The following is a 115778-nucleotide window of genomic DNA, read 5'->3' as shown; positions in this document are numbered from 1 at the left end:
TGTCTTTCTAGTGGACCCTATGATCTCCCTTCTTGCATAATCCAGGGGAATATTTTCATCAACTATTTTATAAATGCAAGCTTTTAGGAGCTCTAGAAACATTTTTAAGAAGGAAATCTCACATTATCCCTTTTTTTTAAAGATGTGAAATCATTTACTGGTTGTTTATATTTTGGTACAACTAGAAAATAGTGAGATGTTGAATTTTGGGAAAATCTGTCTGGGGTATCAATATAACATGTCAGAGGATGGGGGGTGGGGTGGGGTTTGTATCCCTAATACAAAACATACTTAATGGCCATTTGGTGTCCCCATCATGCATTTGTGCGACGGACATTTAAAATTGTTTGCATTTTTTTTTAATTTATTTTATTTTTTGTTTTTTAAAAGAGAATTGTGTCTGAAAACCATTCTGCCCTTTTGGCTTCTCTATCGCACCCTGGGCGGTGGCAGTCCAGTTTTCCTGAGCACATTGTGCCGTGCTGCCGAGGGTGGAGCATTTGAGTGTGTCATGTGTGTGACATTACATTGCGAACTAGTGGAACCTAAAACGTAGCAGCTGATCAACGTGTGAAGAGAATGGTACTTGATAACCTCTTTTTAAAAAGTGCCTTCAAGTTTAAAGCTGGAAAGTCACTGGAATGGAGAAAAGAATCGTATCGGCATGCCCTTTTAGGATGTGGGCACAGGCCTTAAGAATTGTACTGATCTCAAAACAACCCAGAAAATGCCCATCACAAAAGAAAGAGACCCCTGCAGGGAGTTCTCGCCCCTGGGGAGTCCAAAAGGACTCATGCCCGCCCTCCTTTGGTCACCTTTGCTCCTGCGGATGTACTGCCCTAGCCTCCCAAGGACATCACCAAAGACCCTGTGAGGGCTGCTTGTCCCCACCCAGCTCAGCCCAGCCTCAAGCCTGCTTTCCCTCCCACCCCACCCCACTCCACCCCACCCCACCCATGTCCCATGATTCCCAGTGAAAACTGCTGGCCAATCCTGGCTTCCCAAGTGAGTGAGACATGTTGCAGAGAGAGGGTGCCTGGCCCGAGGCAGAGAGTTTTCTCAGTGCAAAGACAAGGGCATTCATACATGACCTTGATAAGTCATGGAGAGCTAAAACACGCCACGGAGGAGAAGAAATTCTGAATGAGGAGGATGTCGCTAGTGGGCCTCAATGACCACCGCGCGGAGGGGTGGGCCTCGCAGCGTCTTGGAGGACCAATGGAATGAAACTGTCGTGGATTTTTCCCATGAGCCCCCTCAAGAATGTTGACAGATTAGTAATCAGAGATGAAGATGGACGCCAACTAAAGAGCCATAGTACAGTGTCCCTACCCCTTGTTCCTAGACCCACCTCCAGCCCCACCCAAGAGTAATGCGATTGGGCAGTGGCCTCTGGGCATCTTCCAAGCAAAATGAGTGGCCCATCTGCCTTCAGGAGCTGGCCAGTTCCCGCCAGAGACACCCGGTCACTCGATGCCATCCATACCGCCCAGCATTCCTCACTGAGGGTCAAACACCAGCGTCTGTCTCTGCCGAGTGATGATTTTGAGTCACTGTGTTTAAAACACAAAGCCAAATAATAGTAGCAAGCAGTGGCTGCCATTCACGCCTTGCTTGCTTGGTGCCAAAGGAGCCCTGGTGGCCTAGTGGTTCCCCTTGGACCCGTCACCAGCAAGGTCAGCAGCTGGAAACCACCAGCCGCCCCGGGGGAGAAACACGAGACTTTCTGCTCCTGGGAGGATTTCCGCTGCGGGAGTCCCAGGTCAGTTCTCCTGGGTCCTGTAGGGCACTACAAAATCACTGTGGTTTCTGGAACTCGTTGTCACTTCCTGAGCTAAGCATTTCACAGTCTTATCTCTTTCAACCCAGTAATCTGTGGCTGGCTAGTCTGTTACTTTCATTTGACAGATAAAGAAACAGGGCTCAAAGCATGTACATGTATGGAACCCGCCCAGGTGTCCCCGGCTACACATCTCCAAGGAGCGAGTTAGGGTTTCAAGTGTCCCGCTGCTCAAAGTAGCTTCTGCTAGCTTCTCCAGCATCCCTGGCGTGCTTGTTAAAAGGTAGACTCTTGCCATCTCCCTTCCACACCTACATGCCTGACCCACCTGACTCGGGGACAGGGACAGAACTGCCGGGGTATGACCTGAAGAGCAGAGAGGTAGAGGTAACAGGTGGCCGTTCTCTGTGTAGCCGGAGGTGGCAGGGAGACAACTGTGCACAGAGCAGTGGGGGACGAGAACACTGGTATCGTCGGCCGAAGCATGTGAAAATGGGAGACATGACTGAGTCTTACCCCGGAGACTCAGCATCGCTCACCCTGGGCTCCTGGAAAGCACCAGACATGACCAGCTCTGGCTCCTGAGGTCCTAGTGGGAGTGAGACGCGGCTGTTGAGGCCCGGGCGATGGGTGCTGGAGCGCCAGTACAGCACTGAGAAGCACAGGTTGAAGAAGAGGCCCAATCCCGAGGTCTGAAGCAAAGTCAGATCAGTAGTTCACCTTCTGAGCATCTGTGTTCCAGGTGGCTTGGTGTCACACGCGGGATCTTCACTTGCAGAGGTGGAAGACATGAAGACCTAGATGCATAGGAAGATGAGGCCATGCCCCTCAGATGATGGTACTCTAACAGAAAAGGAGCCCGGCCCCCCTGACAAGGGGCCACTAACCTTCCCTGATTTCCTAGCCAGATGGCTTCATGAATGATCAAGGAACTTCTCTCTTATCGAACCCACTCTTCTTTGGAACACGATTGATTGCAGCAGCTGACCCTGCAGAGCCTTGAAAAGGAATGAATGTGTGGGTGGGTTAGCTACACCATAATGCTGTGTAACAAGCACCCCCCAACGTGGTGCGTTAGGCTTCTCCCAGATCTGCGAGTTGGCTGGCGTGGCTCTGCTCACTGCTGGCTGGTTCACCTCTGCTGCTTACTGCCAGGGGGCCGCAGAGCGGTGCTCATTCTGAGTTACAAACGAAAGGGACAGCGCAACGCAGGATCTGCCCTTCGCATGGTGCAGGCAAGGGCATGGAAGGGTGAACAGAAACTGCAGGGCCTCCTGAGGTCGAGACTCAGCTGGCACACTTTCAGTTCTGCCCCATTCCACGAGCAAAGCAAAGTCACCTGGCCAAGGCCAAAGAGAGGGAACAAGAGCATGGATACCGGGAGGGGAAAGAATTGGGGACAATAATTGTATCTAGACCAGTATCGAGCCTTGGTTTGCATAGTTACGCCCCCCCCCCCGGTTCCACTCATCTGGGGGTTTCCTACAAAGGAGCGGATTGACAGGTAAAGACTTACCCCAACTCTCTATTAGGTTAGGGCCCCTGAGAAGGCAAACATCCCATCATCTTATCGCCGCCCAGGCCTCTCCTCCCATCAATGCCAAGTTCAGCCCTGCCCTTCAGGAGGGCTCAAGGAATATTACTGAGTGGACTGCTAGTCATTCCTTCATTCGCCTCATGTGATTCCTTGTGAAATACAGACCAGCCTCCTAAAGCGCAGCACATCCTAGGTCTTTACCACAGCTGCAAAGGGAGCTCGGGTCTGTACCCGGCTCTGTCCGACCCTAAATCCCATGGCCACCTCATCCCACAGGGAAGACACGGTGTATACTGGGATCCACACCAAGCAGGGCTAGTGGTGGTGGTTCTTTTAGATGAAGTCTTATAGCCTGAAGTCCCCTAAGAAGAAGGCTGCCTAAAGGCACAGAAGAGACAGGAATCCACAAGGACTTAGGACAATTTTAAGAATCATGAGATTCACCCTCAGAGTTTCCAGGTTTCCACAAAGCCCCTTGGCCCCTCTTACCAGGGCTAAAGTCCAACCGGCCCAGATGCTGGCTCTCAACCGCTGCCTTCCCAGGAGATTTTGCACATGACAGGCGAGCCAAGGGCCTAAGGAATCGAATGGTACCGTCACCACGGAATTCAAGGCACAGGGACATGTGGGTGAGGAGTATATTTTAGGGCAGTGACTCATGGCAAGTTATTTCCCGATTCCCCAAAGAGGGACTCTTCAGTGTCAAGCTGTCTCAGGCTCAGGCTAATCAAAGGGGAAGGGCGGGGAAGGCCGAGTTGGTACAATGTGTCTTGGCGTTGATATATATGTGGATGATTTTAGGGTGTGTTATGAAAAGCGATTGGCCTAGGGGGTTAATAAGGGATTGCCTTAGTGAGCTACGAGCTTACATTATGCAGTAGTTTGTTCATTTGCGCTTTTATTATTTATTTTTAAAGTTTGTTTGGTTTGTGTTTTTAAATGAAGCAAAGGAACATGCTACCTCCAAATTAGATAAGGGTTACTGAGTCAACGAAAAGGAACCCTGGTAATCCAATGGTTAAATGCTCAGCTGCTAACAGAAAGCTTGGGAAGCTGAGTCCCAGCTCTGTGGCTGCTGGGGGGTAGGGGGTGGGGGATGTGACCATCTGCTTCTATAAAGATCACAGCTTTGTTTTTGGAAATGTTGATGGCAACAAATGTACAAGTGTGCTTCATACAGTTGAATAGTGGATTATGATAAGATTTGTAAGAGCGCACCAATGAAATGATTAATTTACCTTCAAGTCCTTAAGACCGTAGACACGGCATCTTTTGATAGCCAGGCTCCGTCAGCTTTCTTCACCACATTTGCTTATTCACCCACTTTGTCTTCAACGATTGTGTTGGGAAGGTGAGCACCCACAGAATGCCAGTTTAATAGAGCAAAGTGTTCTTACATTGAGGGAGTACTTGAGTGGAGGCCAATGTCCATCTGCTACCTTAATACTAAACCTATAAATATATGCACATAGATTTATTTCCCCATCCTCATATATAAATATATTTGCATATGTACATGCCTTTATTTAGACATGTATAAATGCCCTTTGCATCCTAGCTCTTTCCTCTATTTCCTTTTACTTTCCTCTTGTCCCACTATCATGCTCAGTCTTCATTTGGGTTTCAGTAAGATCTCTCAGTTACATTCCCCTTGATCATGCTCTATCAGGTCTCCTACAACCTCCTCACCACCAATTTGGATCACCTGTTGTTTCCTTGTCCCTGGGTTTGTTAACACCACTTCCTTTCCCTCCACCTCCACATCTCCCATGTCCCCCCAGAACAGTCAGTCCTGTTTTCTCCTCCAGATTGTTCATACAGCCTATCTTATTTAGACAGACCTGTGGTGATAATAACATGCACAAAAACAAGACAGAGAAAAACAAAGCAACAAAATAAAACAACAACAAAAAGCCAATGACAAAAATCAGAACAACAGTTGAACAACAACAAAAAAGGAAAGCTTGTAGTTAGTTCAAGGACTTTTTTTGCCCTTTAGGAGTGTTTTCCGGTCAAGTCTGATGGGCTAACGTCCACATGGAAGTAGCACACCAGCCTGTGTGATCATGAGGTGCCAAAAGCATCAAGTTATCAGACATCAAACAACAACAACAAAAAAAAGAACAAAGAATCATATCATTGTATGCTCACCTCCTCTATATGATCGATTGCTGAAGACAAATGGGTGCATAAGCAAATGTGGTGAAGAAAGCTGATGGTGCCCGGCTATCAAAAGAGATAGTGTCTGGGGTCTTAAAGGCTTGAAGGTAAACAAGTAACCACCTAGCTCAGAAGCAACTAAGCCCTCATGGAAGAAGCACACCAGCCTGTGTGATCACGAAGTGTCGAAGGGATCAGGGATCAGGCATCAAAGAACAAAAAATCAAATCATTGTGAATGAGGGGGATTGCGGAGTGAGGACCTAAAGCCCATCTGTAGGCAACTGGACATCCCCTTACAGAAGGGTCACGACAGGGAGATGAGTCATTTAGGGTGAAGTGTAGCAACAATGAAAATACAACTTTCCTCTAGTTCCTAAATGCTTCCTCCCCACCCCCACACACTATCATGATCCCAATTCTATCTTACATATCTGGCTAGACCAGAAGATGTACACTGGTGCATATAGGAACTGGAAACACAGGGAATCCAGGACAGATGACCAGTGGTGAGAGTCGTGATACCGTGAGGGTAGAGGGAAGGTGAGGTGGAAAGGGGAATAGATTACAGGGGTCTACATATAACCTTCTCCCTGGGGGATGAACAACAGAAAAAATAGATGTAGGAAGATGTCAGACAATGTAAGATATGACAAAATAATAATTTGAAAATTAGCAAGGGTTCATGAGGGAAGGGGAGCGGGGAGGAAGGGGGAGGGGAAATGAGGAACTGATGCCAAAGTCTTGAGTGGAGAGCAAATGTTTTGGGAATGATGAGGGCAAGGAATGTACAAATGTGCTTTACACAATTGATGTATATATGGATTATGATAAGAGTTGTATGAGCCCCTAATAAAATGATTTGTTTAAATGATTAATTTTTAAAAATCACAGCTTTGGAAACCCTAGGGGGGCAGTTCTGCCACGTCCCATAGGGTTGCTCTAAGTCGCAATCAACTCACTGGCACGCAGACGAACAAAGTAAGGTCTAGTGCAATGCAGATCATATATGTGCAGCCTCGACTTACTTAATATAATCCTAGCCACACATGGTCTTGTAACTGCCACAACATGATTGCTGGGACTATGAAAATAAGGTGTCTGAAGTCCTTGTAGTGGATTGGTCGGTTTTGCCATCCTACTAGACTTAAAATGAGCCAATTCCAGAAGCAGAAGTTACAACCTCACTACCAGCAGGCAGAAGAGCCAAGGTCGAAGCAGGTCCTTTAGACTCCGCTTCCTTGCAGCGAGAACCTCCCGGAGTAGGAGACAGAGAGGCTTGTAACACTAGAGAAAGCAATAAACATCAAGAACCCACAGTGGCAAGCACAGCAGAACCAAGAGACTGGCACCAGACAGCAAGTGGCTTCCCAGAGCACCGAGCAAGGCAGCTAGAGTGGGCATGCTGAGCCACAGAGCAAGAGACCCAACACTTGCTCAAGCACCGAGTTCATACTTAGGGGCCAAGGGACCGAGAGCCAAGAGAAAGGCCTGTCTGGAGGCACGACTGAGAAGACACTGTCCTGACTTGAAGAACTGTATCCTGAGGTGTTCCTGATCCTGAACTGTACCCTGTTCCTTCTCTAATCAACTCTATGCCTGTGTGTATGGTCTGAGTTCTCTGTTTATAAGGAGTTATCGAATGCAGCAGCAATCGTGCTGGGGGAGGGATGGCTGGTGTCAGAACTGGTAAACAGCTCAAGGGGAGAGGTATGTTTGCCCTCCTCATCAGAATCTAATGTTAGACTGATACTGATGGGGGTTCCGCCTCCCCTTTGTGAAGTTAAAACTAGGTCTGGCAGGCCATTTTAATAGTATGCTACTATACGTTGTGTTATATATATATATATATATATATATATATATATATATATACACAAATCTGTGGCTCTTGAAATTTAATGCAAATTAAATAAAAATTTTAAATCAGCTCCTAAATCACATCAAGGAACCCTGGTGGCAGTGGGTTAGGGTTACGTGGTGGGGCTGCAGCCCCTCCGTAAGAGAAAGGTGAGGCTGTGAAGCCCCATAAAGAGTTGCAGTCTCAAAAATACACAGGGGCAGTTCTACTCTGCCCTCCAAGGTCGCTGTGAATCAGTAAGGACTCAATGGCAGTGAGAAGTCACGCCAGTCACAATTCATGTGCTCAGTCGCTATAGATGACGAGCCCATGGGACTTTGCAGATATGAAACCATTTCATCTTGAACGTTCGATTGGGCAATGGTGGTATAGAAGGGTCTAGAAGGATATGAAACTTGTGGTGACTGCCTGCCTGCTTCAGGGAGGGAAACTGAAGCCCCTGTACCCTTGTCTACTTTTTGAGTTTGATGTTGTGCGTTTCTTTGTACTGTTTTTTTTTTTAAAGAAATGCTAATCGATGAATTGTGAATTAGGGATGCCTATAGGGAGTTCGTTTTTGCTTCAGGGCAGTTGCAACCAGATTCCTGTGCACTTTTGCCAAAACCAAAATAAGTTAGTAGCTAGAATGGCTTCACAATGTCATAGCCACAATCCTGCTAGAATGCTCAGCCATTTCCCAAAACCCTCCCTCTGGGCCTGCCACATAGCTCTGGGCTCTGGGAGTGAGTCCCTGGGATTGGAGTGGGGCTCAGGAATCTGTCATTGGAACCTGTCCCCAAGGGATTCTGTGTCTGTTTTGAGGGCTCAATCCCCAACTCAAGGTGACCCTCTCTGTACAACAAACCGGTGTGTTCCCCCAGTGCCCCCCATCTCCAGGGTCCTTGTTAGAGACAGGATTGTGTGGTCCCTTCCCATGAGGAGGCTCATCTTGGAGCGCTGTCTAGGACAATATTGGCTCTGGCCCATAGGATTTTCACGGGCCATGTTTCGAAGTACATCACCAGGCCTTTGTTTCACTACTACCTGGCAGCTACCTGCCCACTAGGCTGCAGGTAGGTGAAATACCAGCGGCACAGCTTCCGGGATCATAGCTACACATGCTGAGTCAGCATGACCCTCTGACGGGTGGGAGGTGGTGAGTCCCTCCCAGTTGTACAGCCATCCCCACAATCAGTTTGAGAATATTTTCTACGCTCATCATTATTAGTTCCCCATTCTCTCCCCACCCCCACTTCCCCTGCCATATCCCCAAGGAACCGTCTATTCAGTTATTGACAGGAAAACATTAAAAAATAACAATAGCTAAGTACAGCAAAAAACCCTCGATTGAAAAGAGCCAGGTTCATTTTTGAGTCTCTGCATCGATTCCGCCTCCGTTGAATGGTTGCTGACCCTGAACCCTCAGTGTGAATTGCCTTCGGGCAGAGTGCATTAGAAAGTGGACCAGGACCACTTCCCAAACCAGCCCATGAGGGGCAGTCTGTCCCTTCGGAACTGACCTGCAGGTGTGTTTAGAGTCACATGATTATAAGTCAGACCCTGGCTTTCTTGGTTGGAAGGCCCTGAGCCAGTCTTGGAAGTTCTTCTGAATAGGAAATGACGTCCTAGTTGTGGACCCATTTCTGCTTCTGTCGCCCCTCTGAACTGTGATGTAGTTCGGCAATTGCCACCAATCATGCTTTTGTGACCGTGAGTGTCCTTTGCTTCCACATGTCCCATTTAAGCTGCCAATTCTCTGTAAGCTTGGCTGCCGTTATGACCGATAGGTCTCCATCATCCGGATAATGTATGTCTTGTCTTTGTCATGTTTGAGACTTAATAAATTTGTCTGTATAAATTATATCTTGATTTGTGTCCCCAACAATCGACCCTAGCGTCTCCAGCGGCGTTGGTACCCAACATGGGCTTGATAGACTAGCCCTGGTTCGGTGTCCCTATGGACCAGACTCTAGACAGACCTGGGTGAGAGACGGTACATCCCTGTCCTGGTTTATGGAAGTCTCTCTTCCTGTGGTGGCCGGGAGATTCAGTGACAGAGGGGATTCCGCGTTGGTGAGCTCTAGAGGCAGAAAGAGAACTAAAAGGAATCATCATCGTCATAATGGATAGGCACATCAGAATGGAAGAGGAAATCTGAAAAATTAAACGAGGACCCCTCTGTTTCTCCATCCCAAGTTCGGCTGCCCAGTCTTCACAATGTCTTCTTCTAAGACTTTCAGGATTAAGTGATTCCTGGCCAAGGAACGAAAGTTGAATGACCTCATTCTCCAATGGATTTAAGAAAACTGGGGATGAGAATCAGACCCAGCTTGAAGAGCAGGTGTTGTGAGAACGAAGCCGAGGCTGTCAGAAGCCCCCGTGTGAGGCCCGCACATGGTCAGGTTCACGAGCATCCTGCCACGCTGTGTTTTAAGACTTTGCCACCATCAATTGAACTTGATTGATCAATTGGATTAATGGACCCTGTATTGGCAAGCATGGGGCTTCTCCCTTGGTTTTTAGGCTTCTGCATCGAGAGGTTGACAAGAAACATGTGAGAAGCATGGGATTTCCTGCACCCTTGAATCTGCAGGAGGTCACTCAGGTAGAGACAAGGGACTGGCCAGCTAGCCCAGGCCTAAGGAAAATGGGAAATTGAAAGAGAGTGCCGGTAGAGGGTCAGCTAGGTCTGACCTTGAAAAGCTGGGTCTACGAACTCAGTAGAGGAGACCCTCTGACTAGGAAGAGTGAGCGTTCTTTGTAATCAGGTGTGGCTGCAGACCCCTCCCCAGGTGATGACTCTCATCCCATTTTACCCTTGTTTTAGAGCAGAACGAATCAGTGGGATGAAAAGTGCCCGTGGAATGTTTTCTGGCTCTCTGCCGTGACAAGCGCACCAAGAATGAGACTTTCCTTTTAGCTTTCAAAGCCTCGTGAGGGTAGTCATAATAACCAAAGCTTTCTGAAGGCAATAATAATTTTAAAATATCAAATAACAATCATGAAATCATAAAGGCATCCCTTGAGATGTCCATTTCTCCCAAGGTTAAGGGGAAGACCTGTCAGTGCCCCCACTCTCCCACAGCCCTGGCCCTTCACTGGCGGTTTCAGAAGAAGACAGACAGATGGAGCAAGGCGATCTGGAGGTTGGGGTAAGTACGATTTCCTCCTTCCACACTGACCATGGGACACGGTGCTCTTCTAGTGCTCCCTCGGGTCTGGACCCTCTCCGGGAGGGCCACATGTCGGTGGCGGAGGGACCATCACACAGGGTGGTACACCAACCTTTACTGCCTCTGATTTAGCCAGCTGGAAATGAAACCTGCCAGCCCAACCAGGGCTTGGGGGGAGCCCACACTTAACATCACAGGCCTACAGTACTGACTCAAGCCTACTTTGCTGCTGCCTGTCGAACCAGCTAAACCGGATATGCATGACCACTTAGCAGTCCCCCATGAGGTTGATTTGACTGACCCTGACCTTCAGGGATCCACTGAAAGTGACAGGGGTGTGGTTTACAGGTGGGAATGCCTTCCTTTGGGACTTCCTGGTGCAGTTGTCAGAGGTGGTCAAAAGAAAGAGATTGTCTCCAGGGATTTCTGGGCAAAAGAGCTGATCCCAGTGATGGGGCTGTGAAAGGGTCCAGAAGGGGAGCGGGGGAAGGATGGGTATCAAGATGAATGCTGACTCTAGTTCTGGTTTGGGGCCCTTGCATTCCTGTGGAGCTCTGCGGAAAGAAATGGGGTGTTTGAGGACGGGTGGAAGGACGATTGAACATGGACTTGAAACCTGACCGTGATTAGAAAGGGCGTTTCTCCTCCTCCAGGTGACAGCAATGCACTGGGCTCACCAGCAAGATGAGCCCGCAGGGACAAGAAAAATAATCAGGCTGCCTGCCGACTGAGAGGCAAATCGGGTTGCCACAGCTCTTCATGGTTTGTACACCTTCTCCCTACCCTACAAGAAAGCCTGAAAACCCCACCATGTGAGGGTGATGGTTCACTTTCTGTGCCAGCATGACCCAACCTGTCAGTCAGGTTACCGCCTGATGATGCCTCCTTGAGGTGTGGCCTTCTGAAAACTGGAGGGAACTGGGAACCTTTCTCTCTCTCTCCCTGCTCCTTCCCCTTCCTGCTTGCTGGGACTCTGCCCCTGAGAGCTGGGTGGGGTTGGGGTGGGGGGGGAGCCCTTCTGTGTTTTCTCCGAGCTTGGATTCTTGAGACTCTGTATCCACTGGCCTGTGAGCTTCCTGTGTCTGTGTCATTGCATGTGGCTCCCTGAGTCTGAAGAGGGATTTATGGACTAGTATCAGACTGATGGACTTGTGTTGGACGAGGCTGGGATGCCTTCTTGATATGTAATTACTGCTTGAGAAAAAGCTGAGTATGTGCTCACCTCCCTGATACGATCGCTGAAGACAAATGGGTACATAAGCAAATGTGGCAAAGAAAGCTGATGGTGCCTGGCTATCAAAAGATATAGTGTCTAGGGTCTTAAAGGCTTGAAGGCAAACAAGTAGCCATCTAGCTGGGAAGCAACAAAACCCACATGGAAGAAGCACACCAACCTGTGTGATCACGAGGTGTTGAAGGGATCAGGTATCATCAAAACAAAAAATCAAATCATTGTGAATGAGGGGGAGTGCATATTGGGGATCCAAAGCCCATCTGTAGGCAATGGACATCCTCTTCTGGAAGGGTCTCGGGGAGGAGACAAGCCAGTCAGGGTGCAGTGTACCAACAATGAATCATACAACTTTCCTCTAGTTCCTAAATGCTTTCTCCTCCCCAACTATCATGATCCCAATTCTACTTTATAAATCTGCTAGACCAGAGGATGTACACTGATACTGATGTGAACTGGAAACACAGGGAATCCAGGGTGGATGATCCCTTCAGGACCAGTGGTGAGAGTGGCTATACTGGGAGGGTCGAAGAAGGGTGGTTTGGAAAGGGGGAACCAATTACAAGGATCTACATGTGACCTCCATCCTGGGGGACGGACAACAGAAAAGTGGGTGAAGGGAGATGTCGGACAGTGCAAGATATGACAAAATAATAATTTATAAATTATTAAGCATTTGTGAGAAAAGGGGGAGTGGGAAAATGAGCTGATATCAAGGGCTTAAGTAGAAAGCAAATGTTTTGAGAATGATGAGGGCAAAAAATGGACAAATGTGCTTGACACAATGGATGTATTGTGATAAGAGTTGTATGAGCCCCTAATAAAATGATTATTAAAAAAAAAGCTGAGCATGAGGGAGGGTGGGGGAGAGGGGAAAAATGAGGAACTAATGTAAAGGGCTCACATGGAATGAAAATGATGATGGCAACATATGTACAAATGTGCTTGACACAATGGATGAATGTATGAGCCCCCCAAAAAAGTATTTAATAAAAACAATTCATTTGTTAGTTAATTAATTAATTTTAAAAAGCCGAGTATCACTACATTTGTTTCTCTAGACAACCGGCCTAAGTAGGCTGAAAAATGCATGAAACAGGTTTCTGACTGGGGTATGGAGAAAGAAACTGAGAGGTGGTGACACGCCCCTCAGGAACAGTTTGGATCCGGGCAGCAGAAGGTTGTTACTTACTCGTTCACCGGCATCAGTCAGCGCATTTTCAGAGCGCAGTCATGTTCGACTGAATTTTTAAGAAGAAGATGGGGGAGGAAGGGAAAAAAATGAGGACCTGATACCAAGGGCTCAAATAGAAAGAAAATGTTTTGAAAATGATGATGGCAACAAATGTACAAATGTGCTCGACATGATGGATGTGTGTATGGATTGTGATAAGAGCTGTATGAGCCCCCAGTAAAATGATTTAATGCAAAAAATTAAAGCCCGTTACCCAGCACACCTCAGGAAACGTTGTACATGGTCCCCTTTCCCCTTTCCTCAAATAGCAAGCTCCCAAGAAGAGCATTTACTCGGGCTAGCCCTCGAAATCGCTACAGATAATCTGGTAAAATGACTCTACTTGACCACTAGTAATATAATATTAAAGGGGCCTCACCCTCTGTCGATTAAAGTATGATTGTGTAAATGTCAATCAATATTTTGTTTTCTTCTCAATTCCTGGGTCTTCTCTATTTACGTTCCTTTTTAAAATCCTTTGCTACAGTATTTGGTAAATTTTAATGAAATGCTCCCCAATTCTGGATCATTTTTCCCTTCAATATGTTCTTTAATTGTAATATAAACTCCAGTTTGCTCTTTGAAAAGGGAGCTTCAAAGATCATGGAATTTTACCACGAACATTGTGAAGTACTATTGGATATATGAATAGGGGTGATGTGCTGCACTGTGGAATGAGATTTACTGTCATTAAACATTTGCAATTTTAAAAAAAGAAGGAAAAACACCTTCTTTCCGCCTTACACCAGGTACGGTTCTCTTGCTTGTTGTGTGCTAAAAATAACCTAACGACCACTCGCCCACTGCCACTGAGTCAAGTCTGACTCACAGGGACCCTATAAGATAGAGTAGAACTGGAAACCTTTGGGTTTCCACGACTTTAAATCTGTACAGGAGCAGACAGCCTCATCTTTCTCCTACTGAACAACTGGTAGGTTTGAACCAGTGACCTTGCAGTTAGCCACTCGATGCATAATTCACTAGCCCCCACAGATCCTAAATCAACTCGCGATGGCAGTGATTTTTTTTTTCAAGTGGCCTAGTTTCGTTCCCAGAAGCTTGGCAAGTAGATTTCACTGAATGACTTAAAACCAAAAATCAGATGACTCTCTTTCAAGAAAGACCGAGGCATTTCCTTACCGAAGGGAAAGGACAAGAGAAGTTGCTGTGCCCTTTGGAAATAAAGAGTGACAGCGAGTTTCACTTTCTCAGAGCAGTTGCCCAAGAAGTATCTTCACTTATGGGAATACAGCGGAGACCATACTCAAGTGGAAAAGTAGAAGAGATGAACCAAACTCCAAAGAAACAGCTCAGCATGGTGATGTGTCAAGAACATAGGTCGCCATAGACTGATGTTTCACCATTAGCTTTCTGAGCCCATGTGGCCTCCTAGAGCCCTGGTGGGTTACGACTTGGGCTGCCAACCACAAGGTCAGCAGTTCAAAACCACCCGCAGTTCCTTAGGAGAAAGATGAGGCCTTCTGCTTCCTAAAGGTTTACAGTCTCAGAAACCCACAAAGGTAGTTCTACTCTGTCCTATAGGGTCCCTGAGGGTCAGAGTCGACTCTGGCCATGAACAAGTATAGTCTCCAGGGAAAAACTGAAATTAAGCCCCTTTGAGCTAATGAACAGATAATCATACTTGATCACTTTCCAACCTTGTGTGCCCTCTATCCAGTTTTGAAATGTACTTGTGATTAACTATTTGCTTTCCTTAACCTCTGTTCTTTTTCTGTTCTTTTTAGAGAGGATTGATTAGCTGATTTTGCAAAATTGGATGCCCATGCCGCACATGACAAAACAAGCCAACATGCCCCACAATGGTTGCCTGTAACCTCAATTCTATTTAAACTTCACAGGGAGTTTTGTTCGAGTCGCAAATTTCTGTTAGAAGTCACTGACTGCTGCTTCCAATCTGGAGATCCGATCTTTCTCTGACCACCCACCCAGCTGAGAAGCGGCAATGAATGAAACCGTGTCTTCAACATACCATGACCAAGTATCTATGTCCACCTCTGGTCGTGGCTGAAACCCACCCCCACGACCAAAAGGGATCCCAGAAGCAGTGGCTGACTTCTACACCTTCAGGATGTTTAAGCTTCTGTGATTTTTCTTTATTGCTTTATTTTCTTTATTTTCACTTTCTTTCCACCAAAGACTATTCCAGATGCTTCTTCATTGCATCTCCTGTATTTCAAAGTGAAAAATTGTACACAGACTCGCCCAGGATGTCTTCAACAGTACCATTGTTTGTTTACAAGATAGCCTTCATGTCAATTCAGCCATGTGGTTTTGCCAAAGGGGCGCGTACCCTTCTTGAAGCTCTTTGGAATTACGCTGTCTTAAAAAAAAATTACACTATTTGGACATTTATAACATTGACGTCTCTGTGGTCTGCGTGGAGGAGCCCTGGTGATACAGTGGTCACATGTTGAGCTCCTAACCAAAAGGTCAGAGTTCAAAGCCACCGGTCATTCCATGGGGGAAGATGAGTTACAATCTCAGAAACCCACATGGGGCAGTTTTACTCTGTCCTTCAGTGTTGCTATGAGTTGGAATTGACTCCATGGCAGTGAGCTTGGCTTTTTATTTTAATAGTCTGCATAAAAACCCAAAATGTTTTCACTTCAAACATTACATGTTGCTCTTGCCCCAGATTGTGTCTCTTTTCTCCAAGTCAATTTATTACTTATTTGAATATTAATAAGCAATTGCACTGCGGTTTTATGGATAGGATTGCTCACAGTAGTGCTCACACTAAGCTTCCTCTGATGGACTGTTAACTCCAAGGTCAGCAGTTTGAAACCAGCAGAAAGATGAGAAGAAAGACAGGGCATCAGCTATTAGAGGATAGAGCATCAAGGGTCTTAAAGGCTTGGAGTTAAACAAGCAGCCAAGTTATTCCCCAAGTTGTCCCTCCATAATATATGCCAAACCTAAGGTGCTGTTTGCAAACACATGGTCACTGACTATACACTTGGAGGTCAACTGATAAAAGGTTATGTTTGAAGGTTGTCAGCTATCTAAAGCAATCAGGCACTATTGTCTGTCCCATCTTAAACAGGGCCGCTCCCTTCTGATAAGGATAATAGACCCATTCAAACACCTGAGGCAAGCCAACTCAGGGAAGACCAGTTAGGCTGCCATCTTGACTCTAGAGCCCGCCTATCTTGTCATGGGTATGCCTATTGTACAACCCCTCCCTATTACGCATGCGGTTACCTGTAATTAGGGGGACTGGCACACCCCTAGAGGGTATATAAGCTGTGGTTGGAAATGTATTCGCTTTCTCTACATGGATCTGGCTCCTGAAGTCATGATGACCCCGAAGGTGAGCCCTTGCCTGCTTTATTGTGTCCGATGTCTCGCTAATTTCACCCCTCAATTACACAACCGCCCCTTGGACCCGTTTGATTGTGGAGGCTGGTCCCCCACACAGCCATCTAGCAGGGAAGCAACAAAGCCCATGTGGAAAAAGCACACCAGACTGTGTGATCATGGGAATAGGTATCAGAAATTCAAAAACAAGCAATCAGATTGACGTGAAGGAGCATAGACAAAGTGGAGACGCAAAACCCACCTGTAAGATAATTGGACAGTCTCAGGACCACACAGAAGGGATGATATATCCAGGGTGCAATATAGCACTGACCAAACACATAACTGTCCTTAAGAGTTCTTTGTTATTTCCTCCCCTAACTATTATGGTTTTAGTTTTCCCTCATTAATCCTGTTAGACCTGTGTATGTTCATTTGTATAATTAAGATCATTCAATGCATGACATCCAAGATAGATAAAACCTTCAGAAACAGTAATGAGAGAAATTATTCCCGGAGGGTACAGGAAGAAAGGGGGTAGGGGGGAAGGGGAACCAATAGCAATGGTGACAGTGTAACCAGAGGAACGAATAACAGAATTGTTGGTGACCAGGTACACTGGATGGTGAAGATATGGCAATCTATATTACAAACACACACATATTATATTGTAAGGGTTCCTGGGAGGGAGAGGTGGGAGAGGAGAAAGGGGAGTTGATATCAAAGTGTTCAAAAGAAAATGTTTTGAAACTGAAGTTACTGTACAATCATGCTTGACCTAGTTGAATTATGGATTGTTATAATATCTGTAAGAGCTCCCAATAAAATGATTTAAAAAAATAAAGATGGGGCTTTCTCCTCCCGTAAAGAGATACAGTCTTGGAAATTCATAGGGCAGTTCCTTTCTGTCTGCTGGGGCATTATGAGTCAAAATAGACTCAATGGCAGTGAGGTTGGTTTTTATTTTGCAGCATAATAGTAAATTCTATATTCCTGCCAACTCTACAGAGGGACTTTTTTCTCATTGCTTATTGGCCATGACTCCCTCAAAATGTGCACCCCAGAATGAAAGGATGTAAGATCCACTTATTCTGATCCTAAGTGGGATTCCATTAAGACAGCCTGAGTTGCTCTCAAACTCCACACGGGTGCCAACCTTTAACAAAACTCTTTTTCTTGGAGTTAGTGATCTGGCTGTGCTGCTCCTGCACAAAACCCCTTCTTTGGGGTAAAGTGTGGACATCACTTTCCTTTGAGGAATGTGACGGAGCACAGGGCTCCAGCTGAGATCTGTGGACCAAGAACTGAGCTGTTCCCCCAGGTAACCCTGTATGATCTGAGGACCTGCAGGTAGCAGTATCCACCTCCTTCCCGGCTCCAACACAGCCCTATTCTGTCCTAGAGTTGCCCGGGTAAGGGACCCCAAAGCACAGGCCGTGTCAGAACCTCACTGCATTTGTCGCTGCTTTTTGGTATTTTGTTTTGAGGCGATGTGAAAGAGAAATGTCACCTTCTACGACGGAACCAAAAGAACGAGCTGCAGCTAGTGGAGCGGACCCTTGAGCTTCCCGTCCTGATGGGTGCATTACAAATGAGCCCCCAAGGGATCGCAGGGTGTAGTCATAACATGTTTTTCCTTCCAGCCCCCGGGGGTGGAGGCTCGCCAGCTGGGCGGGGCTGATGCCCTGGGAGGGGGGGCGGGGAGCAAAAGCGTAGAGGACGCCTCATCGGTCCCATTGACAAGTGAGCAGCCAGTGGCTGAGGAAGATGAAGAGGCGGCCCCAAGGGGGTGCCGATGGTGCTGAGGCCGGGCGAGGTCTGGGGGGAGAAGGCAGATCTGACGCGGGGCCCGGGGAAGAAGCAGGCGTCCAGCTGCAGGCCTCTGGTCGTGAGCCTCCAGGGCAAACTTCTGTTCCCGCGACCGAGAACCGCCGGCACCGCGAGAGCGACTAGCCCCGCCCCGGGACGCTGCGAGCTCCGCGATTGGCTCTGCGGGGATAAAGGCGGGGCCAGACAACCCAGCCAACGAGATCGCGTCAGGCGCCGCCGGCTCGCTTCCTGTTGTCAGTGGCTGAGGGGCCGCAGCTTCCGGTTATAGGCTGAGGGGCTGCAGCGGCCGGGAGTGTCCTCTGCTCCCCCTCCCCTCTCCCTTTGGTGAGTCAGGGGCCGCGGGGCGAGGAGGGCAGCTGAGGGGCGGCGGGGCCGAGGCGAGAACGGGCGACGGGTCTTCAGCTCGCCGGGATCCCGAACCCTGGCGGCCATGAGCCGGTTCGACTCCAGAGCCCTCAACCCTTCCCGGCCGGTACCCCGCCCCCGGTCCCGGGCCCAGCCCGCCCCACTTCTCCCACAGCCTGCATTGCCGTGACAGGCCTGTGCCCTCCTGTCAGCCCACTCAGACCCAGACCCTTCATCATCCTTGCGTCAACGCAGCGTCACCCCGACCCTACTCCAGCCCAGCTCCCAAGCCACATCCCTCAGCCCCCCACCCCATGTCATCCTCACCTCTCCATCCCTCTCCCTCTTCTGGTTTCTCCTTTCCTGCCTCAAGCTTCTTTCTCAGCCTCCCACACCCCATCTCAGCCGCCAGAGGTCTGCTTACCTCAGTCACCCCAGCTGGGTCCTACTGTCACTTAAAATCCACCACCAAAGTAGGTGCCCTGTTCAGCTCACCCCTTTTTCCTGAGAGGGCTGATCCTCACCCCATCCCAGGTTTTGCCCTTACAGACTTGTCCCCTAATTCCCTAGCTCCCCATATTCTTCCCCCACTTTATAATTCCAGTCATTATTCTACCTGCTGACATCTTAAAAGACACCCCATTTCCCAAGTCTTTGCTAAACTGCCCCAATTCCTGCTAACTTTCAGACTGCCATCTCAAAAACCAAGTCTCTGCTCTCTCACCTCTGCTCCCCCCATATCAATGTTGTGCACCCATTCTTCTCTTGACATAGCCTGCTTCAACCACATCCTCTTCCAGGCTCCCCAGCTGCTCCCCAGCAGCCAAATCCAGGTGCTTGCTCATAGCCAGCGAGTTGGAGACAGACTCTCAGAGGGTAAATACGTGTCAAGGAGTAGAGCCCTCTGGGGTCAAGGTTTTGCTCCATGCCTGAGCGTCTACTCATTCCCAGGGAGGAGTGTCTAGCCTTCATGTAGTGTTCCAGCTGCTGGAATGGTAGGCAGCATGATCCCAACATTTGGAAGCGGAGGGATGGTCATTCATCCAATTCATTAGGCCCAGGGCAGCAGAGCCCTCGCTTCCTTTTGGCAGGTGTTCGACCTTGTGGACATCAGAGTGTCACAGAGCGAGGATGGCCATGGTCACAGAACCCAGTGTTTCTATCAGCCAGGCCTGATTCCCTGTCAGTCCCCACACTCTTAACACAGGCGGGTTGCTACAGGTTGTGAATTGTGTAGGTGAGTGGGTCTTCAGAGGCCAGAGCCTAGGTGGATACAGAGGTCGCTGAATCGCCACTTTTTTCCTACAAGTGTTAGATCATTGGGTCTTGACAGTTTTAGACAACTCATGAACACAGGGAGCCAGACAATGCTGAGGCACCCAGGTTCCATGATTGGCACTTGTCCCCTGGGACTTTGTGGTGCTCACCCTCTCCAAATTCTGGTGGCCTGGTTCTAAAAAGGGTTGGCCATCCTCACACAGTCATTTGAAAGGGACCCCAAGAGAGCCCATCATCCTTGCTTACCATCCCACCCTTCTGGGCTCATCCTGTGAAAGCTGAATGTGGTTGGACCTTAGTTTCCCTCCCTTAAGGTGCAACATGGGTGAATGGATTTCAGTCTCATCCACAGGAGCATGACATAATGACTCCACCGTTTTCCAGCTGTGTACCTTACCTTCGCACGGTCTATGAAATGGAAACAAGGGAATAACACCTGCCCTGTGCCTTGTTTCCATCTCATTCATCAGTTCACTCAGCAAGTGGTTTTGGAACCCCACTGGGCATCAGTCACTGTTCTAGTCACAGGAAATGCAATGGTGAGTGAGTCAGGTGGAGTTCCTGTTTTCATGGACAGATAGTCCCTGACTTACGAAAGTGTTCTGTTCCGAGGACTGTCTTAAGTTGGTTCTGATGTAAGTTTGCGATCTTTTTTTTTTTTTTTACATTTTCTTGCCTTTTATGACCAATCTCTATAAATCCAATCTTTTAATGTCTTTTGGGACTGACATGGTACTGATCACATTGGCAAACTACATGTTGCAATATTGTGCGTAGTTCATACTAACGATAAGATGCCCACATACACACAAACGAGCAGGCTAAGTGCAGCTCTACTTGGCTGGGACTCATCCAAAGTTGGGGACTACCTGTATTCAGGACTTGGTCCCAGCTAGACTCCTAAGGGAAGTGGATACAGTGTATGGAGGGAGATGGGGGTTATTGGAGGGAAGGAGGGCAGAGCGAAAGCTAACGCTTTGTTCACCAACTGCACAGTTCTTTCCTGGCCCACTAGCCCTTAGTTTGAGATTCACAGGCTTCTAGATCGTTCTCACCCCCCAGCTGGCACTTAATTGCTTCTGAGTCCACCCTCATTCCCATCCCTCACAAGACAATTGTCCAGAAAGCCAAGTTGCGTTTCTTCAAGTGGAAGGTAGGTGCTGTTTACTTATTCATCACTCACATGTCTGACAGATCAGCTGCCTTTCTGAATCAGATGAGAACTTTGTCAATCTTTTCTTACTGAAAAAAAAAAACAACACCAAAAACGTGACTCATCTGTTGGTACAGCAGCTGGATGGCTTGTACCAGGCTGTTGTGAACAGCCAGGCACGTGATCTGCTTCCACCAGTACAGGGACGGCTGTGGGAGTGGCTGAGCAGTGTAGAGAGAAGAGGTGGCCGTTTTCTGGTGGATGGAATACTTGAAAGCAGTGAAGCCAAGTACCCACTTGTTCTTTTGATGTAAGTCTTCATCGCAGCCGTTCCTCTGTTTTCCTTCATCCTTGGTCTCTGGATGTGTAGAAGGCAAGGCCGTCTAATGAAAAACGACCAGGACAGCCCCTTCCCTATGCTGGGATGGTGAGAAGGGCAGCCCTGGGGCTTGGGTACTATGGCTCAGGTGGTTGGAGTTACAGAGCCCAGTAGTTTTTGACCTTGATTGCAGTGGGGGGAGGGGCAAGGAACTTCTGTGTATCTCCTTAAAAGATCTGTAAGTGATGTTTGTGTGAAACTCTGAGCCAGAGACCTGAGACAGTTCGATCTGGTGGGAAGGCATCGGACTTGGAAGGAGGAAGCCAAAGAATTCCATCTCACCCCTGAGGCCCCCTTTTACAAAGCCTCGGCTTTCTCCCCCCCCCCCCCCCCCCCCCCCCGGTACACTGCGGGGATCACCAGTCTTCTCCCAGCATTGTTGTAAGGACGGAATGAAACCAGAAAAGCTCAGCTCTGCTCACCCTGCAGAGCTGTGTAAGGCTAAGCCAGTGCCTCGGGGTGGAAGTGACTCGGAGACTGTAAAAGGGCAGCATTCGCTGTGAGCTTTTGCAAGCATTTTATGGTGTTGCCCAAGTTCTTCCGACTTTGGGGCTCTTTGGGACTGTGCCTCTCTTGAATTGGTACTTGTAGATTGAAAACGAAAAAAACCAAAAACCAAGCTGAGGATGGGAAGTGAAACCAGTCTCACGCGATGTTAGACATGGGGACGGGACCACAGGGTACTGGAGCTTTGAGCCAGCAGGCAAGAGACCCAAAGCTCCATCCAGGCTCCGCTAGCGGTTTGGTTTCTTGTGTCGTAGCCAGATGTCTGCCTCTGATGCCTGCATTTTTTTTACTTTGCTGAGGTCTGATGGCACAGGTGTGGGTCGGTAAGGTGACTGAAAAGTGCGCCCTGAACTGTAGCTTGAACTCCAAAGTCTCAGGCCTGTTTTTGTGGCTTGTCAAGTGGCAGGCTCTCCTCGGGGGTTCCTCTGAGTTACTGTCGAACATCTCTGGACTTTGTGACACTGTTGTGGGAGCCAGTTACTTACTTGTCTCATCACTGATTTTCGGTTCAATTTGGTTTAGGATTACTTGACTGGGGCACCCACTTACTGACACCTTCCCCTGCCTCTGCCCCCAGGAATACAATATTATTCCTTTCTTATTGGTGCTGAGAATATACACAGCAAAATATATACCAAGGCAGCAGTTTCCACATAGACAGTTCATTGGCATTGGTTAATTTTTCAAGTTGTACACCCATTCTCACCTTTGTTTTCTGAATTATTCTCCCCCCATTAACAGATGATCTCTGCCCCCCTAAGTTTCCTATCTAATATTTCGAGTTGTTAACGATTCGATTTGGTCCGATATTGATAGTTCTGAAAAGAACACAGTGCTTAAGGGGACATTCTCTACTAGTTAAGCGAAACTGTTGTTTGGTTGAAAGAAGACTTATGGGGATATTTTTGGTTTCAGGCTTAAAGTTTATCTCAAAGAATCATTCTGGGGTTAAGAATCCTCTTAATCTTAGTTGATTATGGAGCCCTCAGCCAACTCAGACCTATTCACATCACGGGGCCTTGGAGTGGGAGAGGGAGGGACAATTTTGGAGATTGAAGGCTTTCTCTAGAACAGTGGTTCTAAACCAGCAGTTCTTGACCTGTGGGTCGCAAACCCTTTGGGGGTTGAATGAACCTTTCACAGGGGTTGCCCGATTCATAATGGTAGCAAAATTACAGTTATGAAGTAGCAATGAAAATAATTTTATGGTTGGGGGTCACCGCCACATGAGGAACTATATTAAAGGGTCACAGCAGTAGAAAGGTTTAGCCTCATGGTGGTGACCCCCAACCATAAAATTATTTTCGTTGCTACTTCATTACTGTAATTTTGCTACTGTTATGAACCATAATGTAAATATCTGATATGCAGGATGTATTAGGTGATCCCTGTGAAAGGGTTGTTCGACCCCCAAAGGGGTTGCGACCCACAGGTTGAGAACCGCTGGTCTAGGAGGAGAGGCCTGAGGAAGAAGCCGTGGCCTCTGGATGTTCAGTCTTAGAGTCTAGGGCAGTGGTTCTCAACCTTCCTGATGCTGCGACCCTTTCATACAGTTCCTCATGTGGTGGTGACCCCCAACCATAACATTATTTTCGTTGCTACTACTTCACTGTCATTTTTCTACAGTTATGAATCGGCCGAGCCCTGTGAAAGGGTCGTTTGACCCCAAAGGGGTTGCGACCCACAGGTTGAGAACCACCGGTCTAGGGTCTTGGAGACCCTGGATTGCCTCTTGTTAAAAACCGAAGTGCTCAGAGTAAGTCTAGACATTTGTGTAACAGCATATATAACTGAGGAGTTACTCGTCGGGCTGGGGTCCTCAAGGTGGGCGGTTTGAAACCGCCAGCCACTCTGGGGGAGAAAACGCTCTGCCTTATATAGTCGCTGGGAGTTGGCATCATCTGGATGGTAGTGGGTTTTTTGTTGTTTTGTGGGTTTTTTTTAGAAACTTTTTGTTTGATTAAGGCAGTAGTAGGAAGGCGCAACTTCGCTGAAATGGAGGCTCATAGAAACAGACTATATATGTAGGGGCCTCAAGTGTTCATGGAAGAATGGAATGGAAAGGGAATGGAATTTTCGTACAAACTTTCAGAGGCCCCCGAGCTAGGTGGGGACTGGGCCAGGCGTGTCCGACGGTCCTTCCATGTCAGTGGCTCAGGAGATGAGTCAGAGCACGTGCAAGATTTCAGGGCTAGTGAGGTGTAGCAGCAGTCACTGAGAAGGTGCAGTAGCACCTCAAACACAGCCAGACCCTGGGATTCCCAGGGCATCCAACTGGTTCATACCAGATTGACCCCCTGCTGAGAATCCACTGCCTTTCCACCCTCCAGACCCACTGCCATGGAGTTAATTCTGACTTACTCATAGGGACCCACCCATAGGACAGAGTAGAACAGCCCTGGGCGTTTCCAAGGCCCCGAGCAAAGAGCCTAATCTTCCTGAAGAACAGCTAACTACTGACCTTGTGGTTCCAGCCTGACAGGTAACTTGCTACATTAGTAGGGCTCCTTAGGCAAAGGATCTCTTCCAAAGTGTGCTGGTGGTGCTGTGGCTCAGGCACAGAGAGCGGAGACCGTGTGCATTGTTGCTGTGAGTCGGAGTCGGCTCAGGGCTGGCTTTGCAGTTGCTTACTAGGCTGTTGTATGACCTAAAGGTGTGACCGGAAGACAGATCAGTTCCTTAAAGACTCAGGCTCCAAGGGACACCTAAGGGCAAGTAGGCTGGTGGTGGGTCACCCTAACTGCATGAACCCAGAAATCTGGAGTCTAGAAGAACTGACATTGTTTCTCAGCCTATGGGGAAGGTGCCTCTGGGCTGGACATGGACAGTCTTGAGGGAGCCCAGCCTGCTCCAGAGGTGACTTTGGGCCACGGCACACGCATCCTTCCCCACTGTCTGGTCGCCAAGAGTGGAGCTTGCCCCTAGGAGAGAGCCCCGAGAGTCCTCTGTGCTTTGCCCACTCTAGAGTGCTGTGCAAAGATAAACCCCTATCTGGCACCTAGGGGAGGGACACCTAGGGGCCCGGGGCTGCTCTGATTCAGAGGTTTCTAAGGACAAAAGCCACCTCTAGTCTTGCTGTGGGGATGGAGACTGTGAAGAGTGTGGTCGTCACAGGGACTGTGTTGAGAGAGTGCATTTTTGTAGCTCTCCAAGGGGTCTTGACCAGAGCGGAGTCTGCAAGCTGAGTCTGGGCATGTCCCTCCTTGCTCCCTCCATGCATCTTGCACAAGGAGGGCCGCTCTGGGTCCTGTTTGCCCTTGAGAGGATCAGCATCTTCTACTCTCTGGGTCCACCCTGTTGCTCTCCTTCCAAACTTCCTGCTCCGCCGCTCTCCTATAACCCTCTCCGACCAGGCCGGACTTTGTGTTGCCCTGCACCCTCTCCCTGCCAGGACTCCTTGAGGCCTCCTTCCTAGCAGGGCTCCCGGTGAGGGAGGGTACAAGTGGTGGCTATCCCACTTGGGGAGTCAGGGGATCTTTACCATGGGCAGCTTGATTTCCTTAGCTCTCTGACTGAGAGAGCAAAGCCACCCGAAGGTACTTGGCACGCTCCTGTAGACGATGGTGTTCTTTGTGTGTTTGAGTGGCCACATCAGGGGTCCTAGGAACCATTTACTGAGCACTTGGTATATACTAGACCCTGTGGTCAGGGCTTTGCCAATCTCCATCAGAGGGGTCTGCTAACCCTGCCCAAGTATGCCTCGCTGGTTGGGGAGAGGAACAGATTCGCACCCTTACTGGCCCTCCATTTGGCTGTGTCTCTGTGCTGCTGAAGCCTCAGAGCCTGGAGAAAACACAGACATGTAGCAGGAGAGTCCTTCCCTTTGAAAGCTGTATCAGTTATACTCTGGATGCTGAACCGAGAGGCCTGGGGCTGGGGCCAGAGTTGGGGGTGCTGTCCCAGTAGATCCATGGCATCTTCATCATCTAAACTAACCTGCCTCCCTCCTCCCAACCTTCTTCCCACAGGCACTTCGATCCCCGGCTTTGGTGCCAGGGGCCCTGCACCAGCATGCACTGCACTCCTCACCACAGGCCAGAGCCCTCTGCTGGTTCCCTTCCTGTTTCCACTTCCTTAGAATCCACTTTCTGTTTTGTATTCAGAAGACCTTGCAGTTGACTTCTGAATAGACTGGGCACGCTGGCTGGGAAGGGACCTGGTCTGGGAGCTTGCTCACCTGGCCCCCTCTCTCGGCAGGTGTCATGTGACTGGCAGCTGCTGCGCGCGTGGAGATGCTCTCAGTGGTGGAGAATGGACTGGACCCCCGGGCTGCCATCCCGGTAGGTGGGCAGGGGAGGGTCAGGGGGGTAAAGGAGAGACCACTGCTGTCTCATCGGCTTCAGCCTGGAGCTCCAGAACAGTTGTAGCAGAAGCAGGCCTCTGAGGAGGTGCTGCCCTTTCTCAGGCATCTTATTGGAGTAGGCAACCAAACTGGAGTGAAGCTACGCCACCTGTCACCTGGGTAGTCAGTGGCATGTGTACTTGTTGCTCTAAAGGCCTATGTTATGTATGTGTGGCCCTGCCTAGGTCATCAAGAAGAAGCTGGTGGGGTCAGTGAAGGCGCTGCAGAAGCAGTACGTGTCCTCCGACACAGTGGTCACCAGTGAGGACGGGGATGCCAACACCATGTGCAGCGCCCTGGAGGCTGTGCTCATCCACGGCCTGCACGCCAAGCACATCCGCGCGGAGGCCGGAGGAAAGAGGAAGAAAAGCGCCTACCAGAAGCCACTGCCTCAACCCGTCTTCTGGCCCCTCCTGAAAGCCGTGACCCACAAGTGAGCTCAGCCTGGAGGGGCTCTGCCTCGGGCAGTGTGGGGCACTTGGTTCCTCCTCTCCCACTGTGAGGAAACCACTTGGCGCCTCCCTGGGTTCTAGGGTAGAGACAGTAGGTGGGGGAGACCTTGCAGGGTTTATCCTGGCCTAGGCTTCCCAGTCAGGGTGCCCTTAAGGTCTGCAACCCTCGGGCCGTAGGGATGGTGTGGGGCTGCCTTGTGTCGCAGGGCTGGTCTCCTCTAGCTGGAGCACCCTCCTCCACTACCTCAGGGTGCCACACAAACATTTTGTATGTTTGCCGCGGCTGAAAAGCTTAGCCTACCCGCTTTAATGGCAGTTGGCAAGCCAGGGCTCACGGGCCATCCCTGCTTTAGTGAAACAAGCCTCACTGGAACATCACCGCGGCCGTTCATACGCATGCTGCCTGCGACTCTTTCTCCCCAGCCTTTTCAGGGCTGAGGTTGGTGGGACCCACTAACCCAAAAATACAAGGGAGCGTCCCAAAGTTCATGGAAAAAAATCCATCATTTTTTCATTCCGTTTTCTCACAGAATTTGTGAAGCCCCTCGCATTTACTTTGTGGCCCTTTATGAAGTCAGATTGCCAACTCTGCCTTAGACTGTTCTAACATCGTGCATTAAATATTGTAGCAGTCACCTCCAGATCCTTGGTTTTGCTTTCCAGTTTCAATTACCCACTGTCAACTGTGGTCCAAAGTATTAAACGGGAAATTCCAGGCACAAACAATTCGTAAGTTTTGAATTGCGCACTGGTCTGAGTAGCACGATAAAGTCTCCCACAACCCCACTCAGGTGGTTAGTCAGCCCTTTGTCCAGCGTCTCCCTGGTCTGCACCGCTGGCCCCTTCGTCCCTCTACAGCTGTCACAGGGTCACAGGGCCTGGGTTCAAGTGACCTGGCTTTACTTGGTAATTGTCCTCTCTTATTACTAGTTACTGTTAATCTCCTGTTTCCTAAACTACGCCTTATCATAGGTAGGTAGGTATGTATGTATAGGGGAAAGCATAGCATGCTTGGGGTCCATAGTTTCCATCATTTCAGGCAACCATGTATCCCTCATGGATAAGGGGGCAGGGACTACTGCCCTCGTAAGTAGGCATGGGATATTTGAAGGAGTGGAATGCAGGAAGAACCGCTGGATGTCTACTTGTGAGACACGTATCTTTGGGCCCTGCCCCTAACTAGCCACGTGCCTCTAAGGGCTATCAGATGCCACCTTCAGGCTCATAGTACCTTGTCAGTCGCAGATCTTCCTTGCCATACCTGCTGCCACTGTCCTGTCTCAGATTCTTGCCTCTCTCCTGGCTGACAGCGGATGTCCCATTGCTCCCTGATCTCACATGATCTTTCATTAAGTCCATCAATGGGGACTTGGGTAGTTGAGAGGAGAGATTTTTACCTCAAACCCAGGGATTCGGGAACTGACATTGGCTGATTTTTCTGTTCAGAGAATGCACCCTGGAAATCTGCAAACTTTCCTGCAGCCCATAAGCCCACTGCTGTTGAGTGCATTCTGACTCATCTCGACCCTCTAGCACCGAGTGGAACTGCTCCTTAAGATCACCCAGACTCTAAATCTTTATGGGATCAGATAGCTTCTTATTTCTCAAGAGGAGCAGGTAGTGGGTTTGAACAACCAACCTCGAGGTTAGCAGCCTGAAGCTTAAACCATTGCACCACCAGGGATCCTCTATAGCTCATAGGCTCCCAGATACCTGGGGATGCCAGCCTCCTTGAGTCTCCTTTACTAGGGTGGGGCCTCAGAACCCGTCCTGATCAAGTTCCACGGTGGTTCTGTTTGGGGAACCATTACCCTACTTTGCCCCTCTTCTATTGCTTGGCAACTGAATCACCTCCCAGGGTTGTAATCAGAGTGCTCCCCACTCTTGTTACATATCCGGTGCCTCCTGCCCTTTGATGCCTTTTCTCTCACAGTCTCTCGCTCTACATTGAGGCATGAGAAGTCCTAGTGGCAGAGTGGTTACGCATGGGGCTGCTAACTGAGAGGTCAGCAGTTTGAAACCACCAGCCACGCCTCGGGAGAAAGGCTGTTCTTCTTTCAAAGTCTCAGGAACTCACGGGGACAGTTCTACCCTATCCTGTAGGGTTGCTCGGAGTTGGCATCGACTGAATAGCAGTGAGGATTATTTGATGTCTGTTTGCAGTCACTGTTCTGGGTTCACTGGGGCTCGAGGCAGGTCCTTGAACCAGGTCTGCTTTCCCCTCCCCAGGCACATCGTCTCCGAATTGGAGCACCTGGTCTTTGTCAACACAGACGTGGGCCGCTGCCGGGCCTGGCTCCGCCTGGCCCTCAACGACGGCCTGATGGAGTGCTACCTGAAGCTGCTGCTCCAGGAGCGTGCGCGGCTGTGCGACTACTACCAGCCCACAGCCCTGCTGCGAGACGCCGAGGAGGGCGAGTTTCTCCTCAGCTTCCTGCAGGGACTAACATCTTTGTCCTTCGAACTCTCTTACAAGTCTGCCATCCTCAACGAGTGGACTCTCACCCCACTGGCCCTCTCCGGACTGTGCCCGCTCTCTGAGCTCGACCCTCTCACTACCTCTGGGGCGGAACTCCAGCGCAAGGAGTCTCTGGATTCCATGTCCCACTCCTCAGGCTCAGAAGACATTGAAGTCCAGCACTCGGGCCATAAGATTCACCGGAACAGGAAGCTCACTGCCTCCTCCCTCAGCCTGGACACGGCCAGTTCATCGCAGCTCTCCTGCAGCCTGAACTCCGACAGCTGCCTCCTCCAAGAAAATGGCTCCAAGAGTCCAGAGCGCACCGAGGAGCCCATGTCCTATGACTCGGACCTGGGGACAGCAAATGCTGAGGATTCCGACCAGTCTCTGCAAGAGTGAGTGCCCCCCCGCCCCCTCTTCTTCCCTCTTGCCCTCCTTCCTTGAATTCACATGGAAGTCCTGATGGTCCCTGAGCACCGAACTTCATTCGCGTAGAAAGAAAGACAAAGGAGATACCCCCCTTCTTCAGCGACTGGAGCTGCCAGGAGCTGTCACTAGCAGCAACTTGAGGGCAGTGAGAAGACTGGAGTTGGGGCTCAGAGGTCATTGAGGGCCAGCTCTGACATCTTCCTCCCCCTAACCACCCAGAATCAGAGCAGCTCGCTTGCACGGTCTTCGAGACTGCCGAACTGCCCCGACCCCATGACACCGCACTTCTGGCTTGCTGCTTTTACATTGAGGCATAGTGTCTGCCTCCTTAGGATACCAACCTTAAGCTCAGGGCTTTCCAGTCACCCTGATTTCCGATCTGCTGGCTCCCACTGTCTCTTTGTTTTTTAAAATTTTTTTATTGTGAATTGAGTGATGGTTTACAGAGCAGATCATCAGTTTTACAATCAACATTTCATGCACATTTTGTTTCATCTCGTTAGTTACAATCTCTTTAATGTAACACCACTTATCCCACTTTCTTCCTGTGCTTTCTGTTTCCATCCCTCCTCCAGTCCGAACCCTCCTGAACTTTGTGCTTGGCTAACTGCTGCTCTCGTGATCTCGAATGGCTGAGTATTCATAGGTGGGCATAGCTCGCTAATGCTATTGTTCCCTTCGAGATCTGCCAACTGTTTGCCTGAAAACTGAGCCAGAGGGGTGAGTTCATTTCCAGATTTAAAGGTGACTAAGAGCCATAGGGTCTACCAGTCTATATCTGACCAATAAGCCTGGTCTTATTTTTGTCCTTTTGAGTTTGCTTCCTTCCCCCTTGCCTCCCCCCTCTAGGAGTATGATCTCTTTCCGAACAGTTGGCACACACTACCCCTTTGGGTTCAGTAATTTACTGGAACGATTCACAGAACTCATGCAAAGTGTTATACTTAGGATCATAGCTTCATTGTAGGAAAAAGATACAAATGAAGAGATGCGTGAGCTTAGATTTGGGAGGGTTCCCAGCGCACAGCTTCTGTGTCCCTAAAAGGGACGTGCTGCTCTCCCACTGCATCATGTCTCTCACCAGTCAGGGAGCCCAGGAAGCTTCCTTACCCAGAGCTTTTCTGGGCGTCTCAGTGTGTAATCCAAACTCTAGTCCCTCCTCCAAGGTTGCTTGAGATCAGGAGGTCATCTCGAGGTTGCTACCACAGGGTTGTCTTTCTGGCCAGCCGCCATCCAAGAGTCAACTCTCTAGGATCCCCCGTTACGTTAGGTGAGGACTGGAGCATTTGATTACTGGGGAGAGCAAAGTGTTAGAGCTTATCTCCCAGAAACCAAGGGCACAGACCACCTTGTTTGGGTGCAATATGGCCCTCACAGGTACGGGGCAGTGGTTAAGAGTTTGGACTAGGATCACACTGCCTGAGACTTCCATTCACAGTGTGTGACCCCAGGTAAATTACTCAACTTCTCTGACCATGATGTCCTCACTGTATCTGGAAAATGGAGATAAGCGTTACTCCCTAAAGGAAACTTGAGCCGCCTGCCTTTCCATGAATAGCCAAACACTTTTAACCCCTGTACCACCAGGGCTCCTTCTGGGAAGGCTAGGCGAGGGTGCTGTTGAGTCACTTCTGACTCCCAGCAGCCCCACGTATAGCAGAAGGAAGCACGGCCTGCCCTGCACCACCCTCGTAGCTGTGAGGTGTGAGCTGCCGCTGCAGCCGCTGTTTTAATCCGTTTCACTGCAGGTCTTCCTTCCTTCCTTCCTTCCTTCCTTCCTTCCTTCCTTCCTTCCTTCCTTCCTTCCTTCTATCCTTCCTACTTGACTAAGTATGGCGTCCTTTGCTAAGGACTGGTTTCCCCCAGTAACATGTCCAAAGTGCATGAGACTTCGTCTTAGCATCATCACTTCTAAGGAGTATTCGTTTGGTTTGTCCCTCTGTCAGTATTCTTCACCAGCACCCTCATTCAAGGGCGTCAGCTCGTCTCCGTGTTCTTAGTCACCATCCAGCACCCATGTCTTACATGGACCACTGTCTCCCTTCACCCACTTTTTTGTTGCCCATCCCCCTGGGGTGGGGGCAGTGTTATATGTTGATTACTGTGATTGGTTCCCCCATTTCTCCCCCCTCCTTACCCTTACCCTCTTTGCATTGACACTCTCATTATTGGTCCTGAGGAGTTTATCCATGCTTCAAGCTACTATTTGCACCAGTGTACATGCTCTGGTGTAGCCAGATTTGTAAGGGAGAATTGGGGTCATGATAGTATGGGTGGGGGAGGGAGGGAGAGGAAGCATTAGAGAAAGTTGTGTTTCCTCGGTGCTGTACTGCACCCTGACTGGCTTGTCTCTTCCTTGTGACCCTTTTGTAAGGGAATGTCCAATTGTTTACAGATGGGCTTTAGGTCCACTCCGCCGTCCTCCCCATTCGCATCAATATGATTTTTTGTTTTGGATCTTTGATGTCTGATACTTGATCCTGTCAACACCTTGTGATCACACAGGCTGGTGTGCTTCTTCTGTGTGGGATTAGTTGCTTCCAAACTAGATGACTACTTGTTTATCTTCAAGCCTTTAAGACCCCAGATGCTCGAACTTTTGATAGCCGGGCACCATCAGCTTTCTTCACCACATTTGCTTGTGTACCCATTTGCCTTCAGTGATCATGTCAGGAAAGGTGAGCATCACAGAATCTGGGTTATTAGGACAAAGTGTTCTTGCGTTGAGGGAGGACTTGAGTAGAAGTCCAATGTCTGTCTGCTGCCTTAATGCTTAACAAATAAATATGTGTACATAGATCTATTTCCCTTTCATTATGAACATTAAAAACAATATAAACGTATTGTTTTTATATACACATATTTACATATGTGCATGGCAGTATCTGTAAATGTCTTTTGCCACCTTGTTCTTTCCTCTACTCCCCTATACTTTTCTCTTGTCCCACCATCATGTTCGGCCTTCATTCAGGTTTTGGTAATTCCTCTCGGCTACATTGCCCTTGATCGAGCTCTACTAGGCATCCTACACCCTCCTTGCCATCGTTTTAGGTCACTTGTTACTCCCTTGTCCCTGAGTTTGTTGGCACCTCCGCTTGCTTTCCCCCACCTATCCCTCTCCCATGTCTCTCTTCAGTCTGTTTTCTCCTCCGGATTGTTCTGCCTATCTTATCTAGATAGACATGCAGAGGCAATAATAAACACAAAAACAAGACAAATCAAAACATAATAAAAGAAAACAACAACAAACCCACAGCAAAAAAAAGAAAAGTCTATAAATAGTTCCAGGTCTGTCTGTTGACCTTCATGAGTGCTTTCCATCATTTGAATTCTTGACTGCTGCTTCCATGAGCTTTGGCTGTGGTTCAGGTAAAAGGAAATCCTTGACAACTTCAGTATTTCCCCATTTATCATGTGTTCAGGAGTTAATGTCCTTTTATTGGTGGGTACCTTGTGACATTTATGCTCCCACTAATCTTTTTATAAACTGTTGCAAAACTTTGGCTGATAATATCTGTCCGATGGCAATATCACGAGGCCTTTCCTTGGAGGAAGTGATTCGTAGCATTTGCTGCCCACCTCAATGCCCTTGACTCCCAGAATAGTGTCTGGAAAATCACAGCGTGGCCCATGTGCTCAGGGAACCACGAGCCCCAAGTCACAGGGCAGCGGTCTTTCATAAAGTGGTCATCCAGATTCTCCAGGCCATGCTGTGTGTGTGTGTGTGTGTGTACACATACAGGAATCTATGTGGACCAACCCACTGCCATCATGTCAGTTCTGACTTACAGCGACCCCATAGAACAAAGCAGAACTGCCCCTGTGGGTTTCTGAGACTGTAACTCTTTACAGGAGTAGAAAGCCCCATCTTTCTACAGAGGAGCAGCTGCTGGTTTCAAACTGCTGGCTTGTGGATTGTAGCCCAGTGTGGAAGTGAGCACTATACCATATATCCATACCACACATTATATATGTGTGTGTGTGTGTGTGTGTGTGTGTGTGTGTGTATATATATATATATATATATATATATATATATATATATATATATACACATACATATATGTAGTTTTTCCAGTTACCTAAATGGAGTTTTAACTTTAAATGTTTTTTAAAGAAATGTTTGAAAACCGCTGTCCTTAGGCAAGCAACAATGGATCAGAACAGTTTCATGGATTCGTTTCTTTGTTGCATTTTCTTGACATTCCTTAGTTTTTCTAATCAAAATCTCATTTCCTGCACTGTTACACATGATGCACATGACAGTGTGACTGTCTTCCCGGGGCCTGAGCACTGGTACTGGCTCTGCCGATGCTCTTCATCATCCTGGACCATGGTTTGCATTTGGTGCAAGCTCTCAGTGTTCATCCCACCACCGTCTTAACCGTTTGATGGCATTTCCACGGACATTCAGCTACTCCCTTCTTCTGCCTCCCAGTTCACTTTGTCATTTCTTGGGTTGGAGCATATTTGTAATCAGCGTTAGTGTTTTGGGTAGTGCAGCTCCCATCTCTAAATTTTATACATGTGCACATGGAAACTGAGCAGTCTTATCACTGGTTATAAAAACAACCACAGTCACAACCTGTAGCTGACATGTATTGAATACTTCACGCCAGACACTCTCCTGAGCCTTTCTCTCGATAATCTCATTTCATCCTCGTCACCATTCCAAGAGATGGGGTACAGTTGAGGCCTGTGGACTTGAAGAGCGTGTCGTGGGCCACACAGCCGTGTGTTAGCCCAGGCCAGTTGGACCTGCCAGCCCTGCTCCTATTCTTTACCACACGAGCTCCAAGGAGCCTGCGAGGAGCTAGGGCTTCGTGGAGGGCGCTCGTCAGAGCTGCTACATTTTAGAAAGTGGCCTCATTCTGTCACCACGGTTGGGCCATAAACAGTAAGAGCAGATGTTCTTTTTGCCCTCTGCCCGTGGAGACGGCTCTTATGTCTGCAGACCGCAATGTCCGCCCGCTTCCTACAGGTTGCAATCTTGGGTTTGTTTCTGTTTTTTGAGTGAGACATTCAAGCCACAGCCTGTCTTCATCTGCCGCTCCCTTCTCCTTCCCAGAACCGTTCCACAAACACTTGCATGCCTTTCTAAGACTGGTTACCTTTTTTCTTTTCTTTTCGCCAACTGAGCTGTGTAAGAATGATGTGTAGGCAGTAGCTGCCTCCTCTAACTTCACAAAGGAGAGAGAGAATCAAGATCAACTGCGTCAGCCACCCAAGGCCGATTCCTCTGAGGCAGAGGCCAGACAATCTTTTAACCAATTCGCACATCAGCTCTTCCTCCCACGACACTCTGCACTTCTCTGTTGAGTTTGATAAGTCATGACACTGGCCACGCAGGGAATACTCGTGATCGTGGGATTTATTAGAGAGAGAACAGGTTATTAGAGACGTTTCCGGATCAGAAACAAGTGGGATGCAGTTCTTTGGTCAGGGCAGTCTTTTCTCAGCCATGCCCCAGACACTCGCAGGCCTCTCGACCCCTGGGCCTCTGCTCTGTCAAGTGCTACAACGCTCTCTTAGCGTCGCCAATACATGGCCAGAGGCCCCTCACTCTGCCAGTAAACCGTGGCACTCAGCTTTCTTGCTCTGTAAGCCAGGAAGCCCTCTGCTCTGTCTCATGCCAGTTCTGCTGCCTCTGCTGCTCCTGTTTCTCTGCCCCCACCCCTCTCTACCCCTCACTCTCTCCAGTGTCACGGCTCCCTGCCTCCTGATGGAGAAGGTTCAGTGCAGAGATCCCATGTCCCAAAGACACGCTTTACTCTTAACATGTCTTTCTTGATGGTAGTGAGGTCCCCCTTTCTGCTTTTGAGATGGTTCACTTTAAACCACAGATGGCACAACTGACCAGTCCCACCTCTCTCTCTGACTCGCTGCCAGCACGTCTGTCTGACTCATCGCCGCCCTCGAGGCCAGGGTACAACTGCTCCTGTGCTCTTCTCTGTCTGGAAGTTGAAAGCCTCGTCTGTCTCCCCTGGAGAAACAGAAGGGCCGTGTGAAGTCACTGACTGCACTGTATGCTGTGATTCACAGAGCCTAACATTGAGCCCCTTAAGCGACAATCCAGTGGCTTTGAGTATATTCACAAGGTTGTCCAACCCTCACTACTTTCTGAGAACATGGTCATCCCTCTGAAACGAAACCACTTCCTTTTAGGTAGGGGCTTCTCTGCTCTGGTCACTTCATACAAGTGGAATCATAGATTCTGTAGCCTTCTGTGATTTTCATCTTTCACATAGCATGATGTTTTCCAGTGGGCTCCTTGTTACACCGTGTATTTTGGTTGAAGAAACACTCTGTTGTATAGCTATCGCACTTTGTCCATTCATCCGCTACAAACACAGGATGTGTGTCACAGGATACATTGTGTCCTCCAAGTATACCCTAACCACTGTGCCTGTGGTTATCATTCTGTTTGGGAGGGAGCTGTCTTTGTTGCATTAAGGAGGCAGATTTACCGTCGAGTGTGTCTTGACTCGGTTTCTTCTTAAAATATAAGAGAGATTAAATAAGTTCACAGAATAGAGATGGGGAAGAGGGAACCAAGCCACAGGAAGATCACAGAAGCTCCAGAGTCAAGGAACTTCTAGAGCCAGCAGAAAGTCTCCCCCTAGGGCTGGCACCCTGGCTGCAGATTTCGCGCCTTCTAAACTGTGCGACAGTACATTTCTGTTGGGTAAAACAGCCTCCTTAGGGGATTTCTGTCATGACAGCACGGGATAGGGAAGGCTAGTGTTTCCACTTTCCACCCATTGGGAATAATTCCGCTATGACCACTCCTGAACAAGTGTTTGTGTGGACTTCCACTTTGGTTCTCCTGGATTAAGAGTAGGAGTAGAATTGCTAGATCGTGCATAACCATACGTAACTCTGAGGAACTGCCCAACGCCTTTCCCCGGGTCCACCCCATTTTACTTGGCCACCAGCACTGCGAGAGGTTCTCATGCCCCCCCCCACCCTGGCCCACGCTTGTTACTGCTTTTTCATTATGAAATGCTATCTCGTGGCTTTGCATTACATTGGCCCGATAGATTATGGTACTGAACCTCTTTTTGTGTGCCTAGACCTTTTGTATATCTTCTTTATGGATTATCTATTCAAATAAACCCCATGTACATTTTTTCAATTAGATGATTTGTCTTTTGTTATTGAGTTACACGAGCTCTTTTTATATTCTGAATACTAGACCCTTATCAGATAGTGTGATTTATAATAAAAAAACCTCCCTGTATGGATTGTCTTTTTAGTTTCTTAATAGTATGCTTTGAAGCACAAAGGTGTTTCATTCGATCCAGTCTAATTTATCTGTTATTTCACTGATTGCTTATACTTTTGTTATAGTATCTAAGAGTTCATTGTCTAATCCAAGACCACAAAAATTTACACCTATGTTTGCTTCTGAGAGTTTTATAATTTGCTTCATATATTTGGGCCTGAGATCCATTCTGAGGTGATTTTTTTATATGGTGTAAGATAGGGGCAAGGGATCCTGGTGGCAACAGTGGGTTATGCATTGGCCTGCATACTGCAAGGTCAGCAATTCAAAACCACTAAGCCACTCCAAGGGTAAAAGATGGAGGCTTTCTGCTCCCCTAGAGATTGGCAGCCTCAGAGGCCCCTAGAGGGAGTTCTGCACTGACTTGCAGGGTTGCTGTGGAGTTTCTTTTCGTTTGTTTAGGGCAGGGGCCCAAGTTTATTCTTTTGCATATGGATACTCAGTTGCCCCAGCACCATCTGTTGAAAAGACTATTCTTTCCTTATTAAAGTGTCTTGGCACCGGTTTTTACTTCTCTAGCGATACTGTAACAGATGCCACCGTAAGTGACTTTAGCAAATGGAAACTTACTCTTTGACAAAAACTAAATGCAGAGCAGCAGCTCTGGGAGAAGTCTTTCTGTCAGCTCTAGAGGAAGGTCCTTGTCACCTTTAAACACTTGTGGGCCACCATTCCCTGGAGATCTCGGTGTGTCTTCACCTCAGTCTTCCTCTGGGTCTAGGAGGCACAGGGCACCTCGGGTCCGAAGGACATGCTCCATTCCTGACTGTTCATTCTTGGTGGTAGTCAGGTCCTCCCTTTTCTGCTTGGTTTCTCTCTGTTTATCTCTTGCAAAATGAAAGATGGTGCAGGTCACACCCCAGGGAAACTCAGGACCTGAGGGAGGGTTTTTTACCCCATACAGCTAATTAGCTGATGACATCAGATCACATCATGGGGATGGCTACGTCACGACGTAACCGCCAAACCACTGAGAGTCATGGCCCAGCCAAGACACATTTCAATCCATGACAGCACCCGTGTTGGAGCTCGGATGCTCACAGATGGCTGGGCTGCTCAGCTCTTCTCGACAGTCCCGTCTGGAAAGGCTGTTTGGGATTTGCCGGTGTAGGTGAGAGCAGAGCACAGTGAGTTCTAAAACCCTTGTTTCCATCGCCCAAGCCAAGGAGAGCTGTCGATGTAGCTCGTGGACCCAGCCTAAGCCGATGTGTGCAGTCCTTTGGGCTCCAACCGCTTTGATGCTGTCTGACCCTACCTTTGTCAGTGGCCTACTCACCTGATCTCAAGAGGGAGCCTGCAGCTGGGTTTATTCAGAAATGCCACTTGAATTCTCCAAAGAGGGAGTGGAGCACATTCTAGAAGGCCAGGAAGGTGTGTGTACACAAGGCAATAAGAATGGCTCCTTGTCATCCCCCAGAAGTGCTGCCGACAGGGAGGAAGCACTAGCCCTGGGACAAGTTAGTAGGTGCAGACTCAGTGTCCGGGCGCATGCCCTCCCACACCTTGTGTCCCTTATCTCAGCAGTATTTTCTGGGAACGCTGAGGCTTCCTCGGCGCCATACCTAGTACTGCTCGCAGGTGGACTCGCCCATGCACCCCCACGCCCACCAGTGTTCCAGGTTCTGGTCCAGGAAGTAAATGAGTCGCCCACTTAGAAAACCTGTGTGGCCCTCACTTCACCTAGGTTCGTGCCGCAGGGACTTGGTGCCGGCTGATGTGTAGTTGAGGGGCCCAGCTCAAAAACCACGTTAATGGTTTTGACCTAACACATTGTGCCAATAGCTGCTTTCACCTTCCTTGCTTTCGCTGCTGCAAATTGGTCTGCCATGTGCTCCAGTTTCTCGCTGCCATCAGTGGAGACCTGCCCCTGTGGGTTTCCGAGGCTGTAAATCTGTATTGGAGCAGAGAGCCTCACCTTTCCCCCACAGAGCTGCTAACAGGTTCGAACTGCTGACCTTGCCCTTAGCAGCCCAATATATAACCTGATACTCCCCCAGGGCTCCTGGAGGCTCTCAGATACACAAGTCTGAGTTTTAAGGGCCGGCAGGGGAAACTGCAAGACCTGAGATAGGCCTCCTGTTCATGTAGTCCTTCTTGTTCTGCTCTGCTACAGACGGTGGGTAGCCTAGGGGGGTAGAGGGGAAACAGTTGCCCACACAGCCATTTTTTTTGGCTGAGCAAATGCTCCAAGCCCATGGCTAGACTGTCCAGAAGGTAAAAGACTTGCGGGTGATAGCCACAGTGGCGGGCACATGCCTTAGCCCTGGAAAAAAACGGTGGCAGGTTGCTCCCGAGCCATCGGTTCCTCCTCCTGTGCTCTGTGCCCACACAACCTGCCTGCATCCTGGGCAGGAGATAAGGGCTTTTTGAAACATCAGCAAGCAGCAACTCTCCATTTTCCCCACTGCCCAGCAGCCTTGGCCACCCCCTCCAACAACCAGTCACACAGGTTTCTTTGTTTAAAAACTTCTAGGGTGTTGTCGGAATTCAGCAAAGCCCAGGTAAACTCTGTGCCAACCAACGCACGGATCCGAGAGACTGAGACTCCTGCACACCAGGCGTCTGTCACGCTTCATAGCTTCGACACCAGCACACCCCTCCTGCGTTTTGATGTGCCTGCAGGGCCACTCCCTGCCCAAGCCTCCTCTCCAACTCCAGATGGGGACCACAAGCAAGAGCCACGTTCACAGGGGCCTGGCCCCCTGGGCTGGCCACAGCTGTCTCCTTCAGGTGACACCTCAGCTCAGATGACTTCCAGTCCTATGGGAGAGACGACCAGAGCAGCTCCCCTAGGAAGTGGCCCAGAGAAGCCCCTAGAGGGTGACCGAGTTGGGCTAAACCTTGTGGTTTCCTCGCCCACCAGTCCGGTGAGTGGTACACTTATATGAGGGGGCGAGGATGGGGGTGGGGGGTGGGGGTCTTGACCTACCTTAGAGCTGATGAAGGACTTTGCTCGCTAATGACTCCCAGTATTCTCTGTCTCCTTCCCACTGCCCTCTCTCTCCCTGCATGGTGATGGGTTAACTGGTGTCTGAGGGTTAAGTAACGTCTCCAGCTCTGTGAGTCATGGATTTGAGCCAGAGGCTTCCCCTGTCTGCCTCTCACCTGACTGCAGACCCTCTGCTCTTCACCACTCCCTCTTAGCAGCAGAGACCTTAGGCCAGTCACTTCATCTCACTTTCCTTCTGAGTACCTGTTACTATGAAATTATTATTTTTAGAAAACACCAGGCTTTGGGGAGAAGGAAGGGGCTGTCATTTGCCTCAAAGATTTGGTCTTGTAGACCCACAGGGAAACCTCTCTGTCCCATAGGGTGGCTATGAGACGGAATCGACTCGGAGTGACTTTGAGAGGTTTGAGCAGGCTTTGGACATCGTCCTCTTGTAGCATGCACCAGGTTTTAAAATGGTACTGTGCATTAGGGCAGCCACCAGCCACGGTGACTAACTATCTAACACTTCAAATATGGCTAGTCCAACTTGAGATGTTCTGTGTAAAAGGTATGCTGGATTTTGAAGACTAGGGTAAATAGAATGCAAGAGATTTCATTCATAGCTTTATATATTAAGATGCTTTAGATAACACTGTCATTGAGTCAGTGCTGACTCATAGTGACTCTGTAGGTCAGGGTAGACCTGCCCATTTGAGTTTCTGAGACTGTAACTGTTAATGGGAGTAGAAAACCCTGTCTTTCTCCTCACGTATGGCTGGTGGTTTAGAACTGCAGACCTTTGGAATCACAACCCAACTCGCTACTCTTTAGATCAGTGGTTCTCAACCTGTGGGTTGTGACCCCTTTGGGGGTCAAACGACCCTTTTACTGGGGTTACCCGATTCATAACAGTAGCAAAATTACTATGAAGTAGCAACGTAAATAATTTTATGGTTGGGGGGTCACTACAATATGAGGAACTGTATTAAAGGGTCACAGCATTTAGGAAGATTGAGAACCACTGCTTTAGATAAAGGCTTAAAATACATGGAAATGGTATTCACTTGTTTCTTTGGATTTTCTAATGTGGTTACAAGAACATTTAAATCACATAGATGGCCCACATTGTAGTTCTGTCAGTCCCACTCGTTGATAAGTTGTAGTGGCAGTGAGAAACCAATTCCTGGGATCTTTATGGTAGAGTTGGGGGAGCCCAGATAGAGCCAGACAGTGGGGAGCCTCTAGCCAACTGCCCTGTGCTATAGTTAGTGAAGCGTTAGTCAGAGGATGAATCTCCTCTGACTCCTTTCTAGCCTCTGAAGTTCCCCAGAGAAAAGATTGGCCTTTATTAACAGTGTCGAGGCAGGGCATGTGAATGGGGTCTGTGCTTTCAGAAGCTCTAAACCCAGCTGCCTAACAAGGGCAGTATGAGGTGAGCAGCTTCTTAGACCACCAGGGAACTGTGCTGTCCTCAGGAAGTGGGAGGTAGGTGGGTTAGGTTTGTGCTAAGGTGATGCATTAGTCTGGGTGGACTAGAAAAACAAATTATAGACAATGTGTATAAGAAAGAGCTTTATATAAGAGTAATTGTCTATTAAGAAAATATCCCAGCCCAGTCCAGATCAAGTCCTTAAGTCCAATAATAGCCCATATAACTTATAGCAGTCTGTAAATTCCTCTTCCGACTCATGCAACACAGGCAATGATGCTGAGTGGAGGGAGATCATAGGTCAGTAGTTGGAAAGTCTTATGGATCCAGTGGTTGTGGAAGCATCATAACACTGCCAGGGGTTTCCATGTGGCTATTCCAGCTCCAAGGCTCTGATTTCCATCAGCATAGCTCCATGTGTCTTGTCAGCAGGCAGATGAAGCAGAGAGTGTGGGTCTGGCCTCCAGTGAGCTGTTTATCTCTGTCGTGTCTCCAAATGAGGTCATCAAGCTGTGACCTGATTGGCAAGCTAAACTCCACCTCTGCACTCTTTTTTTTAAACCATTGTATTGGGGACTCATACAACTCTTATCACAATCCATACATACATCAATTGTATAAAGCACATATGTACATTCATTGCCCTCATCATTCTCAAAACATTTGCTTTCCACTTAAGCCCCTGGCATCAGCTCCTCATTTTTTCCTCTCCCTCCCCGCACCGCTCCCTCATGAACCCTTGATAATTTATGTTATTATTTTGTCATTTCTTACACTGTCCGACGTCTCACTTCACTCTTACTAGTCTCAAGTTGACACCAGCGTATGTAACTAGCACAGGTGTGGGTGCCTTCCTTTGAGAGTCACATTAAATAACAGCGTGGAGGGCAAAACAGCGGTGAGAGGCAGAGGCCAGGAAACTGTGTGCCTGTGTGTGTTCTGTCCTTAGAAGAGAGCAGGCATCAATGACTAACTCTGAGCTCCCGAGAGACTCTTTAGATGCCAACTTTAGAATGTGCGTTGGCTAGGGCAGTCAGTTTGGTCTGACCAAGACAGGCTGTGTCTCCTTGTCAGCCATGAGCAAGTCTGATCACTAGACAGGGGCTTGGGGAATGTGAAACCAAGGCCCTTAGTGCTGTGACTCCTTGTTAGAGCCTTAGTGCTGGTCCCCTTCCTGTGGCTCACGGGAGGAGCTCCGCATAGCCGATAGTCACTGGACCGCCTGGTAGACTGCGGGCCACTGGTGCCTCCATGGTCCTCACCTGTCTGCGCTCTATCGCTTACGCCCTTTCTATGGGGCATAGCTTTAGGGTGGGGATGTTGGACTCCTGTGTCATATCCTCAGAGCTAGGCATTCTTTCAAGTGTGTATGTGTGTGCACATTTTTAAAAAACTCATTCGATAACAAAGCACTGTGTGTTATTCCTGAGTACAGTGATGGGACGGGACAGACAAGGGCCCTACCCCTTTGGTGATGCATAACAGACTAGCTAGTTGTGGTAACTGCTGGGAAGGACACGTGAGGGTGTCTCTAGGGTGACCTGCATGGCTGAGATCCGGGGAATTTCAGTTGGTCTCACAATTTAACTCGTAAAGGACAGTCTCAGTTCTTATGATTTGATCCTAAACTGCCCAACCCCCCCTGTGGGGGACCAGCCTCCACATCCAATGGGTCTTAGGGGCTATTGTGTAATTGAAGGGTAAATTAAAGGAACATCAGACAAGACATGCAAGTGCTCACCTTTTCCACAGAGGCTGGAACCAGAGAGAGGGCGAATGTCTTCTCTCGCAGGCTTATGTAATCTCAAATCAGGCGTGCAAGCCACACCATACACATACGTAACAGCAAGGGGATGTGTTAGAGGCATACTGTAACAGGAAGGGGCCATGCTAGCGACATGCGTGTAACAGGAAGGGGACATGCCAGGTCTTACACGCGACAGGAAGGCACTTACTTTACTTACTTAACAAGATGGGCGGGTTCTGAGCTTTTCTCCGGGGGAGCAAGTTGTGGCCTTTATCAGCAGGGAGTGGGCTGTGCTTAGGGTGGGACAGGCAATAAGGTCTGATCGCTCTTGATGGCAGTCAACAGGCAGGCGAATAGCCTTCAAGCAGTTAACCTTCAAGTATATCGTAGCAACCATGTGCTTGCAAGCAGCTCCTTAACATTGGCATGATTGCAGGGGGTGGCGGGGAGGAGGGAGGACATTGTGGGGAACAACTTTAGTTGGGAGAATGTGACTAGGATTCATCTCTAACCCACAGGCATGGAGGCCTCCCTCCATGAGGGTCTCGACTCGGCCTTCCAGATTCCTTAACACATGAGGGGAGAGAATTGTCCACTCTTCCTAGTTCTCAGTTTCCCACACCCAGCTCCATGAAGTACCCACATAGGGGACATCTGAGGGTACTGGCAGTCCCTTTGCCTAATTGAAAGCCATCTAGCGACCTGCTGTCTCTCTCTGGCTGATTTTCCTTGGGTTGGGTTGCAGACGTTCATGTCATGATACCTTTAGTGGCTTGAGGCGGCCTTGCTGTTGAGAACCCCCTGTGGCAGGTGCTGCTGTGCTTCAGATCCTTGGTTGGTTGTAGAACTGGTGGTTTTCCCCACTGCCAAAAGGAAAGGAGCGGGCAAGGGGACCCCGAATGCGAGGTGGGCTTAAGGTAGCAAGGGGGGAGGCAAAGGAGCTAGGGCATTCAGCTAGCTTTCTCTCGTCTTCCCTCCCTCTCATGCCAGGGGGGCCTGGTGGGTGTGGGCACACCAGGGCACCAGTGCTCACTGGTTTTGTCTACACTTAGAGGACAAAAAAAAAAAATTATCCCTAGAGCAGTGGTTCTCAACCTGTGGGTCACGACCCCTTTGGGTGATCGAACGACCCTTTCACAGAGGTTGCCTAAGACGATCGGAAGACACATAAATATTTCGCAGTATATAATTACATATTGTTCTATGATTAATTAATCACTGTGCTTTAATTATGTTCAATTTGTAACAATGAAGATACATCCTGCATATCAAATATTTACATGACGATTCATCACGGTAGCAAAATGACAGTGATGCAATAGCAGTGAAAATAATGTTATGGTGGGGGTCGCCACCACATGCGGACCTGTGTGAAAGGGTGGTGGCCTGAGGCAGGTGGAGCTCTGCTGCCCTAAACGGTCATTTTTTGGCAGCCGCAGACCCGCAGCGGGTCTGAGCCCTCCCAGGGGCTCCTCGTCCAGAGCGGAGACAGCTTCCCTCAGCGGTGAACATGCAGAATTGTATAACTTCCCCAGCTCCCTCCCCCTGCCCTTGCTGCTTTACGTTAGGGACCTGTGAACAGTTAGGTGTGTTCTGCATCGATTATAACTCTGTGCCAGGCACTTATGCTGAAGAGAGCAAGAAAAATGACAATTCCAGACAGCCTGGTAGATGTTAGGATGGGACGAACAGAGTGGCATAGGAGCCCAGTTGAGGCCCCTAACCCTGCTGGAGGTGGGGCAAGTGTGCGCTGGGGACAGTGGGGAGCGCTTCCAGGAGGAGGGCATGATCTTTCAGGATAGCGAGGAGGGTACTACGTGATTTGCAGCTGTGTATGCCAGACCCTGGGGCTGCTAGGGAGCCGCTCCTCCTGCCTGTTTTCCTCAGGCAGCTCCCCTATGGCTCAGGGCATCTGGTAAAACCTAAATGGATTACACTGCCCAAAGCAAACCTTTCAGGGCCGCCCAGTGTGTCATATCGGAGAGGGACTGAGGAGTTGGAGACAGCAGTGTTAGGGTAGCAGTCCATTTCCTTGGTGCCAACAGCCGCTGAAGGCCATGCAGCTGCCTTCCTGTGTGGGTGTTTCGGGCAGGGAGGGTTTGAACCAGTGAAACCAGGAGCTCAGCTTCATTTCCAAAGTCTGCTGGCGCTAGCCCAGGGAGCTGCTGCAGATTCAGAGAGAGGGCAGCAGAAGCAGGGCAGGGCAGGGCCTGACTGCCAGACTCTCCGAGGCTGGCTCTGAAGTGAGGAACAAAGATAGAGGCAGCACGTAGGAGGTGCCGCCTTCGCCTCAAATCCCGCACGCAGGGCCACAAACCCTGATGTCCCTTCAACAGGTGGTGCTGGGACCATGGAATGTCCACCCGGAAAAGAATGAGGTAGGACTTGTTCCTTCTCCCACACACACAGATGAGTCTCAGAAACATAAATGTGAGTCCTAGAATGAGAAGACTTCTAGAAGATAACATAGATGCCAGCCTTCGCGGCCTTGGATCAGGTGATGGGTTCTTCAGTATGAAGCCAAAATCATGGGTAAAGGGGGAAAGTAGCACAGTTTTTAAAATGGGCCAAGGCTTTAATGAAACATTTCTCTAAAGGCATGCAAATGGCCAATGAGTACATGGAGAAGCCCTCTCCATCATTAGCCGTGAGGGAAATGCAAATTAAAGGTATACAGAGATACCACTTCCCACCCCACTGGATGGATCTAATCCAGTGGTTCTGAACCAGTGGGTCGTGACCCCTTTGGGGGTCGAATGACCCTTTCACAGGGGTCACCCCATTCCTAACAGTAGCAAAATGACAGTGATGAAGTAGCAACAAAAATAATGTTATGGTTGGGGGGTGATCACCACATGAAGGAACTGCACGAGAGGGTCGCAGCAAGAGGAAGGGTGAGAACCACTGCTCTGATTGAAAGACAGGCTGTGAGCAGTGTTGGGAGGAGGTGGGGAAAGTGCAACCCTTGCCACGTGTTAGTGGGAAGATAAAATGGGGCGATTGCTCCCCGAAACCGGGGCAGCTGCCATGCCTTGGCAGCTCCACTTCCAGGGACACCCCAGGGATGTGTGAAGACGTTGGTGCACAGTAAGTTTTAAGTCAAAATTTATTACGAGACAGAGAAGGACAGTACTTTCACCACTTTTTGATGATGGGTGGAACATTTTAAAAAATGAATAAAGAAACAGAAGACCTGCATCATCTTAACCACTGGGACCTAAGAGATCACATCACTCAACAGAGCACATGTGTTTGGTCTGGACTGCTTTCAGACACAAGGTACATTTCAGTCAGCTTAAAAGATTGACATCATATAAAAGTTCTAATTGGACCATAATGGAATGAAGCCACAAGTCAACAACAAGAGAAATAAGGAACGCTACATAAATGTATGCAAACGTACGCACTATTAAAATTACAAATCCATTCAGTTATCAAGAAAATCAGATGGCTACTTAGAATCTTAAGACTGTAGTCCAAGAGGTAAAAATCATTCTTTTTATTGAGCCGTGATCCTGGAGGACACGTCTTTTCGTAGCCTGTAGACGAAATGGGAGGGATGCTTCGTGTGTTGCTGCAGACCCAGTGCGCTGGTTTCCTTGCAGAGAAGCTCCGGGGATGGAGCTGTGAGTTGGCCTCCCACTCGTTCCACACACCATTTTCCGTTGGAAGTCTGGCTCACAGACAGGTGGTGGCCTTGAAACCCAGTCCTTCGTCAGGCATTTTCTCAAATCATTTGTGCCTGTCACGTCAAACAGACAATTGACAGTGTTCACTGCAGTGACAAAATGTCACTTTGCCTGCCGCCAGCTTCTCTTCAGTCGAGATACGCGGTGACATTAACACGTGAGTTTCTTGAATAATGTCGTATGCCAATACTCAGAAGTAGTGTCTTCTGTATTACTTGGTGAACCAACATCTTCCAAGCATTGTTAGTAAAAACCCATTGAAAGTGCCATTTGTCGATTTAGTTGTTGTGTTAAAGAAGTATACTCCATTTATCTGGAATGCTATTAAAATCTTCCTCTCCTGAACCCATAAATGTCCCCTGAAACCTTCATAAAATCAGCCTGCCCGCCTGAAGCATTACTCAGTTTTAAGACCAGACTGTATAGGTTCAAATATACAATAAATGCTTGAAAGAAACCTGTGGGCAATGAGTTTGTTCATGAGAGAGGGTGCACATGCGTGTACCCCTGGAAGGTCATCGCTATCGCTGCATGGTACATGTAGACACTGTGTTTTACTGGGGCTGCGCTCCGCAAAATACAAGTAGAAAACTCCCCTTACAAACACACAAACAACCTTTTGTCCACACTAAAATGTGCACATTGATGTTGATCGCGGCACAGTCAAGAAGTATAAAGCCGCTGTGTCCATGCATTGGTGAATGTGGTGTATCTATACAGTTGGATGCGATCTGCCTGTAAGAGGAATAAAGTTCTGATAACTCGTGCAACATGGAAGAGCCTAACAGACGTGGGAAGTGAGCCGCCTCACGGTGCACGATTTCACTGATGGGAAATGTCCAGCATGGGGAAAGCCAGAGAGACAGAGAGAGGGCTAATGGTCCGGCGGGGCTGGCGCTCGAGAGGACATGGGCGTGACTGCTAAGGGGCCTGGGGCTTCTTTCTACAGTGAGGAGAACGTTCTGCGTTTAAACTGTGATGGTTGCACAATCCATTCCACTGTACACTTAGAGTCCCTGAATTAAAAGTGAAAGACGAAGCAAACCAAACTTTTGTCTTTTTTCCCAATAGAAAAGCAAGAGCTGGATCTCAGAAGATGATTTCTACCGGCCTCCCCCAGGGCAGCCCCCGGAGAGTCTCTCTCATCCCTCCCTGGCTTCACCCACAGGGACCCCAGAGTCCGGGCCTGGGCTCCACAGGCACATTTCACAAGGGCCCAGAAAAAGCCACTCCACGGGGGCCTTAGACCAAGCGTGTGTGCCTTGCCCAGCAAGCAGCAGAATCAAGGCCGCCGCTGCGCAGGAGCATAAGAACTTCTGGGTGGTGCACCGGAGGCAGATGGGTATGTGACTCTGGGGCCCCTGGCCATCCACCTTCTACCAGGGGGCTCGTCCCTCACAAGGAAACCCTCACCCCACGCTCATCCTGGAGTCATGCAGGAACGCATTCAGGAAAAGCACTCTTTTTTCTTAATACCATTTTAATAAAACAGTACTTACAGCTGTCAACAGAGTCCAGAAAGGCTGCTTCCTGTATCGAAATGGAACGTCCTCCCCTGGAAGTCCCCTGGACACCGGGACTGTGAAGCCTTTCGTTTCTCTTTGACTCTCCCCTCCTCCCCCTGTGTGTTAGCTGCTCCTCCCACAGGCCTTTCTCTGAGCCGGTTGATTTACTGGCTGGCCTGGGCAGAGTTGATCAGGTCTGCTGCGGCACCTTAGTGTCCTCTGCATGCTGCTTATTAGAAGGCCAACGTGGTCTCCACACCTGGGACATTCCAGAAACTGTCCACTGACCCAAACCCTCATTTTCCTGTAACCGTCATAGTGAGTTTCCTCTGGAGAGCACACAATCGACAGTATGTCCTCCAGTCATTCCGTCTGTCCACTTGCTGTTTGCCGTGTCCAGACAGGGAGTTCCGGTCACGTGCCGGCTTGACCTCTGTGAGGTTTCACTTCCAGCCCCTGTGGCGGTGTGGTCTGTAAGTGGGTCAGAGAAGGTGTCCTCCGTAAGTAGGCCACCAGGTTCCCTGAGTCTCAGGGGAGCTCTGTGTAATAGTTCAGAATAGCCCGGGTTGGGAGGGAGAGAATTGGGTGTCTTTCTCACGCTCTGGCCGGTGGCAGACCCTAGGACAGCAGGGAGCCTTGAGCTCAGTGTGGGGAGCATTGACATGCCCTCACTGATGCATGCACTCGTTCAGCAACCACGGTTCTAAAGCAGTGTCCCTGTCTTTGTGGGGAAACAGAACTCAGAAAAAAACTCGTTAGTAAGGAGATGTGAAGGAAGCATGAGCGATCCAGGCTTTCAACAGGACAACAAATGCAAAGGCCCTGGGACAGGGATGCTCTTGGCATGTCCAGAGAGCGTCAGCAGCCGGAGTAGCTGGTGGTCAGAGACAGGTTGGAGAAGGACTGACAGACCCAGATCACAGAAAGACTGACTTTTGTTCAGAGGGTCGTGGCTGCCCTGACAGTTTTGGGCAGAGGGGCATGACCTGACTTGTCTCTGGAAAGCTCCCCCTGCTGTGGGGAGAGACCGCTAAGGAGATTACTGCCATCAGCCAGAGGAGGGGAGGGGGCCCCCACTGGACCAGCAGGGGAGTGGTGGGGGTGGGGAGAAAGGGAGGCTCTCGTGTAGGTGTCCTGCAGGATTTGCCCATGGATTGAGAAGACAGACGGACGGACGACCGAGGCTAGTAAGGTTTTTAGCACAGACCCTTTTGTGCGTTTATTTACGAGACAGAGGACTGAGTTTGGGGTGGGAGGAGCAGGAGTTCACAGATGAGTCTGGTTCAGGGGAGAGGTCTGACTGGAGATACAAATCTGGAGCCCGGGCATATGGGTGGATTTGAATCTCGAGATCAGCCTGGTAGTAGGTGTTCATTGAGGAGACGGGGACCCTGGAGCTCTGGGCCAGGAGAGGCGGGGCAGCAAGCCAAGGAGACAGTGGACCGTGGTGCGGGAGGAGACCCATGTCTCAGAGGCCAAGTGAAGCTCCCGTGTTTCAGGAGGGCAGGCGGGCTTAGTTGTATCCGGTGTTGCTGATAGGCCAAGCACGGTGGGGACAGGAGCAACCAAGAGGGCCTCGGTGCCCATTACAGAGTGCTTGCGCCAGACTGAGGATACAGCAGTGTCCTGACCGGAGCCGGTTCGAGACAGCGCAGCAGCAGGGGAACTGGAGGCAGTTTCGATGTGTCTTCTAGAAGTCCTCCTCAGCGGGGCCCCGAAGAAGACACAGTGGTAATTAGAAACGTTGGTGGAGTTGAGAGATGTGTGTTAAGATCAGAGAATCAACAGCAGGCTTGTGTGGAAAGATCCAGCTGAGAGAGGCCAAGTGGATGTCCATGTTGTGGAGGCGACTGGGAGGGAGGGGAGGACCACATGCCCAACTGGAGGGGTTGGCCTCAGAAGAGCAGAGGGTCCACCCCTCCCAGCTGGAGGAAGGTCAGGAAACAGCATGGAAGCAGGGCAGGGGTAGGAAGGGGGCACGTGGAGGTCATGTTTCTAATGTATCACTTTCTTGGTGGAATAAGGAGGCAAAGTCAACAGCCAGGGGAGGAGTGGGTGGAGGCATCCAGTAACTCTTCTCCTCTGGTTCCCAAAGTCCCATGGGGCAGAACCTCAAGGCTGGCTGTAATGGGTGCAGGCCCACTGCTCACACCCTGTGGGAGGTCAGGCACCAGGGTCTCCTGGGTGGGGGTGGAGCAGGCCCCTGGTGTGACATGCCTCTTTCTATCGCAGGGCTGTCCAACCCGTTCCGGGGCCTCATGAAGCTGGGCACGGTGGAGCGGCGGGGGGCCATGGGCATCTGGAAGGAGCTCTTCTGCGAGCTCTCCCCACTGGAGTTCCGCCTGTACTTGAGCGATGACGAGCGCACCTGTGTAGAGAACTGCTCCCTGCTGCGCTGCGAGGCGGTGGGCCCGGCCCACAGCGACGGCCGCTTTGAGCTGGTCTTCTCTGGCAAGAAGCTGATGCTGCGGGCCTCCTCGCAGGATGAAGCCGAGGACTGGCTGGACCGGGTGCGCGAGGCCCTGCAGAAGTGCCGACCTCAGCCAGAGGACGAGTGGGTGAACATCCAGGACCCCAACCAGCCCGAGGACTTCCTGGAGGCGCCCCAGGGTACCCTCCCCTCCCACCCCGACTCTGAAACCTCCCAGGGGACGCCGTTTGATTGGTCGTCTGCCCAAGTGCCAGAGCCAGACGCCATCCAAGAATCCCTTCTGTACGTGTACTTGGACAGGAGTTGGGTGCCCTACATTTTCTCCCTGTCCTTGGAGTCTCTGAAATGCTTCCGCGTGAGGAACAGCGAGAAGATGCTAAGCGATAGCCATGGAGTGGAGACAATCCGAGACATCCTTCCTGACACGAGCCTCGGGGGCCCGGCCTGCTTCAAGATCCTCACAGCCAAGGCCGTCCTGAAGCTGCAGGCCAGGAGTGCTGAGGAGGCCGCCCTATGGCGGGGCCTGGTGCGTCAGGTGCTGATGGCCTACCTGGAGACGGCCGAGGAGGCGGTGACCCTCGGTGGGGGTCTGGATGAGAACTGCCAGGAGGGGCTGAAGTTTGCCACGAGGGAGAATGGGTTCCTGCTGCAGTACCTGGTGGCCATCCCCACGGAGAAGGGCCTCGACTCCCAGGGCTGCTTCTGCGCAGGTGTGCATGTCCCCTCCCACCATCCCACCTGCCTGCCCTCTCTGCCTCCCGTGGGCTCCAGACTGAGCCCCTGCCCCCCTGCTTTGCGCCCTGGCATTGCTGTCCCACACAGGGCTTTCCCTGCAGCCTGCGCACCTCCCCAGCACCCACTAGGGCAGTCGGCTCACCCCTCCCCTTGCCTGCAATGGGCAGCGCCTGTGGGTGGCAGCTCCAGCTGCCTGCTCCACTCTGCTCCAGGGTTCCCGGAGCTAAGCTCTCCACCCCCTGACTGTCTTGTTACCTCAATACAGGCTCAGAGTCAGAGCCGTGGAACCCTTCCCAAACCGCCCATGCTTCAAGAAGTGCAGTATTGTAATGGCAAAAATGGGCTCGTGCCTCCACTCTGTGGAATTCTCTGTGATGACGAAAATGTTTCCCTCTCTCGTGTCCAGTGTGCCAGCCATCGGTCACATGAGGCTGCTGAGCTGTCAAAAGATGACCAGTGTGACCGAGAAACTGAACATTACATTGTATATAACATTGAGTAGGCAGGGGTGGCTGGTGGCCACTGTGTTGGACAGCTCCCAACCCTGCCACCAGGTCAGTTCCAACTCAAATGACCCTATTGAGTGTTTCGGAGACTAGACCTGTACAGGAGCAGATAGCCTCGTCAGTCTCCCAAGGAGCAGCCGCTGGCCTGGAAACTCCAACTTTGCAGTTAGCAGCCTAATAGCTACCTCTTAGTGCCCCTTCGGATGCCTTATTAGACAGCACAGCTCCAGCTACATAGATAGTTCTCTATGTTGGCCTCTTGTACTTTTGTATTATGGATATTAGTCTAAATCAGTACAACTGCTATATCACTATGGTCCCAGTTCTAATACTTTTGGGCTGTGCCTGGGGCCAGGTGCTCTGGACTATGTCACTTAATCCTCACAATAGCCCTCAGGGGCCAGGTGCTTCTGTCATGTTCATTTACACTTGAGGAAACCGAGACTAAGAAGTGGTAGAGCCAGAATCAAGGCCTATGTTCTTAGCCACTATGCACAGGTCTCTGCCCCTATTTTTCAGGGCTGCCTGGTACTCCTGTTCACACCCGATTTTAGCTCCTCCCACGCCTCCCAGTCCTACACCCTGATCCTCCAGGTGAACAGGCCGGGAGGTTGTCTGCCACAGAATGCCTGCGTAAGGGAGCTGTGGCTGTGAGCAGCTCCAAGAGGGTGGAGCCTGTGGCCCAGGAGCAGGCGGGTACTTCCTTGTAGGGGAAGAAGTGGTCTGTGGGTGACTCCCGTGGGTGAGAGAAGCCAGGCCACAGAGCTTCCTGCAGAAAATACCTTCATGCTACTTTGCATTCCTTGCCCGCCCTCAGCAACTCATGTTTCAGCCTGTGGGGGTCCGATTTAGGGGACTGGGTGAAGGGGCACTCTTGCTGCCCCCCGCCCTGCAAGCAGAAAAATGACCAGGCAAACAGTGACCACGGACGCTTGGATTATATGTCCTTATTGGCAGGGCACTTTAAAACCTGTGTCATCTAAGGTGGGTAATTAAAGCAATACTCAGCCCAACTCACTGCCACCAAGTTGGCTCCTAGCAACCCTATAGGACAGAGCCGACTGCCCCTTAGGGCTTCTGAGGCTGTAAATCTTGATGGGGCAGAAAGCTGCTATTTCTCCTCAGGTCCACTGGTGAGTTTGAACTGCCAGCCTTATCAGTAGCAGCTTGGTCTGTAACCCACCGCGCCTCCAGGGCTACAGGCCAGCTGGCTTTCTCTAACCGGGAATGTGTCCAAGACATGAACTGGGATTTGGTATTTTCCCTGGTCACCCCAACTGCCCTGACCACTGCCCCACCTGTTCTGTGACTGCTCCATCTCCCCAGCTGGAGGGACCGGGGTCCTGAGGTTCTGCCTTAGTGGCCCCCATTCTGGGCCCCAGAGGACCTGGAGGAGATAGAAATTGGTAAGCAAACCATGGAGATGGTGCACAGGCAGCTGGTGTCATGGTGAGATTGACCTTGGAACCAATCAAATCCAAATTGAATCTCAGCTGGGCCTCTTAATCATCATGTGACTCTGGGCAGGTGTGTTAACCTCGCTGAGCATCCGTTAACTTCAGTTGTAAAGTGGCGACAGCACTCAACAGCGTTTTGTTGTGGAGCTTAATAGAGGTTATTGTAAGTGTTGACTGCTCTTTGAAAGGTTGGCGGTTCAAACCCACCAGCTATGTCCACAGGACGATGGCTGCTCACATCAAGATTTACAGCCTCCGAAGCCCAATGTATGGCTGCTATGAGTCGGAATGAGGAGAGGGGTTTGGTTTGGGCTCAGCAAGCCCTTCCCACCGGGGTGCACCTGCGATCATCAGGAACCGCCTCTGGCTGGGCCACTCACTCCACCACCATCTCCCCAGGCTGCTCCCGGCAGATCGGCTTCTCATTTGTGCGACCCAAACTCTGTGCCTTCTCTGGTCTCTATTACTGTGACACCTGCCACCAAGATGACGTCTCGGTGATTCCGGCCAGGATCATCCACAACTGGGACCTCACCAAGCGCCCGGTAAGTCTTGAGACCAGCCTCGTGGTCACACGGGCACACTCATCCTTCACCGCTGCTCCAGCTGCTGCTCAGGTCTGGGGGGATTTAGGTAAAGGAAAGCCAGTGTCACAAGTACAGTCCCTGTGCTGTGGGGCACCTGACCAAGAGGAAACCTTGGTGCCAGTCCCAGCCCCTGAGAGCTCTGTCAGCGCCAGCCTTGGTGCCCCCGGGGGTCTGAGGATGGCTCTCTGCAGCTGCATGGAAACAGATTGGTGTAAGGAATCTGCAGGTAGGTCAGAAGATAGGCAGCTAGATGGACAAGAAAGGATGGACGGACGGACGGATGGGCCATGAAGAGGTTAGCCTTGCCTTTGCCAGCCCTGCAGGCTTTGCAGAGGAGTCGCCAGTTTCCGCTGTTTCAAACTCACCCTTGCTTGTTTGTAATGAATTTAAAACCATGTTTGTGAAAGGCCATGTAAGGAATATATGGGTATGATTTATCTTTTAAAGATTATAGAAAAACCCAAAGACACACCAAAGCCCTGTGTCCTCACCAGAGATAACTCGACATGCAGGAGGTGGCTTTTCTGTGCATCGATTTTTATTTGTCTGTGCATATAGATGAAGAGAATGGCATTTCATACCACTGGGATGATAGCCAGCCCATACTACTATTTAATATGGTCATCTCATTTAAGATAACATCTCGGATCATAACAAATTATGGACAACATCATAGAAAATGGGAATTCCAGAGCACTTCATAGTACTCGTGTGGAATCTGTATGTAGACCAAGAGGCAGTCGTGGGAACAAACAAGGTTACACTGCATGGCTTCAGATCAGGAAAGGTGTGTCAGGGATTGTCTCCCTGCACCATACTTAGTCCATCTGTGTGCTGGAGGACATGAAAGAGAAGCTGTTATCAAGGTTGGGGGCGGCTTATCAACTTCGGGATGCCTGTGGCACAACCATGCTTACCGAAAGCTGAGAGGACTGGGAAGTATTTACTGATGACGATCAAAGTATGGATTGCAACTCAATGTGAAGAAAACAAAATTTCTCACAATTGGTTCAGTTGACATCGTAATACACAGAAATGATTGACATTGTCAAGGTTTTCGTTTTACTTGGATCTCTAATCAACCTTCATGGAAGCAGCAGATAAATTACATGACACATTGCTCTGGCACGGGAACTATTAAACGTGCTCAAGAGCAGCGGGCACCTTGAGGACCAAGGTGCACCCGACCCACGCTCTGATCTTTGTCATCAATTCCTGTGCATGGGAACGAACGAGGGGCGATTAGTAAGACTGGGGAAGAGCTTCACAAGTACCATGGACTGCCAGGAGGACCAACGAATCTGTCTTGGAGAAAGAACAGTCAGAATGTTCCTGAAAAGCAAGGATTGTGAGACTTTGCCTTCAAGCTAAGTCTGAGACCAGGTAGTGTCTGATTCTGTACGAGGGTTGCTATGAGTTGAAACAACAACTGGGTCTCCCAGGCGGTTTTCTTCTCTGGCTGCGCTTAGCCATGTCACCATGAGGACCTGTGACTGCAGGGTCCTCATCTAGGAGCCTCAGCACAGCAGGTAAGCACTAGGCTGTCAGCCAAACCCACCCGCCACTCCTCAGGAGGGAGACGCGGCAGACTGCTCTGACAAAGATTCACAGCCTTAGACACCTATGGGGCAGTTCTCCCCAGCCCCCAGAGCCGCTGGGAATTGGAATTGACTCAATGGCAGTAGGTTGGGTTTGGGGGCTTCAGTAGCGTGTCTGTGTGTTGTGAGGAGTAACCCAGAGGCATGTCAGTTATGTTCGCCTGTGCGTAAGCTCAGGAAAGTGCCTTACAGCAGTGCCCTGCGCCTTCCCTGACCCTGACCCACTTGGTCAGGGAGACACCAGCATGTGCTTGCTAGGCTGTAAACGCAGCTTTCTACCAAAGGCGCAGGTTCAAATGAACAACCGAGGGGTCAGGTAGCGGCTCTTTGCTTTTCTCTCGGCCCTGTGGGTCAGAGGGCAGATCTGAAAGGACTGGGGGTATAGCCCTGCTTGGTGCCTCCTGCCTTTCCCTGGCAGCCTGTGCCACAGGTAGTAGCCCAACCTTGACCCCCGCCCCGAACCCAGAAGGGAAACCCCAAAGAAGTGGACTAACTTTGGCTTTCTGGTTATGTACCTTGGCCCTTGGCCTCATCCCTGTTACGTTTTTAACAAAATGACCAGAAATGCAAAGAACACTTGGATCATAAACACCTTCCATCTCTCCAAGAGCCTGATCCATTTTGTTGCATAAAGTCATCCTCTCGGCATGTGTCAGGTCAGGAAGGACCCGGCTCCCTCCCAAAGCCCCCTGGCCCAGGGAAGACAGGGAAACCCCTACAGAAGTGACTGGCCTGGAGTCGCCACGCTGGCTGCCCTGCTTGTGCTGAGACCTGGCTAGCAGTTGGCAGGCTGCCGGCCCAGGGCTGGGACCTCTTTGTCTCTTCCCCCAGGAGAGGAGCAATCCCCGGGGAGCACGAAGCCCCTGCCCGTGGCAGCGCCTGGCAGTTCCCTGTGTACATTCCTGTGTGTTGGTTCACCGGAGCCTCACCCCAGGCCCGAGGCTGAGGCGTGGGAAGAGCGGGGCTGGGACTGCAGAGCAGCAGTGGCATCCAAGTGGGTTTCTCCCCTGGGCTGCCCCTGATCTGGGCAGGGCTGGTACCTCGGCTCCAGGAAGTGGGAAAAGAAGCAATTGTCCACTGGCAGAGACAAGACATGCTGATGGAACTACAAACAATGAGGCAGACCCAGGGCAGGTCTCTGGCAGGCCCCTGCCCCATTCTTTGCGGGGCACAGCTGGCCGCAGCAGGCCCCTACAGCATCTGAGAGCTGCTCACATTGACTGAGTGTGTCATTGCAACACCGAGAGCCCACCCTGGCGGCTCTCTCTCCCTCTGAACTCACATGGAGGGGCGTCATGGCCCCCATCTTCCCGAGCCACAGAGAGGTTAAGTGACTTTTACATGGCCATACAGCCAGCAAGCAGTGGAGACAGGATCCCAACCCACCTGGGCCTCTGAAGCCCCACTCAGAAGTCACCTGAGGAGACAAAGGAGAACAGTTGAGCCCTTCTGTCCTGACCACAACAGTGAGGAACTGCAGGCCAGACGAGCTCCTTCGTCAGCGTGGCCAGCAGCCTGGGGTGCAGACAGCAGCTCAGGTCTGCGTGTGCGCCGCTTCCTAGTGGTGGGATTGGACAAGCCACTGCAGCTCCTCGGCTGTCTGAGGATGTTGACAGGATGAAGGGAGGATGTGGTCGGCCCCAGCCCAGCGGCTGGCACACGTGGGTGTCTAAGAGTTGCCCTCGTCGTTAGGGCCAGACCTGGTGGATTAACCATTTGTGAGAAATGGAGATTGAACATGTGGCACTATTGGAGACGTGAGGCTGCTGGCAGAGCGGAGAGCTGCCTCTGGAGCGGCAGAGTCTGCTTGGTGGTTTCCTGCGGTCACAGGCTGATTCAGAGCAGTCACCTGGCTCCTGAGTCAGGGCCTGGTGACGGCAGGGCCCGGTGACTGGCCGCAGCAGCATCTCCTCCTCTGAGACAGGAAAATGGGGGTTTGCTCGGAGCGGTGAGGCTCGGAGCAGGGGAGAGGCAGCAGCCTGGTGCTGTGGAGGGTGGTGGATTTGGGAGTCAGATGAACAGGGTCCACATCCTGATTGTACCAAGGGGGGCTGCCTCCGTGTCCTCACCTGTGAAATGAAGTTGGCACTACTTGGCTGGGAGGGTGGCTGCAGAGGTGGGCGACTGAGCTAGCTGGTAATCCAGTGCCTGGCCCAGAATGCCCCCCGCCCAAGGGCCCTTCTCTCCCACCTCTGATGCCTGGTGCCCTCTTTCCTGTTTGCAGATCTGCCGGCAGGCCCTGAAATTCCTGACACAGATCTGGACCCAGCCCCTCATCAACCTGCAGCTGGTGAATGCCTCGCTGTACGAGCACGTGGAGCAGATGCACCTCATTGGGCGGAGGCGGGAGCAGCTGAAGCTGCTGGGAGACTACCTGGGCCTGTGTCGGAGTGGGGCCCTGAAGGAGCTAAGCAAGAGGTGAGCCTTGGGATGGGGGGTGCGGGCATGCACATCCACACGTGTGGGGGCAGGAGGGGGGCGGGGTTGCAGTGCCCAGGCAAGGTGTCCATCCGGGAGAGTTGCCAGGGCTGGGCTGAGGGCTTCTTCCCACGATGCTTGGCAAACCACCACAGGTCCTGGGAATGGTTCTTGTTCCTTTGTTCACCTATTCGTTTATTTACTTAATGAAGAGCATCCTGAGGTGCTCAGCTGCACGAGGTACTCAGCCTGTGCAAGCTCTGCCTGGGCGGGAGGCAGCTGCGTCACTAGGCTGCTGAGACCTGGGAGCGGAAGCCCACAGGTAGACGCTCACCCAGATTGGGACAGGGGTGCAGGAAGGCTGGGAGGACGTGACTGCTAAGGTGAAGCCTGAAAAAGGAGTAGAAATCAGCAAGAAGACCCAAGGCAAGAGTCCTCCCGAGAGAAAGCCCAGCATGTGCAGGACTGGGAGCGGAGGCTGCATACCTGGACAGAATGGGAGGAAACCTAGGCCAGTGAGGCAGAAGTGAGGTGTATGGACAGGCAGGCGAGGGCCTGTCATGAGGGGCTGCCTTGCCCTGTCTCTTCCTGTGCCCAACCAGTCTCTTCTCCCCAGCCTGATCATGGCATCGTCCCTCCCAAAATGCTCGGAGGAGGTAAGACTGAGTTGGGACCCTCAGGATGGCCTTCGAAAAGCTTCCTGGTGCCCAGGGCCTCGGGTCCTCAGTGCTTAGGGGCTGCAGGGAACACTGGCATTCAGCATGGACTTAGAGGACCTTCTCTGTGCCCCGTCATGCCAGACACCCTCAGTCCTTCAGTCAGAGCTCAGACCACACCTGTGTAGGGCTCTGCTGTCCTGGGTGCTTGGGAGGACAGACCTCAGGCGGAGGAGCTGGCCTGCGTTCCAGTAGATGTCTGCTCTTGTTTCTCGCCCCTTTTCCATGGGGCTGACACGGGGAGCAGAGCCTCCTCGGGCCTGGCTGCAGTCTCCGGGGCCACCCTGCAGTACCCAGTGCAGGTGATGGATGGGCCTCCCAGAGCCAGACTCGCAGAGCCTTACTGCCATGCTGAGAGAGTTTGGATTTTCTCCTACAGCTAGTGGGGTCCGCTCAGGGATTTGGCAGCAGGAGAGCGAGGGGCTGTTGGCAATGAGCCCTGGGTAGGTGGCTGGAAGAGCAACTCATTCACCCAGGGTTATGAGAGGGGCTTGCCACACTTGAGCAGGGTAGAGCCTGCGAGAACCATGGGCGGGTCTAGGTCCAGGTGGTGTCCAGCGAGAAGGCGCTAGGCCTGGGACACGGACATGAGTCTGTGTGTAGGGAAACCCAGGAGCCCCACTAGGTGCCCACCCACCAGACCTCAGCTCTCCCTCCAACAGGCTCTGGAATGATGGGTAGAGGAGGAATGCAGGGGTTCAGTAGAGATACGTAGCACCCACACACCCACCACAACCCACAGCAGACTGGAGCACAGACGTCCAGCCTTGTGCTCTCCCCCGCACCCCCTTCCCTAATGGCATCCACAGGAAGTACACTGCTGCCATCTCCTCTTGGCATCTACTCTGTTCCAGGGAGCCCCGAAGGTTCTTCTGTTCTTGTCCATAGAGCCGGCCTCAGACCAGAGGAGAACTGAGCAGGGTCTCCTCATTGTGTGGGGAGAAATGGGCCCCGAAGAGGCCTGGGCTGTGCCCAGCGCACAGTCTTCTACCAAAGGCCAAGAGAGGCAGCCTCTCACCCCAGCTGAGTGCCCTGCTGTGGCTGAGGCTGTGACAGGCCAGGGTGTGGTGGCTCCAGGAAGCCCTGGGCCTGACTGGCTCCTAGACCTTTCAAGACAACAGACAGAGGGCTGACCGACGGCAGAGTGAGCTCTCCCTCCACTCAGCTCCTCCCTTCCTGCCTGCTCGGGGCCAGCCTGCATGCGCACGCGCGTGTGCACACACACACACACACACACACCACACTACCCCCTCTTCCTGGTGATAAATGGCAGCTTCCTGTTCCAGAAAGCTGGACATTAATTCACTGGATAAGTCAGCATGGTGAACGGAGTGGCCAGCGTGGCTGTGTGCTGTCCCAGATTGGGCTCCCCTGGACCACAGGCAAGACCACGGGGTGGGGCCAGTGCCCCCAGAGTCCCAAGGTGACCCTCTGTTCCCTGAAGCATTTCCCTAGCATCCCCTGACTGGGCACTTTCTCTTCCCACCTCTAGCACCCACACGAACACAACACATTGAGCCAGGCCAGGCCGGGGCTTCTGCAGGTGCTTCCTCTCCATCAGGATGCCCCAGTGGTGGGGTGGAAATGAGAAGAGGGCTGGGCGAGCCGTGTCCTCCACACGCCGCCCCCATCTGAAACGGATCTGTGGGGCCTGGGCAAGCTCCGACTCCTCTCACATAGCACTGAAACCAGGTGCTTGGTGTCTGCCCATTGCTAGGGCAGAGGAGGGCAGAGGCTGTGTCCTGTGCATTTCTGTCCCCTGCCCTGGGCCTGGCATGTAGTGGTGACAGCAGTCAGCACCGCCAGCATCTGGAGGCATGCAGCAGGATGGGCAATGGCATAGGCTCTTGACCCAGACTCCGCCCCCGACTCCCGCTCTTCTCCCTCCTAACCCTGCCACATGCTGCCTGGGTCCCCTCCCCTGAGACTAGGTGCAGCTAGAACAAGGTACTGCATAGGAAGCTCTTAGCCCAGAGCCTACACCAAGTGGTCGCTTTCCACCCCTGGTCGCCATCGACGTTGTCATGAATTGTGTGCTCAGCACTGTGACAGTTCCCTCACTAAGGTACCGAATCCTCAAATCCACTCCCACTTCTCACACGAGGAAGCCCAAGGCAGCCTACAGATCACTGCCAGCGAGCCGATCGGACTCTGTAGACAGGGTAGAACTCAGAAAGGTTAAATGTTAGCCTGTCCTCAGTCACAACCGCCAGCTACTGGGAGGACCAGGGTCCCCAGCAACCCTGGAGGCTGACAGGAAGGCAAATGACCCAGCAGAGCAGCCTTGGGGACTCCCCTAAGACACGGCTTCTGTTTCCTTTGAAGGCTCAACCACAGAAATTATCTCTTGGAGTTTCCCCACAAGTACAGCGTCGCCGACCTCCAACAGGTAGGATGGGGTTCCCTCCAGAGAGAACTTCCGAGGGGAGGCGGGAGGAGCCCTCTGGCGCTGCTTGGTTTCTCAGGGTGAGTGTCAGACTTCCCCAGCCCGCCAGAATAAGCAGGGCCTCCAGCACACCCCAGGATTACGGGACCCCTCAGCCCCAGCCTGGGGGTGTGGGGTGCAGGACTCAGGGTGTATGGTGCATGAAGACAGACAGCAACTCAGCCCGGGTGGGGAGGCCCTCTTCCCCGGCGGCCCTTGTGTGGTGCAGAAGACGTGGCTTGCTTGTCCTCACAGCTCGCCGAGGGCGGGTATGAAGCATTCCTCAAGTCCCTGATTGAGTTCGCCTCCCAGCACGTCTACCACTGCGACCTGTGCACCCAGCGAGGCTTCATTTGTCAGATCTGCCACCACCATGACATCATCTTCCCCTTTGAGTTTGACACCACAGCCAGGTATGTGGGGCACCCCACCCCGACTCACCCCAGCACATCCGCAGATGGGCCTGAGGGCTCCAGCGATGGGCCATATGGAATGTGGGCTCTGTGGGTACCCAAGGGTGGGGAGCAGTCATGCTTTCTCTGCCAGCTCTGGAGGAGCCCAGCCCTCACAGGAATGTTGGTTTACAGAGAGGTGGCCCAGGACCTGGGGGGGGGGGGACGGTGGGGGGTGGTCTCTGAGAAGGATTAGAGGAATTCCTCCCATGGGAGCTGGTACAGGCTTGGCACCCAGTGGTCCTGCTGCCTCTGCTGCTGATTATCATCTTACCCATTGTTGCTCCTTTAACGGCCTAATGTGGAGGCCTCTGACTAGGAGGAACATCCTGCCCATGGGCCAGGCTCAGCTCAGAACAGGCCTAGCCCCGAGTTGTAGAAGCCATGCTGTGAGTGTTTAAAACCTGAGCAAGCAAGCGGCAGCCTAGTGAGGCTCCAGCAGCACTTGAAAAAAATAAAAGAACTAGGAGAGAGATGGTCAGAATATTCTATATAATTGACAGGTAAGACTTCCAAGACTGATCCTGGGGTGGCGAGGCACTGCTGACTGTGTGCCCTGGCTTTCGGTGTGACGCACAGCCTTCCTCGTGGTCCTAGTGGGCAGCACTGACCAGCCCAGGCCCCAAGGAGGCCTCTACTCCCTTAGTCACTAGAGCACCTGCTGCTGTCTCCCCCAGGTGTGCCGAGTGCAAGACTGTCTTCCACCAGAGCTGCCAGGCCACACTGAAGAAGGGCTGCCCCCGCTGTGCCCGCCGGCGCAAGTACCAGGAGCAGAACACTCTGACGTAACCCCACCGTCCTGGCCTCACCAGGGCATAGGCGTGAGGCTGCAGCTCGTGGTCCTCTCTGCCTCAGGGTGGCACAGCCAGTTCCTCCCAGAGAGGCCATCCGATGTGACTGGAACAGGCAGCCCCACCTGCTGCAGGGCCTGGGGCACCACCGGAAGCCCCTTCCTAGGGGCCCTCGGCACTTGCCAGACCCCAGCTCACTTCACCTCACCGCACCTCACCAGTGGCTCCTCAGGGCTGTGGAGACATTGTGGAAATGAGACTAGGGGAGCGTTTTCAATCGCTTTCCCGAGTAAAGGGCTAGTTTTTAGGTGGTTTTTTTCCCCCTTCCCTCCCTTCATATTTCAGCAGGAGATATTTTTTTATTCTTGACTATACATGTCACCCAAGAAACCCAGCCATTCCTACCCTGGGCAGGATGTGCAGCAGCTGAGCAGGTCTACCCAGCGGTGGAGGGGATGCCCAGCTGGCCACTACTGGGACAGAGGCGGTGGGCAGACCCGGTGCCTTTCAGGTGCTCTTGCCGGGCATCTTCAGCTTGAGTGCAATGTGCCAAACCAGCCCCATGACCACCTCTGCCAGCCTCCTCAGCGCCCCCTTGTCAATGTCAGAGCCCCCGGGCTCCATCCCAGCAACAGGAGGGGAAAACCAAGGGACACCAGCACTGTCAGCACTTTGAACCTTCCTCGATTCCAGGGCTGGGCCTCATCCTGTCCACCCCTCCCCCCCCCCAAGCCCTCCTCACCTCTACCACCCTTCCCCCCACCTGACTGACTTGTCAAGGCAGCGAGCCCAGGCCCCGTGACTGCCAGGCTGTGAAGAGTGCCAGCCCCACGGCCCAGAAGAGCCGGGACCCTTGGGAGAAGCTGTGCTCGTGAGAGGAGCCTGAGTGTCACCTGTATATTCACAACACTTCCCTTGACTTTCCCCAGTAGGGGAGCGCCACCCCAACTGGAAACTTCCACGGGCGTGCCATTGCCTTCAATCAGATTTGGGGTGAGGTTGAAATTGTTTTCCAAGTGCTGTTTGGACGTCTAGGACTCGGGACATCTGGGCAGTTTCTGTGCTGCTGCCCCACTCTGCCTGGGTCCCACTGGTCTCCTTAGCCCCCAGTGGAGCTTGCCCATCCCCCACCCATCACTCATAGGATGACCCTACCCCCACCTCTCCCTTGGGGTAACCAGCTGCTGAGTCACCTGCTGGATACGTTGTGCAATAGGGATTCACTGCACTGCCATAGGCAGGCAGGGGCCCAGGCTGCCTGTGACACAGGTGATTCACGTGTCCCTGTCCCTGCCCCTGCCCCATTGTGCCCAGCACACCAAAGCCTCATGAACCACAAAGTGGGCCCTTAGCCCCACCCCAATCCCACACAGCAGGGCTCTGGTCAGAGCCCCAGCTGCTCCCAGCCCCAGGTGGGCCGTGCCTCTTGAGCCCTGTGGGTCTCTCTCAGTAAGTGCCCTTGGAGGCACAGGGATTTGTCCTGGTGGGGCTGCTGTGGTCAGTGGGGCCTTCTCCCGCCCCAGGGACTATTAGAATTAGGGCTCATGCCCTCCCCATTACAAAAAAGCTGCTAATGCTTCAGACCGAACTGACTTACTCCCCTTGATGCTAACGGAGATCTGGTGGGGGCAGGGGGGACCCTTTGTCAGGCACACAATTCTAAGAGATGTTATTTTATGCAATAAACTGGTTCTTGTGTGGGGCCTGGCCCTGAGAAGTGCTTCGTGGTACATTGAAGGAACTGCTGCTCTGTGGTTGTCGAATGATTTTCCAGGAAAGAGCAGACCTTTCTAATCACTGACTTTGCTTCTGACTCCTAGCGTTGCCTCTGCTTGGGGGAAGACCACAGGCCAGCTGTGACAGGGCTCCCCTCCCCCCAGCTCTTACACACACATACTCTCCCACCATGACCACTGGATTTCTTGCTGGGTTATCTAGGAGAGAGGGGTTCCGAAGACAGGTGGCTTGAGCAGGGCTCCTGAGTCAAGGCTCATGGCTTAAGAGCTCCAAGTAGCCTTCCCGTGCCTGCTGGCCTGAAGCTCCAGGAGCCCAGCGGCCCTGCAGGGGAAGCCCAGCATAGCCATCATTGTCCCTGTGGAAGGAAATTAACTCCCAGGGAACTCGGCGCAGGGAAATGGGACTACAAACATCCAAGGTCCGGATGGGAGCTTCCTGTCTTGCAATCCTCACAGCCTGCCAAGGCCCCCCTCGGCCCAGCCCTGGAGTCCAGTTTTGCCTTCCTCCAGGGGCAGCAGGGGATGGGCCAGAGAAGAGAAGAGAAGAGTGTTTTGGGGGGAGGCCCACCCAGATGGGGCCTGGGTGCTGCCCTCCCTTGTACTTGGTTCCTCCCTCTTCTGCCTCGGGCCACCTGTCTCCCCTGCCCCCTCTTGCCTAAAGAAGACTAGGCGGCTAGGAGTTCCTCAGATAAGAGTACCCATCATCATGATAAAAACCATATACTGATCTTCCAGGTGCTTCTCCTCTTCCTGACAGTCTATATAGATCAGGTTCTAACAGGGAAAGGAACAGGCCAGCGGTGAGGCAAGCCTGCAGACCCTAAACCAGCCGAGGGGAGAGCTGGTCATGAGACTTCTGTGACCCCAGGCGGGCACCCCAGCCACTGCCACCCGGCCATGGTACAGCTAGCTCTGGCTCAACGTGGTCCCTCCTGCCATTAAAATGCCATGTCTCCACCCCACCCCGTGCCTGGATGTATCGGAGGTGTCGCCAGGACTCAGATACTGAAGCTTGCACAAACAAGCCCCTCCAAGGACAAAGGCTAGTGGGTGGATCCCAGCCTGCAGTGGGAGAGGTGGTGTCCAGAGGAGCAAGGACTAGGGCCACGGGGCCTTGAGGGTCCTTAGAGTTGGGGACCTCGAGCTGGGCCTTTCAGTGTCAGGGGTGAGCGTGACTCCTGAAGCTAAGTCCCCCAAGATAAGAGATTTGGCCAAGGGTGGCTCTGGGCAGATGGAAGAGTGGCCCCTTCCCCCGCAGGGATCCAGGGAGTGTGTCGGGGTGGGGGGCAGAGGACAAAAGTCGGTGGGGAGGCTCCCGCGCGCCTCATCTGCAGTGTAGACCCTGCTGCCGCCCGGGAGACGGCCAGGTGTGTCCTAGGGTTTCCAGAGGTGCCGGGGGAGGGGTGGCGTCTCTGCTCCTGGGGCGCTGGCCCGGCCCAGAGAGGACAGGAAGCCGGGACACCGGGGATTGTCTGTGGTAGCCGCAGCCCAGCCCGGGAGGAAGTTCTGCCGGGCGCTCTCCGCCGGTGCCTCCCTCGCTATATAGTTGAACAGGAAACTCCGCAGCGCGGGAGCCGGCCGGGCGAGGAAGGAGCGCCGGACGCGAGCCCACGCGCGCCCGCCGGGGCAAGTGGGAGCCAGGCGGGAGACCTGCCAGCTGGTGCCCCGAGGTGCGGGGCCGGGAGGGGGGGGCGGTGGGCCGCGCGGAGGGCCCGTGCGGGGGGGTGGGGGGACTCAGGTGACCGCCGCCCTCCCCTGTCCCCTGCGCTCCGCGCTAGGGCCGGGGCTCCGCAGGGCACGGAGGGGAGCGGCGGGCGGATCCGTGCGGGGAGCGGGGCTGCAGAGCAGCTCGGGACCACAGTCGGGACCCAGGATCCCAGTCGGGACCCAGGATCCCAGTCGGCCCGGGCGTTGGCGCCGCTGACTCCAGTCGTCCGGGCAGTGGCGCCGGCCCCCTCCTGGCTACGCGTCTGTCCTTGAGCTCTGGGATCTCCGCGCTTCCCCATTCCCCATCCCCCGTTCCCCTCGCGCACCCCGCCCCACCCCCGGAGTTGGGAGGAAAGCGAGGCCCAGGTCGCCTCCTCACCCACAGGAACACCGCAATCGGGGGGGGGGGGGGCGGGGGCGGGGGCAGGTCCCCGCCGTGGGAGCCGCGCTCCGAGTTTGTCTAGGCCCCGCGCGGCTGCGCCAGGAAGGGCCTGGAGAGAGACCAGGGACCGCGGCGGGCGGTGCCGCAATCGGCTGGCTCGCGCGCCCGGTGGAAGATTCCGAGCGCGACAACCTCGCTCGGATCGGGGGTGGGGGTGGGTGGGTCGAAAGTGGCAGGGAGGCCCAGCGCCACCTGCCAGGGCGCAGTCCCCTGTGGGGGGAAGGGCAGTGGCGGGACCTTACGCCCCCCCCCCCATCCCGGCCTCAGCGCCTCGCCTGCCTGCGGCCCTGGAGACGCAGCACCCTAAGGCGCTGTCCCTTCCCCCACACCTCCCAGCACTCCGTGACCCGCCCCCAAGGTCCTTATGGTCGGCCTAGGAGTTCATCCCCGCCCCTCCCAGATTCAGCTACTTGGAAAATTGGGGGCGAGAGTCCCTACTGAACCCCTCGTCTTTTCCTCCCTTCCCAGCTCCTGGTCCGTGTGGTCCCAGTTTGGTCCGTGGAAACTCCCCTCTGGGAGATGACACGAGGCTAACCAACACCCACACTCCAGCTCCACCCACCCAGCTCATGGGCGTCCGGAGACCCTCCCAGTCCAAGTGAGTGTGCGACCGGGGCTCCCGGGGACTTGGGGTGGGGGGTGCGTGTCCTGCCCCCTGGGACTTGGAGGCTCAGCCCCGGGTGCCGTCCCCCACTGTTCCCACCTCCGGAGGCCAGGGTGCGCAGTGATTCAGTTAACACACTCGCCCGCCTCGAGGAATAGGTGAAGTTCGGCTCTGAGCCAGCACCCGGTTCCAGGATCCCTCCGCTCAGCCGGCGGCCAGGCTTCCGGCTGCGGGTCCCGGGCCGCCAGGTGGGGCAGGAGGAGGTGTGGTCAGTGCAACAGCCAGAAGGGACCAGCCAGCCACTCACGGAGGAGGTCACCGGCCGCAGCAGCCTGGGCGCCCTGGGGGCTGTGTTCCCTGCGGGAGAACTTGGGGGGGAGCGGAGGGGGGGCGCAGTGGAGCGAGGGCCGCGCCTCCCTGGGGAAGCCGAGGTGGGAGCCGCAGAGCTAGGCCGGCCTGGGTTTGGGCGGGCCGAGCTCCGGGTTCACGTCTGCGGCGACGCCGCTGGGGAGGGAAGGAGAAACCGAGAGAACCGGTTTCCCTGCCTCCGCAGACACAGCCATGCCGCCGGGACCCGGGGACTAAGCAGGGCAGAGGCATCTGCCGCGCTTGGCCCGGCCCTGACCCCGCAGCTTGTGTCCTCCACTCCCGGCGGGAAGGGGCGCTGCGGGTCGGTCTGGAGAAGCGCAGGGGCGGGCTGTGCGAGCGGAGCAAAGTGACGGACAGGGACTCTGGGACCCAGTTCATTTTTAGGCAAAGCATCGGGCTGCGTTCTGCAAGGTCAGGAGTTCGAAACCACCAGCCACTACTCATCAGGAGAAAGCTGAGGCTTCCTATGCTCATAAGGTGTTACAGCCCTTGCTGCCCCACGAGGGCAGTTGACCCTGCCCTATAGGGTTGCCATGAGTCGCAATCGACTCGGTGGCAGTGAGTTAGGTTTGTTGGTGTTGTCAGTTATCTGCATCCAGGCTGCCTGGCAGTACGCAGATCAGTCCAACCGCCCCATCACCGGCGGCAGCTGAGCTCAAATCCCTAACCTTCATCACAGAATGAAGGGGTTGTCCTTAGTCCCGCGTGGCAGTTAAGAACAGAAGTTTAGAGAATCTCTTGATGTATAGATTTCATAGATAGGGACTATTTTATAGACTGGGAAACTACTTTATAGATGGGAAATCTCTTCATTTATCGCTTTTATAGATAATGGAGGCCCAGGCATACAGGGCGATTGCAGGTTCGGGATTCGAACCGACGCCTCCCCTCACTTGACTCACGCGGTGCTCTTCCCTGCCCCGCCCGCCTTGTTGCCCGCAGGGAAGCGCCGCGGTCAGGATGGCGGCGGACGTGGAGGGGGACGTGTACGTGTTGGTCGAGCACCCCTTCGAGTACACTGGCAAGGATGGGCGCCGCGTCGCCATCCAGCCCAACGAGCGCTACCAGCTGCTACGCCGCAGCACCGAGCACTGGTGGCACGTGCGGCGCGAGCCCGGCGACCGCCCCTTCTACCTGCCCGCGCAGTACGTGCGGGAGCTGCCCGCGCTCGGCCGCCCCGCCGCCCCGCCGCCCGTGCAGCCTGCCGGCCCGATAGCCCCGGAGCCGCTCGCCTACGACTACCAGTTCGTGAGCGCGCCGGCGCCCGCGGGTCCCCACGGCGGCCCCGCCGAGCCCCCGCGCCGCGCAGGCTCCCTGTACGGCGCGGCGCGGCACGGCGCCCGGGCCAAGCGCTGCAGCCTGGCGCCCGGGCAGCCCGCCTGCCTCTACGCGCGGCCCGCGGCGCCCGTGCGGCCCGCGCAGTCCCTGGACGACCTGGCGCGCGCCGCCGTGCCCCCTGCCGGCCTGCTGGCGAGCGCCGGGCGCGCCAAGGCCCGCAGCGTGGCCGGCTCGTGGGTGTGCCTGCGGCCGCTGGCGCGCCCGGGCGCCCGGAGGGAGAATGTCTACGAGGCCCTCGAGGACGTGCGCGGCCCGCCGCGGGAGGAGCGCCCGGACCAGGTAGGTCCCGGAGAGGCGTCAAGAGCCCCACTTGGCGCCCTGCGTCCCCCGTTCCTGCAGACTCACGATCCCTTATGCACATTCCCCAACTCTGCGCGGGGGGTTGGGGTGAGGGGGTGGGGGTGTCAAAGATGTTTCCTAACCCCACTTAGACTTGAACTGTTAGGATAGCCACGCCCACTGGCCGTCCAGTGCATCCCATCCTGAGACGGAGTAGCGCTGCCTCGCTGTAAATGCTGCTGAGGGTCGGGGAAGGACGGGCTTTCCCAGAAAGTTGCAGTCTCAGAAACAGGGGCAGGTCCACCCTTTCCTCTAGGGTGGCTATAAGTTGGCATCGACTGGATGGCCTTGAGGTTTTGTGGGTTAAAAAAAAACAACACAGTCGAAAGAAGGACGAGGCTTTCTACTCCCCCAGAGTTACAGTCTCAGAAACCCACGGGGGCAGTTCCACCTTGTCCTATTGGGTTGCTGTGAATTGGAATCCATCAGAAGACAGTGTGAGATTTGTGTGTGTTTATTTTTTGGGGGGGGTGGCAGTCTGTCTGAGTTTTTGAGTAAGCACTGTGGGTTGGGTGTCAGGCTCTTAACAGCAAGATAGAAAGATGAGGCTGTCTGCTCCCATCAAGATCTGCTCTCTTGGAAGCCCTATGTGTCAGAATTGACTCGATGGCAGTGGTTTGGTTTGGTTTGGTTTGGATCATCTTTACCGCAGAGCGCCACACCTCTCTAGGCGATAAACTCTCAGGAAATTGAGTAGGACCCCAGTTTTGGGGGCATCAGAGCATGCAACCACTAGCCCCAGGACTCCCTGTGGGCCACCAATAGCCCTCATGCACCCCACTTAGTATGCATACTCATGTTTTGCTGAAGAAATGCTGCTGTTATTATTGAGTCTGCTTCAGTTCATGACTGCCCTGTGCACCCGGGGTATAACCAACCAGAAGTAAACGTTCCCCAGCCTGCCCCATTTTCCCTCATGCCGGATGCTCTAGTCCATCACTTCAGCCGCTGTGTCATGTGAGGGCTTTCAACTTCGGGGGCATCTTCCAGCACCATAGCAAGCAAGCCACAGGTTGTTCGTGAGCTAAATTTTGGAAGTAGATCTCCAGGCCTTTCTTCCTAGTCTTTCTTAGTCTCTCAGCTCATTGAACCCCGTCCACCGTTGCATAACCATGCTAGCACAATGATAATTCGGTTGTTGGACATATTTTCCCGATAGGGAAATCATGGGAAACCAAATAATTGGTTCTGAAGCCCCAAAACTGCACTTGTAAATTCATTTTCCCAGGACTTTAGATCACTATGGAGGCTTTTAACCTTCTCACATATCACTGCCTCAGATATGCTATGGCCACTGGGTTGTTTCCAATGCATCCAAATTAGCAGTGACTTTTCAACCTCTTGCATGGTCTGGGTTCTTTGCTCCGCGGTTAATGATTTCATACCTGGCGCTGCATTAGCTGCGTTAATCACCCCTCCCCGCCCCCAATGCTGATCATGTCTACTTAGCCATGTTGTAGTCAACTGCCCAGTGAGAGATGGCTTCTCTCTTTAAGCCTATCGTGGTGCCCGCTGTGTCTTGGCTTTACTGCTGGTATCACTCACGTTTTTGGACCATGGCCTTGATGTTGTGTGCATGTAAAGCACGTGGCGCAGCGCAATGACCAATGTGTAGAGCACTCGAGATCGTCCGAGCGAGAGAGCAGCGGCGCCTCTTTGTGTCCACGGCGAGACTCCACGCGTGATTCACTCGCGAACCAGACGGGTTTTTTTTTCAAGTCGGATTTTCCGTTCGACCATGGAGTCATGAACACCGAGCAGGTTTTTTTTTCCCCCCACTTTTACTGTTCAGGTAGTGGAAAGCTCCAGCTTGGAGCCCTTGGACAACCAAGGTATCACTGTATTTGAAATAGCGTCCGGCATGAGGAGCTGATATCAGGGGCTTGGGTGGAGAGCAAATGCTTTGAGAATGATGAGGGCAATGAATGTACAAATGTGCTCTACACAATTGATGTACGTATGGATTGCGATAAGAGTTGTATGAGCCTCTAATAAAACGATTAAAAAATGAAATAGCATCCAGCATTATAGCAACACCCAAGCCACCACGGTAGGACAAACTGCCTCTGGCGGGCAGTGGTGCAGAAATGCAAATGAATGTAATGACAGGTGCTATCCCACACTCTGGTGGAAGCACTGTGTGACCTTTCTCAAATCCAAATCACTCTGGGTTCCGGAGCACCGCTGGGTCAGGAGAGAGGGCTGGGGTCCTGCGGCGGGCTCCACCTGCCTTGCCTTGCCTCTCACGGGTTCGGGGAGTCTCGTGAGAAAATGAGTAAGAATGTAGGGCTCTGCTTCTCTGTTCAGCTATTTCCAACATTTCAATTCCTTTTTTTCCTTTGAGCCTTTTGATGGTTTTGTTTCAGAATTATGGTCCAGTATAATAATGAAAAATAGTTCTCTCTTTTGATTCTAGCTCTGTTCATTTGAGAATTCAGAAACGGAAAACTTATGGAACACTTTGCAGCTTCAGCGTGGTTGGGGTGACGCCGTGGTCTTTAACTTTAGGAACTCTTCAAAGAGAGCTCCCCCCACCCCCCAGGAAGAATGTCGCCCAGGCCCTGTTCTGCCACGGCTGTGGAATTCCCGGCAGTCCGTGGCTCCCCTTTGGAGCTTGGTGCTTCCTTAGCAGGTGAGGGAGGGGATCTGAACAGCCTCTGACACGAGTCTCTGGTTTCTCTCTGTGAACTTGATGGCCTTCCAGGGAGCACCTGGCCGCTGCCGGCACTTAGCCCAGGCGGCTCTGACAGCGGGCTCTGCGTTCGTGCTGCCTGGTCAGCGTGGGAAGAGCGCAGTTTGAGGCTTCTTCTCTTCCGCAGTCGCCGTCCCCAGCTCCCGGTGGCCCCATGTGCGTGCCCGAGGAGAACTGGGACTGGTTTTGGGAAAGTAGATCGCCAACCTTTTGTTCCAAAGCGCCTCTGGGTGGCCTCAGACCTCCACCCCACACCTTCACAGTTGCACCGGCTGCTGACTTTTGAGGCTACAAGGGACTCAAATTTAACTCCATGGGCTCGCCTGGTGGCATCATAGCTATGCATGGGGCTGCAATCCTTAAGCTCAGCAGTTCGAAACCTCCAGCCGCTCCGTGGGAGAAAGGCAGGCCTTTCTACTCCCGTAAAGAGTTAACAGTCTTGGAAATCCACAGGAGCGGTTCTGTTATGTCCTATGGTCACCATGAGTCGGGCAGCGAGTTTTGTTTTTTGTTGTTGGCTCACCATTGAAACATCCCACCCCAGCTTCAGTGTCCTCCGAGCCTTGAAGGAGGTGAGCCACTTCTCCGAGGTGCTCAGCAGGTAGCGTTTCTCTACTGGTCTGAGTTTGCTCAGTTCGACAGCCACGGCTTGCCCCAGGCGGCCAGTGGGGAGAGCATCGCCCCAGACTGGGCCTGGGACTAGGGCACATCCCCAGTGCCCACAGGGCAGCTTCTCTGTGACAGGTGCCGGTCACCACTTGCCTTCCCCAGCTCCTCCATTCCCGGGGCAGGTGCTTGTTGTGCCCCTAAGCCACTCAGCACCCAGTTCTCACAAGGGTGGGAGGGCAGGGTGACCTCTCGGAGGCCCCTCCTGGCCCCTCGCCTGTGAGTGTGCGTGGAGATGGCTTTGTGCCCCGCAGGCCTGGCCAAACGCTCGCTTGGCTGCGCCGTGTGTCATGTGTACAGAGGGCGGCGAGGGCCGGCGTCTGCCCAGGCATCGTCTAGGAAATCCTCGCCTCCCCTTCCCTGGGCAGACTCCTGGACACAGGAGAGCAGAGGTGACAGTGGTGGAGGTCCGAGCTTACTGGAGCGGCTGCCATGACCCCCCTGGGCACTGTGCTGGGAGACTGTTGCCAGGGGCCACTTCTGGCTCCAATTCGCGCGCACCCTTGACAGTGCCTCAGCATCTCTGGTCCTGCCTCCTCCAGGGTATAATAACTTTAATAAATGACCCTGCCTGACACAACACTTTGCTGGACTGCCATCCGAGGTCTGGCCCCAACCTACTGCCCCTCCCACAGCTGCCTGCTTCCTCATTGTTTGCCAGAGCCTGCCTGGAAGGACATTCCTGAAAGGTGAGCCTCCCAGAGGAGGCGGAGAAGCCGGCCCCTCCTCTCTTCTCTGTCCTTCTCGAATCCATTCAGCATGGACTCATTGCGCGTCTGCCAAGCTCCAGGAGCTCCTTGGGATCTCCCGGGGAGCTGGCCACCAGGACGGGGAGGCCGGTGGGAAGGGACAGCTGCCTCAGCCCTGCCTGGGTCAGGCCAGTCTGTGCCTGACCCAAAGGTGGGGTTCCCTGAGCACAGGCAGGGTCGCATGTGGGTTCCTGAAGTCCTAACCCTGCTCCCATCTGGTGTGACTGAAGCTAAGGGCACTCATGTGGGCAGGCGCCAGGAATGGGTGGCGCCTGGCAGAGCAGGGCCTTGTGGGCCCCCGCCAAGAATCTGGACTTTACCCTGCTGCCGTTGGAGAAGGGTGGGCCTAGAAGAGGCGCCCCCCCCCCCGGCTGGGGCTGGGAGGATGGTCAGGGGCCTTCAGTATCTGGGTGTGAGGGAGCTTCAGGAGGTGGGCTCGCTGGACCTGATGGCCAGGGGGGTGAAGGTGGTGGGGGGAGAATCAAGATGAACTCTAGCTTCTCAATGCGGGCACTGGGTCAGCCAGGGAACCATGGAGGGAGGGACCAGGGCTGCGAATGCCTCAATGCTTTAGCCAGATGCATAGGTTTCCGTCCCTTCCAAGGGTTCCATGTAGACGGGATTTCCAGAGCACCTTCCCGGACCAGGGAAGACCTGCAGGCCCTGGAGCCAAGAGGCCAAAGGCAGCTGGGTGAGCGGGCCTGCAGTGTGCACTTGAGAGAGTGCTGGGCTGGAGGGAAGGAGAGAGGGCCCCTGAGGCCCACCAAGTTTAGGTGGCCAGAGGAAGGAGGAACAGCCAGGGAAGATGGAGGAAAGGCAGGGATGCAGGTGCAGGGTTGAGGAGAAGGGCCCAGAAGGTCAAATGTCGATGAAGCCCCTGAGGCTGCTATATCTGATGGGGGGTGGGGGTAGGGGTGGGGGGGTGACCGGCTATCAGGGCAGAGAGGAGTGACAGCGAGGATGGGGACGCCCCTGTGGACAGCTCCCAGGAACTTGGCCGGGAAGTTGAGAGGGGCCAAGGGGTTGGGTAGGGCCAGAAGGGGGAAAGGGAGGAGGGAGTTGATGACTGAGATTCTGAGGATAAAAGAGGGAGGAGGGGGAGACATCATAAGGGGTGGAGGCGCTGCTTCCTTGGCGAAGGGGCAAGGAACGGAGTGAGGGGGGACCTGGAGGAGGGTGGGGACAGTGTCCAGTCAGTGAACAACTGGACAAGGGGAGCAGCCGGGCAGTGTAAAGGGTGTTGAGAGGGGCGGAGCTAGGAACTGGGAGCCCCTGTGCTGGGCATCAGCTCAGGGTGGGCCCTGTGCCCCCCAGTGAAGGAGCCTTTACCCTGTGGGGCATTTGACAGCCTTGTCATATCTCCCCTCCTTGGCTCTGGTGGCATAAGCACCTGGCGTGTGCTGGTGGTCCAGCCCTCAGGGCCACGAGGGCATCTTGTAGCAGGCCATGGCCCCTGCCCCAGGGGCGCACACCATCGGCTGGGGGCTTTCACACTGAACTGACCCTGAAGGTGGAAGTCACCCTCCCTACTGCTTGAAAGGCCCAGGTGAAAGCACTGCTTCAGAGAGGGGCGGTGACTCCCAAACTCACACTGCGGGGAGGCAAGCTCAGTCCCACGCCTCCTGACACCCAACCCCTGTGCTCCGGCCACCAGGTGGCCCTCCAGCACAGCCATGAGGACCATACAGGCTGAAGGCCAGCAGTGCTGACTTCTTGGACCCCCTCAGTGCGTCCAGCCGGTCTTGGGGTGGGCAGCAGGGGAGGGGCACCCATTCTACACCCTGACCTCAAGATGGGCAGCTGAGGGGCTGGGCAGAGAAGCCATGGGGAGAGCTTTCCTAAGGGCATGGCTCTGGAAGTCCAGGGACGCAGGCCAAAGCAGGTGCTGGGAAGGGCCGCTGAGACTCCGCCCCTGTGGCTTTGTGTCCCACCTCTGGGGGAGGACTGTCCAGAAGGGTGCTGCCTCCCTCCAGGTTCCTTGTCTCGGAGGCGGGAAGGCTAGGGCTAGGGGGAGCTGAGCTGAAACCAGCACTGGACAGTGGAGGAAAGAGCCCCCAGGCCAGCACTGCCACCGACACCAACAGTGAGGAGGTACCTCTGCACCTGGGAGGGGACTCTGGCCCCAGACTGGAAGGAGCCTGGGCCCTGAGCCACAGGCCTGTGACCGTAAGTGGCCCTTAACCCCCTGGAGGAAGGAGGGAGGAAACCCGGCAGTGTTTCTACTCTCTCCCGGTCCCACTCACTGCCCACCTAGATCTTCAGATCTTCCTGCCCCGATCCTACCACCCACCTGAGGGGATTTACTGACCCTCCCTCCTTTCGGGATCTCAGGCCTGGCCCCACTTCCCAAGGAACCCTGCTTCCGCCGCCCAGCCTTTTGGGAGGGGGGCAGGGTCTGGGGAGAGCAGGCTAACCGAGGGCAAGGTGAGACCATGTGCGTGGGTCCCTTTGCCTAGATTCCCTCCCCTCAGGCACCACACCACACTACCACCACCTTCCCAGGGCTGGGGCAGCCACATTGGGTGGCCCGGCTGGCTTCCCCATACCTCTGACCTTTCCCTCCCTGTGACTCACCTGCAGCTCCAGGCTGGCCCAGGAGTCCGCACTGCCCAGCCTGTATGACCTGACTGGTGAGAGAACAGGTTCTTAGGGAAATCCCTCCCATCCTCACCCCACATTCCAGGCCCAGAGGAGACCCCCCCCCGTCCCCAACCACTGCTCCAAAAGCCAGAGGAATAGCTGTTGCCCCCCCCCCCCGTGTTCCCCCTACCCCCCATCTCCCCCTCCTGCACACACCTGCCTGGGCCCCTGCATTTCCCCTTCTTTGGTTTCTCCTCATTTGCTCCTAGGCCTCCTGAGATGGGCCGGGCACCAACTCAAGGCCCGCCTACCTCCCTGCCGGTCCTAGCAATGCACCTCACTATTTTCATGTCCCCGAGCTGCCTGTGTCCAGCTGTGGCAGGAGACAAGCAGTCCGTTCTGAGTGCCACCCTTGATGGGTGGTCAGGGTGAGACACTGAGGTCCATGGCCAGTGGGCAGGCGACTGGTTGATTGGGGATGTGGTCGGGGTTCCAGGTCAGGATGCTGGGGGGGATTTGGGTCAGGATGCTGGGTCAGTGCTGGGAGGGGCGGGACAGTTGCTATTGGTCAGTGGCGGGGCACGGGGCTTCCAGGGCTGGCCAGACTCGGTTTCCAAGTTCGCAAGGTGCTCGTTGGGAATGATTTTCAGGAGCTGCTTCCCGGACAGGGGAGGCCTGCAGGACCCTTTATGTAGAGCGGGCTGGGGCTCCTGCTCCGCACCTTCGCTGCCTGCAGCTGGGGCTGCACCGTGAGGCATCGCAGCTAGTGGGCCCGGAGCTCTGTCCCAAAGGCTGGCCTGAGGAAGGCAGTGGAAGGGATGCTGCTTCCCGATCCTCTCAGCCAGCTTCTTCCTTGCCTTCAAGGTCAGACTGCTCTTCAGAGCAAATCCTGATGTCGCCTGTCGTGGAGTTTAAGCACAGGGCCCAGATTTGGATAAGAAGGGGAAAGGTCACTCTAGTCGCGGCTATTGGTTTGGTTTCGCCCTGTCCACTCTGCTCTCCTGCTTATGCCACTGGGATGGGGAGCATTGCAAACGTGGGGCAGTGACAGCGACGTTTCATCGAACACAGCCGTGTATTCCGTCAATCCCAATGCTCCCCAGCGTTGCAGGGGCACTGAGGAAGGCGCTGGAAAATGTCCCTGCTTCTGCCTTCAAGGTCAGGGAGCTTCTTGTCCAGGAAGATCAGCGAAGGAAGTTCGCACGTGGTATGCAGAGGGTGGCTGCAAGGTGCTGGTGGGGCGCAAGCGGCTCCTCTCTCAAGAGCTTCAGGGTCGAGAGGGAAATCCAGAAATGCTTCCTGGAAGAGGAAGGGGTTGTCAGGAGTGGGTGAGAAAAATGTCTCTAATGACACCTCCTGTGGAAACTTCTGGACCGAGTGCCTTTCTTTTCCGTGGCAGTTAGTCTAGTCGAACTTTCTACCACGTCTGTAGTTCACTTGGGCAAGTCTGTAGTTCACTTGTATGTTTTACCCCGAAAGCCTTCGTTGGCGTTAGATGTGTTGAACTACACTTTTAAAATATACAATGGAGCGTGTGTGTGTATTTGTGCGTGTGTGTGTGGCGAGGGGGCAGGTAAATGACTGTTCTAAGCTTTTTACAGATGTAGAAAAATGGGGTTTTTTTCTGTTTAAGGGATATACCATCATTATCAAATTAAGGGAGTTGATCAGATGATTCCAACTTGCATTTACTCTGTACCCTTTGAAAATGTGTCTTTTGCCTTGATTCGGACAGAGATGGATCAAACCTCTCATTTGAAATCTGTCTATCAGGGATGTTTGTAACTTTTCATCAGTTTGCCTTTGAAACGGCAGGGCTGTTGGAAGATACAGATTTCCACAACCCTTAAAAAAAGAAAAGATTTCCACAGCCCAGTGGTCCCTACCATACCCTCTTCAGTCTGTGTACTGCTTTTGTTCGCTTGGAATGGCACCTGTTACTAAGATAAGGGTGTTCCTGTGGGCCTCTGGGGTTAGTGCTGGGCGGCTGACCACAGAGTTGGCCATTCAAAACCACCTTTACGCACGTGCAGTTTCACCTTCTCGACAACCAGATGCAGGGTCACCGTGAGTCAGAGCCAACTGGACAGCAGTGGGTTTGAGGTTGGCTTAGCCGCATGGCCAGGCTTGCTTTCGACCCTACTTGGTCTGTCTTGTATTATTGTCCTTGCCCGGTCATCCTCGATTTCCAAGCACCCCAAGCTGACTGTGGCATCGTCCAGGAGGGCAGTGCTATTGGTTCACAGCCCGCTTAACAGCAGGTCCATTGCACTGTGCTGCGTACAGCACAGCGCACAGCCCGTGGCTTTTCTTCTGTCCGTGGGTTGACCAGGTGTTCGATCCCTGCTTTGCCCCCTCAGGGTTCCTCATCCCATTGACATTTTATGGGATGTGCTCAGATTGGTGCTTTTTTTTTTTGCTCTCAGCATCGCCAACGGGAACCCACAACGCGGTATCTGCCTACAGACTTAGCTGGTTTTATTCAGCCCACAAAAGCTGGCTGTTGAATGATGGGTTTGAGTTTTCCCTTGGCCTCTGAAACTCCAGGAGAAAGATGAGGCTCTCCACTCCCGTAGAGAGCTACAGCCCCAGAAACTCGGGGCAGTTTGGCCCTGCTCCCCTGTAGGGTCACCATGAGCTGGCATCGACCCAATGGCAGCGAGTTGGTTTGTGTTTGGCTTTGGGAACTCATGTTAGGTGTCCTGAACTGATTCTCCCACTTTCATCTCTGTGCACCTAAGCTTGGAGAGTTGAGAAATTTCTTCCATTGTGAGCTTCCAGCCACATAAATGTCTTCCCCTTCGATTTATCTACTGATGTCTAGCTTACGTATCTACAACAAGCAGTCCTTTTGGGATTCCCCCCGCCCATGCCCCCACTGGATTGGCTTAACAACAATGGGTTTGTGGAGGCTTCTTTTTTTTTTTTGGTTAAAATTATAATTGCATTTTCTAGTAACTACTTTGATTTGAAAAAAAAATAGTTGGGTCATGCAAGGGGGCTTCAAAAAGTTCGTGAGAAAAATCCTTTATCTTTTTAATTCCATTTTTTTCGGTAAACTACTTGAAGCCCCCTAATATTGTTATGAGGCAGCCCTGGTGGTGTAGTGGTTAAATGTTGGCCTGCTGACTGTGAGATCAGCAGTTCGAAACCACCAGCCACTCCACAGGACCAAGATAAGGCTTTCTACTCCTATTAAGATATACAATTGCAGAAACCCACAGGGGGCTGTTCAGTCTTGTCCTATAGGATCACTGTGAACCGAAATCAACTTGGTGGCAGAGAACTTTTGTGTAGTTTGTATTGTTATCAAATCCAAACCATATGAAGTATATTATAAACTATTCTCTCATCTACCCCGCTTTCATTCCATCAAGCCAGCGCTTCTCAACCTATGGGTCGCAACCCCCTTAGGGGTCGAATGACCCTTTCACAGGGGTCACCTAAACCATCCGGAAACACACAACTATTTCACAATCTATAATTACATATTGTTTTGTGATTAATCAGTGTGCCTTAATTATGTTTAATTATGTTCAATTTGTAACAATGAAAACACATCCTGCCTTTCAGATATTTACATGATGATTTATAACAGTAGCAAAATTACAGTTATGAAGTAGCAACAAAAGTAATTTTATGGGTGTGGGGGTAACCACAACATGAGAAACTGTATGAAAGGTTCGTGGCATGAGAAAGGTTGAGAACCACTGCTTTAAGCCATCAACTCAAAAAGTCACCACCTTGATGGATTTTCTCTCTTCCATCGGAGTTTCTTTGCTCAAATGCAAACCAAGACGGTTTGGTTCTCTGTCCCTCTTGTGTCAACATGACTGCTGCTGCCAGGTGCCGTCAAGTCAGTTCTGACTCATCAGGACTCTGTTCAGCAGAGTGAAACTCAGCCCGGCCTGCACCAGCCTCACACGCTTCCTCTGTTGGGCCCCCTTGCTGCAGCCACTGTGTCAATCCATCCTGTCGCAGCCGTCCCCTCTTTTGTTGCTCCCCTGCTGTACCAAACACAGTGTCCTCCTCCGGGGACGTAGTTCTCAACGTGACGTCTTTAACGGTTTAAATCAGTCTTTTGTAGCAGATATGCCCAATGCAGTGCGTCACTTGATTTTTGTGACTCTTGCTACTGCGAGCACTGTTTGTGGAGCTAAAATCCTTGTAAAGAAAATCCTTGACAACTCAATCTTTTCTCCTGATGTTGTTTATTAATCTTTGATCTTCCTCAATCAGTGCTTCACGTCCTCTTGGCTTTCAGCAAGGAGGGTTGTTAATGAATCTTTCTCCAATCTTTGTGCCATATTCTTCTGCATCAAGTTCAGCTTATTGGATTGTTGGATCAGCATACAGATTAAGTCTTGTGAAATGATACAACCCCTTTAACCCGTGCAGTATCCTTTCTTCTGTTCAAGGCTCTTGGTCTATACACAGGATCTGCATCAGCAGACCAAGTGTTCTGTTCTGCCCTAGTCTCCTCAGTGATATCCAGGGCTTGTCCTTGCACAGTCAGTAAAAGACAAGCAACCTCTTTCTGGTATAGTCTGACTCAGCCAAGAGTCATCTGAGGCCAGCGATGATATCCCTCCTTCCAAATCCCTTCTGAATCCAGCTTAACTCTCTGGCTGCTCCCTGGCCTTGTACTGCAGCAATCATTGAGGAATGGCCTTCACAAGTTCACTTACATGCGGTAGTAAGGATGCGTTTGAAACGCTCCACAGTCCGTTGGGTCGCCTTTCTTTGGGATGTGCACAAAGGGGGTCTCGTCCAGTTGGTTAGCCAGGTAGCCGTCTTCTGAAGGTCTTGGCTTCGCCGGCCGAGTGACTGCTCCCCGCGCATCATCAGCTTGCTGAGACCCTGCCCTGGGCATCCCGCCCATTCCTGGACCCTGGCCTGCTCCCCGCCCCCCGCCCATGCCTTCACTGCAGCTTGCACTTTGGGGCATCATGTGCTGTAGCTCTTGAAATGACTGACTGTCGACCAGTTCTTTTTGATACAATGACTGCATTCTTTCCACTGTCTTTAGGCGTCATTCAGTATGCTGCCCGTAGAATCCGTCAGGGGCACACGTGGAGGCCTGAAGTTTTCTCTAACTCTTTCAGCTCCAGGAATACGGAGCGTGCTCTTCCCTTGGGGCTTCCTAATTCTCCTTTCGGCACATTTCCTTGTCACGCGTGTCTTTTTGTTTTTGCTTTGTTCAAAGGATTTAACTCCGTTTCACTTTCACTTTCCTGCCTTCCCAGTCTCTCAGAAAGGTGCCTGGTTGGAGGAGAAAGGAACCCAGAGATGTTTTCAGACCGTGACCCTTCTCTTTCTCTAGCTTAAAACAAACAAACAAAAACCTTTCAAAGTATTTATATATATTTTTTCAAATTCATTTTTCCCTTTTGTTTGTGGAATAGAATATATACCCCAAAAACATTCTGTGTGGCTGGATGGCCTATCTCACCAAAACAGTGTCAGTATCTCACTAATACCATCACCCACGCCTCCCTCCACCCCCCACCGACATACTTGTGGTTCTTTCTTTGGTCTTTTTTTTTTTTCCTGTGCCCACCTTCTCACCCTCCTAATTTTTCTGCCCTTCCCCTCTTTCCTCTCCCCCACCTCCCAGCCCTGACCTCATCTTAGTCTTTAAATTAGCCTTTGTTGTGAAAACCGTTTTTCTTTTTCCTTTGTAATAATGGTGTCATCAAGTGTTTACCTTTCTGTGATTGGCGAACTTTGCTGAGCACGACGTCCTCCAATTTGTCCGTGTCATGAAGTGTGTGACACGCTTATGACGGCTCTTTAAGGGTGCACAGCATTCCATGGTGCATAGCTTCCAGAGTTTGTCCGTCCATTCCTCTACAGATGGGGTGTTGGGCTGTTTCGGTCGCTTTGCCATTATAGAAACCGCTGCCATAAACATGGTTGTTCATGTGTTTGTGGTTTGTCCTTTGTTTCTTTAGGGTGCATATCAAATAGCAAGTCAGGAAGATCATAAAGCATTTGCATGTATGTCGAGGGAAGCGCCGTCCTGATTTTTCCCATAGTGGTCTCTGCAGTTCTGCAATCCCGCAGCAATGTACGAGCATTTCAATTGCCGCATCTCTTCCAGAATTTATTATTTTCTGGCTTCTGGTTGTTTGTTTGTGTGTTTTGCTTAGGGTGCTGGTGTGAGTTGGTATCTCATTCCTGTTTTAATTTGCATTTCTCTCATGGCTGGTGGACATGAGTATTTCTTCATAGGACTGTTGGCCGTCTGGGAAATACAAATTTCTAGTAAATTGTCTATTCAAGTCCTGTGCCCATTTTTGATTGGATTGCTTGGGCCTTTATTACGAGGTTGTTTTCAATAGGTTTTTGAAATTAGCTCTGTATCACACTTCTTAAGTCTTTGTAAACAGTTCTCTGAAATTATTTGCATCGCTTTTTCTTGCTACAGAAAGGTAGTAAGTATGTTGTACACCCTGTCCGACACTGTCTATTGTTGCCATTTTTTAGTTAACAATGTATCTCGGAGGTTTTGCATAGAGAATGTCTGTCTCCCATTCAGCGACCTGGTCGTCTGTGTCTGGACCTATCATAATCCATTCAGCCAGTCCCTGTTGATAGGTATTTAGCTTGTGTCCTGTCTGGTGTGACTGTCAGATGGTGCTGGCAGACATGTGCAGGTAAACATGGGACAAGTCCTAGAAGGAAGATCCCTGGTTAGTTGATGAGTATTTCTTCTCCCCCCAACACCAGTGAGAGAACCGCTCACCCAACAGCCTTGTCAACTGACTGGGTCCCAAATGTTTGTTCGCTGCCAGTCTGTGAGGTGAGATGTGTTATGGGAAGGTAGCTTGAGTCTGCATTTCTCTTCCAAGGAGGCGAGAAGCTTTCCTGTCTATGTACAGGCTGCCCGTCTTCCTGAAGGAGCCCGGCACCCGAGGGAGTGTGGTTGGGCAGCTTGAACCCCAGCTGCTGAGCCCATTGACAATGACGGCCGTGCAAACCCGGGGGGCAGCATTCCTCTGCCCTGTAGGGTCGCATGAGCCAGAAGGCAGGGAGTGTGGGTTTTCTTTTTCTGTGCACGGTGCACAGCCTTGCCCATTTGTCTGTTGGGCTAGGGGTCCTGGTGTCTGGCAGCTTTTTCTATGTGGGGCAAGTCTCCCTTTGGCCACTGGATCAGTTGCACTTGCTTCTCGGGCCTCTTTGGACTTACGGTGTTGTTTTGCTAAGGATGTGTTTTCCCGGAAGAGTTTGCCCAGACGCCGTTTGCAGAGTGGAACAAAACGATCCTTTGTTTGGTGGCTTTCAGCTTTGAGTCTCTGCGGTTGAGTGATTTGTTGTGTGGTTGAGCACGGACGTGGCTTCACAGTTCCACGGTGTGGACAGCACGGGTGAGCAGCTTTGGGTCCCTGTTTCCAGTTGTGTGGCCATCCTCGCCCTCCACCCCTCCCCCAGTTGTTCCTCCCTCCTTAGCATGAACTCACTGTCTCTGACGCCTCTTCCCTAATCTTGGGAAGCGTTGTGATTAGTCTGGTCCCATGTAGATGGCTCTGAAGGAGCACACTGCCCAAGGCAGTTGAGTTTGCTAGTTGTGTGTACTACCGTTTGGTTTAATGACCACTCCAAAGACTATTTGGGGGCGTAAGGTTTAAAGATGGCCAGGAGGTGGGGGCGGGGGGGTGGGGTGGGAGTTGGGGGGACTTCACCCTCAATGGCTCCAGAAAGTCCGGATCCCTGACCTCACTTATATACAAAGACAAGAACAGGCCAGCCTACAGAAACCAAAGTTTGTCCCCGGTGACCGGAGGTGGAGGGTGGGGAGGCGGAGTGCGTGACGGAGTGTGGAGTAGTGATTTCTGTGTATGGTGAGGAGGAAATCACCCTGATTAAGGGTCAGGGCTGTACAGTCAGTGAATGTAATTGTTACCGATAACGTCAACGCCTGTGAAAAGCTGAATTGGAAAATGTTCCATACAGCTAGTTATGACAATGATTAGTTCTTATTAGTATTTTAAGTAGCTGCTGAGGCTGCTTCTGTACCGCCAAATACCCCATGGGATTTGGTTTCTCAGTTTGGAGCCTTTGGGTCTTGGGGTCCTGGTTGCCTCAGTTAATTGGCCTCGCAGCATGCTCAGTGCTTTCGTCCACCGCCCAGCTCCTTGTGCGCTGCTTGAGATCTAAAGGGCCTGCAAGCCGCCATCCTAGGCATAAATAGTGGGCCTGTATTTGTGCAGAGCAACAGGGGAAAGGGGTGAAGCAGACCAAGAATGAGGCCCGGAATGCGCGACTAATCCCTTCTTGAGCAGCTGCCTCCTTTGCCAGGAGACCGGAAGAACTGGACGGTGCCTGGCAGCCAGGGCATCGCGTTTTCAGTCAACAGTCTACAGAGGAGTCCCGGTCCAACGCCGGCAAATGAAGATCGTTCTCGAGACCTCCTCGTTTTAGGGATGCATCTCACTCTTTGTAAAGACATAGAAGCTTTCATCCTGTGGGGCTTTAGCCACAGGGACCCTGTGAGATGGAGGATGAAGAGCCACCATGTTGGGTTTTCTCCTGGATGGCCCTCCCCTTGTACTGACAAGGGGGCCTCTCCCCGTGGTCGGCGATGGTCCCTGGTCCCAGCAGTCCTGGATCAAACACTAAAACCTCACTGTCATCAAGTCAATTCCAACCCATAGCGACCCTGCAGGGCAGAGTAGAACTGCCTCATCTTTCTTCTGAGGAGCTGCTGGTGGTCTTGAACTGCGGACCTTATCATCCATGATCTCAATGCGTAACCCGTTATCCACCAGGGTCTAATAGCACCATCTGTCCTGTTTTTTTGCAGCCACTGGTCTGCAGGAGGAGTGGAAGCTTTGTCTCTGTCTGCTCTCTGGGCTTGTGGAGCTCTTGGAATGCCCCACTTGGTGGGGCTGTAGGTTAGACCAGAGGGAACTGGGTAGATCCATGGAGCTGGGCAGCACCTACTGTGAAGACCCCAGCTGGAAATCTCCCTGCTTTCTTTCTTTTTTTTCCCTTTTCTTTTTTTACATTTTATTAGGGACTCATACAACTCTTACCACAATCCATACATATACATACATCAATTGTATAAAGCACATCCATACATTCCCTGCCCCAATCATTCTCAAAGCATTTGCTCTCCACTTAAGCCCTTTGCATCAAGTCCTCTTTTTTTCCCCCTCCCTCCCCGCTCCCCCCTCCCTCATGTGCCCTTGGTAATTTATACATCGTTATTTTGTCATATCTTGCTCTATCCGGAGTCTCCCTCCCCCGCCTTCTCTGTCGTCCCTCTCCCAGGGAGGAGGTCACATGTGGATCCCTGTAATCAGTTCCCCCTTTCCAACCCACTCACCCTCCACTCTCCCAGCATCGCCCCTCACACCCTTGGTCCTGAAGGTATCATCCACCCTGGATTCCCTGTGCTTCCAGCCCTCATATGTACCAGTGTATAACCTCTGCCCTATCCAGCCCTGCAAGGTAGAATTCGGATCATGGTAGTTGGGGGGAGGAAGCATCCAGGATCTGGGGGAAAGCTGTGCTCTTCGTCGATACTACCTTGCACCCTGGCTGACCCATCTCCTCTCCTAAACCCCTCAGGAAGATGTTTTTTGTTGTGAGTTTTGTTTGTTTACTTTTTAGTTTGAACATTTTAAAGCATTTAGGAAAAAAATTTGCAATAGAATATCATTTGACCTACTCCCTCCATTTAACCTGAGCCATGAGTGGGGTTTTTTTTTTCCCCCATCTTTATTTGAATATTTTGCCAGGCATCCCCCTACTTCACCTCTGATGTGTGACTTTTCCCCATAGCCAGCCGCGGCCGTGATGTGAGCAGGTAGGTACCTTGTGGCCTGTGCAGTGCTGTGACCGTGTGCACCAGCCTCACCACCTGTCCTATGTTTGAACTCCTTGTTGCAGCCACGGCGTCAGTCCATCTCTTCAAGGGTCTTCTCTTTTGCTGACTTGCTGTCTCTCCCCAGGGACTGGTCCATTCCTGGTGACATGTTAAGGAGCAGTCAGTCGTCCTTCTTTCAGGACAGATCTGTTTGTTCTGGAGGTCCCTGGAACAGCCAGTGTTCTTCGCCGGTTTCGAAGGCATCAGCTCCTCTTTACTGTCCAGCTTTGGCCTGCATAGGAGGCGATTTGGAATATCCTGGCTTGAGTCAGGTGCTGGGTCAGTCTGGGTGGACTAGAGAGACAAATGCATAGACACTCATATGTATAAGAAAGAGCTTTATGTACAAAAGACTTGTATATTAAGAAAACATCCCAGACCAGTCCAGAGCAAGTCTGGAAGTCCAATATTAGCCCATATGTTCGATACCAGTCTGTAAATTTCTCTTCAGACTCACGCATGTGAAGATGCCGAATGCAGGAAGATCACAGGCCAGTGGGTGGAAAGTCTGTCTTATGGAGACTTAAGTGGTGGTGGAAGCATTTCAGCGCTGGCGTGGGTCTCCATGTGGCTCCTTCAGCTCCAGGGCTCTGGCTCCTTCAGTGTAGCGCCAAGTGGCTTGTCAACAAGAATGTCCTGCAGGAAGAGGGTGTGTGTCCCACTTGGAGCTATTTATCTCCATAGTGCCTCATCAAGCTGTGACCTGATTGACAGGTTAAACTCCACCCCTTCACTCTTAATAGTCTCAAGTTGACACCAGATGATTTAACTCCCATGGGTGCCCCGCAGTCAGTCCTCAAAAGTGACGTCTTTGCGCCTTCATTCTTCTACCGGGCTTTTGCAGCCCTCACCCCCACCATAGCTAACGACATTAATATCAACTCCTTATTAACGTCTCAGACCCAGTGTTCCCCAGTGGCCCGGACAAAAGCTCTCCCTCAGCTGGTTCCGGTGAACCAGGGGGCCTTCGAGGAGCCTGCACGTCATTTGGCTGCCACATAAATCGCTCTGGAGCTGCCCTTCCGGAGACACAGGCTGGTGAAGGAGACCGGCCAGTGGTCCTGTGGAAAGGCTGCTTTAGACTGAGCCCTTGGCTGCCTGGAAGTGGTGTTCATGGCCCGTAGCTGGGCACTTTAACCACCGTGCCACCAAGGCACCTCTGAAAGGTTGAACCCCTTGACACTGAGTGGACTCTGGCTCATGATGACAACAGCACCCCTTAGGACAGGGCTGAACTGTCCCATGGCATCCCCAAGGCTGTGGTCTCTGTGGAAGCCGACTGCCACGCCCACTGTTCAACCCACTGACCTTTCCCTTAGCAGCCAAATGCTTAACCAGGGCACAGGAAGGTGGAAACTTGGGGTGCAGGGACAGATGACTTGGAGGCAGCAGGAGTCCAGGGGTGCCTCCGCCGAGGGGGAGGCTGAGTTGGGAAGGAGGCTCAGTGATGGAGGGAAGGCAAGTGAATGGGCCTTGGAGCATGCGTTCTGTGGGCGGTTGGAATAGGGAGGCGTCGGCCTCAAGCTGGTCCCGGACACCCGATCCCTGTGGCGAGTGCAGTAAGAAGTGAAGGCCAGACCCCGAGCCCTGAGAGGCTGGGCAGCGGGAGCGAAGCAGACAGGAGTGGAGACAGAGAGGTCAGGAGAGAGGTGGAGCCCCCGAAGGCCGTGGTCTGAGGAAGTCCAAGGGGAAGAAGATTTTGAGGGTGGATGCAGGAGCGGCCAGAGGAGGGCAGTGCCCTTGCCATGCGTCGATGAAAAGGTTATGGGTGACTTCCCTGAGAGAAGGTGGGGGGCACGCCCACACTCCTGCGACAAGCTGACGGTGACAGAACCGGGCTTGGGAGCCTGGCTGCTCTCTGTTGACATGCCAAAGGGGCAAAGGCAGTCAGAGGGACCGGTTGGAGATTTGAAAGTGGGAGACTGCCAGGAAGGTGAGTGACAACACACACACACACACACACACACACACACACACACACACACCACCCCGCTGATCAGGTTGGGTAGGCTTGGACAGGAGGAAGAATGGTGGGGTGCCCGTGTCACATTTCCCTGGAGCTCTAGGTTGGCTCCTGCCCTCCTTGGCTCAGGGCCCTGGGAGGTTCCTAGATGGACCATTCCCGACCACACCCAGCCTGCCTGGAGCACTGCCAGCCTTGTTCAGCGCCCAGGGGTGTGCGCCTCCAGATCCCACCCCACCCGGGAGGAACAGGCCAAGCCGGCAGCCCAGGGAGGTCACCCAGAGGACAGGAGGGGTGGGTGGGGAGCAGAGCCCGGTGCCAAGAACACCCAATCGAAACTCAGCCAGCAAAACGGAAGTATGCCTGTCTATCTTCCCCAAGTCCACATGGCTATGGGACCTCAGGGGCCCTGGAAGGACAGGCTGACAGCCCCTTCCCACGGAGACCCAAGCCCATCTGTCCAGAAAGCCGGCTCTTTGGGCTCCAGCTCTCCCTCACCGTTGAGCCAAATGGAGTGTGGGCCCCAAAGCCAGAGAGGACAGTCTTTGTGGAGGCCATGCCGTGGGGGCCTCAGGGACACCCACATAATGGGATGACCTCAACTGGGGTACTTCACCCAGACTGCACAGCAGAAGCACCTGCGGGGCCTTTAAAACTTAACTCCTCAGCTGCCCCCCACCTCCTGCAACCCCATCCAAACCAGTCCTAGGAGCAGGGCCAGGCATGAGGACCTACACCCTGAGAACGGGGCCCGAGGGAGAAGTCAGGCTGAGGGGACACCCCCAAACCAGGCTCTCACGTAGATACAGGTGCCACCTCTGCCAAGGTGGCACAGGCAGGCTCACCAAACTACTGTGCGTGCCCCTCACAGCCCCCTGGGGCGCCAGTCTCTGGTCGGGGCCTTCTTTTGCCTGGCTGATCCCGTGTCCCCGTTGCCCCTGCCCTTGGCCCAGCACTTCCTGTGGGGCTCGGGAGAGGACACAGAGGGACAGGGATGGGAGAGAAGTAGCTGGTTGGTCGTGGAGCTTCCGAGCCCACGCTGCGCTGCTGGCCCGGAGACGTGAGAGTGTGGTTGGGGACCGAGGACCGTGGTCAGTACCTCCTCACTGTGGGGCAGCGGGTGGGACGGGGAGCCCAGACAGGGTGTTCTGAAGAGCCAGCTTCTGTAACCAGGAATCTTGTGGGTTTGGTTTGGGATTGGCTCAGTTGTTGGTCCCTGCAGCCAGTGTGGGGCTGGAGGTCCCCTCCGACCCTGGGGGTCGAGCCCCTGGGGAAACAGCAGGCACCTGGCTGAGAATCGGAAGCAGTGACATGCTGGCTGCCCATTCTGGTCTCAGCCACACGCGTCACTCCTGTGGTTCCACCCCGACCCGACCCTCTCCCTACCCCAGCACCTCCCTGTGGCTCAGAGTTTCTGGCTCCTCAGGAATTTACAGAAGGTATCCCCACTTCCTGGGCCTGGCTCCCTGCCCTCGGTGACCTCGTTTGTGTGTGTGAGCAGGGTCCTTGTCCCTAGGAGTGGGGCAGTGTGATGTGTCACATGTGTGGCGAGTTGGAGAACTCCCTCCCGATCTGTCCCTTGACTCAGGGCAGAGGGTTGGGCCAGGCATGCTCCCTGGGTTCTGGACAGCAGAGGATGGAGGTGGGACGTGATACGGAAGCCCTTTTCTTGAAGGGTGTAGGACCCCAGAACTGCTCGGGGCGTCATCTCACCATGGGTCCACACCCCAAATCCATACTGGGCCTGGTTCAACTTGGTCCCTGTCCTGAACCAGAACCAGGTGCAGGAGGCAAAGGCTTGGGAGATGAACGTGTGGGTACAGTGAGTGGCCGGGCTGCGGATGAAGGGCTATGAAAACAGAAAGATGGAGATTGAAAGGTCTGGGATCCAGCCAGGCAGGTGGGAGTCTGAGCCTGCACTGGGAGTGAACAGCAACTGCAAGAGAGTGAGCAAGCTGCAGGTGGGTGGTCAGGGTGCTACTTAGCATCTTAGCTAGGAGAAGCACCTCTGAGGGGGGTGGTAAAGCTAGATGGTCCCCAAGGGCTTAGAGTATAGGTTCCCAAACCTTTTTGGGCCTACCACTCCCTTTTCAGGAAAGAAAAAATTAAAAAAGACAGCCCCTCCTGGCAATCAAACACGTTTATAGGATGGCTGTTTTCATCTGGGTTGATTAGAGAAAAATCCAGAGATGCTCCTATGTGTGTAAGAGAGAGTTTTATCTCAAAGAGTAATTGTGTATTCAGAAAACATACCAGCCCAGCCCAGATCAAGTCCATAAGTCCGATATTAGCCTATGTGTCCTATACCAGTCTATAAATTCCTCTTCAGACTCACACAACACATGCAATAATGCCGAATGCAGGAAGATCACAGACCAGTGGGTGGAAAGTCTTGTGGAAGCAGCAGCAGTGGAAGCATCTCAGGGCTGGCGTGGGTCTCCATGTGGCTGCTCCAGCTCCGGGGCTCTGGCTCCGCCCGCATAGCTCCATGTGGCTTGTCAGCCGGAATGTGAAACAGAGAGAGAGTGTGCACCACCTCCAGGGAGGAAGACAGGAGTTCGCAGAATCCTCAGGAGAAGGCCATGCCCACACAGAGGCCTCATTGGCTATGACCTGATTGACAGGCTAGAATCCACCCCTTCACTCAAGTTGACTGGAGATGATATAGCTGCCACCATGACCCATAATCAAGATAGTGTTTGCAGGCTCCTGGATCATTTCAGTGCCCCCCAGGGGGCAGTATCACCCACTTTGGGAAAACCTGGTGGAAGCTGAAGCTTCTCATCTGGGACCTCCTGGGGCTCAGTCAGGGTCTGAGCATCCCCAGTGGGAAGGGGTGTAGGGAGGAGTCCCAGAAGAGGAACTGGTTCCTGTCCCCCTTAATTTGTGGAGGGCATGTAGGGACACACAGGCATGGGTGGGCATGTTTGGGGGCACAAGCAGGATGGACGCATGTCGGCACACGCAGACACACAGATGTGTGGGCATAGGTGGGTGCATAGGCGGTGTCTTGGCTGTCAAGTGCCCCTATGACAGCAGTGCCACAGGTGGCAGGCTTTACCAAACAGATGGATTCTCTCACAGTTTAGGAGGCTGGAGGCCCAAATGCAGGGCACCACTTCTAGGGGAAGGCTTTTTCTATCAGGGGGAAGGCTCTGTCTTCCTTTGTCCATCTGTGGGCCCAGTGTCCTCGAAGATCTCCATGAGTCTTGTCATCAGGCATCCCCTGGATCTAGGAGGTTCTCAGCACAGGGACCCTGCATCCATAGGATCTGCTCTGTTCTCGGCGTTTTCTTCTTCAGTGGTCGTCCATCCTCCGCTGACTGTTCCCTCCTTTGATCTCTTGTCAGAGAAAAGATCACGTCAGCCACATCCCAGGGCCATTCCCCTTCCATTGGAGCAGAACTGTAAACTGACTTAAGGTGTTGCAGCCCGTCCTAATCCCTGGATAACTCATTGGTTGATCACGCCACGGGAGGCGATCCCATCATTGTGTAACTGCCAAACTGCCGAGAATCAGCCCAGCCAAGTTGGCACATATTTTGGGGAGATACAGTTCAGTCTTTGAGATGCAGGGTAGATGTACGAGTGGGCAGAGTCAGGGTGGGATAAGTGGGGGCACAGGCAGGCGAGGTGCTTGGGCTTGGTGACCACGCCAGAGGAGGTTGGCCCAGGTGGGCAGGCGAGCAGACAGTGGTGTGGTCAGAATCCATTTTCCTTCCTCGTGGCTGTGGCTGATGGGCTTCCGGTGCCAATGTGCCCAGAGCCCTTCCTTTTTGGGAGCCCCACCCCCATACCTTGCGCGTGTGCACACACACACACACACACACACACTTCCTCTTTCTCAGCACACCCTCCTCAGGTCTCAGGGGAGCTGCTCACAGCTCACTGTCCTGTTTCCGCCCCAGGAGCTAGTACAGGCCAGGCAAAGGGGATCCTACTGCCCCTTGTCTGCCCCCATCTCTGCAGTATCTCCCACACATGCCCCTTCCCCGTGGGTTAAATGTACACCTCTCTCATGTCTCTGCTGCCTGGCCTTGTCTGTCCGCACCCGGGATTCAGAACGGGGCGCAGGGCTGATAGGCAGACCCAGAAGGGGACAGCCAGCGGTGGCCCAAACTTGTGGCATTATCCAGTCCATTCTGACTCATCAGGACCCTGGCGGACAGGGTAGAACTGGCCCGTGGGGGGTTCTAAAGCTGTCAATCTCTACAGAAGCCGACAGCCACATCTTGCTCCTGAGGACGAGCTGGTTGATTTGAATCACCGGCCTTTGTGTTAGCAGCCCAGTGCTCACCACTGCGCTAGCACGGCTTCAAGGACCTGGGCCCCCAGCTCACCCCAGCCCACATCTCTATCTCAGGCTGCACTTCCGCAGCTCCGACAGGAAATGGGCTGTGCCTCCCACCCTCTCCAGACAACTTCTTGTTTCCCCGCTGCCCTGTGCCAGCCCTGGGTTGTGCCCCTTGACTCCACCCCCAGAGCTTTCCCAGGGCTCTGTCCCCGTGCTGAGGGGCAGGATGGTGGACATGATTGCCAAGCTGACCAGACGGCAGAGTCAGGCCCTTTGCGGGAAGGTAGGGACTCCAGCATCAATGGGACCTGCAGGGACCAGGGCCGGGGCGGCTATGGGCCTCTGTCCTTTAGCCCCGGGTGAGCAGGGGTCTCAGGCAGGGGTCTCATGGAATCCTAAGCCTCCTCTTCTCTGAAGCCTGGGTGAGGGGGGAGAGTGAGGGGAGAAGGGGCAGAGGAGGGGGCAGGGAGTGGCTGAGAGGGGTGGGTGGCTGGAGCAGGGGAGGCAGGACTACCTGCTCATGGGCAAGAGGAGGGAATGCAAGACAAGGGGAGTCTGCTGTCAGGAAGTACTGGGTGTAGTGGGACCCCTCTTGGCACTGTCCTTTGGCTTGGGGTGAGGGGTGACTTCCTCTTTCCTACTCAATGTACCTTATGTCTTTTGGATGTGACTGGAGGCCAAGCCCAGGAGCCTGGGTATGCAGCCAGGCCTGGGTTTTGTGGAGCCGGTCAGATTTGCCTGCCGCTATGGATGAGGGGGAAATGTCCCAGCACTGTGGGGGCCATAGGGGCCTGTGGGGAAGCTCCCCAGCCCTCCAAGCTGCCTGCTTCTGGGGCAGCTACAATCTTTAGAATGTACTTCCTTCAAAGGGGCCTGCCTGTCCCCATCTGATCGGGACGGGGCCCCAGGTGTAGCTTGCATCTTCTTTTCCTCCCGATGGCCCTGTGACACTGGGTGTCCATGCTTCTACTTCTACCCTGAGTATCTCCTTGGTACCTGAGCTCCCAGCCAGCTCCATCATCCTGGGGCTCCCTGTGACCCCAAAGAGCCTGCCTCTGTGGTTGGGCTCATCACTGCCATGGGCCTTTCCAACCCCAGGCCCATGAGCACGGCCCCAGAGTTCAGCTGGTTCCTCTGCCTTCCTCTGCTCTGGCCTCCATCCTGTCCTCCCGAGCTGTCTCCTGGCTTCAGGACTCCAACCCTCCCTCTCCGAAAGTTCTTGGGCAAACGGGCACCAGGTGGCTGTGTTTTGCTGAAGCTTGCCACAGGCGTGCCGTGGGCACAGGAAACCTTATGCTCTGTGCTGTGGAGCATCAGAACACCTGCTTGGGGCTGGGGTGGGGACTGCTGTGATCCATTAGTCAATCTGGGTCTTGCTGTCCAGGAAGTCCTGCCTTTGGGGGTAGAGAAAGCCAGCAAATGAATGGGCCACTCACCAGCTCTCTGGGCAGAATGCCATTGGGCCCCAACGGTGACAAGCAGGGGTCAGAGAGCTAGACTTCGCATGGGAGGGACAGCCAGTGGGCAGGCAGGGTTTGGGTGGGCAGGGAATGAGATAAAGACGCAGGAGGGAGGGAGGCAGACAGAAGTCATCCTTTGTGTCTGTGAACAGTCTGGTGTGGTGGACTTACTGGATGCCGCAGAGGGCTGCAGTGGGAGGAAAGAAAGGAATCGTGCGGTGGAGGTCATGTCTCCACCACATAGGGCCTTGGTCAGGGCTGCGCCCTGGTCCCCCTGTGCCTGCCTACTCCCGTGGGAACTTAGCAACATCCCCTTCTCCTACCACATCTCGAGTCTAGCCCTCTGCTGGTCTAGCCCTCCTTGGCAGTGATCTTGAGACCACCATTGGTGGGTTGTATCTTTGACCTCGCTTATCTCCCTGCTACTCGCTCTCTGCCATGACACCTGGGCCTCCCCCAGCCCCTGGCCTGAGCAGCCGGTCTTTGTTGGGCAGTGTATCACTGTAGTGCTGAGGTGCCTGCCACAGGCCTTGGGGCGAAGCCTGCTCCCCTCTCAAGGTGTTTGTAGCTAGTGGCTTAATGCCTGGTTCACAGTTCACAGAGAAACATCCATGATGGTTTGGTTTAGTTTTTAAAAAGGGTGGGGTGGTTTTTTTTGTGTGTGTACAACATTTGAGGTCATAGGAAAGTTTAAAAAAGAAACAAAAACCAAATCGGGCCTTTATGATCTCACTGCCAGAGAAGAACTTGGTTAGCATTTTGGGTTTTTGGTTTGTTGGGTTTTTTTTTACACAAAACTAAAGTTAAGTTTGCCATTTTGAACTTCTTTGCTTCCCCTGAAGCATCCTTGGGAAATATCTTGGGCTGGTGCCCCGTGTTCCCCTAGAGAGGATACTGGGCTGTGGGGGCCGACTGCAGGCTCACAGATACTCAAAAGGAGGCGATGGAAGCAACCAGGGACAGGGCCTGTCAGACCTTGAATAAGCTGAGGCCTGGGCAGACACGGCTACTGGAATTTAAAGTTCAAGGCCAGGGCCAAGGAGTGGCAGGATAAGGCAGAGGCCCAGGCAGGTGTTGCAAGCTTCTGTGCTAAAGGGAGGCTTCGACTTTGCCCTGAGGGTGTTAGAGAGCACTGCAATGAGGCAGAACCTCCCAGCCCCTCCACGCCCCCGCCCCGCCCCCACTGTCTCCTTGGGGTGGGGGGCGGTGCCCCTTTTTTAGCCCCTTCCTCCCAAGACTTCATCTCCCTTTCCCTCCTTCCTTATCAGAATTTAATCTGAGGGGTTGCAAGCCCCACACCAGCCAAGTTACAACCCAAGCTTTGGGGGGCTGGGAGTGAGGGAGAGGTGGGGCTCTCAATGAGCGCTCCCCCCTCCCCCAATGTGTACTTCACTCTCAAATGGCCTGGACCTCCCAGCAGGTGACCTGAAGGGAAGGGTCACGGGAAGGACCTGGCCCCAGCCCTACCTACAGCTGTGAGAGCCCCGATATCTATGTTTTATTTTTGTTAATAAATAACGCAAGAAAGTTTCCCACGCATCTGGGTACTACAAGAACACTCGCGAGCGCATTTCCTTATTCTCTTGCCACAACGTCTGGAGATGGGCAGGACAGATTTTTTACAGCCGGGGACTTGCTGCAGGTGGCCCAGGTGGCAGGAGGCCGAGTCAGGGCTCGAGCCCGTGGCCACGTAAGCCTGGAGCTGCGCTGAAAGCGCCTCTCTTCCTCCTCGCGCAGGTGGACGAGCCCGCGGAGCCCGTGTACGCCAACGTCCAGCGGCAGCCGCAGGCCACCTCCCCGGACGCCGAGGCAGCCCCGCGCCCCGGCCCGGTCTGGGAGACGCTGACGGACGCGGACACCGGACGCCCCTACTACTACAACCCAGACACGGGCGTGACCACCTGGGAGTCGCCCTTCGAGGCCGCCGCCAGCCCGGCCACCTCCCTGGCCTCGGTGGGCAGCCGCGAGAGCCTCGAGGCCGAGTGGGACCAGTACTGGGACGAGGCGAGCCGCCGGGTGTTCTTCTACAACCCGCTCACGGGCGAGAAGGTCTGGGAGGACGAGCCCGAGCCCGAGGACCCGCAGGAGATGCAGCCCGCCCTGAGTCCGAGCCCCGACAGCCCCCGGGACCGGGACCGGCGGGTGAGGGGCGGGGCCTGCGTGGGAGGCGGAGCCCAATGTGGGCGGGTCTGGTTCTGGGAGCCTCTGACCCCACCTCTGCTCCCTGCAGACCCAGGGACCCGCAAGTGAGGGGCGGGGCCTGGCGCGAGGGGCGGGGCCTGGGGTGGGCAGGGCTGATTCTGGGAGCATCTGATGCTCCCCGTCGTCCCCCGCCCACCCCACCCCAGAGGGGACGGGGCGGGGCGGGCCTGGCTCTGAGAGCCTCAGACTCCACCTCCTGCTTCTGGCAGCCGCCCACCCCTGAGACTGACTACCCGGAATCGCTGACAAGTTACCCCGAGGAAGATTATTCTCCAGTGGGCTCTTTCAGTGAACCCGGCCCCGCCTCTCCCTTGGCCACGCCCCCAGGCTGGTCTCAGCACGTGGGGGTGGACGGACAGATTTCGTATACCAACCACTTCACCCAAGAGCAGGTAAGGGCAAGCAGGCAGGTGGGCCCCGGACAGCCACTGGGAGCTTCTAATTGGTGACCCTCCACTAAGCTCCTCGGCTGCTCCCTTACCGCCCCAGCCTGAGACAGGACAGTCCCCAGCGCCGCCCCTCTAGCAGTTCCTCCCTGACCCTATCTGTCACTCCCCCAGTGGGTGAGGCTGGAGGACCAGCACGGGAAGCCATACTTCTACAACCCGGAGGACTCCTCGGTGCGGTGGGAGCTGCCCCAGGTAACCATCTCTGGAGAAGGCCCTGGTGGTGGCTGGGTGCTCTGTGAAAGCTTAGAGGTTTGAAAGCCCCCCACCCCCGAGGGCCTAGGAAGAAAGCTGCTGACCTCACCGACTAGAGTGGGGTCACCAGCAACTGCTTTGGCTTCCCCCCCCCCCTAGGTCCCTGTCCCTACCCCTCGAAACATCCTCAGATCCAACGACAGTGACACCCCGGCTCAGGCCAGCCCACCCGAAGAGAAGGTGAGGGAGCATGCACAGCTCTGACAGGGATTCTGGGGCCCTCGAGCAGGAACTGTGTCTGTCTCCCTACCCAGCCCATCACTGGCCCCAGAAATCAGGGTATGCCCAGGCCCTGAGATGGGTGAGGCTGGGAGCTGGGTAGATAACCTCTCTTGCCACTGCTGCCGCTGCCCAAGTGTCCACCACCCGTCAGGGGGCTGTGCAGCATGAGGAAGCTTCAGGGGAGACCCAGGCCCAGCCTGCGGGGCGGTGCTGGCCAGAGGGGAGACCAGCCTCTGCCTCATGTAATGCACCCCTTAACTGCCTCCTCTTTCCCCTCCTCAAAGATCAAGACTCTGGACAAGGCAGGCGTGCTCCACCGGACCAAGACTGTGGACAAGGGAAAGCGATTGCGGTGAGAGGCTGCCTGCACCCAGGGCACCGTGGGCCTCACTGATTCAGCTCACCGAGTACTCTGTGCCCTGTGAGGAAGCATGCAGTGACTTAGGACCTGCAGGTCCCTTGGCTACTCAGTGTTACCAGTTGGGTGTCTAACTCCTACAGTTGGGTGCTCCAGACTGTGCCCTGATCTTGAGGGTGATTATAATGGAAAGGAGACTCAGCCCGGGGTCCCCTCCAATCCCTGCCCACTCTCCACCCACCTAGGAAGAAGCATTGGAGTGCCTCTTGGACTGTGCTGGAGGGCGGTGTGCTGACATTCTTTAAGGACTCGAAGACCTCAGCTGCCAGCGCCCTGGTGAGGCCCACTTCCCCAGGGCAAGGACCACCCATCTACTCCGGCTGGTCAAGGGTTAGTGGGACTGGAACACCAGCCCGTGAGCTGAGCCTTGCAGGGAGGAGGGCTACAACAGCAGTCTGCCAAGGAGAAGCAGGGCCAGCCACCTCTGGAGGGTGGGCCATGCCAGCTTGCTGGAAGGGGGCTACATCCCTTCCTCTCACCCTTGCCTGGGTGGGCAGGCAGCAATGAACAAGCAGACTGGTAAGCTCCATGGTTAAGAAGCACCCAGATCTGTAGGTTCCTGGTCTTTCTGTTGCCTGGCTACCAGGGGCCCCAGGCGGTTTTGGGCGCCAGATGGAGGCTGGTGGGTCTTCGCAGAGGGCCCCTCGTAATGGGGCTCTCCACCCTGCCCTTCTTCAGAAGCATCCTTCCAAGCTGTCCACGCCAGAGTACACAGTAGAGCTGAGGGGCGCCTCACTTGCCTTGGCTCCCAAAGACAAGTCCAGCAAGAAGAATGTCCTGGAGGTGAGTGGGGGTGGTGGTGAGATGGAAGGAGTGTGCAGAGGGTTTGGGACCCTCATCACTGGGCAAGCCCCACTGGAAGAATGCGGGCCTGGGAGAGCCGTGGTAGGAGCACTCAGGGCTCAAGGCTCCAGTTGCCCCACGTCTCACGGATTCTGCAGTTCCCTCTCTAGTAGCTGACTTTGCCAGTTTGGGGCCCCAAGACCAGGGAGGTGTAGGGACCAATGGGAAATGAAACTCTAATGCATAGAAGGGCAGCCCCTCACCCAGCCACTGGGTGAGGAGAGACAGGAGACGCCCATCCCCAGTCACTCTGATAGGCTGCTCCGACCCAGCTTCCAGCTGGCTTGGGTCCCCTGTTAATAAACCAGGGCACTGGACATGCAGGTTTGCCCAGAAGGAAGAGAGAGGCCAGTGGGGTCCAGGCAAGGGTCTTCACAATGCCCCAACCTTGCCGGTCAGGTTTTGTCTTTTTGCTTTAAAATTTAAGGTGCTTCCGGCAAATCTTTGTGTGGCGTGTTCCTTTTCCAATCAATTCATCCAGGGATGGTTCTGCGACACTGGTTGCCATCCCCTGGGCATGTCCACCTCCCCCTTGTTCGCACGCTGGGTTCCCTGTTTCCATTTGTCCAGTTTCCCTGCCCTCCCTGCCTTCTCATCTTTGGTTTTGGGCAAACATTGCTCTTCTGGTCTTGCATCACGGGTGGTTCTATAGAATAAACACTCGTCTATTATTTGACTGAAAGGTGGCCTTCAGGAGTGTCAGCAGTAGGCTCGGTGGGTCCTCTGGTGTCTTTCAGACCAGCAAGTCTGGTCTTCTTGTTGATTAGTGCTACATTGTTTACCCATTGCTAACAAGGAGGTCTGTTGTGGAGTCTTGGTCAGAGTGGAGGCAGTGGTAGTTGGCATCACCTAGTTCTCTAGTCACAGGGTAGAGGAGGCCACATGTGCCCATTGTAGTCCTTTGGCCTAATTGCTCCCCTGAGACTTCCACCGACTGAGTGCTCCCTTGCTCCAAGTAGGAAGAGACCCATGGTCTCTTAGCTGGCTGATTGCAAGCTTTGAAGAGTCCAGCTGCTTCCCACCAGGCTAACAAATGGAGCATTAGCTACATGACCTATGGTCTTGTTGTCGTTTTTTCATTGCTCTTACCAATTTATTAAGCATCTTTTATATGATAAGCTCCTCCGTAGGACCCAACACACATTGCTTTTGGATCTCACTGAACTATACAGTAGAAATGTTTGTTTTCCAAACAATTTTATTAGCCGCTCATCCAGACATCAGACTATTCCACAGTTCGGTTACATCAGGCAGTGGTGTCCCATCGCTACCGAATGACCTAGGTTTTGCCAGTTGACTTAGGTGTCTCGAAGAGTCTGTAGTGGTCTTGTTTTTAAGCCACTCTCTTTTAAATTTTTTTAAAAGATCATTTTATTAGGGGCTCTTATAATAATCCATACATCAGTTGTATCATGCATGTTTGTACATATGGTGCCATCATTGTTTTCTAAACATTTTACTTTCTATTTGAGCCCCTGGTATCAGCTCCTCTTCTCCCCCCCACACCCTCATGACCCCTTCATAAATTATTATTGTTTTCATATTTGATATTGACCACTGTCTCCCTTCCCCCACTATGGTTTCTTCCCCCATCCTCTCCCCACCCTCTCCCTAACCTCCTGGCATCACTACTCCTATTTCTGTTTCTGAAGGGTTTATCTGACCTGGATTCTGTGTGTGGTGAGCTCTTACCTGTACCTGTGCACATGCTCTGGCCTACCCCATAGTGAAAGGCAGGACTGGGGTCATGATAGTGGGGGTTGCGGAAACCTCAAGGAACGAGAGGAATATTGTGTGTTTCATTGATGCTGTGCTGTGCCCTGGTTGCCTCAGCCTTTCCTTGTGACCCTTCTGTGAGGGGATGTCCCATTGTCTATAGACGGGTTTGGGTCTCTGCTTTAACTCCCCCCCCACCCCCATTCTCAACAAGGTGTATTTTTTGTTGTTGTTTGATTTTGGTCTTCTGGTACCTGTTACCTGATTCCGTTGACACCTACAGTTGTGCTTCTTCCATGTGGGCTTGTTGCTTCTCTGCTACATGACCACTTGTTTAACTTCAAGCCTTTAAGACCCCAGACGTGTTATCTTTTGATAGCCAGGCACCATCAGCTTTCTTCTCACTTGCTTATGCACCCATTTTGTCTTCAGTGATTGTGCCAGGAAGGTGAGCATCACAGAATGCCAGGTTGTTAAAACAAAGTGCTGAGGGAAGGCTTGAGCTGAAGCCCAAAGTCCATCCACTTCAATGTATTTGCCATATAAATATATGCACATAGGCCAATATTTCTATTTTTTATGAATTAATATGTTTACATAAATGCACACCTATGTTCATACCTCTATCCTGAGCTTTGCTTCCTAGATCTTTCCTCTGTTTCCTTTTACCTTCCTCCTGTCCCACCATCACGCTCGCCCTTCTTCTGCCTCTTAGTAATCCCTCTCAGCTAGGTTGCTGCTGCTCCAACACCCCCAGGGTTCTACATTGTTGATTTTAACTACCTAGTTGTTCCCCTGTCTGTGGCATTGTTTGCTCACAGCTCCCTTGCCCTGCCTCCTCCGGAGCCTTCAATCCCATCGCTTTCTCCATGGGCTGGCTCCGCATGCCTGTCTCTTAATTTTCTGGTCTAACAACAAGAGTGCCTGTGGGTGATTCTATCTGGATGCCATCGTGACTCCTCTCTCCTAAACCACTTTTACCATCCCCCTCAGTCCCCCAAAGTTTTGAGGCCACTCACAACAAACACACAAATGAGGAGCTGGCAAAATCGAGTAAAATCTAGTAAAAAAAAAAAAACAAAAACCAACCAAGCAAAACAAAGCTCAGTGGTGACCAGGCTGTTGGGAGCAGGTGACATTCAGGTGATATGGCTGTTAATGGAAGATGGAAAAACTGACTCCAATTTCCCTGGTAGCTAACACACGGAGAGAAGAGTAATCTGTTGCCTGGCTCTTACTGAATAAAAGTAAAACCCATCCAGACTTGGGGGCAGTGAAAGCGTTCTCCTTGCCCTTTGCACTTGAAGAAATGTCCCCTGAGTGATTCCATGAACATGGGGTCTAGCCCAGGGGTCAGCACACTGTGGCTCGAGAGCCGTATGTGCACTTGCCGTAGGTCCATGTGGCGCTAAAGGAAATTGAAAAAAACTGAAAGATTATTCGTCAGATGACGCAGATTTCATTTGTTTGTCAAAATATACGTATGGCTCTCAAACCACTTCTAAAATGTAAGGTGGGGGGGAGGCAGGATTGGCCCTTCTGTCTCAAAAGATTGCCGGCTGCTGGGCTAGATGGATGCGGCTCAGGGCCCTTGGGGCTATTTCAGGTAGCTCTTTAACGTGAAGGCCACTCCTTAACTCTGCTCCCAGAGAAAACCCTTCTGCAAGGACATGGGTGTGTGGTTCTTGGTGACTGACCAAGCTTCATGGCGTTCTAGAACCAGAACACCCACATCTGAAGAGCTGGATGAAGTCTTGAGAAGAGCTCTGGAGCCTCCTCCAGGCGTGGCAGGGCAGAGAGCCAAGTTAACTCACGATGCCTGTCATGGGTGTCAAAGGAAGGAGGCCCTCGTGCCTTCCCTGACTCAGAGTGGCGTCCTTCAAACAGTTCTCCAGACTGGTCACCTCTCTCGCAGTGTGGGAGACCAGCCCCACACCCGAATGGGTCCATGGAGGCGTTTGTGTAAAGAGACATCACATCAGACAAGAGAAAGCATGCAAAGGCTCACCGCTTCCATGTCCATTGGGACCAGAATGAGGGATGCATTGAAGGGAGGAAATTAAGAGACAGATAAAAGCTTTGGGGGTGCTCACCTCCGCTGTGGCTTCAGGAACCAGGGCTAAACAGTGAAAGTATGTAATATATTCTCTCACGAGCTTATAAAATCTCAGGCATGAAAGTCATGTTAAGCACAAACCTAGCAGGAAGGGGTTGTATTGGAGGCATACGTGACAGGATGGGGATGAGTTAGGGGTATGCACGCAATAGGAAAGGGAGGCGCTAGAGGCATACATGTGGCAGGAAGGTACATACGAAACCAGAAGGGCGGCTTCTAGAGCCCAGAGGGCAGCCTAACCTTGGTGTCTTCTCTGCGCTGCCTTGACCTCCGGTGTCTTGGAGTTCCAGGGGAACAAGCTAGGATCCTTATCAGAAGGGAGTGGGTTAAATGGTCTGACTGCTTTTGATGGCAGATGGCCTCCAAGCAGATGTGGTGGCAGCCATGTGCTTGCAAGTAGCACCTTAAGAGTGACATTATTCTGGGGGACATCGTGGGGAATAACTTCTTACTCAGGAGAATGTGAGTGGGACACAGCTCCAGCCCATGAACGTGAAGGTTCCCTCCCCGAGAGCCCTGGCCTCCCAGACTCCTTAACTCGGGAACGCTGAGAGTTTGTCTGAATACACTCTCTTCAGGTGGTTTCCCACATCATGGCTTTTGATGAATGTTTCTGAGTAGATTCTTCTGGGTTGTTTTTTCTGGCGAGGATTAGCATGCAGCTGGTGCTCTTGGCAAGTGCTCCGGCTGAAAGGAAGGCTGGCAGCCTTGAGTGGATGGAAGAGGCTCCCTGCCTCCCAGCGGGCTGGAGGCCACCCACACTGCACTCAGGGTGACCTGTAAGCAAACCCCAGGATGTTTCCTAAGAGACGATGCAAAGTCTCTGCCACTCAGGCTAGCTGGTTCATTGGGCGTGGGGGCTCGCCCCATCTGGCTTTCCTGGTCACCTTCGCACCCCAGAAAACAGCAGGCCTGGCTCCCTGAGAACACTGGCTAGCATAGAGCAGCTCACCTGCTGGCGCATTGGCCAGGAGTGCTGTGCCGGCAGGTCAGGGGTGGCTCTGCGCCTGTCTAGCTCTGCTGCCTTCTGTATAAACCTTTCAGATGTGGAACGATTCTGTTTTTAAAGAGCAGCCCCAATCACGGGCTTTGCTTCCAAAGCTCGGCTGTTAGGCTGTTCTATGGAATACCAGACAGGCCTTTGTCTGTTAGGTCAACGTGAGGCTGTCTGGGCTGACTGTTGAACGGGCTCTAGGTTTTGCAGTGGGGGAGCAGGGGTGGGAGTGGGGGGGCAGCATCCATTCCAGCTCACAAAGGCCCAGGGTACAGAGGAGGCCTTCCCCCATCGATGGGCTTCCATCTCCTTGGAAACAGATCACCAGAGTGGCTGGCTGGGTTCAAACCACCAACCTTTTGGTTAATGGTCACATGCTGACCCATTGTGCCACCAATAGGACATGAAAATGTTTTCTTTTAAAATATGTGTGTGTGTGTGTGTGTGTGACCTCAGTTTAAAGAGCCTTCAGCTGAAAGCTGAAAAGGAGGAGGTGGCAAAAGGCTGGCAGGTGCTCCTCCCCCTGCTGTGTGGGACGATTTCTGAGTGTACCCAAAGGGCAGGGCTGGCATGAGCAGCTGCCCCGAACACCATCACTGGGCACCCGGAGCCAGAGGCTGAGGAGGGAGCCCTCTCAGGTGCCACCTTCTCCTTCAGAGACTCCGCAGCCTGGCTGTGGGGACCTGCTTGCTCCTCAGCAGCGCACACTAGTGGCTCCGGGGGCCGGACTGTGGGCCTCTTCAGAGTGAACATGGCATACGGTCTGGGTGGAACATCCAGCAGGCTTCCAGGGCTGCGCCTCCTCTGGTCACTCGTCGGCCAGTACTTCGGGCCATCCAGCTGCAAGTGGGTTTCCTCAGAGCAAGGTCCCCCAGGCTGCTACCCCCAAAGGGCTTGGCTTGGGGTGGTCCGTGCTGACGATCTGACCAAGCGGGCAGTGCAAGGAGGCAGTGCCCAAGCTAGAGGGTGGGAGAGGGTGGGAGGGTGGGAGAGGGTGGGAGGGCAGGCCCAGGTCCTCCTGTGTAGAGGGGTAAGCCCTGTATTTCAACCCTCTCAGGGTGGTCTGTCCTCAGAGCCTCTCTCCCTGCACTTTGGTCACGGTTGGTCAGACTGCCGGGCCCAGGGCCTTCGGGCAGTGTATTCACTTAGCGTCTGCAGCCCCGGCCCTGTCCTGGGTAAGGCCGCCCCTGCAGAGCCTGAGGTGCAGGGGAAGGCAAGGTTGACAGGGAGCTGAGCAGGCCTTTCCTCAGAGCTGGCTCCATGGCTCATGAGGGAGCACTGAGGAAGGGCAGCCTGCTGTCTCTCAGTCCTTTAGTGAGGCGGGCACAGGGCCCAGCCGGAAGCCCTGGCTCCATGAGGCTCTGGGCCTGGCAGTGGGCTGGGTCACTTTGATCTCTAGGTCTCTCCTAGGGGCCTAGCCCCGGGCAGACTCCAGGAGCCGAGCCGACCAGCTGCTTGTGTCCCTCCAGCTGCGGAGCCGTGATGGCTCGGAGTACCTGATCCAGCACGACTCGGAGGCCATCATCAGCACGTGGCACCAGGCCATCGCCCAGGGCATCCAGGAACTGGTAGGCAGAAGCCAGGGCCTCAGGGCTGGTGTGTAGGGAAGAAGAGGTGCCAACCACCGTGAGGGCATTTGCCCACTGTGGTGGGGGCAGGGCGTCAGGGGATGGGCCAGCTCTGGGGATCCACCAGACTGACAGTTGCCACAACAATGGACTGAGATGTAATAATTGGGAGGCGGACCCAGGTCATGCTTCATTCGCTGGTATGTCCAGTCGCAACTAACTGGACAGCACCTAACAATTAATAGCCTGCCTTCAATGGCAGGGGCCCCACTTATTGCTGGGGTCGCCAGAGGAGCTGCTAAAGAAACAGCTTTCTTAAGTATGTGAGTACAGCCCTGGGGTTTGCCCTGCAGGATGGCAGTGGGGGGGGGGGGCGACTTCAGCAGGTGCTGCTGCCCCCTGGGCTGGGCCTCCCCTGGGGTTGTGTGTCCCTGCCTCTGCCTTCCACCCAAACCCGACAGCCTACTGTTGCCTCCTCCTTGTGGGAGCACAGCCCCTTCTTTTGAGCTCCCTAGCAGATCAGAGAGCCTGGAACTGTCAGGCATGACTCTGGGTGGCCCTCCCACAGGGCAGTGGCCCAGGATCTCTCTGGGAAGCAGCAGGAGAGTCGTTTGGGCCTTGGCAGACTGGTGAGGGGCACCAGCTCTGGTCTCCAGCCTCAGGTGACACCTGACACATCAGCCCAGGGCTCCCAGGATGGGAAGCGGACTCTGCACACGGGGAACCCAAGGACCCACCAAGGGCCCCGCTGCTGGGGATCTATTTATATTGCCTCACCTCCTTCTCTCAGTGACCCAAGGAGGGAGGATGTGAAGACAGGCAGGTGAGGGTGGTAGCCCCAGGGAGGACCTCCCCAGGAGCTAGAGTCTGAGGGTCTTCAGGACACAAGGACCACCGTCCAGCTGAACTGGCTCACAGAAAGCGACTTAGTATCTTAGCTGATGGGCGGTCCCTCGAGGGCCAGCAGCTTCCCCACTATCTCTGCTCTGCTGTCTCCCTGTCATCGACCCTTCTTCAAGTCAGTCCCCATCAGGCCCCTCTTCAAACCAGTTCTCTTCATGGTCTTGGGCTGGCACAGCTTCAAGGGTCTCGGCCCCTGGAAGGGCCCAGAAGCCCCCCCCTCCTGATTTCCCTCCTTCCTGGTCAGAATCACATCACCTCAGGTGAAGACAGTGCATCCTCCACGATGAATGTAGATTCCACAGTGGGGTCCCCTTCCCTCAGCACATGCTCCCCAGAGGCGGGTGGGCACGCAGACAAAACTGGGGGGCTGGGAAGGTAGTGGGGCTGCGGGCCGGACTCCTGAGGGACCCGGGTGGGGCTACACTTTCTCTTCTTCTCACCTTCCCTGTCCGCATGGAGGGTCATGCTAGGACAAGGGAGGCAGGAAGACCGTTGACACCCAGTAACAGCCTAGGCCAGAGTCACCGCTGAATGAAAGGGATTGAGTTCCAGTGTCCACTCTCGTTTCCTTAAAGCATCAAATACAAAGCACTTGCATAAGTGGAGAAGATGCGGGTTCATTCTGTCTGCTCTGGCCCCCACACCCCCTGGGACCATCTTGCCCCATTTCCTGAGCCACCCCTGGGTGCATGCAGCATTTGAGGCAGGGGTTTGGATTAGTAAGGTGGTGGGGGGATCGCTGCTGGCAGGGTTCCGTTAGGCTGGCATCACAGGCTCAGAGCTAGAAGCTGTTGGCCTTGGGGGGGGGGTGTCCAGGGGAGCTGAGGTCAGTAAAGAGAGCTGGGCAGACCTGGGGGTACACTAAGGGTCATCAGTAGCAAAGGGTGGGGAGACAGCAGCTGTCACCACCTTCCAAAGGGCTCCACACAGCAAGCTAAGCGAGGGAGCCGAGTCCCTGGTGGAGGTGAGGGCCTTCCTCCACCTGGGAGCGTCCTTGCAGGCGGGACTGGGAGGACCCCAGATCTGAGGCTGCGGTATTCCAGTCCGTAGACCTTCCCCGCGATGAGGAAAGTGAGAGCAGCAGCGTGGACTTCGGGTCGAGCGAGCGCTTGGGAAGCTGGCGGGACCGGGAGGAGGATGCGCGGCCCAGCGCAGGTGTGCACTCGGGGCGGGGACGGGCGCAGGAGGGAGGGATGCTGGCTGGGGACCAGATTGGTGTCGTCACCCTCCCCTCACCGCCTCCACCTTCCCCCCTCCTGCAGCAGCCACACTGGCCCTGGGCCCCGGGGGTCTGGAGAGTGACGTGAGCAAGGTCCGGCACAAGCTTCGCAAGTTCCTGTTGAGGCGGCCCACGCTGCAGTCGCTGCGGGACAAGGGCTACATTAAAGGTACCACCGGCCGGGCAGGGGCGGGCGGCTTGGGGGCGGGGGGGGGGAATAGGGGGGCGTCGCAGGGTGGCGCTGACCTGCCTGCCCCGCCCCCCAGACCAGGTGTTCGGCTGCGCGCTGGCCGTGCTGTGCGAGCGGGAGAGGACCCAGGTGCCGCGCTTCGTGCAGCAGTGCATTCGCACGGTCGAGGCTCGGGGTAGGCCTTCCCCCAGGAGCCCCTGCCCAGGCCCCGGGGATGAGGGGGTGCAGGGTGGAAGACCTCAGGCACACCCCACCCATCTACCCACACACACCCCGGAGTCAGCGCGCCCCTCTGCTGCAGGCCTGGACATCGACGGGTTGTATCGCATCAGTGGGAACCTGGCCACTATCCAGAAACTACGCTACAAGGTGGACCACGGTGAGGCCCGCCCTGACCCTGACCCTGACCCTGGCCCTGCCCTGAGCTGAAGGCGCAGGGCACTGACTGTCGTGCCGTCCTCCCCCGACCCCACCCCACCCCCACCCCCGGCAGATGAGCGTCTGGACCTGGACAACGGGCGCTGGGAGGACGTCCACGTGATCACCGGCGCCCTGAAGCTCTTCTTCCGGGAGCTGCCCGAGCCCCTCGTCCCCTTCTCTCACTTCCACCAGTTCATAGCCGCCATTAGTGAGCACTGGGGAGGGGGGCGGCCTGGGCGTAGGGGGGAGGAACCGGCCTGCCTCGACAGCTCCGCCTGTCAGCCCCTCTGGATCCGCCCGCCTCGCTGAGCCCCTGCCGCGCCCCTAGAGTTGCAGGACCTGACTCAGCGCAGCCGCTGTGTGCGTGACCTGGTGCGCTCGCTGCCCGCCCCCAACCACGACACCCTGCGGCTGCTCTTCCAGCACCTATGCCGGTAAGCCAGCCACCCCTGTGGGACTGCGTGGATGGGGGGACGCCCTGCTCGGCCTGCCCGCCCCCACGCTGGGCCCTGACCCCTCCCCGCCCGCGCAGGGTGATCGAGCACCGCGAGCAGAACCGCATGTCCACCCAGAGCATGGCCATCGTGTTCGGGCCCACGCTGCTGCGGCCCGAGGCGGAGGAAACCAGCATGCCCATGAGCATGGTGTTCCAGAACCAGGTGGTCGAGCTCATCCTGCAGCAGTGCTCCGACATCTTCCGGCCGCACTGACCGTGGCCGCGCGCCCGCCACGCCTGGACTCTGCAGGCCTGCGCTGCCACCGCACGCCGCTGAGCAGTCCGAGGATACCGCCAGCCCGAGGGAACCGTTGTCCGAATGTGATTCCTCTCTCAGCCTGCTGCGGGCTTCGGTCCCATTCTTTACTACAGCGCCTCCTGCGGTGCCGGGGCGGGAATGCGAGGGGCGGGGTTCCGAGACTTCCCTGTAAACCACCCTAAACCCAAAGCCATGAGTGGATTCTGACTGCGAGGATAGAGTAGAACCGCCCCCTTTGGGTTTCAGAGACTGTAAATCTTTACAGGGGCAGACAACCTCATCTTTCTCCTGCCATGGAGCCGAGGGACTAGAACCGTTGACCTTGTGGTTAGAAGCCCAAGGCACAACCCCTATCTCTAGAAGCAGCAACCGACAACTCTCCTGCTGCCAACACGGCACTGAGCAGGCCCAGCTCAGCTCCTGCGCAGCTGAAGCTGCGTCCCTACCCACGCGGGGTCCTCTGGAAGACTGGCTGCTGACCACTTTCTCCTTGTGGCTCCTCCCCTCTGCCCTCCCTCCCCTGTGCCCCCCACATGTTCTGTAAGGGTTCCTCCAATCGCTAAACTCATGGTGGGCAGTGGCATTTGACAGCCACCATCTCCACACCTAGCCCTGCTGACAAAGGGGGAAGGGAGGCTTTCTGTGACACGCTGGCTTGTGAAGTGTCCACTGGCCAGTGTGAGTCCCGAGCAGGTTCCGCCCACCCACAGCCTCCTGGGGATATGAACCCAGAGTTCTAGCCACCCCCAGCCCCAGCAGGATTGTGGAACAACCAAAGAAACTGAGCCGGTGGGTCCAGCTGGGCCAGGGGAGGGGCCCTGAAGGAAGGCAGAGGGTGGGGGTTATTTTTCCCTTGGGGCAGCCGTCTGGCAGTGCCCAGACTGCCAAGCATGATACCCACCTTGCCATCGGGAGCTGTGGGAGACCTGCAGGGGACAGGCATTGGGAAAGGACTCGTGAGCCCTAGGGCAGCTGCGCCCCCCTCACACACAAGCCACCTCAGTTTATAGATCTTGGGCCCCAACCCCTCTTACTCATTCCTTTATTCCACAAACAATATTTATTAGACATTTGCCTTCACCCTGGATGAGCTCATTGTTTCTCACGGCCAACATTGATTGTCTGCTACTGTGCTCTGGGGTGGAGAGGCGGCGCATGCTGCCTGCCCTGAGGGAGCTTATGGTCTGTCTGTGAGGCTGATCCATGTCCTCCCCTCACTCCAGCAGGGGCGAGTGTACAAATGAAGGCCTCCCCCTATGTCTACGTATTTAAAAGTTCTCAATCCAGCTAACACCTGTTGAATAAAATGTGTTCTAGTCTCCTACCTCGACTCTCGGACTCTCACAAAGACCTGGGAGGGTCTCACAAGCTGCCTTGGTTCTCCTGAGTTCGACGCCGGTACCTGGTGCTGTGTAGGCGGTGCTGGCCCTTCACCCATCACCCTCCTCACCTTCAGAGCCTTTCTGTCCTAAGGAGAAATTGGGGCACACAAATGTGGACACTAGTCTGTACGAGCCAACTGTCCACCCTCCCTGCATCCACTGCCGTGTGGAGTCCACTCTTGGTCAAGCAGCCCTGGACAGTTGGCTGCAGTCACTTGGGTTGGGAACTCTGGGCTCCCAGACATCCAGAGCATGGTCTCAGGATTCTTTACCTTGTAGGGGAGATAGAAGTTGTAGAACAGAATTTTCCCCGGGCAGGGGCCCCGCTCACCTAGGCCTGAGGGTGGAACTGCACACACGTTAAACTGTCAGTCCAATATAGGCGTGGCAAACACTGGAGAAGCACGTGGTCCTTGGATGATGTGCCCCTGGGGTGTGACTGGCCCCCAGGGGCTTGTGGTTCCTCTACAGAAGCCATGTTTGGGGTCAGCACTAAGGCACGGAACGTCCACCAGGAAGGCCATTCAGGCCAGGGAAGCGCACACACATGAAAAGGGACTTCTCACGAGGCAGGAATGTTTGAGGGGAGAATAGAGCTCAGAGAGACAGTTGTGGCTGGAGCCAGAAAACCAGTGGGCCCAGTGTGAGGTGATGCTCGAAAGGGGCACTCTGCAGGGCCTTGGAGATGGCTGGAGACACAGGCAGGAGAAGCCCTGAGCAGAGCAGATTTAGGAAGACTGGCACCCCTATGGGACCTCGCTTCCATCCTAGGCTTCTGCCCTTGTCGAGGGCTGGGCAGGACGACAGCAGCAGCAGAGAAAGCCAAAGGCCTCACATTTTGGAGATGGGGAGGGAACTTCAGGAACCATCCGAGCCCAGTGAAGAGGCTGCTAGAGAGACAATGTCCTCACTGAGAGGTTGGTGGCAGAGCCTGACCCAGAGTTTCGTTGGTGACCCCTGAAGGCATGTGGCATCTCACCCCCCAGCTCCACTTGTCCCGTCCTGCGGGACATCAAGAACGTGGACACCTGAAAGAGGGACTGGGAATGAAGATGGGCAAGGGCGCGAGAAATGGAGGCAAGACAGGAATCTGATCAAGCCTCATTTATTGAGTTGAGAGCAGAGGTTTAAATAGCCAGTGAGGGGCTGGCACCATTACGTCACATGTAAAATAGGGTACAGCTGAGGTAGCCAATAGTTGTGCATCTCTAAACAAGGAAGGAATGGCGGGCAACTGATCAAACAGGTAAGTATGCTAATGAAGCATTCCTGGTGAGCCTGGGGGGAGATGCCATCAGTCATGGATTGACCAATGAACATAGCAGCTGCTAGTGAAAGATCACCAATCCTAGCAAGGGTCAGGGCAGCCACCCTCTGGCGGGAAAGGAACAAAGGGCAGAAAAACCTGGGCAGTTTGTATGGCGAGAGTAGATTCATGGCTAAAATCCAGGGTGGGGAGACACGCAGCTCCCTACATCCACCCATATCACAGTAGCTTTGAGCGCAGCACCTGATGCACATGCTAGGTGCACAGTGGTTGGGTTTTGAATGAATCGTTCTAGGTCGCAGGAAAGTCACGCGTCCTAAGTTGAGAGATGGGAGCACCCCCCCCCAAATAGGTGACAGTACCAACAGTGGAGGAGGCCTTATCCCAGCCCACCTCCTCTTAGCAGGCACCACGCATCCCTGCAGCCTGGAGCTTTCTGGAATGTAATGGGAACCCACCTGGTTGCTCAGTCCAAAGGACGTGGCCAAGCCTCGTGCACTGGAGTTGACACATGGATGGCCCTCCTTGAGACACCGTGTACCTCTGTCCCGGCATCACGGGTCATCTCTTGCCATGTCACCTGTTCCTTACTCATCCCTTCTCCCCCATGGTCAGGCCCCCAGGGTTCTGGCCACAGTCCACTGCTCTGTCCTCGCTCCCTGAGGACACTGAGAACGTTCATCCCCTTGGGGGACGCCGCCTCCAGGAACTCCCAGCTTGCAGCCGCATTGCCTGGGGGGTGGCACGGCTTGTGCTCGTGGGGGCCACCACCCTTTGACTTTCCAGAGCTCTAGGGCAGCCGGTTCTCAAGCCCGGGGCCATTGAGTCAGTCCCGGGGACACCATAGGGCATTATCAGGTATGTTCATCTCAGGTGTGAGCAGCAGAGGTGGAAGCGCGCCCCCTGGGGGACAACAAGAGAAGGAACCTAGTGGCGGAACAAGCGAGAGCCTGCAGAGCAGGACAGGGCCTTCCAGGTCCGACGTCCCAGGTTCTGGGTGAGCGGGAGTGGGTGTCCTTCCTGTGCTGCCAGCCTGAGAGGACGGCTAGGTTCCCAGAGCAGGTCAGCGAGTTCTTCCCGGAGAGGAGGCCCAGCTCAGGGGAGTGGACGGCGGCAAGTACCACGGTCCACCAGGGTCCTGGGATGGAGACAAAGAGGTGGATGGTATGGTGGGTAGGCTTTCAAAATTCTTATTTGAATAAACTTTGTTAAGAATGAAGAAACTTCGAATATACCCAGGAGGTCCAGCCTGACCATGACCAAATTCCCACAACGAGGACATCTTGCATCGCTGTCATGCAGGCTCCAAACCAGGACCCCGAGGGGCGTGGCACGATGACTCAGACTACAGCCCGGACTCGCTTCACCATTGCTTGGCACACGCCCCTCCCTTTCTTTTATTTTTTTTAAAACATTTTATTAGGGGCTAACGCCCCTCCCTTTCGTATGAAGTCGCATAGCATTTCAAAGCACCCTGTGTGAATGTGCATAACCACCACCACGGCCTAGATCGTGAACTGCTCTGCCCTCCCCTGCCCTAATTCCCGACACCTTACCTGTCCCCCATCTCTGATTTTTGTCATTTTGAGAATGTCCTATAGATGGACTCGATTTGAGATCGGACCGATTCTGACCCACAGCGACCCTATAGGACTGGGTAGAACCTGCCCCCTGTGGGTTCCAAGACTAACTTTTTTATTTAATTTAGATCATTTTATTGGGGCTCATACAGCTCTTATCACAATCCATACATACATCATTTAAGTAAAGCACACTTATACATACGTTGCCCTCATCATTCTCAAAATTCGCCTTCGCTTGGGTTCTTGGAATCAACTCATTTTCCTTTTTTCCCTCCCCCTCCCTCCCTGTTCCCCCCTCCCTCATGAACCCTTAATAATTGATCAATTATTATTTTATCTTATCTTACACTGCCTGGCGTCTCCTTTCACCCACTTTCCTGTTGCCCATCCCCCAGAGAGGTGGTTATATGTAGATCCCCGAGATCGGTTCCCCCTTTCTACTCCCACTTCCCTCCCGGTACCACCACTCTCACCCTTGGTCCTGAGGGGTTCATCTGTCCTAGATTCCCTGTGTTTCCAGATCCCATCTGTACCGCTGTGCATCCTCTGGTCTAACCAGGTTTGCAAGGTAGAATTGGGATCGTGATAGTTGGGGGCCGAGACTAACTCTTTATGGGAGTAGAAGGCCTCGTCTTTTGCCTGAGGAGCGACTGGTGGTTTTGAACTGCTAACCTCCTGGTAAACACCACGTCACCAGAGCTCCTAATGTAGGCGTGCCTTTAAAGAGATCCACCACGCATGAGGGACGGAGGAAGGGAGACTGGTTAAGAGGCTGCTGGAGTCCTTGCAGTTACCACCGCTAAACTCACCCCGCACGGCCTTCGTCTTGTGCTCAGAGCTTGAGTCTAGAGCAGCGGCTCTCCACCTTCCTCAGGCCGCGACCCTTTCTTACGGCTCCTCACGTTGTGGTGACCCCCAACCATCACATTGTTTTCGTTGCCACTTCACAACTCATTTTTCTACGGTTATGAATCCTAATGTAAATATCTGATATGCAGGATGTATTTTCATTGCTACCAATTGAACATCATTAAAGCATAGTGATGAATCGCAAAAACAAGATGTAATTATATATTGTGAAATATTTACTTCTAATGACAACTAAATGAAATTTTGTCTTAAAGCATGGTGTAGCATGGGTAACAGTCTTAATGTAACAATTAACGACATTGCTACATTTTGGAACAGTATGTGTGAAAAGCCAACGTCAGTGCGAAGGTTGAGATAGCGTCTTCCTCACTGGATCAGAAATGGGTTTTCCCGTGGTCTTTGGTGACCACTGTGAAAGGGCTGTTGGAACCTCAAAGGGGTCGCGACCCACGGGTTGAGAACCACTGGTCTAGAGGCTGGGCTGCCAGTAGGGGGTGCTAGCGGCCTTCTGCGGAAGAGCCATTCCCAGCAAGAAGCCTGAGGGAACCCCAGGGGCGTTTTAGGTCACTCCATTGGGGGTGTGAGGAACCCTGCTGTCTTAGTGGATTATTCTTTGCCTCCTAACTGCAACATCAGCAGTTCGAAACCCTCAGCCCCTTCACGGGACCAAAAAAATGAGGCTTTCTACTCCCATAAAGAGTGCGTCTCAGAAACCCACAAAGGCAGTTCTACCCTAAGGTCACTGTGAGTCGGAGTTTTCGGTTTGGTGCCTTAGCTCTCTGCCCGTCCACCCTGCCCCAGCCATGGCCCCAGTTTCCTATACCCCGCACTGCGCCCGGGACCCGGCTCCTAGGGATGATCCATCAGAGTGAGTATGCATGCTCCACAGAAGGCGTGGGCCAAGAGTGTCTGCGAAACCGATCTGCACGTCCATCAACTGTAGAATGGACAGGTGCATTGGGGTGCATTCAGTTAATGGGAAGAGAGGGCATTCAACTACACAAACACTGGGCAGATGCCGAAAGAGCATTCTGTGTGGTTCCATTGATGTGGATTTCAAAAGCAGCGAACTGACGCTGTGGAAGCTCAGACAGGGGCTACTCTGAGGGGTGGTGCCCGGGTGGGGTCACAAAGGGGACTGCGGAGGGCTCGGATTGTTTTTGACTAGGGTGACTGTTATACGCATGCATGTGATTTCTAACACACAAATCATGAAGTTGACTTGTGTACTTATTCATCTATTTGTTATACATCAAGAAAAATGCTTATTGTATAATTCTCTGTGATCTGATTGAAATATTCAACTATTGAATTATATGATATGCAAATTACTTGTCACTAAAACTGTTGGGGGGGAGGAAAAATGCTTAAGCTTATATTTTAAAGAAGTGAATTTATTTGAAGGCAAACATTAAGATAATGAAAGGTCAGGGGCGGGACTGCCCTCTTGAAAGCAGAGTATATAAATGGCAAGTGTTTGAGGAACTGCACCCTCTAAGGTCAAGTCCAAACCACCATCCCTGGCTCGGTAGGCCCTGTAACTCGTTTTGGAGAAGTTCAGTGTGGTGGCTGTTAGGAGCGCAGGCTTGGGAGCCTAGTGAACCCTAGTGAACCTGAGTCTGAATCTCAGCCCCACCTTGACTGTGGGCTTTTAGGCAAATTGCCTTGCCTCTCTGAGCACCACTTTCCAAACAGAACCCCACAAACTCACTGCCGTGCACAGCGACTCGATGGGACAGGGTAGAACTGCCCCTGTGAGTCGCCAAGACTGTCACTCTTTACGAGAGGAGAAAGCCCCACCTTCGCTCATCTATCAATCACCTGCAAAGGTGAATGCCTTGCCCAGTCGGATGAAGTGAGTGGTCTCATGCCGGACACCTGCTCGCTCCCGCCTTTCCCCAGCCCGGGTGCCTGTGTCTGCTGTTCCCCTGCTGTCTGGTGATCACACCATCGTCTTTCAACGCCCAGCTCAGACAGCATCTCCTTTGGGATGTGTCGCCCCAGGGAGATAAATCCCATCTCCCCCATGTCATCCCACCCAGGAGCACGTGCAAACCCAGCGCCATCACATCTTGCTTGGACTGTTTATCTCGCCTGCTAGTCCATGTAGTGGTTACCATCTCACTTCCCTGGAGCGTTTGGGAAGGGCTGGTGTCTTCGGCGTGCTTATACGGACATCGGCCGCGTCATCCTGTCTTCAGGACCTCGTTCACCTCGATGGAGAACTAGGATCACGAGATGTGTTGTGGGCAAGGGATGATCTCACCATGACGTCAGCCTCAAAGGTTAGGGATGTCCCCAAAGTTATCCCACTTCCCTTTACGACCCTACAGGGATAGGTCACCTACAAGGCTGTCTCCAACTTCTACTTCGCCTTCAGGGAGGGCAGTGGGTTCCCTAAGCCAAACTGGCTTTGTTTTGAACGTTGGCAAATCACCAGCAAACCAGGGCAAGAGTGAGAACCCCTTGTTGAAAGGTGACTTCACAGGTGACTGTGAAGTCCATGGCTCCCTTGGGGTTTGTCTCCCATCAGCATGAGAGGCGCTTTTGATCCCTGATTGAAATCTGTGCTGTCTGCCAAGATCTGGTCCCCCAAAGCCTGCCCCTTCTTCACTCCACTCCCCGGCACCCCGTGGTCTCCCCAGGTAGGCAGGCCCTGAGACATGACCAGGCCTTTGCCGGTGCTGCTCTCCGCGGTGTGTGCCTGATGGAATCCAACGCACAATCCTCACTTATTGACCCTGTGCTGGTTGGGATGACAGATGGAAAAGCCTGGAATCTGGGTCTTCCCATCTCCTATATGGACACAGACCCAAAGGGAAATTCCTGGTGCAGAGTGGTGAGGATAGTGGGGCATGCGGAGAACGAGGGCCTGGGGAGCCTGGGGAAAAGGCATGAGACTTGAGGGTGGCCAGGGAGGCTTCATGGAGGAGGCGAATGTCTCAGTGCTTGGCCGTTTTGCTCTCCGACTCCCTCGCCAGACTAGAAGCCCAGCCAGGACTGAAACCTCATGCTTAGTCCTCAGCTCTTTCCCCAACACTTGAGGCAATGACAAGGGCGGAGTAGGTGCACGGTCAACATTCATGGAGGAACTGGGGGAGAGCGGGGTTATGCTGCAAACAATGCGTGGAAACTGGCCCAGCTGAAGGCGTTCTTCAAGAGACAGAGCGAAGGGTGCCTGTGAACCAAGGCAGGTGGGAAGCAGCAGCACACTTGAGGGGCATGAAGTGCAGCTGGAGTGGGGCAAGGTGGGCAGGGCTGGGCAGGGAAGGCTCCTTCCTAGCAGGCCCCTTCCCCCTCCGTCCGGGAGCGCTCCATGCCCCGGACACATTGAGATAGGCCTTCATACCCTAAGTCCTGCATGGGGCATGAGCTAGTGCCAACTATATGCCAGCACGGGCCAATTTCTAGTCTTCTCCCATCCAGTGTCACGTTTGAGCTC

General features: G+C 53.3%; 2 protein-coding genes across 5 annotated transcripts; both read left to right on the top strand.

The window, feature by feature from the left end:
- The first annotated feature begins 18030 nt into the window (after positions 1–18030).
- Positions 18031–63881, top strand: PLEKHM1 (pleckstrin homology and RUN domain containing M1). The gene is made up of 12 exons (XM_075561999.1): positions 18031–18426; positions 25962–26044; positions 26292–26539; positions 28788–29414; positions 39207–39600; positions 47602–47872; positions 50268–51176; positions 53564–53709; positions 57574–57767; positions 60809–60872; positions 61164–61321; positions 62038–63881. The coding sequence occupies exons 2-12, from the start codon at positions 25997–25999 to the stop codon at positions 62147–62149; spliced, it is 3171 nt and encodes a 1056-aa protein (XP_075418114.1). The 5' UTR covers positions 18031–18426; positions 25962–25996; the 3' UTR covers positions 62150–63881.
- Positions 63882–64892: 1011 nt separating this feature from the next.
- On the top strand, positions 64893–108558 carry ARHGAP27 (Rho GTPase activating protein 27). 4 transcript variants are annotated; one of them, XM_075561995.1, is made up of 18 exons: positions 64893–65557; positions 66505–66634; positions 67952–68626; positions 94705–95109; positions 95379–95561; positions 95730–95867; positions 95970–96050; positions 96377–96444; positions 96696–96840; positions 97189–97293; positions 103649–103747; positions 105694–105805; positions 105913–106038; positions 106136–106234; positions 106361–106438; positions 106553–106687; positions 106808–106913; positions 107012–108558. In XM_075561995.1, exons 3-18 carry the CDS (start codon positions 67970–67972, stop codon positions 107187–107189), a joined length of 2715 nt encoding a protein of 904 aa, XP_075418110.1. In that variant the 5' UTR covers positions 64893–65557; positions 66505–66634; positions 67952–67969; the 3' UTR covers positions 107190–108558. The 4 variants fall into 4 exon arrangements, with proteins under 4 accessions (XP_075418110.1, XP_075418111.1, XP_075418112.1 ...); XM_075561996.1 differs by having other exon boundaries at positions 64896–65557; positions 96696–96786; XM_075561997.1 differs by having other exon boundaries at positions 64897–65557; positions 95730–95810.
- Positions 108559–115778: the final 7220 nt, after the last annotated feature.

Source organism: Tenrec ecaudatus, chromosome 10 (genome assembly GCF_050624435.1).
Source record: "Tenrec ecaudatus isolate mTenEca1 chromosome 10, mTenEca1.hap1, whole genome shotgun sequence".
In the NCBI taxonomy this organism is placed as follows: Eukaryota; Metazoa; Chordata; class Mammalia; order Afrosoricida; family Tenrecidae; genus Tenrec; species Tenrec ecaudatus.
This window is presented reverse-complemented; position numbering and strand designations above follow the sequence as displayed.

Bases quoted from the DNA above. Each gene is read 5' to 3' on its own strand.
- PLEKHM1 (XM_075561999.1), top strand. From the start codon at position 25,997: ATGCTCTCAGTGGTGGAGAATGGACTGGACCCCCGGGCTGCCATCCCG. The intron at 29,415-39,206 runs GTGAGTGCCCCC...AAAAACTTCTAG, and splicing joins TCCGACCAGTCTCTGCAAGA to GGTGTTGTCGGAATTCAGCA. The intron at 60,873-61,163 runs GTAGGATGGGGT...TTGTCCTCACAG, and splicing joins GCGTCGCCGACCTCCAACAG to CTCGCCGAGGGCGGGTATGA.
- ARHGAP27 (XM_075561995.1), top strand. From the start codon at position 67,970: ATGGCGGCGGACGTGGAGGGGGACGTGTACGTGTTGGTCGAGCACCCC. The intron at 96,051-96,376 runs GTGAGGGAGCAT...CCCTCCTCAAAG, and splicing joins CCAGCCCACCCGAAGAGAAG to ATCAAGACTCTGGACAAGGC. The intron at 106,914-107,011 runs GTAAGCCAGCCA...CCGCCCGCGCAG, and splicing joins CTCTTCCAGCACCTATGCCG to GGTGATCGAGCACCGCGAGC.